A 144,179-nucleotide genomic window follows, 5' to 3' on the forward strand; every position below is an offset into this window, starting at 1 on the left:
TATTTAAGTACTATGTCCCTACAAATTCTCCTTACCTACCTATCAATAAGGAAACATTATCCCTAACACTAAAAATACTCCATTAATTGAACAATTTGCTCATATAGAGCCCGTTTGGATTGGCTTATAAGTTAGCTTATAAGTTGTTTTCAGCTTTTTTGAGTGTTTGGCTGGCCAGCTTAAAGTCATTTTGTGCTTAAAATAAGCTCAAAAAAATAATTGGGCCCATTTGACTTAGCTTATCTAAAGCAGCTTATAAGCTGAAAACAGCTTATAAGCCAAAAAAAATAAGTTAGACTACCCCAACTTATTTTTTTTAGCTTATAAGTTGCAAACAGCTTATAGGCATAAGCCCATCCAAACAGGCTCATACTCTATCTTCTATTAGTTATATTGTAATATTGTGTACGACATACATATATAATATACAGAAGGTATTATTATACTTTATATAAATACAAACTTAAATATACTAATTCCTACTATTATACCCACAAATATTTTTTACCATCTTTTCAATTACGCTTACCAATTTGAATATACCATATACATGATATTATTATACTATATATTGTGTATATATAAAAAAAATTAATATACTAATTATTACTGTTATATCCACAAAATATTTTATTATCATCTTTTCAATTACACTTGCCAATTTGAATATACCATATACGAAAATAGTGTGAAAAAGTGATAATACATGCTTAGAAATAAAATAAAAAATTGAAAAGCTTAAGTAAAAAACCATAAATACGAAATACTAAGTAGTGCAAATCATAAGACTTTGACTATGTATATAAAAGCAAAGTTTGAGAAATTGTATTTTCAAGAGTTTGAGGAGATGGATATGGAAGGAGAGAGGCATGAAATTGAAGATTAGAGCAACTTTTTAATTGATAAGGTAAGTTTTCAGGTGAGAGAATTAAATTTTATTGTGTACTTAATTAGGAGAGTATATTTTAGGGATATGAAAAATAGCACTATATTAAAGTTAAAAACTTAGAATAAATTGTACTAATGTAACTTTTTTAAAAGTAGTTGTACGTTTTGAAAATTGCATATTTAACTCTTGTATTTGTGTAAGTTTTCCGAGGAAAATGGCACAACTATACCCGACCCGCTGCTTGCAAAAATCACAGAGGTCATTTCAAATTCCATTTTCGTCCCTAGGGTTTCAAAATTCAACACTTGACCGTGGTTTTGTCAATTAACAATGGCGTAGCTTCTGGAATCTTCGATTTCACCTTTTCCCGGTACGGTTATCCAGCCGATTTATGCTTTCTAGAAACTTCCATTCCTTTTGTGATGTTATCGTTCTAACTTTAAGCTTGACAATTACATTTTTTTCATAAGTGTTGGACTGATTTTTTGACATTTTAACTAAACTCGCTAATAAATCTGACTCAGCAGCCTATATTTGTGTAGTAAATGAAGGTTTATGACAATTAATAAAATTATCACCTTGCACATTGTATAAGGAACAAATGAAATTAATTAGAATTATTTGAAGTATGTTGAATGGCATTCAGAATTGTTCTCAAGTTCTAAATGAGAGAACCTTGCTCTAAATAGTGTCCCCCCCCCCCCCCCCCCCCCCCTCTGTTTTTTTTTGAAGGCAAAAGAACATTTTTATAGTGACATAAAAAGGTGTAAAATGTACTATCAAAGGTAAAATAGAAGGCTAAGTATATATGGATACGATTATTTTAGTTTATCAAATTAATCTGGAGATAGGAAAAGAATCTGGTCTCTTTCTAATGGCATAATGTTTTCTTTTGCAGGTTTCTCTCTCTCATTTCTTTTGCAGTAATATCCATTGAGTTTAGACGAATTTTGTTCCGTCTCAAGTTCATTGTCAGATAAAAGAGAAGCAATAATGGAGAGAACTCCATCAGCTTGTGCGATGCAATGGAGCATAGACCTTGAAAAGGGCCTCCGTTCTAATAAACCTGGTCAGTTATACTTCTAATTTTATCAATCATATTAATAGCCTGAAAGGTAAAAGTGCTTATTTTTCAAAATAACAACACTTATTTTAGAGAATTTAGGTGTTTCATCATCCGTTTAATGTAGAAATAAGTGATTCTGATTAGTGTAGGCTGATAAAAGTATCTTCTCCAAAAGTGCTTTTTGATTTTTTTTGGCACAAATTACCCATATGAAAAGTTCGTCTTTACCAAATTAATTACTCCCTCCGTTTGAATTTATGCGGCACCATTTAGAATTTTGAAATTTGTGGTCCAAAACAACCCTTATATAATTGTGTGGCTGTAAAAGTTTTTAAATATAGAAATGTGACATTCTTTTTGGGATAAGACTAAAAGGAAAGTGTGCAGTGTGCCACATAAATTGATACGGGGGGTAATATTATCTTCCTTTTTCATAATTTGATACTTAAAAGCACTTTTCTGAAAATACTGGTCAGACACGAACTAATAACAAAAACACTTCTCAAATGATTTAGCCAAAGACAAATTACGACTCTTCCAAAACACTTCTTAGGAAAAAACACTTTTGATAAGAAGTATTTCTCAAAATAAGCTGATTTGGGTAGCTTGGCCTAACAGGTTCAAAGTCGTTTTCTATAAGAACTTCTTTTGTTTGTAATTTCTTTTTCAATGAGGATTGCAGTTTGATTGTTAATGTATCTTATATGTTGTGAAGAATCATTGTTTGGTTTAAACCATTTTGTAATACTCCTCTATTATAGTCTCTGAGTGATACTTGTCTGTTCTTTCCCGCGATCGTTAGGTAAATCTACCAGAGCCATACTAGATATTGGGCCAAGACTTGAGTGGTGGAGTAGAGAGTCAAATCTTCATGCTGCTGAGTACAAAATATTCGGCTTAATTCCTGGGGAAGATAAGCTATTTGCAAATGCTGTCCTTCTTAGGCTTGCGGATGCATTCAGGTCAGGAGACAAACAAATGAAGCTTTGCATAGTGAAGATTTTCTTGTCCGAGCTCAAGCAGAGAAGACGATTGAGGAGCGAGGGGAGAAAAGATGAGGGAATCCTTTCAAAGGATAATTTAGATAGCTGTACCGAACTTTTGACTAGAATAAAGATAGTATTCGACTCTGGAAACGATGAAGAGAGAGCATTGGCTTTAGCTCTATTTGGTTGCTGGGCTCATATTGCGAAAGATAGCGCTGATGTTAGATACCTCATACTTTCAAGCTTGGTCTCAACGCATATTCTGGAGGTAAGATCTGTCCATCTTACTGAGTGCTATATGTTATATTGACATTATTAGCGTAATTGCTGATCTTTACCTTGTCCAAAAGAAAAAAAAGAAATTAGCTTAAATTGCTGACTGTTTTTTCCCGCTACTTTAAAGTACATAAGGTGGCTTGTATGAGAGAATATGTTCACAACAGAATATCCACTACTTGTTAAGATTCAGTTTAGGGAAGCCGTTATTAAGGTATAGAAGTACAAAATGGTTCATCTGATGTTGCACCCTGTCTTTAACACATTTTTGGTTGGAAAATCTGCTTGCACTTCGAGTTTCCCAAGTTCCCAACACACAATTATAGGGATGATCTGGAGCAAGGTGTGCTGAAGAGCATTACCTTTTGGGGCAGCATTGTATGGTATAAATGATCGAGATTATTCTGTCATTTTACCCCAAATATGTCTACAAGTAATTGTCTAATTTCCGGATTTTGGCAGCTAACTCTCAAGTCATACATAAGCTCTCCAGTCTACATGGTTTTCTAATTTGGAACTTGTAGAACACACAGATAATGTTGTGCGAAAATATCTGAATATAACCTCATGTAGCTTCTTTACAAAAAATCTCCACATGAAAAAGTAGACTTTGAAAGGAAGCACCGGATCCCAAATCTGGTTCTAGGTGTCGATATATAATTATCAGAACTTCTTCCTGATCTGTGAGGCAGTCCTCTCGAGTTTTCTTCTGGGGAAAATATAAAATTAAAGTCTACCCTATGTGTCATAGACCTTCTAATTTTCCTGTTGAGGCGCTTACCTGCTCCCATAAAGACAATCTCTTTCTAGCTGTGCTTTGTTAAATGCAACTATGCAAGTTATAAAGCTGGAGAGTTAATGTTCATAATGTTTAAGTTTAATACTCACATGCTGTTCTTTTGATCTTCAATGAACTGAAAGTCGAAATTGAACTCCGAAAAATCTACAGTTCCTATTTTCGTCACGAGAACAATGGCTGAAACCAAGTTCTTTCCTAAATCCTTCAATCTTGGCATTGCTAACAAACACTTGAAGACAGACAAAAGATAGTTGATGAATAGATTTAAAATTTTTAAATCTTGAAAGAGCATTAGGATTTAATGCCTTTAACCGTATTAGGGATGGATCATCGCGAAACTCCAAGAGAATTATGTTTGGAATTGCTTTTTATGCCCCTTAAAGGTATGATCATCTTGCCTCCTATGAAAAATTATGCTCCTCGACGATAAGCTCCCTCTAGCAATTGCACTAACTGTGGAAGTTTCAACATGATCAATTCTGAGGGGAAAAAGGAGTCAATCAAGTGTTCAGTAGTCTCTTCCTTAACGACCCTACTCCCTGTGGGTCCTTTCTTCACTGTCATCCTCACTGCCCTCCTCCTCATCTTTCTGATATTCCTAATCGATGTGAAAGGGGTATTACTCTGATCATTTGTCTCCTTTGTCCATAGAGAACTTTCTGCTTTTTAATTTGTCGCCAATATTTGACCATCTTCTTTTGTGTTTCTATTCTTTCTGTTTTTAGTTCAGATATTAGGTAACAACAACTGCATATTGTTTGTATTTGCCTCTAACTCATGGCATGAATGATTGATGCAACCATTTTGCGTCTATCTACAGGCAAAGGCTTCTTTGTTTGCAGGTGGATGCTTTTCTGAATTGGCTGATGACTTTGCTTATGTATTTCTGGAGATGCTTGGAGGTCTGTTGACATCATCTGAAACACCAAGGGCTATAAGGCTAGCAGGAGCACATGCTTTTGCTAAAATGCGGTGTTCAATTTTACTAGCGGATAAAGCTCATAAGGTTCAGTATTTCTCTTTAATATGTGTTTCTGCCACCAAGCACATGTAGGTTTTCTCATTACACTTTACACAGGCCCATTATCCTTCTTTCCCTTTTCGTTCTGTTCTAGAAGAGCTTGCTTTTGAACTAACATTATTCAGAAACCATAATGTAAACACTCATAGATATTACAACATTACAACAACAACAACAACAACAACCCAGTGAAATCCCACATCTTGGGGTCTGGGGAGGGTATAATGTACGCAGACCTTACTCCTACCAAGGTAGGATGGCTGTTTCCGAGAGACCCTCGGCTCAATAGAAGCATAAAAAGGGGGTCAGATAAGGTTAAAAGATTTAAAACGATATTGCAATGAAATAATGCAAGCGACACAGTAAAACAGGATAATCAAGGAATTCAAAGCGATATGGAAATGCAAATCACGAAAGCGGCACAGATAAAATAGAGTAATCAAAGTACAGAAAGTAGCAAATAATAACATAAATCAAAGCACAAGAAATTATAATGCGCTAATGCGCCTACTAATAAGGAAAGATAACGAGACTTATATACTAGCCTTCTACCCTAATGTGGGTCCTCCACACCTTCCTATCTAAGGTCATGTCCTCGGTAAGCTGTAACTGCGTCATGTCCTGTCTAATCACCTCTCCCCAATATTTCTTTGGCCTACCCCTACCTCTTCTGAAACCATCCATGGCTAACCTCTCACACCTCCGCACTGGGGCATCTATGTCTCTCCTCTTCACATGCCCAAACCATCTCAATCGCATTTCCCGCATCTTGTCTTCCACCGAGGCCACTCCCACCTTATCCCGAATAGCCTCATTTCTAATCCTGTCGCTCCTAGTGTGCCCACACATCCATCTCAACATTCTCATCTCGGCAACTTTCATCTTTTGAACGTGAGAGATCTTAACTGGCCAACACTCCGCCCCATACAACATAGCCGGTCTAACCACCACTCTGTAGAACTTGCCCTTCAGTTGTGGTGGCACCTTCTTGTCACATAGCACTCCTGAAGCTAGCCTTCATTTCATCCACCCTACCCCAATATGATGTGTGACATCATCGTCAATCTCCCCGCTGCCTTGCATGATAGACCCAAGGTACTTGAAACTACTTTTCTTTTGGATGGCCTGAGCACCAAGCCTAACTTCCACGCCAACCTCCTGGGGTGTCTCACTGAACTTACACTCTAAGTACTCTGTCTTGGTCCTACTCAGCTTAAATCCTTTAGACTCCAAGGTATGTCTCCAATCCTCCAGCTTAGCGTTAACTCCGCTACGAGTCTCATCGATCAGGACTATGTCGTCCGCGAAAAGCATACACCATGGCACCTCACCTTCAATTTGTCGCGTCAATCTATCCATCACCAAGGCAAATAAAAACGGACTAAGAGCTGATCCTTGATGCAACCCCATCACAACTGGAAAGTGCTCTGAGTCCCCTCCTACTGTCCTTACTCTAGTTTTGGCTTTCTCATACATGTCCTTGATCACCCTAATGTATGCTACAGGTACACCTTTAGCCTCCAAACATCTCCATAGGATTTCTCTTGGAACTTTATCGTAAGCCTTTTCTAGGTCGATGAATACCATATGCAAGTCCCTCTTCCTCTCCCTATACTGCTCCACCAGTCTCCTCACAAGATGAATGACTTCTGTAGTTGAGCGTCCCGGCATAAATCCGAATTGGTTCTCTGAAATAGACACGCCTCTCCTCACCCTCATCTCCACCACTCTTTCCCACACTTTCATAGTATGGCTTAGTAGCTTGATACCTCTATAGTTTTCGCAACTCTGGACATCCCCCTTGTTTTTGTATAGAGGGATCATTACGCTCGACCTCCATTCTTCGGGCATCGTTGCCGTCTTAAAGATGACATTAAACAACCTAGTCAGCCACTCCAAACCTGCCGAGCTCGCGCTCTTCCAAAATTCCCCAGGGATCTCGTCAGGTCCGGTCGCTCTTCCCCTGCGCATCCTACGGACAGCACCCTTAACCTCCTCGACCTTAATACTCCTGCAATACCCAAAATCGTGACGCCTCCCTGTATGCTCCAAATCTCCCAACACGATGTCTCTCTCCCCTTCTTCATTCAAGAGTTTGTGAAAATATGACTGCCATCTCTGTTTAATGAGAGTCTCCTCTACCAATACTTTTCCATGCTCATCTTTAATGCACTTCACTTGATCCACATCGCGCGCCCTTCTCTCCCGCACCCTGGCTAGCCTGAACAATTTCCTATCCCCACCTTTCTCTTCTAGTTCAGCATAGAGGCGTTCAAAAGCTGCCGTTTTTGCCGTCGAAACCGCCGACTTCGCCTCCTTCCTCGCTATCTTATAAAGTTCCCTATTCGTCCACATCTCCACCTCATCCTTGCTTTCTATCAGCTTCGCATACGCCATCTTCTTTGCTTCCACCTTCCCTTGCACTTCTCCATTCCACCACCAGTCCCCTCGATGCCGACCACGACTACCTGTCGAGACTCCCAACACTTCCCTTGCTACAACCCTAATACAACTAGCCGTCCTATCCCACATACTGGTCGCATCCCCACTACTATCCCAGGTCTCCATATCCTTCAATTTCTCTTCCATCTCCAGGGCACTAGCCGTGGTCAAACTCCCCCATCTGATCCTAGGTCGATCATCCCCGACCCTCTTCTTCCTCGTCATCTTGATCCCTAAATCCATCACCAAGAGCTTATGTCGGGTTGTAAGGTTGTCCCTCGGAATGACCTTACAATCTTTGCACAAACCTTTATCATCCTTCCTAAGAAGTAAAAAATCTATCTGAGTCTTAGCCGCCGAACTACGGAAGGTTACCAAGTGCTCTTCCTTCTTTGGAAAACTCGAATTGGCTATCACAACATTATGCATGGGAAATGCATGTATTTTTTTTTTCATGTATGAAATGCAATTTATCATCTCTTAACTAATTGTGACTATTTCTTTAGTTTCTTTTACAACCTACAGTTTCATTTAAATTGGTTTTCAACGATACCAGGCAGAACTGTATCGTCTAACCATTTGTGTACTTGAAAAAGTGATTCAGATTTCTATTGCAGCACTGAAGTGGATGTTTCTGATATTGCAGACTGGCATGAAGCTTATCAGAGAATCTCCAGAGGAAGACTTCTCTATGGTGATGCTAGTTTCACTTTCCAAAATTGCTTTTAAATGGACATCTCTAATTCCTATACAGGTATGTAATTTTACTGATTTTGTTTGATTTTCATCGTCTCTAATGACAACATCGTACACAGAAAAGGCAGAGAACTACAACAATGAGAAGGATTTTTTTTTTTTTTTAAAAGTAATGGAAGTTAAGTTTTGTTCCCAAGATCATCCACTTAAAAGGGGAAGATAAAGAACTACAACAGTAATAAAGGAAAATTAAGAAAACGGATTCCCAGTTAACTTTTTGAAAAGACACTTGAGACCGAATGATGGATATGTTGGTAAATGGCGTGAGTAGCTGGTGTGTTGGGAATTAAAATTATAAACACGACATAAGCTATGTTTAATGATAAAATCAAGATATAACAGGAAACGAGAGAAGATTGTCTAAGATGGTTTTGCCATCTCCTATGTAAACCTCCAAATACATCATTGTATGCATGGAGGTGGTTGTAGAGAAGAGTCTGCAAGTGTAAGTATAAGTGGAATATAGAAAATCTCTAGCTTTATAGAACCCCTAATTTGATTTAAAAGATCAATTCTTTACCTATACTAGAATGAAAACCCGAATAAGGCACAACACATATAAGATCCATATTAACTTACACCAACTAGCTTAGGATTGATTTAATAGGAAAGGCCATGCGATTTTTAGTCATGACTGAGCCGTGAATCATAGATTATATACTAGCGAAAGGGACATCTGTTTAAGCGTGTAGCCATCTCATCTAAAAGCTTAAGCTGTTAGAAACTATGTTGTTTGATCTCTCCAAAAATGTCGCCCCCTGTCGGATTCTCAAAAAGTGCACTATTTGGAGAAAATCCGACAAACCCCTGTCAAGACAATATTTTAAGGGTCCGATCAAAATAGGTTAGAAAGAGCACACTTTTATTTTGCTTAATTATATTATCATCATGCCCCTTCACGTGTGGGCTTGATTCTTTTGGCTGAGCCAAGCACGTGGAAATCCGTTTTTATAAAGGGTTGGCGGTGAGACTCGAACTCAGGATCTTTTCATAGAGTGGACACACTTTTATTTGCTTAACTATGTTCTCAAGAACATCTATTGTATTTCAACCTGATTTTTTGCATATCTATCTTTGGATTTTTGTTACAGATGGAATTGCTTCTCTCATTTATGAATAAGGAAAGAGGTTTGAGCCTGCAAGCTATGGCATTAAAATGTCTCTGTTTCATTTTAGGCAAAGGAATGTATCAGTTCCCTGCCAGTTCAAATATGACTCTAAAGTTGCTTGGTCTTATAAATCAGTCTGATTTTCCACCAGCTTTGCATTTTGAAGCCCTAAGAGCTTTTTGCAAGGTATTTCCTCTTCATCTGTCAAATTTATGGTATTGGCATCATAGTAATACTGTTTACATTCTCTCACTTCGCAGATATTGCCGCCCAACCTAGATACAATTCCATGCACAGAGATCCTCACTATTTTCTCCAAGTTCATACAAATTGTCGAGTTCAGAATACTATCCCCAATTATCTCAGAGAGGGTTTTCGCTGTTCATGTATTAGCTAGTATTTTTGACAAACTTTTGGGAACACTGAAAGATGCAGCAGATGGAATTAGTTCAATTGTTGCATTTAACATGATTACTTTCACAGTCGGTCGCGTCTCCCAACTAATAAAGTTAGTGCTAGAGAATCCTCATCCAGACACGGAGGTGGAGCAGGAGATAAAGAGTTTACTCCTTATTTTAGTTTATCTGGTTGAAGGACATCGAGATCTCTCTGGTATTGTACTGGATAAGAGCTGCATAGTTATTGAACATGTGGTCAGCATGCTCAATGAATTCATCGGCATGACACATTCAAGCTCAGAAGATCACCATATAACAGAGCTTGACAGAGAGAACCATACATTAATTGCATCCAGAGTTTTGGTTTATGTATCCCAACTTCTGATAACTTGCTTTGAAGTGCTGGATGTTTCCACTGCTGGTGCCACCCAAGTCTTTAACAGAATGGAGCACCTGGTTGAGCACGTGCACCAGTGCAGCTTACTTCCTACTTATATCCGCCTAATATATCACCTCTTATTGCACTTCCATGCTGCATATCAGTGTATGTGGCTGGAGATAGGGGAAGATATGGTTGCTAATAGGAATTTCCGCCTATCTCGTTGTAGTTCTTTCTCACATGATGGTTCCCTTTCCCAGCATGAAATTCTTATTATTGATTGTGTGAAGGAAATTCTGTATAAAAAAGATTATTGGTCGTCTTATAAGCTTGGAAAATATGCTGCATGTCGTGGTGCATGGTTGGTAGCTGCCTACATATTTAGGGAATTGATACCTATGGTTCAATCTGATATCTGTTGTTCTTGGTTGAAATCCATAGCCCATCTTTCAGAACTGGAAAGGCAAGTCCAGTTGCTTGGGATTACTCTTTCTGGAAATACTGCTGGGAAAATTACGACAGTTAATCACATTGAAAATGTTGTCGGGGCCTGCAACAAGCTTTGTTCTTTAGAGAAAGCTTTTGATGCCTCTGTTTCTGGTCTTACTTATAGTTTCCAGAGATGGTTTATTACTTTAAGATCAAAGGTTGTTAAAACTGTAGCAGATGTACTTAAATTATTGAGCATGAATTCGTTTTCACAAGAAGCCACCACAAGTACTAAACAAATAGAGGAAAAGATTTTGTTTCAGCACTTGGAATCTTCGCAAGGGCTCAGCTCTTTGTTGCAATTGCTTGCCCACGCTTCTTCCCAGTTCATGAGGCTAGTAAAGGAATTTGATCTCTTAGCAACATCATGCATTGGCATGGACAGAAAAATTATGAAGATAGTTTCTGACCTTGGATTAAGTTGTTCGCTCTTAGCCTTCAGTACCGGATTAGCATTTTGTTTTGCCAGTTCCAATGCTAAACAAGACTGTAGTATATATGGTCTTGAAACCTCAGAGGAGCAATTTCGTACTCTGCTGGTTCATGACTTATTAAGGAGACTGGGGTATATAGACTTAGAAACTAGCAAAAATTTGCGGCAGCTTTTGAATTTCCGTCGAAGCTCTAGGAGTTGCTCAGTGCAAGAATTCCAAAATGAATTATCTACTACTCGTGTTGAAGCAAGAGATGTTTCTAAGCTTTGTAGATATTCCGTTCAGAGATTTCTTAGTTTGCAAGCAAGTACCGTACATGACAATACTGGTATATCCCGAGCTCCTCATGATGCTCTGCAGTTGCTGTTCAACATTATTTCCTCCTGGATACAGATCCCTTTCCGGACTCCGAAACACTTTTTCCAATTCAGGTAACTGAAGTTTCTTGCGTGATTTTTCAATCATAAGAAGATTTGGAGCTATTCTTGAATTTATTGAGATATTCTAGTGCTGTTTGTCTGTTTTATATATGGTAGCCTACTCATGCTTAGATGCCATTGTCCATTTTTATAAAATCGTTTCCGGTGGGATGGGAATACATAGCAACAGATCATTTGAAATAATAGTGGATTTGAGTGAAAACAACTTCTGAGAGCTGTTTGATTCAAAATATAATGATTCTAGTGTTGACATTGTTTAATTTTGAGATCAGATAATACCAATCTGATATTGATCTATGAAATGGCAGGTCCCCCATTTCTGCTGAGCTTTTCATAACAAATGAAGATGGTAAAAGGATGGATGATATATCTGTCTTGTCAGGCTTTGAGATCCCTCTAACTCTGTGCATTCAACTAAGAAATATATCTCCAGACCAGCTGTCTCAGGTGTCAAAATTGTACTGCATCCTTCACTCACGAACATCCTTCCAAGTATTTAGTGCAAACGGGGATAAGAAAGTACCAGAGTCCAGCTGTCAAGCTTGGAAAAGTGATCACATGGTAGACCTTAATGACAAGCTATTGCACTTTACAACAGGTTCTACCAAGAGGGGTGGATTACATGCTATGGAAAGTGCTGAAGGGATTTATGCCGTGGATAAAGTTGTATTTTTTGATCCTAATGAGAAAGGGCAAGGATTTGCAGCCTGCTTGCTAGATGTTTCAGCATTTCCTGTGGGTTCTTACCAAATCAAATGGCACAGCTGTTGTATAGACAATAATGGAACTTACTGGAGCCTTATGCCCCTGAACACTGATCAGTTCTTCACCGTACATGAATCTTCTAATATTGGTCCTGTTGTTAGAGTGCCATAGACTGCAGTTCTTTAGTTAGAGCCAGAAAGAAGTTGTTAATAGATATATTTATTGGTAGTTTATTTATTTAACTATACAATAAGCATGAGTCCCATGAACGACCAAGGGTAGTTCGGTAAACTCACCTTGTACAAAATTTATCTCTTTAATTTTACCTTTATAGCTCCGTATTTTCTCACAAATTCTCCACGCAGCTAGAACGTTCTCCTTTCAGGTGTGCTTCTTTTCCGTACTATTTCTCTTGCTCGATTGGTAGTTCTAGAAGAATCAATTCTTTTCTCTTCTGTTCTAGATTTTCAAGGGCGGATCTTTGCTTTCTCATCTGGGTGTTGCATTTTGGTAAGTTTATCTTCATTTTTATCCTAATTTTCTTCTAATTTACCAATTTTATGGCTTAAATTCATTGTTGTTGTCAGTATTTTCCTGAACTCTCTCATCAATGTCTTTCGGCTTCTTTTCCATTGTACTTCTGAGCTATTGTGTGCTGCTTCATCCGATTTTCATGTGGGTTCTTTTGTTCTTCCTCTTTTTCTTTATTTGCTTAATTTATGGTGGTGGCTTTTTTTAGCAAGATCGAAACACTTAGATCATTCAAAAAATTAGAGAAATAAGGGAATTTATGAAAACAAAAATTATAAAATTTTCCTTATCAGTATTTTCTCAGCATACCTGTGTTTGAAACTTTACTTTCGGATTTAATCTGTCCTAATTTTTTGTTGAGTTGCTTTATGTGTTTCATGTGATCGTATGGCTTGAAATAAGTGGTGGGACTAAATTTACCGCATTTGAAACACTTGACTTTGACCTCCGATTTTTTCGAGATCGTTTCTACTATTGTTGGCTTAGTTTATTCAGCAAGGTAATGTGGTCTCATTATTGTTATATTCATCATTTACTTTTGTTTATTGTATATATGTGATTAAATATATTATTTTTATGATTTAATGTTGGAGGTTCTTATGAGGATTATGAGTTGTAAAGGTGAGATTTATAATACAAAAAGGAGAGAACAATGGAGTGCCAATTTTCAGTTGAGAGGGGGATGATTTGAAGCTAAAGGTATTTAAGCATTGGGATCACATAGTAATCATTACGAGTTGTTTGCATCGTTCATTTGTTCTTACAAAGTCATGCACGATTTTGCCAACTATAATCATAATAACTAGATTACTTGGACATTTATTTGGCTTATGCGACAAGCTGATTTTCTGTGCTCTTTTTGTTGACCTTGATGCATCTTTCTGAACAAAATCATATTACCACCTCAATCGTCCACCTTGATTACTGAGTTAGAAAAATTTATATTGAAAAAAACTGAAAATAGGTGTATTCCTACCGAAATTTATTCAAATTTATGAATGGACTGAAAATGTCTTTTCAGTTTTTGGTTCAGTAGCTCTATTATGGTACTTCCTTTGTAATGGAATGGTATAAGATTTAACTTATTTTGGTTTCTTACGCTCCTTCGCATAGTAATGTACTTTTGTTAAACATTTCAACTTTCTTCTCTATATTAAATTGTTCTATAGTAAGAGGTGGCGCTTTTTAACGCCTCTCTGTTACTATATTCTACATCTAAATACCATTAATTCACTTGATGACAAGAAGGGGTTGCTCAAGTGGTAAGCACTCTAAAAAAAATCGTTTGTAAAAAACAAAAAAGAAAAACCAGTGATTCACTTGGCTTTGATATCATTTCTTCCCAACTGATTTTTCAAACCAAAAGTTGAAAAAGTTGTCTATTCTGTTAATACTTCTTCGAGAATCCCTCACTTTTCTTTCATTGAGAGGTTTCTCCCATGCTATCATATTGAGCATTTGTTCTTAGTGTGCTATATCATTTGCACTCATTTAGTTTATTATCTATAGGCTGACACCTGATGTGTTACTTGGATAGACGTTTTGTCAAGTGATTATCATCTCTTATTTGGATAGTGTTAACCCCCCCCCCCCCCCCCCCCCCCCCCTCTTCTTCTCCTCTCTCATGTTATAGTTCCAAAAGCAGTGGTTGAAGACATTCTCAGAGAACATGCCATGTTAATAGAACCCCAAACAATAAAGGCTAATGAATATAAATCTGAAAATTAAATTTTACTTATTAGTTTCTCCATGAAAATCCTTGGAAAGTGGAATAAGGAGTATACGATTGTTCTAATTTTTGTTTCCAAATACTTGCCTTCTAAAATTTTCAATTACATGTTTGCAGACTTGTGAGACAATCATTTTATTATGCATCCACTAAACATGACCTCTTGCAAAAAGAAATTGAAGTGTTTAGATGTCAACATACCAAATCACAGTTAGAAGAATTTAAACTAGATTTAATTTATATTAGTTTTTCTCCTTGTAGAGGGAAATTGTAAAAGTAGAGTTTTTCAATAGCAGGAAGTCATAAATAATGGAAGTAGTATTAGTTTTCAACTATGGGCATATTCATTAGAACAATCACTTGATTACATTAACTGTGGGCATATTCATTAGAACAATCACTTGATAAGACTGAGGCATTCCTATGTCTTAGACCATATGTAAACAAATAAGTATACCCTAAGCTATGCATGTTGATACAAATTATCTATCCACTGTCTACCTCTTTTGCATTCCTTCCTCCTCTGCTTGCTCGTCTATCTTATATACAGCTCGTGATGGATACTTGCACAGACCATGCTTGGTACTAGTTTCATTTGTCACACAACTTCATTTCTTGCCCACCAAATGTTGTAAATCAGATTGATAATGAAATTCAATATCAAAACACTAAAAAGGGAAGCATCGCTGTAATGTGTACTAACATAAACACTTCACAGTGTTTTTCATAGATCTAGAAACAAAGTTCTACTGTAAAAACTTTTTAAAAATTTATTCATATTATTTGTATTAGACAAAAATAAATTTGAAGAAGACAATAATTGAATGTGCCACATATCCCTTATATCCATAGGTGCTTCTTTGTACAACATTATTTGTAGTGCCTCAGTGCCACTCCCATAACCACACCATTCACTCTTTTTTTTTTTTCCCTTTTCCATTAGTTCAGAGCTTTATGTTGAAGAATTTTGGTTATTTTTGTTAATGAGGTTATGATTTCTTTCTTGGGAATGGAGATGGTAAATTGCGGAGTTTTAATATATAACAGTACTGGTTATTTGTTTATTTGACTGCAATATAATGGTCAGCCATTTTGGCTTTCGCAGGATTTTCAAACTCAAATTTCCTCAAGCAAAAAAAGCAAGAAAATAACTGATAGGGGTAACTTCTCGATTTTTTCTGTCCTATATGTTTAGTTATAATGCACAATGTTTGTTCTTTTTATTCTATGTTATGGTAAATTGACGTTTGTGCTTTAAGATCAAATTAAACATTAGGATTGCAAAAATTCCAATTTTAACAAAAGAACTCTATTAAACACTTGACATCAGATGTCTGACAAAAATAGTGAAAGAAACCTTAGACGTCGTATCGCTTACCGAGAAATGCCAGCTGAACGAAAGGAAGCTCTTCTGGAACACCGTCGCTCAACCTATTCTGCAAGAAGTCATCGTCTTTCTGAAAATTCTTCTACTAGCCATTCCATGCAGATTGATTTCTTCCCCTGAACCTCCAAACTTGATTCCATTGCCGACTACTACCTTCATTAGAGACGGACTTTCTGCTCCTCCTGACAAGGAACAGCCAACTCAATGTGCCAGTGTGTATGAAATAGGTTAGCATAAATTAACTTTTAGGATTTAAAAGTATAGCTAGATAGTTATTCGCTATAGTTAACATGTTAATTCTTGCAGGATCGACATTCGGAACATGTAATGACCATTCTAGCTTTCACTTCAGAGGTCTTATTTTAATCATACTATTACATTACTTATCTCATTTTCCTAGGTTTGACTCTTACTAAACTAGACTAGGATTCTGCAGGACACAGGTCAACACCGGTGGGTTGTTGGAATATCAAAGAACTACCTTGTAGTCCTTCCATTTTAAAGAAAGTTCCAAACTGCAAATTTTGTAAAGCCAGGAGATTTCAATATGAACCTCTTAGCTTCTGTTGTAGTAAAGGCTCAGTGAAATTAGTTTCGCACCAGTTGCCTTTTGAGTTAAAGAGAGTTTACTTAGGTGTCACTGATGAATCCAATCATTTCCGTACTTATATAAGAACATATAATAACATGTTTGCATTTACTTCACTAGGAGTAAACTAGAATAAGGAATTAGCAACCAGAACTCAAGGTATCTATACCTTTAAAGTTCAAGGACAAATGTACCATTTTATAAACAACCTCATTCCCTCCAATAATGAAGCAAGAAACCTACAGCTTTATTTTTATGACAATGAGGATGATATAGTTAATAAAATGGCCTTTTCAGAAAATCTAAACAGATCGGTTATTGCAAAGTTGATAAGACATTCTAAAAGTTAATCCATACTCTATGTTTCTGAAATTTTTAGCGGGCATTCCTACCAATAGTAGCCAGTTGGTACGCTATCATTATGGTTGTTATGACCCATTACAATATCCTTTATTGTTTCCCTACGGAGAAAATGGGTGGCACTGTGGCATCCAAAAACTGTAGAAAAATGTAGCTCTTCCAGGAATCGTTCTTCCCACAATCAAGAGCAACTTCCTTGTGTCTCTAACTGGTGCTCAATTGATGGGCTTCTTAACGTCGAAGAGGAAATCTTGCAGAAAGAGAGACGTGAGAAAAACAATTTGTCATGTCGTGAATATTACTGCTATAAACTTCAGATTAGAGACGATGAAGATAATGGAACTTTACATTCTGGAAGGTTATTCCAACAATATTCTGTAGATGAATTTATAAAAGTGAAAACACAAAGATTGGACTTTTTGTTGTTCAATCAAGATTTGTTTAGGCTTGAAGTATTGGCAGGTCCTAGGGATCTTCTAAGGCAGGGTGAAAGAGACGCTTTAAAAATTGTTAGAATACCTGAATTTGTTTTTCAAAATAAAGAAGTAACTTAATTATGAGTCCTAAGCTCAACCTATAATCGAAAATATTGACAAAAGAAAATTACATATGCTGTTTTATGCATAAACATGTTTAGATCTTTTTCATGTTCTTATTAGGCTTTCCAGTTTTTGTTACAAGCGAAAATCTAATAGATATCAGCATCCATTCTTTTTGCCACTGTTCCCATAAAAAGTGACGTAGTTGTCTAATAGATCATAGACATGAGATGGGGAGGATTCATATTGTTGTCGAAAATGGCAAGCACATATTTGAAGTCAACAGTTTAAACTGTTTTCACCTGTGTTTTATAGATATTTTTTATCTGATTTGAATTGCTCTTCCTCGGAAATAATGATGCACTTTGTGTTGAAAAAATGAAATTTTGGCTAAATCTTGCCCTTTCTCTCTATCTGTCATAATCTTGAATTTTTCAGATACAACTTTCATAAATGCGGGCTGCATAGCAATTGATGATGCTCTTGGTGTATAATAAAATTTTATACATATGATACTATAGGTGTCGATTTGATGTCAATCTCGAAGATACCTCTGGCTCAGCAACTCGGATGATTATGGACAAAGAAGGAGAAAAACTATTATCTCTTACTGCAGCAGAGATTTACGAAAGAGTTTCAGCTGAGGTACAAATTTTTTAAAAAACAACTTATACATAATCACCTCCTAAATAAACTTTCAAAATATTAAATGAATATATTTTTTCCATAGAATGAGAACCTGCCAGTGGAAGATTTCCAAAGCAAATTTGGCCAGAAGCTGTTCAGAATTCAAGTAAAGAAACCGTTTGGCCATGCTTCATCCACATCATCTTCAAAATTGTATATCCAGTCTTGTGTTGAAAAGGAAAGCATTATTCATTCTCTCCCAGCACCAGCCACAACCTCAATAAATATCAGCGAAAGCAATAAAAGGAAAAAAGAATATGTATCTTCCCATGATACAAAAACAAAGCTGCCAACCGAACAAGGTGAATCAGTGAAGATGAAACAGAAACTGGAGCTAGCAACTCCAGTGGAAAAGGAATATATATGTATATATATATATGTCTATATACATATATATATGTATATACGTACATATACGTACATCTATATATGTATACGTATATACGTATACATATACGTATACATATATACATATATAGATATACGTATATACATACATATATAGATGTACATATATACATACATATATATATATACATATATACATATATACATAGGTTAACCAACTCCTTTTGCAACCACTTTTGCCTTTTATGGAACAAAGGTAATTACAACGAAAATTCTTATCATTTATCACTTAGATGTTTGATCTACTTCATCTCAAGTATTTTGGTTCAAAGTTGCGATCTTTAGTTGGTAATCTTTAGGAAATTTAGTTTTTCATTTATTTCCCTTAACAATTTATACTCAGCATCTAGACAATGACATTGGTCATCCTTTATATTTAGCTGATTGCTTATTTTTTCCTTCTTCCCAACAACAACAACTCACTAACATTTTTTAAATACATATCAACAGTTGTTTTGCAGGAAAATCAAGTGTTTACTATAACGTGCTCAATTTTTGGCTTGTACGTAGATTTCCAGTGACTTCTATAGTCATGGAATAAAGGTCAGTATCTGCTATGTTGCTTTCTTCCGCAATTTTGAGGTTCTAGCATCATATCTGTTTGTAAAGTAATCTGTTAGCTACAGGTCTACCTTTTTTTTGGCCTGCTAAAACATAAAGTCAATTTTAGCAACATACACTGCGTTTGTGAGAAGTTGTTTGATTACCAACATATTTTTGAGTGATTTTGGAAAAAAGATTGAATCTTGTTTTTGTTTTCTGAATCTTTAGGCAGTGGAGTTAATTGCTATAAGTTTTATGGAGGTAAAAAGATTGAATCTTGTTTTTGTTTTCTGAATCTTTAGGCAGTGCAGTGTAATTGCTGTAAGTGTTATGGAGGTAAATTGTTGTGGATGCAAATTGTAGAGTAAACGTAGTAGTTTTTGCTACATATTAGGGATCTTACTATGGAACATCAATTATACAGCAAGTAGTAGAGTTCTTGGACTGTTGACACTGTGACACATCACTAATGTATGCAAATTTTGATACTATAGAGTGAATGGTGTAAAGTTTGTTAGTTTTTGGTGGTTGCTTCTTGTTATTTGTTTCACTAACTGTTTGAAATTTGTAGCTGAGTACTTTAGACATAAAACCAAACTCTTAAGTACTGTGAACCAACTTGCTTGCTTTTTTTTTTTTTTTTTTTGACAAAATGATCATAATCTTTTTCCTAATTTCGCAGTCTTCCTCGGTTATGACAGTTTTGCAACCAGATTGGTCTTTAAATATGGTCCCATCCCACGAGAAGATTACGCTGAGGTAACGAATCAACTACTCTTCATCCCAAATTACCTAAGATCAACTATATCAATCCTATGTATCCATTCCACTCTGTCCATGGTAGTCCACCAAATAAGCAATAATTCAATAATACACCCAAAAAATCTACATAAGAAACCAAATTACCCCTACTTCATAATAGTGAAATAATAAAGTAAAACAACAAGCCACCATCAAGAAAATTCTTTGTGTGCAGAAAATGGTCCAGTGATAGAAATCAGAGACTAGAAGGTGAATGTGAAAGAGAAATTGAGACGGAACCAAAGTGCGTAAAAATTAAGACTTCTGGTGGAAGTCTAATTGGTGGAGGTGAATTGTTGATGATCTTGTGGATGTAAATTGTAGAATAAGAGGAAGCAATTTTCGCAGCACATTAAAGCAAGTAATAGAGTTCTTGGATGCTTATTTTGATACTACACAGTCAATGGTGTAAATTTTGTTTAGTTGTTGCATGTCCACAATCTGCTGCTCCTATAGCATCACCACCACTGCCTCCAACAAATACAACAATGCCCCCTTCCTATAGCATCACCTTCACCGCCACAACCACTAATTTCTATTCCAGCACCTCCTGTAGAATCTGCTCCTCCAACCACTAATATCTTTAGATTGTTCTACAGGTTTTGGCCAAGTTTGTCAGCTTTTCCCATCTGTAACCTTGCATCTCCTTGATGTTTTACTAATGAATTTTATTACTTTACCAAAAAAAAAAAAAAATTATTCCTCCACCTGCTATGATTCAGAATAAAGAATTATTTATCAATGAAAAATAAAGGATTATGTATGAAGAGATTGTTTACATTCATAGCTACTAAAATTATAAGTTATCTTTCCAATTAGATGTGTGGGAACATAATCAAATATTTGAATATGTTTTAAATGTAGGAAGCATATATATATATATATATATATATATATATATATATATATATATATATATATATATATGCACGAGCTGTTATTAAATGCTCTACTATGACAAAAGAATTGTAGGATGTGCAGGAGGTGAAGGCAGTAAGTGTGTCTTACAAATTCAGATACAAAATCTCTCTGTTACAGATTTCTTCTAAGTTATTTTCTAATTTAACAGAAGATAAGCATGATGTTGTTTGATTCTGGCTAGAGAAGAGCAAGCCACATGAATGCCCAGTATGCACACAGTATTTTGTGGTAAGAAAGAAAGGAGAAATATTAGATCCCTTACACTAATAGAGTAACATTTTCCCTCCTTTTCAATTTTTTAGAGCAGAGGAAGGAGGAGAAAGGGATTAAGGAATAACTGAGTTTTACAGTTCAAAAGAATTAACCTAAAATCTCAATTTTTCTCCCAAGTTCTTAGCTGATTTTAATTTACTTCTCTATCAACATTGGTTCTATTTTTTGTGTTTTCTTTATGTTTACAGTATTACTTTACTATCTACTGGATTATCTAAGTTTATTCCTTCAATTTCTTCCCAGGTCATAATTATGTTCCAATTGTCAGAATCCAAATTCCAATCCAATCTCATACAAATGTTGGAGCACCTACCAAGCTACCTATGTAATTTTGTTCCACAAACTGTCTTTGTTTTTCATTTCCTGCAAACTACTCCTGTAACTTTGTTCCACAAATGAATGTAATATACTATTACGCATGTCATGTTAATATTTAGTTTAATCATCTCTCTATTTGCATCTCAGTAGTAACTAACGGCATGGGCACAAACCATCTAGTTATAATAGAAGAGTGAGATAAGATACTGTTTGACATGTCTGTTTATTGGAAATATTAATTCAACACTGAGGGCTCTTTGGACTTTTCACAAATATTAGCAACTCTACTCTACCTTCGGCTTCCCAGATCGTGTCCTCTTTATTACTGTTTAACCGTAATACTGTAACCGGAATCACGTCTTTCGCATATAACTTCATCACCTGACCATCCGTCATGGATGCAGACTATTCCTTATATGGAAGCTTCCCTGTCCCTTAGATGTCATTTATATAAACACTTGAGAAGGGTCACCAACACATTCGTGAAGCACAGGCACGTAGAAAAATGGATGTACCGCTTCCAATTCGGCGATATCCCCGACTCATGAGCGGCTTGCCAATCTTACGAACAATTTAATAAAGCCTACTATATCTCAAATTGAGCTCTCCTTTTTACTTTTACATTCTAGGTGTTTATCCAATCACAACTTTATTACTAACGAGCATAACGGTTATGTTCCTTTCCAGGGCCAGTTTATTAGTATCCAAAACGTATATACATAATATTGCTTTGCCATTGCTAATCCCTCGCAGTCCAACTATACTCATGACAACTCATGATTCGAGTTCAGTTAATCTCTTACTTTTTCACTTTTTCCGGCATTTGATCTCCTTGTCTTCCGTACATTACAACACTGGTTGTTAGGGTCCGCCTACCGATCGATATAGTCGTAAATGGAATGTCCTATGCATACATATTCATTACTGCCATTTCTTTTACAAAACATTTCCAAACGCTTATTCAAACTTACTCTGATTCCAGAGCTGCGTTGTTCTTTCTTCCTTTTCACCAATCTGGTCCGTCTTAGCCTACGCGACCTTTATAAGGTTTCTAACCATTCTATATATTCTAATTTCATTTAAGTTATTCCAAATTTCCCATTTGTCCCTTATACCTATATTTGTGAAATTTTTTATATACTTCCCAGGGGGTCACCCATCCCAAAATTACTCTGGCCCTAGCACGTTTAACCTTTAAACTTTAATGCATTTCGATGCGTTAATGCTGGTATAATTGCATCCACTTCCCCGCACGACCTTTCTCAAATAATCTAGGGCAGTGTTTTTCAACGCTGCGTTCCAACAGCCACCACATCCCTATCCCTTGACCTTTGTTTATTTGGCCTTCCCATTGAGATCTGACAGTAAAATCCTTTGCTGAATTCATCTAGAATTTTGTTTGTGCATTGTCTTTTCCGGTCGGACGTAGTGCTCCGGTTAGCATTTCTTCTCTGATATTTGTTCTTATTTTCTGTTGTTTGTAGGCCTGTAATTTTTCTGGTTTTTCCTTTGTTTGTTCCTTGTGTTTTGTCCTCTGCATGTATGTTCTATCTACTGAAAGGTCTGGGAAAATTATTATCATGACTGATTCTATTTTTCTTTGTCAAGTATTTCAAGTATGTCTGCTGAACTTTGTTTTTCGGGAACTCTGGCTTTTCAGAGTTGCCAAAAGATTGTATTAGACTATAATTCCTATCTGTTGTAAAATTAAATTTAGTGGATAGCTTAAGTTTTCTCTTCTATGGATTTGGGTCAGATTCAGAGAGAGAATCTGTATTTGTTCTGTTATTTTCCCGCTATTATTAAGAATTTTTCACCTTTTTCCTCATTCCTAGCTTTCATTTTTCCTTTGAACCAGTTATATGCTGCCGAAGGTTACGAATTATGACACTAAAATAAACATGAATTGCTGAAGTGTAAGATGAGTAATGATTCCCTTTACTTCCTCTATTAGTAGCAATTATTTGGTCTTATGGTAGGAAATCCGTTAGGTGCCTCACCGTTGTTTTTCGTATTCCCACTCTTCAGTGCTTGACAGAGGTTTCTCATGGTGAGTCCTAGAAAAATTCCTTTTTCTGATTGGTCAAATTTATTTAGGACATTTATTGGTCAGTATGGAATTTAAACAGGCTACTGCCCTTGATTTAGGGTTTTTATGATATTCAGTATCTCAAAATTTAATATATTCATGGTGCAATTGCAGGGGAGCAAAGAGATGTAGAAATGATTTTACAGTTATTAATTAATCTAAGCCTGTCTATAGCAGTCTGAAAGAAATCTATGGTCTGTAGCCATGTTTACGGAAACAAGAAAGGAAAAGAAATAGAATTAACCTAGAAAATGGTTTTTCAGTATGGATTAGAAACTTGGCGGGGCAAATTTTTAAATGTTGGAAATTCTTTTAGTACTGGTAATATGCTATACTGTATTTTGTCACATGTAGCAAGTAGCAACTTATGCTTTTTTCTGGGTTCATGGCAGGTTCCCTTGATTGCCATCTTAGAGGATAATGGTAACTAAGTCTATTGTCTAAAAAATCTATAATGTTTATGGGCACAAGTATAGCAGAAAAAAGTCGAACATAGCTGATAGCCTGATACATTCTAATACATATCTTACACTTTTAAAGAGCGTGCTTTTATTTGCAAACAAGCTGGAGGAATTGGAGTATTTGTGCTTTACAAGTGGGATTAGATCTTGGAATGAGAAACCTGCCTTTTTTTTTTTTTTTTTACAATTTCTTTGATAAAACAACCATTGTTAAACAAGCGGTATTGTATCAACAAGGCTTGGAGACAATGATTTCCCTGTGATGCCCCTCTTGCTCTACAATCCTGCAAAATACCAAGCTATTTCTGCTGCTCTCTCACGGGAAGATCTTTCTCAAAGCACTGGGCGTTAGCGCTTGCACTTAAAATTTATGTTATTTCTGATGAGTAGATTCTCTTGTGAACTTTCACTTTCTCAGATACTTCTTTCATTGTAATCTTTACCGTAGACGATTTTCGAACTGATGCGTTGCTTTATGCACAATTTAGCATTACTGATGAAATGATTAAATTTCATCCTTACACTAGTAAAAGGAGCTGCTAGGCTTGAGCTACGGCGTGTCACCTCACCCTTCCGATATTCGCCATTCTTTTTCGGGTTTGGGGTAGCGATTGTGGGGGTGGGGAAGTGTTTAATCAATAGATGAGATCCTAATTTGGATGATAAGGACATTTTACTGTTCCAAAACAGAAGAAAAAAAGAAATTTTACTCGAATCCTCATGCATGGATGCCATATTTAGGTGTCTCAGTTATCAAATCTTGGGAGAGAGAACATCACCACATCAAGCCATGGAGTATCTATCCAAAAAAAATAAAAATGTAGCATACTGATTAACTACTTACAAGTAGTCAAAAGGGTCCGACGAAGGGACGCACCCCAAGGGGTGGTATGTCAAAATGAAATATGCTGTAATGCAAAGTGTTGGCATGGGCTAATCACATCTAGTATTATTCCCAAAGAGGTTATAATCTATAAGCTTCTGTACTCCAATTGAAGTTTACCTTCTCTTATATGAGAAAATTCAGGAATTGGTGAGAAATTGACAATCTGCATTTATCCTCAATGAGATTATATTCTATAAGCTTCTAAATACTCCAATTGAACGTTACAGTCCATTGTCTGAGAAAGCCAGGGATTGGTGAGAAATTGAGCTTCTGTATCCATGGCAGGTAAAATACTTTTAACACATATCATCTAGCCCATTGCATGACAGATTCATTGCCTCATGGAAGAGTGAATTTGTCAACCATCTGCTGATTAAAATTTTCTCTTAATGTGTCGGAATCAAATAAGAAAGAAGTCAGGAAGTACGTTAATTATTACTCTAAACATTGTTTCTTCGATAGATCTGCAGAAGATACAATATGCTGGCATATGTCAGCTGTCCCACCACTGAGGTTCCCTTGCACTGGTAGAGTTATTCTCTTGCCACTGCAATGAGGTTGAGTTGTGATTTCATTTTAACTTTCTGAATGAGAAGAGGAGTTGTAGAAAGAATTGGATATGCATAAACTGGTGAAGTAAAGAAGACATTTCTCGAATTTGAGAGGCTTGATCAGGATTGCATAGTGTTTTTAGTAATCATTGTTTTTCTGCTCTGGGGAAGTAATTAAACTGCAAGTACGCTATATGACTTTTGATAGGTAAGTTGCTGTTATGCAACAACTGGTTCTGCGTCAAGTTCTTTTTAAGTTGTTACTACTTGCCAGCTAGTCAGCACCAAATACCCATGTTCAGGCAGCTATACTCGAAAACTCAGTGATACATCTGATTACACTTAATTTAGTCAAGCTCTCTTCTGTCCTCCTGTTCAACAAACCTATAGCTGTCATTTTCACATTACCTTAACTTGTGTGACAATTCACTTTTTGCTGCTTAATATTATTTGGCTTGTAGAGGAATTTGTTTGTGACACTCATGAACTTGGAAGATGCCAAATAAAGTTCAATGTTAAACTAACAAAGAATGCTGTAAAGAATAGTTTATTCATTAATCATAGAGATCTTTTTTGGTTGAAAACGCTCCCAGGCACTATTATCGAGAATATGACCTAAAGGGTTTCTGGTCAGCTCTTTCCACTCCGGTGATCCTTCTGATCGCCGAAAATACACTCATCTTTTCTCTTCTTCCTGTCTTCTCTCTCTCTCTCTCTTCCAGAAAATCTCTCCTCTCTCACTTTTCTTTCTGCCCCCAAAGCTTTTCTCCCTCTTCTCTTTCTCCTTTCTCCCTTCTTCGATGGAGGGGAGAACCTTTTTTGTTGCTGGGGAAAAGTCTTTCGAACTGTTAGACATTAGCGAAGATCAGATCAGATGGTTCATGCTCTACGAACGCAGCAGGAGGTTCATAGGGAAGATTCGGATTGATGAGAACAACTTAAGATGGGTTTGTGGTGCTATGAAAGAGGCTTCAAAGGGCCAAGGTACGCTTTGTCGGAGACGGGGAAGAAAGATCAAAGCATATACTTACAGGGTTCATCGGAATTTTAATAGTTATGGTAGATTTGTTCGCATAGAAGCTTGGTTGGGAAATAGGAAGTCCTCAGTTATCATCCCAGAGATTATCAATAACGGTGGATGGGAAGAAATCGCCAACAAAATTTTGAGATATCTATGGAAACCCCCTATTCAGTCGGAGAGGTGGAGCCCCCATTCCCAAGCAAGGTCTTACTGTGATGTTTCCAAGATAGAAAATTGGCCATCTCTAGAGTCAAACAATGCTAATCAGTCCATACCAGTAGCATCCCCTAACAGTTCCAGCCAAATGCCTTATCGGAAGATTCAACGACACCTTCAACACCTCCCAGATCATGATACGATTCAAAAGTGGTTATATACTAGGCGGAAGATGACAGCAGGGTTGAAGGTTTCTCCAATTTCGCACAATCTTTTTCTCTTCGAAATGCCTTCTCGACAAGAAGCAGTTAGAGTTAAGGCCGGTGACTGGTTCTGGAATGGCCGGAGACTTACCCTGGAATGGTGGTCGCCGGTCTTTGATCTGAGTTCGCCTGCTGAGCTTTGGATAAAAGCTTTTGGTATTCCACTTCATGCCTGGTCTAACAACTCATTCCAAAGGATTGGAGATTTATGTGGAGGCTTTGTGGACATCGACGAGGACACAAAGAAAAGATCTAATCTGCAATGGGCAAGAATATGCATCAAGGAGACCTCTAGAGATCTCCCCTGCAAACTAGAACTCAAAGTGGTTGATTTGAGTTACGAAATTTGGGTGATTCCAGATGCCCACACAAAAATTTAGGTCGCCGGAGATGAGAATGGTGGCAAAGGAAAAAAATTGGTAGGAGAAGACGATGCAGAGATTTCAAGAAAAGAAAAGGACAGAACTGCAGGCAGACCACTGGTGCAGCACGTGGTCTCTGACTTTAATTCAAATTTGCCACGTAATATCAGATTGGGCCCAACACTTAAACCTAATGCTAAAACATTTGAGGTTGGATCTTCCTCTATAGTTGGGCCGACGAAATTAAAATCAGCAAACAAGGCCTCTCTCTACAAAGGCCCATATCAGAGGAGAAATAAGGGTAGAAGTATCTGGAAGCCAAGCCCCCAAGACCCATGTATTTTTAACACTCGAATATCGCCCCATCGTGATTTTCTTGATCCTCTTTCTACTGAGCTTCAGGCTCTCGAACTTAAACGCATGGTTTCAGAGAAAGAGGACGACGCTTGTCCAAGCATTTGTGAAGCTGATGATAAAGGAGAAGATGGAGAAGAGTATCAAAAATTGGCACCCCCTGGAATTGGAGAATTTCAACAAATTGGTTCACTTGGAAACCCTTCGCAGATGATGAATCCTGCAACTGCATCTAGAATCGGAGAATTTCAACATCCACTTGGAATTCCTCCGCAGATGAATCCTGCAATTGCTTCTGATTCTGACTAGTCTTCTATTGCATGTAACGGGTTCCCATCACTTCCTTGGTATGAAGACAATGTACATAACCATCAGGTGGTCCAAACCCCATCAGTTATTTCTACTTCTAATTGGACTAAATTGATCATGGTCAAGGCTTGCAAAGCTTTTGGGGTTAATGTCGCCAGATTCGAACATGAACTGTTTGACATGATCATAAGGATGGAACAAAGGAGGCAGCAGCAACAACAGATGGTATCTTCAGAGGGCAGGCCAAAGCCTAAAATGAAGAAAGGGGCAACTGAGTTAAAAAGATTATCGTCAAGTTTAATTCAGGATGCCGAGCCATCAAGGTTGAGGGGTAGGTCTCACAAAGCTCAGTCAAGATGAAATTAAAAACCTTAAGCTGGAATGTCAGGGGTTTGAATGAAAGTCAGAAAAGGAGTACCATTAAGTCTCTATTTATGAACTGGAAGGCTGATATAGTTTGTTTGCAAGAGACTAAAATTGAGAACTGGTCATATCAACGTGTAGGCTCTCTTTGGGGGAATAGATGGGCTAGCTGGGCAGTTTTACAAGCTAGTGGAAACCAGGGGGGGGGGGGGGGGGAATTATAATAATATGGGACAAAAGGCTGTGGAAAAGCATCATCATTGAGCCTGGAACATATTCAGAAAAAGGCTGTGGAGAAGCTTAAACTTTTGAAAAAGGATATCTCCAATTGGAACAGAAAGGTATTTGGGAAGTTGGAAGACCAAAGAAGCAAGGCTCTAAATGAACTTTCAAGACTGGAGCAATCTACTGAAGGTAGAATCCTTACGGAATATGAAAAGATTCAATTGCTTAATTTGCAGGCTCAGATAGAAGAAGTAGCAAGGATTGAAGAGATATCTTGGAGACAAAAGTCAAGTTGTCTATGGCTTAGGGATGGGGATAGAAACACAAAGTTTTTTCAAAACATGGCTAATGCACATAGAAGGTATAACTGCATTGATAAGCTACAAGTAAGGGGGTCCACTACTGAAGACAAAGAAGAAATCAAAGAGGAGATTTTGAGCTTCTATCAACAGTTGTATACAGAGAATGAACCTTGGAGACCATCGGTTAGATTTGATAATCTGGCTAGAATCTCTCAAGAAGAAAAGATCTGGCTGGAAAGGGAGTTTGAAGAAGATGAGATTTGTTCAGTCATTAAAAATTGTGCTCCAGATATGGCCTTTTTTCAACATGCTTGGGAGGTCATCAAAAATGAGATTATCAATGCCTTGAAGCACTTCCATCACCACTGTCACATGGTCAAATGCATCAATGCTTCCTTCATTTCCTTGATTCCTAAGAAGAAAGGGGCAATCGAACTCAAGGATTACAGACCAATCAGTCTAATTAGTAGTGTCTACAAAATTGCTTCAAAGTTACTTGTAGAAAGACTCAAAACAGTGATCGGGAAATTGGTGTCGGGGAGTCAGAATGCTTTTGTTAGGGGAAGTCAAATCAGATACGCATCACTCATTGCCAATGAGGCTCTAGATTGGAGACTAAAGAGTGTAGAACCAGGGTTGCTATTCAAGCTAGACATAGAGAAGGCTTTCGACAAAGTGAGCTGGTCATATGTGCTTAACATTCTGAGTCATATGGGCTTTGGAAACTGGTGGATAAGGTGGATAAAGTATATCATCTCTACTGTCAAATATTCCATTTTGGTTAACAGGGGACCTGTGGGTTTCTTTTCCCCTCAGAGAGGCATCCGACAAGGTGATCCAATCTCACCCTTTTTGTTCATTTTGGCAATGGAAGGACTTAGCAAAATGTTGCAGACAGCTAGCCATTTGCAATGGATTGTGCCATTTAAGATAGGAAGGAACCCAGGACCTCAAACTGATGTCTCTCACCTGTTATATGCAGATGATACTTTGATCTTTTGTGGTGCTGAGAGATCACAAGTGACAAAGCTTAACTGAACCTTATTTATATTTGAAGCTATTTCAGGTCTGCATATGAACATGCTTAAGAGCACTATTTATCCTGTCAATGAGGTACCAAATATGGAAGAGCTAGCAGATATCGTGGGTTGCAAGATTAGATCATTTCCTTCCACTTACTTGGGTCTTCCTTTGGGTGCTAATTACAAATCTACTGAAATCTGAACAGGAATCGTTGAAAAGTTCGAAAAGAAATTGGCAACATGGCAAATGCAATATCTTTTATTTGGTGGCAGGCTGACACTAATCAAAAGTGTTCTCGACAGCTTACCTACTTATTATATGGCACTGTTTCAAATCCCAACTGACGTTCTGGAGCAAATTGACAAGTTAAGGTGAGATTTTCTCTGGGAAGGCAACAGTGAGGACCACAAATACCATCTCGTCAAGTGGGAGAAGGTGAGTCAACCAAAATTTCAAGGAGGTCTTGGTATTAAGGACCTTGCAGCTCATAACAAAAGCATGATGATGAAGTGGCTTTGGAGATTCAATCTGGAGGATGCAGGGTTATGGAAAGATGTTGTGATAGATAAACATGGAATATTGGATCACTGGTGCACAAAGGCCTCTAGTCTTCCTTATGGAGTGGGTCTCTGGAAGGGTATTAGAAGATTGTGGGACACATTTGTTCAACAAACTCATTTTGAAGTGGGCAATGGCTCACTCTTAAGATTCTGGAAGGACAAATGGGTTGGAAGTACCATCCTTCAGGATGACTTTCCAAATTTGTTCAGAATAGCTCAAGATCCCAACTCTGTAATTGCTGCTAACAGAGAAGGGAACATTTGGGACCTGTCTTTCAGAAGAAACATGTATGATTGGGAAGTGAATGAGTTGCTAGATCTTTTTTCGAGACTTCAACAATATTTCATCAATCCCCAGGCAGCTGACAAACTGAAATGAGGACAACACTGTGGGGGAATCTACACAGTCAAGGAAGGATACCATCACATGTGCTCTAGAAATCCATTCATAGACAATTGGCCCTGGAAACTCATTTGGAGAGCAAACCTACCTCTTAAAGTCATATGTTTCACTTGGACAGCTCTATATGAGGCTTGTCTTACTCAAGTCAACCTGATGAAAAGGAACACTCAGCTTCCAAGCATATGCCATATGTGCAGAAAGGAGGTTGAAACTACCAGGCATCTTTTCCTCCACTGTGAAGTGGCCTCAGAAATCTGGAATATGTTTTTTTGCCTCTTTGGTCTTAATTGGACCATTCCTCTCTCAATAAAGGAAGCTTATGAGAGCTGGAATCTATGGAAAGTTGACAAAGCCATCAAGAAAATCTGGAACATGGTACCAGCTTTTATATTTTGGTGTATCTGGTTAGAGAGGAATAGGAGATGTTTTCAGGGGGTGTCAACACCTTTAGGTCTTTTGAAAGCAAGGTGTATTGCCAATTTTTTTTACCAATTTAGTTGGACCAAATTGGTCCCTGTAGGTTATGCAGATCAATTTTTGGATTTTACTAGCTCATTAGTTCTGGCTTAGATATTTGTTGTACAGCCAGCCAGTTTTCTTTTTGTAAGCTCAAATGCTATATCTTGTAATTATTGCATCTTCTTGATGCCTTTGATTAATACCACTTACTTCATCCAAAAAAAAGTTCAATGTTAAGATCGCTGATAATAAATGTAGCTATAGATGCAATTAGAAATCTGTGACCAAGTTTGGAAAGCAATTTGAACGTAAAAGTGGTAGATGGGTCGAAGACAAAGTTTTGGGGAGATAGATGGAACAATAAGAGGCCTTTAAAGGACTCATTTCCTGATTTGTATAGGATATGCAATAATCCAGAGGGCACTGTCAATGAATGTTGGTCAGAACCAGATACTTTGAGGTGGATGCATAGCAAGGATGGGGTATTCTCTGTCAACAAGGCCTACAGGTTAACTAATATGCAACCAAACAGAAACCAACAAATATTGTGGAGAAATGTGTGGAAAAACATAACATCAACTAAGGTAAAATGCTTCACATGCTTGGTGGTCAGAAGGGCCTGTTTGACACTAAGAAGTTCTGAAGAAAAAGAGGCAGATCATTGTTTCAAGATGTCAATTATGTGGGGAAGCTGAGGAGACTAACAATCATCTTTTTTGGCATTGTAGTTTCACATCACAGCTATGGTCACTATTCTTTAGTCATACAAATATAATATGGACCATGCCTGAACATGCTACAGATTTGTTGAGCTGCTGGATTAAAAGAGGAGGAAGCAAGAGTCAGAAGAAATGGTGGAGAATAATTCCACTTTGCATTTGGTGGACAGTGTACAAGGAAAGGAATAGCAGAAGCTTTGAAGATAGGTCCAATTCCATCCACTTAGTTAAATGGAACTTTTGACTTTTGGTGTAAAGAGAAAGATGTAGAGGAAATATACCTTGTAGCTTTCTTTGGCTCTCTGTAAGTATTTTCTTTCTTGTTACTGCTGTTTTGTTCTTTTGATGGGGGACAACATATCCTAAATGCTGAGAAATACATTACTAGTTTCCCAAAAAAAAAAAAAAACATGTAGTTATAGATGCAAGAAAAAAAACCAACAAGGGGACAGCTCCCATCCTTTTACTTCTGTACGAGATAGTAGTCTTTTCTCTGTATTAATCTGTATATGGAACAAATAAGACTGTATACAGTGCAAATTATGATATAGACAGTACATGTAGCTATAGATGCAAGAAATGAAACCAACAAGGGGACAGCTCCCATCCTTTTACTTTTGTACGAGATAGTAGTCTTTTCTCTGTATTAATCTGTATATGGAACAAATAAGACTGTATACAGTGCAAATTGTGATATAGATAGTTTTTTTGAGTTATAAGTTACAACATCACCAAGCAAATACGCTACAGATACTTTTTAGCAAGAGCAACTCATTGGTAAAACACAAGTATTGATAACTCTTACATTTTGGTTAGGAATCCAATAAGTTTAGATTTTTATGTGTCACGATGTGTTCTATAAATTTGACTATCTAGTGGTTATATGTGTTATCATGCAAGAATATGTTGCAATTCTATTTTCTAACTAGTTTCTAGTTAATTACGTTAATTGCTTAGTACATTGCATATTTGATATTTGAATGATGAGTCAGCATTAGTCGATACTAGAGTTTTTTTTTTTCTGGTGTTTGTAAGACTGATAACGTGTTACATTCTACATTGAAGCATGGGAGTTGTCACATCTTGTGCCTTGGCTCTAGGTGCAGAGAAACTTATTTGTATTGTAGATGGTCCAATACCAAACTAGTCTGAACATCCTAGATGTTTCGCGATTTTGCAAGATGCTTACATGGGTTGTGGACGAGCTGAGCAAAGCGAGACTGCAGCTAATTTGAAGCACTTAGTCAGGAGGATTTGAATTGTCTAAGTTACAGTAGTTTCAATTGAGCAGTCGCTTTCCAAATGGAAGCACCTATAGCCCCCACATGTCAGAATGGTGTTGGTTTTGGCAATGGTTATAAGCGGCTTTGATCCGTTGGACAAGTTTTTGCCACTGGTTGTCAAGAGAAGCTAAGTCGTTTTACAACTAGGTGCTGCCTGCTGCTGCTGATTTTGTTTGCACAGTAAGTCCTTGCTAACTGGAAAAACTCTAAAATAGTCAAAACTAGAGAACAGTTGCTGTGTTATTTTCTACTGCCTTATGAAAAATAGAAAATTTTCTCTTTTGAACTTGACCCTTGGTAGCAAAAGGGTAGAGTTCTAGGAATAGGCGACTTGTTCCTTATTCATAGTATTTGGTAGTGTTTTGTAGCTTGCAGTTCATAGTAAATATCCACTTTAACAGTGGGCTATCGTCTAACTTGCTTCACAAAAGAAAGTTCTGATGTCCCAAATAAATCGGCTCCTCACTTGGTAGTTATTAGCATGAGATATATGTTAGTAGAAACCTAATTGTTTATTTGATTTTCCATCAGGAGGACGTGAAAGAGTTTCACCTGCTGAACGAGATCAGTAGTGAAGTTCTAGTAAGGGAATCAAAAGATATGGAGTTGGGATAGTGGTAGCTTGGTAAGAAACTTTTAGTGTGTCTTCAAACTCTGTAGAAACATGCATACTTAAGTCAAGGGTCGGGATTTACCAGCGTCTGGCGTCATGAAGTGATTGGCTGTTCCTACTATGATGAGGTTTGGATGAGCCTAATCAGTGTCAAGGGGAACATTTTCTTATTAAGCTGCCTTTGGAGGCTTTTAACTTGACCTCTGTAAGGTTCAGTTTGTTTGATATTGAATGTGATCCTAATCACCTTAATCCAATCATGTTCTGCAATAAGCATTGCATCATTAGTTTGCAATTTCCCAAGGGTAGCAATAAGGTGAATTCATAATTCATAAGTCATAACTCATAACTCATAAATTTAATTCGCTAACCTTTTATTTTGTAGAGTGCACTTCTATCTAGCTTTCTACCATATTTTTCTTGACCCTTCCTTTGAAACAGAATATTTTATTGTTAAAATTTCTTTCGGTAGTTTATATTCTTCTCTCTTTATATGCTGGGGGTAGTTGCTGTTATACTTAGAATATGCGTTTTTATTAAAATGTAAACGACATTTAATAAAGAAACCCCTCTGTCTGCAGCCACATTTAATAAACGACATTTGGCAATGCGTTTTACACTATCAAGAAACCCCTCTGTCTGCAGCCACATATTTTCAAACTTCAAGTAAGATGTGCTAGAGTCCCAGTCCCCACACTCCAACATCAAAGGCTTATGATCAGATTCCACTCGAGGGAGAGATATCTGTTTTATAGCCTTAAAACAGTCATTCCAATCAGGAGAAGTCAAGAATCTGTCTAATCGTGATGCCTGCAATTGTTCAGTTACTCTAGACCAAGTGTATTGAGCTCCCAGAAGAGGCAAATCCATGAGACCCAAATCTAGTATAGTATCTGAGAAGGTTTTCATGGCACTTGTCCTTCTGTGACAATTAAATTTCTCACAATCAAATCTACACACATTAAAGTCTCCTCCCAACACTCAATAACCATCCCAGGTGCCCCTTATAGAAGCTAGTTCATACCAAAGATCCTCCCTTTCATTGTTGCTATGTGGGCCACACACCGCAGTGAAACACCACCTGAATTACTCTTGCAGACTCTCCAGAATTACGGAAACTGAATATGTTCCAGGCTCAATGATGATGCTTTTCCACAGCCTTTTATCCCATATTATTATAATTCCCAACCCCCCCTCTCGTTTCCACTAGCTTGTAAAACTGCCCAGCTAGCCCATCTATTACCCCAAAGAGAGCCTACAAGTTTATATGACCAGTTCTCAATTTTAGTCTCTTGCAAACAAACTATATCAGCCTTCCAGTTCATCAATAGAGACTTAATGGTACTCCTTTTCTGACTTTCATTCAAACCCCTGACATTCCAGCTTAAGATTTTTAATTTCATCTTGACTGAGCTTTGTGAGACCTACCCCTCAACCTTGATGGCTCGACATCCTGAATTAAACTTGACGATAATCTTTTTAACTCAGTTGCCCCTTTCTTCTTTTTAGGATTTGGCCCACCCTCTGAAGATACCATCTGTTGTTGCTGCTGCCTCCTTTGTTCCATCCTTATGATCATGTCAAACAATTCATGTTCGAATCTGGCGACATTAACCCCAAAAGCTTTGCAAGCCTTGACCATAATCAATTTAGTCCAATTAGAAGTAGAAATAACTGATGGGGTTTGGACCACCTGATGGTTATGTACATTGTCTTCATACCAAGGAAGTGATGGGAACCCGTTACATGCAATAGAAGACTGGTCAGAATCAGAAGCAATTGCAGGATTCATTTGCGGAGGAATTCCAAGTGGATGTTGAAATTCTCCGATTCTAGATGCAGTTGCAGGATTCATTATCTGCGAATGGTTTCCAAGTGAACCAATTTGTTGAAATTCTCCAATTCCAGGGGGTACCAATTGTTGATACTCTTCTCCATCTTCTCCTTCATCATCAGCTTCACAAATGCTTGGACAAGCATCGTCCTCTTTCTCTGAAACCATGCGTTTAAGTTCGAGAGCCTGAAGCTCAGTAGATAGAGGATCAAGAAAATCACGAGGGGGCGATATGCGAGTGTTAAAAATACATGGGTCTTGGGCCCTTGGCTTCCAGATACTTCTACCCTTATTTCTCCTCTGATATGGGCTTTTGTAGAGACAGGCCTTGTTTGCTGATTTTAATTTCGTCGGCCCAACTATAGAGGAAGATCCAACCTCAAATGTTTTAGCATTAGGTTTAAGTGTTGGGCCCAATCTGATATTACGTGGCAAATTTGAATTAAAGTCAGAGACCACGTGCTGCACCAGTGGTCGGCCTGCAGTTCTGTCCTTTTCTTTTCTTGAAATCTCTGCATCGTCTTCTCCCACCAATTTTTTTCCTTTGCCACCATGCTCATCTCCGGTGACCCAAATTTTTGTTTGGGCATCTGGAATCACCCAAATTTCGTAACTCAAATCAGCCATTTTGAGTTCCAGTTTGCAGGGGAGATCTCTAGAGGTCTCATTGATGCATATTCTTGCCCATTGCAGATTAGATCTTTTCTTTGTGTCCTCGTCGATGTCCACCAAGCCTCCACATAAATCTCCAAGCCTTTGGACTGAGTTGTTAGACCAGGCATGAAGTGGAATACCAAAAGCTTTTATCCAAAGCTCAGCAGGCGAACTCAGATCAAAGACCGGCGACCACCATTCCAGGGTAAGTCTCCGGCCATTCCAGAACCTGTCACCGGCCTTAACTCTAACTGCTTCTTGTCGAGAAGGCATTTCGAAGAGAAAAAGATTGTGCGAAATTGGAGAAACCTTCAACCCTGCTGTCATCTTCAGCCTAGTATAGAACCACTTTTGAATCGTATCATGATCTGGGAGGTGTTGAAGGTGTCGTTGAATCTTCCGATAAGGCATTTGGCTGGAACTGTTAGGGGATGCTACTGGTATGGACTGATTAGCATTGTTTGACTCTAGAGATGGCCAATTTTCTATCTTGGAAACATCACAGTAAGACCTTGCTTGGGAATGGGGGCTCCACCTGTCCGACTGAATAGGGGGTTTCCATAGATATCTCAAAATTTTGTGGGCGATTTCTTCCCATCCACCGTTATTGATAATCTCTGGGATGATAACTGAGGACTTCCTATTTCCCAACCAAGCTTCTATGCGAACAAATCTACCATAACTATTAAAATTCCGATGAACCCTGTAAGTATATGCTTCGATCTTTCTTCCCCGTATCCGACAAAATGTACCTTGGCCCTTTGAAGCCTCTTTCATAGCACCACAAACCCATATTAAGTTGTTCTCATCAATCCGAATCTTCCCTATGAACCTCCTGCTGCGTTCGTAGAGCATGGACCATCTGATCTGATCTTCGCTAATGTCTAACAGTTCGAAAGACTTTTCCCCAGCAACAAAAAAGGTTCTCCCCTCCATCGAAGAAGGGAGAAAGGAGAAAGAGAAGAGGGAGAAAAGCTTTGGGGGCAGAAAGAAAAGTGAGAGAGGAGAGATTTTCTGGAAGAGAGAGAGAGAAGACAGGAAGAAGAGAAAAGATGAGTGTATTTTCGGCGATCAGAAGGATCACCGGAGTGGAAAGAGCTGACCAGAAACCCTTTAGGTCATATTCTCGATAATAGTGCCTGGGAGCGTTTTCATCCAAAAAAGATCTCTATGATTAATGAATAAACTATTCTTTACAGCATTCTTTGTTAGTTTAACATTGAACTTTATTTGGCATCTTCCAAGTTCATGAGTGTCACAAACAAATTCCTCTACAAGCCAAATAATATTAAGCAGCAAAAAGTGAATTGTCACACAAGTTAAGGTAATGTGAAAATGACAGCTATAGGTTTGTTGAACAGGAGGACAGAAGAGAGCTTGACTAAATTAAGTGTAATCAGATGTATCACTGAGTTTTCGAGTATAGCTGCCTGAACAGGGGTATTTGGTGCTGACTAGCTGGCAAGTAGTAACAACTTAAAAAGAACCTGACGCAGAACCAGTTGTTGCATAACAACAACTTACCTATCAAAAGTCATATAGCGTACTTGCAGTTTAATTACTTCCCCAGAGCAGAAAAACCATGATTACTAAAAACACTATGCAATCCTGATCAAGCCTCTCAAATTCGAGAAATGTCTTCTTTACTTCACCAGTTTATGCATATCCAATTCTTTCTACAACTCCTCTTCTCATTCAGAAAGTTAAAATGAAATCACAACTCAACCTCATTGCAGTGGCAAGAGAATAACTCTACCAGTGCAAGGGAACCTCAGTGGTGGGACAGCTGACATATGCCAGCATATTGTATCTTTTGCAAATCTATCGAAGAAACAATGTTTAGAGTAATAATTAACGTACTTCCTGACTTCTTTCCTATTTGATTCTGACACATTAAGAGAAAAGTTTAATCAGCAGATGGTTGACAAATTCACTCTTCCATGAGGCAATGAATCTGTCATGCAATGGGCTAGATGATCTGTGTTAAAAGTATTTTACTTGCCATGGATACAGAAGCTCAATTTCTCACCAATCCCTGGCTTTCTCAGACAAGAGACTGTAACGTTCAATTGGAGTATTTAGAAACTTATAGAATATAATCTCATTGAGGATAAATGCAGATTGTCAATTTCTCACCAATTCCTGAATTTTCTCATATAAGAGAAGGTAAACTTCAATTGGAGTACAGAAGCTTATAGATTATAACCTCTTTGGGAATAATACAAGATGTGATTAGCCCATGCCAACACTTTGCATTACAACATATTTCATTTTGACATACCACCCCTTGGGGTGCGTCCCTTCGCCGGACCCTTTTGACAACTTGTAAGTAGTTAATCAGTATGCTACATTTTTTTTTGGATAGATACTCCATGGCTTGATGTGGTGATGTTCTCTCTCCCAAGATTTGATAACTGAGACACCTAAATATGGCATCCATGCATGAGGATTCGAGTAAAATTTCTTTTTTTTTCTTCTGCTTTGGAACAGTAAAATGTCCTTATCATCCAAATTAGGATCTTATCTATGGATTAAACACTTCCCCACCCCAACAATCGCTACCCCAAACCCGAAAAAGAATGGCGAATATCGGAAGAGTGAGGTGACACGCCGTAGCTCAAGCCTAGCAGCTCCTTTTACTAGTGTAAGGATGAAATTTAATCATTTCATCAGTAATGCTAAATTGTGCATAAAGCAACGCATCAGTTCGAAAATTGTCTAAGGTAAAGATTACAATGAAAGCAGTAACTGAGAAAGTGAAAGTTCACAAGAGAATCTACTCATCAGAAATAACATAAATTTTAAGTGCAAGCGCTAACGCCTAGTGCTTTGAGAAAGATCTTCTTGCGAGAGAGCAGCAGAAATAGCTTGGTACTTTGCAAGATTGTAGAGCAAGTGGGGCATCACAGGGAAATCATTGTCTCTAAGCCTTGTTGATACAGTAACGCTTGTTTAACAATGGTTGTTTTATCAAAGAAATTGTAAAAAAGAAGGCAGGTTTCTCATTCCAAGATCTAATCCCACTTGGAAAGCACAGATACTCCAATTCCTCCAGCTTGTTTGCAAATAAAAGAACGCTCTTTAAAAGTGTAAGATATGTATTAGAATGTATCAGGCTATCAGCTATGTTCGACTTTTTTCTACTATACTTGTGCCCATAAACATTATAGATTTTTTAGACAATAGACTTAGTTACCATTATCCTCTAAGATGGCAATCAAGGGAACCTGCCATGAACCCAGAAAAAAGCATAAGTTGCTACTTGCTACATGTGACAAAATACAGTATAGCATATTACCAGTACTAAAAGAATTTCCAACATTTAAAAATTTGCCCCGCCAAGTTTCTAATCTATACTGAAAAACCATTTTCTAGGTTAATTCTATTTCTTTTCCTTTCTTGTTTCCGTAAACATGGCTACAGACCATAGATTTCTTTCAGACTGCTATAGACAGGCTTAGATTAATTAATAACTGTAAAATCATTTCTACATCTCTTTGCTCTCCTGCAATTGCACCATGAATATATTAAATTTTGAGATACTGAATATCATAAAAACCCAAAATCAAGGGCAATAGCCTGTTTAAATTCCATACTGACCAATAAATGTCCTAAATAAATTTGACCAATCAGAAAAAGGATTTTTTCTAGGACTCGCCATGAGAAACCTCTGTCAAGCACTGAAGAGTGGGAATACGAAAAACAACGGTGAGGCACCTAACGGATTTCCTACCATAAGACCAAATAATTGCTACTAATAGAGGAAGTAAAGGGAATCATTAATCATCTTACACTTCAGCAATTCATGTTTAGTTTAGTGTCATAATTCGTAACCTTCGGCAGCATATAACTGGTTCAAAGGAAAAATGAAAGCTAGGAATGAGGAAAAAGGTGAAAAATTCTTAATAATAGCCGGAAAATAACAGAACAAATACAGATTCTCTCTCTGAATCTGACCCAAATCCATAGAAGAGAAAACTTAAGCTATCCACTAAATTTAATTTTACAACAGATAGGAATTATAGTCTAATAAAATCTTTTGGCAACTCTGAAAAGCTAGAGTTCCCGAAAAACAAAGTTCAGCAGACATACTTGAAATACTTGACAAAGAAAAATAGAATCAGTCATGATAATAATTTTCCGAGACCTTTCAGTAGATAGAACATACATGCAGAGCACAAAACACAAGGAACAAACAAAGGAAAAAAAAATTACAGGCCTACAAACAACAGAAAATAAGAACAAATATCAGAGAAGAAATGCTAACCGGAGCACTACGTACGACCGGAAAAGACAATGCACAAACATAATTCTAGATGAATTGAGCAGAGGATTTTACTGTCAGATCTCAATGGGAAGTCCAAATAAACAAAGGTCAAGGGATAAGGATGTGGTGGCTGTTGGAACGCAGCGTTGCAAGACACGTAGAGTTGCTAATATTTGTGAAAAGTCCAAAGAGCCCTCAGTGTTGAATTAATATTTCCAATAAACAGACATGTCAAACAGTATCTTATCTCACTCTTCTATTATAATAAACTGCCAATAAATATATCTATTAACAACTTCTTTCTGGCTCTAACTAAAGAACTGCAGTCTATGGCACCCTAACAACAGGACCAATATTAGAAGATTCATGTACGGTGAAGAACTGATCAGTGTTCAGGGGCATAAGGCTCCAGTAAGTTCCATTATTGTCTATACAACAGCTGTGCCATTTGATTTGGTAAGAACCCACAGGAAATGCTGAAACATCTAGCAAGCAGGCTGCAAATCCTTGCCCTTTCTCATTAGGATAAAAAAATACAACTTTATCCACGGCATAAATCCCTTCAGCACTTTCCATAGCATGTAATCCACCCCTCTTGGTAGAACCTGTTGTAAAGTGCAATAGCTTGTCATTAAGTTCTACCATGTGATCACTTTTCCAAGCTTGACAGCTGGACTCTGGTACTTTCTTAACCCCGTTTGCACTAAATACTTGGAAGGATGTTCGTGAGTGAAGGATGCAGTACAATTTTGACACCTGAGACAGCTGGTCTGGAGATATATTTCTTAGTTGAATGCACAGAGTTAGAGGGATCTCAAAGCCTGACAAGACAGATATATCATCCATCCTTTTACCATCTTCATTTGTTATGAAAAGCTCAGCAGAAATGGGGGACCTGCCATTTCATATATCAATATCAGATTAGTATTATATGATCTCAAAATTAAACAATGTCAACACTAGAATCATTATATTTTGAATCAAACAGCTCTCAGAAGTTGTTTTCACTCAAATCCACTATTATTTCAAATGATCTGTTGCTATGTATTCCCATCCCACCGGAAACGATTTTATAAAAATGGACAATGGCATCTAAGCATGAGTAGGCTACCATATATAAAACAGACAAACAACACTAGAATATCTCAATAAATTCAAGAATAGCTGCAAATCTTCTTATGATTGAAAAATCACGCAAGAAACTTCAGTTACCTGAATTGGAAAAAGTGTTTCGGAGTCCGGAAAGGGATCTGTATCCAGGAGGAAATAATGTTGAACATCAATTGCAAAGCATCATGAGGAGCTCGGGATATACCAGTATTGTCATGTACGGTACTTGCTTGCAAACTAAGAAATCTCTGAACGGAATATCTACAAAGCTTAGAAACATCTCTTGCTTCAACACGAGTAGTAGATAATTCATTTTGGAATTCTTGCACTGAGCAACTCCTAGAGCTTCGACGGAAATTCAAAAGCTGCCGCAGATTTTTGCTGGTTTCTAAGTCTATATACCCCAGTCTCCTTAATAAGTCATGAACCAGCAGAGTACGAACTTGATCCTCTGAGGTTTCAAGACCATATATACTACAGTTTTGTTTAGCATTGGAACTGGCAAAATAAAATGCTAATCCGGTACTGAAGGCTAAGAGTGAACAACTTAATCCAAGGTCAGAAACTATCTTCATAATTTTTCTGTCCATGCCAATGCATGATGTTGCTAAGAGATCAAATTACTTTACTAGCCTCATGAACTGGGAAGAAGCGTGGGCAAGCAATTGCAACAAAGAGCTGAGTCCTTGCGAAGATTCCAAGTGCTGAAACAAAATCTTTACCTCTATTTGTTTAGTACTTGTGGTGGCTTCTTGTGAAAAAGAATTCATGCTCAATAATTTAAGTACATCTGCAACAGTTTTAACAACCTTTGATCTTAAAGTAATAAACCATCTCTGGAAACTATAAGTAAGACCAGAAACAGAGGCATCAAAAGCTTTCTCTAAAGAACAAAGCTTGTTGCAGGCCCCGACAACATTTGCAATGTGATTAACTGTCGTAATTTTCCCAGCAGTATTTCCAGAAAGAGTAATCCCAAGCAACTGGACTTGCCTTTCCAGTTCTGAAAGACGGGCTATGGATTTCAACCAAGAACAACAGATATCAGATTGAACCATAGGTATTAATTCCCTAAATATGTAGGAAGCTACCAACCATGTACCACGACATGCAGCATATTTTCCAAGCTTATAAGACGACCAATAATCTTTTTTTATACAGAATTTCCTTCACACAATCAATAATAAGAATTTCTTGCTGGAATCATCATGTGAGAAAGAACTACAACGAGATAGTCAGAAATTCCTATTAGAAACCATATCTTCCCCTATCTCCAGCCACATACACTGATATGCAGCATGGAAGTGCAATAAGTGGTGATATATTAGGCGGATATAAGTAGGAAGTAAGCTGCACTGGTGCACGTGCTCAACCAGGTGCTCCATTCTGTTAAAGACTTGGGTGGCACCAGCAGTGGAAACATCCAGCACTTTAAAGCAAGTTATCAGAAGTTGGGTTACATAAACCCAAACTCTGGATGTAATTAATGTATGGTTCTCTCTGTCAAGCTCTGTTATATGGTGATCTTCTGAGCTTGAATGTGTCATGCCGGTGAATTCATTGAGCATGCTGACCATATGTTCAATAACTATGCAGCTCTTATCCAGTACAATACCAGAGAGATCTCGATGTTCTTCAACCAGATTAACTAAAATAAGGAGTAAACTCTTTATCTCCTGCTCCACCTCCGTGTCTGGATGAGGATTCTCTAGCACTAACTTTATTAGTTGGGAGACACGTCCGACTGTGAAAGTAATCATGTTAGATGCAACAATTGAACTAATTCCATCTGCTGCATCTTTCAGTGTTCCCAAAAGTTTGTAAAAAATACTAGCTAATACATGAACACCGAAAACCCTCTCTGAGATAATTGGGGATAGTATTCTGAACTCGACAATTTGTATGAACTTGGAGAAAATAGTGAGGATCTCTGTGCATGGAATTGTATCTAGGTTGGGCGGCAATATCTGCGAAGTGAGAGAATGTAAAAAGTATTACTATGATGCCAATACCATAAATTTAACAGATGAAGAGGAAATACCTGGCAAAAAGCTCTTAGGGCTTCAAAATGCAAAGCTGGTGGAAAATCAGACTGATTTATGAGACCAAGAAACTTTAGAGTCATATTTGAACTGGCAGGGAACTGATACATTCCTTTGCCTAAAATGAAACAAAGACATTTTAATGCCATAGCTTGTAGGCTCAAACCTCTTTCCTTATTCATAAATGAGAGAAGCAATTCCATCTGTAACAAAAATCCAAAGATAGATATGCAAAAAATCAGGTTGAAATACAATAGATGTTCTTGAGAACATAGTTAAGCAAATAAAAGTGTGTCCTCTCTATGAAAAGATCCTGAGTTCGAGTCTCACCGCCAACCCTTTATGAAAATGGATTTCCACGTGCTTGGCTCAGCCAAAGAATCAAGCCCACACGTGAAGGGGCATGATGATAATATAATTAAGCAAAATAAAAGTGTACTCTTTCTAACCTATTTTGATCGGACCCTTAAAATATTGTCTTGACAGGGGTGTGTCGGATTTCTCCAAATAGTGCACTTTTTGAGAATCCGACAGGGGGCGATATTTTTGGAGAGATCAAACAACATAGTTTCTAACAGCTTAAGCTTTTAGATGAGATGACTACACACTTAAATAGATGTCCCTTTCGCTAGTATATATTATATGATTCACGGCTCAGTCATGACTAAAAATCGCATGGCCTTTCCTATTAAATCAATCCTAAGCTAGTTGGTGTAAGTTAATATGGATCTTATATGTGTTGTGCCTTATTCGGGTTTTCATTCTAGTATTGGTAAAAAATAGATCTTTTAAATCAAATTAGGGGTTCTATAAAGCTAGAGATTTTCTATATTCCACTTATACTTACACTTGCAGACTCTTCTCTACAACCACCTCCATGCATACAATGATGCATGTAGAGGTTTACATAGGAGATGGCAAAACCATCTTAGACAATCTTCTCTCGTTTCCTGTTATATCCTGATTTTATCATTAAACATAGCTTATGACATTGTATAGTTGACCTCATGTTTATAATTTTAATTCCTAACACACCAGCTACTCACGCCATTTACCAACATATCCATCATTCGGTCTCAAGTGTCTTTTCAAAAAGTTAACTGGGAATCCGTTTTCTTAATTTTCCTTTATTACTGTTGCAGTTCTTTATCTTCCCCTTTTAAGTGGATGATCTTGGGAACAAAACTTAACTTCCATTACTTTTTTTTTTTAAAAAAATTTCCTTCTCATTGTTGTAGTTCTCTGCCTTTTCTGTGTACGATGTTGTCATTAGAGACGATGAAAATCAAACAAAATCAATAAAATTACATACCTGTATAGGAATTAGAGATGTCCATTTAAAAGCAACTTTGGAAAGTGAAACTAGTATCACCATAGAGAAGTCTTCCTCTGGAGATTCTCCGATAAGCTTCATGCCAGTCTGCAATATCAGAAACATCCACTTCAGTGCTGCAATAGAAATCTGAATCACTTTTTCAAGTACACAAATGGTTAGACGATACAGTTCTGCCTGGTATCGTTGAAAACCAATTTAAATAAAACTGTAAGTTGTAAAAGAAACTAAAGAAATAGTCACAATTAGTTAAGAGATGATAAATTGCATTTCATACATGAAAAAAAAAATACATGCATTTCCCATGCATAATGTTGTAATATCTATGAGTGTTTACATTATGGTTTCTGATTAATGTTAGTTCAAAAGCAAGCTCTTCTAGAACAGAACGAAAAAGGAAAGAAGGATAATGGGCCTGTGTAAAGTGTAATGAGAAAACCTACATGTGCTTGGTGGCAGAAACACATATTAAAGAGAAATACTGAACCTTATGAGCTTTATCCGCTAGTAAAATTGAACACCGCATTTTAGCAAAAGCATGTGCTCCTGCTAGCCTTATAGCCCTTGGTGTTTCAGATGATGTCAACAGACCTCCAAGCATCTCCAGAAATACATAAGCAAAGTCATCAGCCAATTCAGAAAAGCATCCACCTGCAAACAAAGAAGCCTTTGCCTGTAGATAGACACAAAATGGTTGCATCAATCATTCATGCCATGAGTTAGAGGCAAATACAAACAATATGCAGTTGCTGTTACCTAATATCTGAACTAAAAACAGAAAGAATAGAAACACAAAAGAAGATGGTCAAATATTGGCGACAAATTAAAAAGCAGAAAGTTCTCTATGGACAAAGGAGACAAATGATCAGAGTAATACTCCTTTCACATCGATTAGGAATATCAGAAAGATGAGGAGGAGGGCAGTGAGGATGACAGTGAAGAAAGGACCCACAGGGAGTAGGGTCGTTAAGGAAGAGACTACTGAACACTTGATTGACTCCTTTTTCCCCTCAGAATTGATCATGTTGAAACTTCCACAGTTAGTGCAATTGCTAGAGGGAGCTTATCGTCGAGGAGCATAATTTTTCATAGAAGGCAAGATGATCAGACCTTTAAGGGGCATAAAAAGCAATTCCAAACATAATTCTCTTGGAGTTTCGCGATGATCCATCCCTAATACAGTTAAAGGCATTAAATCCTAATGCTCTTTCAAGATTTAAAATTTTTAAATCTATTCATCAACTATCTTTTGTCTGTCTTCAAGTGTTTGTTAGCAATGCCAAGATTGAAGGATTTAGGAAAGAACTTGGTTTCAGCCATTGTTCTCGTGACGAAAATAGGAACTGTAGATTTTTCGGAGTTCAATTTTGACTTTCAGTTCATTGAAGATCAAAAGAACAGTATGTGAGTATTAAACTTAAACATTATGAACATTAACTCTCCAGCTTTATAACTTACATAGTTGCATTTAACAAATGCACATCTAGAAAGAGATTGTCTTTATGGGAGCAGGTAAGCGCCTCAACAGGAAAATTAGAAGGTCTATGACACATAGGGTAGACTTTAATTTTTTATTTTCCCCAGAAGAAAACTCGAGAGGACTGCCTCACAGATCAGGAAGAAGTTCTGATAATTATATATCGACACCTAGAACCAGATTTGGGATCCGGTGCTTCCTTTCAAAGTCTACTTTTTCATGGGGATATTTTTTGTAAAGAAGCTACATGAGGTTATATTCAGATATTTTCGTACAACATTATCTGTGTGTTCTACAAGTTCCAAATTAGAAACCATGTAGACTGGAGAGCTTATGTATGACTTGAGAGTTAGCTGCCAAAATCCAGAAATTAGTCAATTACTTGTAGACATATTTGGGGTACAATGCTGCCCCAAAAGGTAATGCTCTTCAGCACACCTTGCTCCAGATCATCCCTATAATTGTGCGTTGGGAACTTGGGAAACTCGAAGTGCAAGCCGATTTTCCAACCAAAAATGTGTTAAAGACAGGGTGCAACATCAGATGAACCATTTTGTACTTCTATACCTTAATAACGGCTTCCCTAAACTGAATCTTAACAAGTAGTGGGTATTCTGTTGTGAACATATTCTCTCATACAAGCCACCTTATGTACTTTAAAGTAGCGGGAAAACACAGTCAGCAATTTAAGCTATTTTTTTTCTTTTGGACAAGGTAAAGATCAGCAATTACGCTAATAATGTAAATATAACATATAACACTCAGTAAGATGGAAAGATCTTACCTCCAGAATATGCGTTGAGACCAAGCTTGAAAGTATGAGGTATCTAACATTAGCGCTATCTTTCGCAATATGAGCCCAGCAACCAAATAGAGCTAAAGCCAATGCTCTCTCTTCATCGTTTCCAGAGTCGAATACTATCTTTATTCTAGTCAAAAGTTCGGTACATCTATCTAAATTATCCTTTGAAAGGATTCCCTCATCTTTTCTCCCCTCGCTCCTCAATCGTCTTCTCTGCTTGAGCTCGGACAAGAAAATCTTCACTATGCAAAGCTTCATTTGTTTGTCTCCTGACCTGCAAGCATCCGCAAGCCTAAGAAGGACAACATTTGCAAATAGCTTATCTTCCCCAGGAATTAAGCCGAATATTTTGTACTCAGCAGCATGAAGATTTGACTCTTTACTCCACCACTCAAGTCTTGGCCCAATATCTAGTATGGCTCTGGTAGATTTACCTAATGATCGTGGGAAAGAACAGACAAGTATTACTCAGAGACTATAATATAGGAGTATTACAAAATGGTTTAAACCAAACAATGATTCTTCACAACATATAAGATACATTAACAATCAAACTGCAATCCTCATTGAAAAAAAATTACGAACAAAAAAAGTTCTTATAGAAAACGACTTTGAACCTGTTAGGCCAAGCTACCCAAATCAGCTTAGTTTGAGAAATACTTCTTATCAAAAGTGTTTTTTCCTAAGAAGTGTTTTGGAAGAGTCATAATTTGTCTTTGGCTAAATCATTTGAGAAGTGTTTTTGTTATTAGTTCGTGTCTGGCCAGTATTTTCAGAAAAGTGCTTTTAAGTATCAAATTATGAAAAAGGAAGATAATATTACCCCCCGTATCAATTTATGTGGCACACTGCACACTTTCCTTTTAGTCTTATCCCAAAAAGAATGTCACATTTCTATATTTAAAAACTTTTACTGCCACACAATTATATAAGGGTTGTTTTGGACCACAAATTTCAAAATTCTAAATGGTGCCGCATAAATTCAAACGGAGGGAGTAATTAATTTGGTAAAGATGAACTTTTCATATGGGTAATTTGTGCCAAAAAAAATCAAAAAGCACTTTTGGAGAAGATACTTTTATCAGCCTACACTACTCAGAATCACTTATTTCTACATCAAACGGTTGATGAAACACCTAAATTCTCTAAAATAAGTGTTGTTATTTTGAAAAATAAGCACTTTTACCTTTCAGGCTATTAATATGATTGATAAAATTAGAAGTATAACTGACCAGGTTTATTAGAACGGAGGCCCTTTTCAAGGTCTATGCTCCATTGCATCGCACAAGCTGATGGAGTTCTCTCTATTATTGCTTCTCTTTTATCTCACAATGAACTTGAGATGGAACAGAATTCGTCTAAACTCAATGGATATTACTGCAAAAGAAAAGAGAGAGAGAAACCTGCAAAAGAAAACATTATGCCATTAGAAAGAGACCAGATTCTTTTCCTATCTCCAGAATAATTTGACAAACTAGAATAATCGTATCCATATATACTTAGCCTTCTATTTTACCTTTGATAGTACATTTTACACCTTTTTATGTCACTATAAAAATGTTCTTTTGCCTTAAAAAAAAAACAGAGGGGGGGGGGGGGGGGGGGGTCACTAAAAAGCTCCCAACTCCCTCACAATTCCTCAGTAGATGAACAATCAATTCAGTCAACTAAAGGTAGATACCAAGTTAGCTAGAGTCTGCTATGTAAATCTTGAGTCTTCATTCTGGTCTATTCAGGTCCATGTAATTCAGAGACTAACAGAATTCGTCTCAGAAAGTAAAGGTTTCTTGATATCACAATTTATCCCTACAACAAGACATACAAGTGTCTAACCAAACTTCAGACATACCAATCCTAACATAGGCAAGGGTAAATAATCTCAATTACACAAAAATCATATGATGACGTACTATTGACATAAAATAATAACTATAAGTTGTATATGTGAATGTATTGAAAAATTGCAGTAGTAGTTACCAGTTAGAAGTGAAAACTTTAAACAAAAGGGACTGCAGAGCAAAAGAGCCCAAATCCTTGCGAGCAGTGGGAGAAACCTGCAAATTACTGCAAAAGAAAAGAGAGAGAGAAACCTGCAAAATTCGCGCCGTCGAAGGAGAAACCGGAGTGAGCGAGATACATCAAAACTTAACTAAAGGTAACTATTTTGATCAGTACAAGTCAAAACCCACATAAATTTGTGATTAAGTTAATTGAGGTCCAAAATATATCTTTTAATTTTTTTAATCTTTTATAAAATACAAAAACCACCCAAAACACCCACTCATTACTAAAATAAAATAAAATAAAATTATGGTTGTTTGCTAGAAATTGATGATTTTAGTTATAGAAAAAGAAGAAGAAGGACATGGGTTTGTCTTCAGTGTTGTTTATTTTGTTGTTCCATATTTGAGAAACCCTTATTTGGGGTATTTGTTTCACTTGTTGGGGTTTGTGCTGCTGTAAATAATGTATGTTGTTGTCAAAATTATAGTTTTTGTGCTTTTTTTGTTCTTATTCTTCTTAGGATTTTGAAAAAATGGCTTGCAATCTTGTTGACTTTTTCCAATAGATTCGTAAGTTGCTGCAGCAACTTCACCACTTGTTTGACAGTTGCAAACATCTGTTGAGGTTGCTTGCTTTGAAAACCCCTATTTGGTGTATTTTGTAATGAAATATTATTGTTGGTGTTGTTGTCCTGCTATGGTATGGTTTAGGAAAAGAAAGAATTTTATCCAATAGGTGATGAACTTGGGGCAAAACAATTGTTGCACATACATTTGGTGTATTTTGTTTAACTTGTATGGTTGTGTGTTTGTAGTGAAGTAGATGGTTTTGCTGTTGTCTTGGAAATAGATGGTTGTTTTCTGGTTTGGTTCAGGGTTTAAAAAAAGTTTGGATAAAATCCAGATTGTTGTTGTTGTTGTTGTTGTTGTTGTGTATTTGTAGTGAAATAGATGATTTTTCTGTTGTTGTCCTGTTATGGTTCAGGGTTTAGGAAAAGATATCCAACATATGATTTTTTTGTTCTTGTCCTGGTATTTATCTGGTTCTGTTTGTAGAAGATAATCAACAGATTTAGAGTTGTTGCAATAAGTTCTACCCTTGTTGCAGCAAGTAGACAATCTGTTGCAATAACTCACTAATATGTTGGACATAGCTTTAGTTATTTGGTTATGTTTGTAGGATATATCCAATAGATTTGTAGTTGTTGCAATAAGTTATCATGACCCAACTGGAGGGCCATGACGGGCACCCGGAGCTAACCCACCGGGCACTTCTCATCATACTTTCACAATCATTTCTAAGGTGAGCCACATGGCCTATTCATAATCTCTATGCATTAATAACACAATTTCCATCAAGCTAAGACACTTTTATTCCAACATCAACAACTATGCCCATATATACACAAGCCGACAAGGCTAAAAGACATCTAGCTCTATACAACTGTCTACGAGCCTCTAGAAAGAGTATATAACATCATAAAGACGGGACAGGATCCCGCTATGGCCATATATATATATATATATATATATATATATATATATATATATATATACACACACACACACACAAAAGAATAATACCAATAGTTGCAGCTCCAAATCAAATGAAGCTCCTCTAGACAATCACTGATAAGGCAACCTATGGGTCGAGTCTGTCTCCCTGTCCACCTGCGGGCATGACGCAGCGTCCACAACAAAAGGACGTCAGTACGAACAATGTACTGAGTATATAAAGCATAAGTAATAACATGATAAAAGCATGAATGATAACACCAGATGAAAGAGCCATTAGATAGAAGAGCCATTTGTACCTCTTGAGGTGTTCATCATATTTCCTTACCCCTTCCTTTGAAGGAGACCTTCCATCCATCCATATATATATATATATATATATATATATATATATATATATATACTAGGTACGGAAGGCCCGTGCTAAGCTCGGGCCAAAGCTCAAACTATAAATAGTACGTAACTTTTATTACATAAGTATAATCTGTGTCACATTTTTCTACTACATAATCAATTTAATGTAACTGCAGATTAATCATATCTTGTTGAATTATTAAAGTTTCTTCATCATATAATTGGATAATTTAAAGAAAATTTATTATGAGGAAGTAAGTTTAATAGGAAAATTAGCATATATCAAAGGGACACTAGTGATTCAATATTGTATAAACTAACATGATAAAATATGATAACTACAACTCGACGAAGATCATAATTTGAAAATATTTTTGTATTTTTATGAATTTGTGAGCATGTAATTTATTTATAGATAGAAATAGATTTCTTTTGATATTTATTAATTTTCACTCCTCGTTATATGTGTCGCGGCTTTATGATAGTTAGATGTGATTTTAACCTTTGTTTTAATTCAAGAAATAACATAAACTCATTAAAATGAACTTCAAAAATCAGCTTTGTTCTTCATTAAAGACCAAGATTAATTCTTAGTTAACCAAACAAGAGATTTTAAAGACAATTAGATCTTGATTGATCACGCTACCTTCATTTTCAACGTTCAACACTACACGACACCATTCAATAATTTTTACCTTCTATATTTGCAAGCACATATGAGCTTATTAAAAAAGCAAAATCTTGGAGGTTTAAACAAATAGAGAGAAGAATATGAGAGGAACATAGGACAGAGTTAAATGTAATTTAAGACCTAATAAATACTTCAGTTTAAAAAGAAAATTTTGCAAAGTTACCTAAATTAATATATAAGGACAAAAAATGTAAAAGGTTTTCTTCGGTCCATATTAAAGGTCTTTTTTAGCTTGGGCACTCCTTAAGCAATTACTCAGCCCTAGAAAGTAAGAAGCTTCTTCACAATTATCCTTAATTAAATAATACTAATTTAATAGGTTATGTAAAAATTCAGATTAATTTTTTTTAAAAATATTACTACCATTTTAGTTATATAGAAAGATAATTTTTTAGATTAAATATAAAAATTTAAAGCACTACATTATCCCACGTAAACTTTTACATCCTTGTCCCAATTTATGTAGTACCCTTTCTTTTTTAGTCTGTCACAAAGAATGTCATCTTTCTATAATTAGAAATAATTTACCTTTAACATTTTCTTTTTTTATCCTGAATGAAATGATTTGTAGCCCCATAAATATTTAAGGTTTGTTTTAGACCACATATTTCAAAAGTCTTCATTTTCTTTTTAAAATTTATGCTAAATCAAACGATGCCACATAAATTGGGACGGAGAGAGTAGAATAAAACTGACTCAAATTTGCGAAGGATTAGAATTGCATGTAAAGATGGTCTTATATACAAAAATAGATAAAGCACTGAAGTAATAAAATGGAAAGAAAGGGGCATAAATAGCAAGTAGACTTGGACGTGGGCCCACTGCAAACAAGAGATTAGCAATGCAAGGGAATTAAATTACAACAGCCACATGTAAGGAATTGAAATTCCTGTACAACCCCTGTGAGGACGACAAATCCTTGCCATCCTCACTTATATACAAGCAATATATAAATAATTAGCATTATCATTATGACGCACCCGGCCTTAATAGGACTCGGTGTGTAACATACCCAGCCATAATAGGACTCGGTGTATAACATACCCTGCCATAATAGGACTCGCTGTTATTCATAACCAACTGCAGTGGTGTGTGCGCAATAGATATCATACCCGGCCATATAGGGACTCGGTGTGAAGCATACCCGGCCACAAAGGGACTCGGTGTTATAACATACCTTTATATACATAAATATCCATATAGAATTACATAAGTAAAAGAAACATCACCATCATCATTTTTTTACTATATCTCTCCTTTGGAAGATCAATTATCATAAGATGGAATCAATGATTTCATGGGAGTACCAAGAACTATGAGCTGTAGTGATTCTAGAAATGAAGTCGTCATAGAAGATGTTTATAGATTTCCACGTGAAGGTATACAACAACGGGATCATACCTTAAGAAAGAGGGGTTAGCTTTACATACCTTTATGTCTTCTTAACTACTTAACGTTCACTTCCAAAGCCCGAGAAGTTTCAACATGATCAATTCTGAGGGGAAAAAGGAGTCAATCAAGTGTTCAGTAGTCTATTCCTTAATGACCCTACTCCCTGTGGTTCCTTTCTTCATTGTCATCCTCACTGCCCTCCTCCTCATCTTTCTGATATTCCTAATCGATGTGAAAGGGGTATTACTCTGATTATTTGCCTCCTTTGTCCATAGAGAACTTTTTGCTTTTTAATTTGTCGCCAATATTTGACCATCTTCTTTTGTGTTTCCATTATTTCTATTTTTAGTTCAGATATTAGGTAACAGCAACTGCATATTGTTTGTATTTTCCTCTAACTCATGGCATGAATGATTGATGCAACCATTTTGCGTCTATCTACAGGCAAAAGATTCTTTGTTTGCAGGTGGATGCTTTTCTGAATTGGCTGATGACTTTGCTTATGTATTTCTGGAGATGCTTGGAGGTCTGTTGACATCATCTGAAACACCAAGGGCTATAAGGTTAGCAGGAGCACATGCTTTTGCTAAAATGCGGTGTTCAATTTTACTAGCGGATAAAGCTCATAAGGTTCAGTATTTCTCTTTAATATGTGTTTCTGCCGCCAAGCACATGTAGGTTTTCTCATTACACTTTACACAGGCCCATTATCCTTCTTTCCCTTTTCGTTCTGTTCTAGAAGAGCTTGCTTTTGAACTAACATTATTCAGAAACCATAATGTAAACACTCATAGATATTACAACATTATGCATGGGAAATGCATGTATTTTTTTTTCATGTATGAAATGCAATTTATCATCTCTTAACTAATTGTGACTATTTCTTTAGTTTCTTTTACAACCTACAGTTTCATTTAAATTGGTTTTCAACGATACCAGGCAGAACTGTATCGTCTAACCATTTGTGTACTTGAAAAAGTGATTCAGATTTCTATTGCAGCACTGAAGTGGATGTTTCTGATATTGCAGACTGGCATGAAGCTTATCAGAGAATCTCCAGAGGAAGACTTCTCTAGGTGATGCTAGTTTCACTTTCCAAAATTGCTTTTAAATGGACATCTCTAATTCCTATACAAGTATGTAATTTTACTGATTTTGTTTGATTTTCATCGTCCCTAATGACAACATCGTACACAGAAAAGGCAGAGAACTACAACAATGAGAAGGATTTTTTTTTTTTTTAAAAGTAATGGAAGCTAAGTTTTGTTCCCAAGATCATCCACTTAAAAGGGGAAGATAAAGAACTGCAACAGTAATAAAGGAAAATTAAGAAAACGGATTCCCAGTTAACTTTTTGAAAAGACACTTGAGACCGAACGATGGATATGTTGGTAAATGGCGTGAGTAGTTGGTGTGTTAGGAATTAAAATTATAAAAATGAGGTCAACTATACAATGTCAAAAGCTATGTTTAATGATAAAATCAGGATATAACAGGAAACGAGAGAAGATTGTCTAAGATGGTTTTGCCATCTCCTATGTAAACCTCCAAATACATCATTGTATGCACGGAGGTGGTTGTAGAGAAGAGTCTGCAAGTGTAAGTATAAGTGGAATATAGAAAATATGTAGCTTTATAGAACCCCTAATTTGATTTAAAAGATCTATTCTTTACCAATACTAGAATGAAAACCCGAATAAGGCACAACACATATAAGATCCATATTAACTTACACTAACTAGCTTAGGATTGATTTAATAGGAAAGGCCATGCGATTTTTAGTCATGACTGAGCTGTGAATCATAGATTATATACTAGCGAAAGGGACATCTGTTTAAGTGTGTAGCCATCTCATCTAAAAGCTTAAGTTGTAAGAAACTATGTTGTTTGATCTCTCCAAAAATGTCGCCCCCTGTCGGATTCTCAAAAAGTGCACTATTTGGAGAAAATCCGACACACCCCTGTCAAGACAATATTTTAAGGGTCCGATCAAAATAGGTTAGAAAGAGCACACTTTTATTTTGCTTAATTATATTATCATCATGCCCCTTCACGTGTGGGCTTGATTCTTTTGGCTGAGCCAAGCACGTGGAAATCCATTTTTATAAAGGGTTGGCGGTGAGACTCGAACTCAGGATCTTTTCATAGAGAGGACACACTTTTATTTGCTTAACTATGTTCTCAAGAACATCTATTGTATTTCTGTTACACCTCGGAAAATTTCCCGTTGGTACGCAAGTGAACGAACTAGTGATGTGTGCGAGGAGTGTGAGTGTATAATGTTTCATGAGCAAGGTGCGTAAATGGACGAGAATGATTAGAATGAAAAGTCGAGAAATGTGAAAAGTTGAAAGTTGGCAAAACTGCCCAGCGATCGTAAAGTGCAAATACGGACCGTAAATTGGTATACGGTCCGTAAATTGCTAGGTCGTAAATTGGCATGCAAAAACTTCAACTTTCTGCCAGTCGAGAAAATAGTTAAAAACGACCTGGTGGACGGATCGTAAAGTGATTTACGGCCCGTAAACCATGGTCATAAACCACCATGCATGCAGCCCAAAGTTTCTGGTTCTGCTTAAGGTTAAAGACGACCACGAGGGACGGTCCGTAAAGTGGAATACGGACCGTAAACCTCCATGGACGACCACTGTTCACCCAACACAGATTTTCCAAGTCATTAAATATGAGGACCAAGACTTGTTTTATTTCATTTCTACATTACACCACTTCTCTCTAAAACTTCTCTCTACATTTATTTCCCAAGTTTTCAAGGATATTGGAGGATCAACAACATAAATAAGTGAATCAAGTGTAAGCAAGCCATTAAATACCATTTAAGTCAAGAAATGCAAATGGAGAAAAACTAGGGTTTGGCTCAAAGTGGAGTATTATCAACCAAAGCTTGTTCCTACATCATCCAAGGTATGATTCATGATATATACATGTTGTTTAAGATATTGGAGAGTTGAAATACTTGGGTTGTGGAAGGATATGGTAAAAATGGACAATGGGAGTAAAATGAAGAATGTGGATAATGTGAATGACTAATAGCCATTGTTATGATATTAATGAAGGTAGAAGCATTAACATTGGAAAGGAACGTGCAAGTGTAAACTAGTTCGACGAAGAGGTATGTGAGGCTAACCCTTCTTTCATAAGGCATGGGTTTTGGCCAAATTCCTAATTCCTCTATATGAGTATGTTGTCTCCAAATGATTGATATTCCGAGCTCATAAGCTCACAACCCTTGATATGTATGACGATTGTACTACGTACCTCACATGATGACTAAGCCTATATAGTAGATGTAATGATAGCAATGACGATGATAATAATGATGATGCTAAAGGTGTCTACGGGCTATATTATCTATATATATATGTGTGTGTGTGTGCCTATGAAGGGCTATGATAAGACCCCGAGCTTATGGCGCCGGGTAAGAATATATGTATATGAATATGTATAAAGTATGTATATGACTACGTAACGCGCGCACACTTCTGCAGAAGGTACGGATAACCCTGAGCCTTGGTAGGGCCAGGTATGTATAACCTTGAGCCTTGGTTGGCCAAGTATGTCTGAAACACCGAACCTTATGGTCGGGTACGTTATGTATATATGTAAGTAGATATATAGGTAAATGCTATGTATATGAATATGAATGTGATAAGACTATGTACACAGATACGTATTAGGAATGAGAAGTCCCTATGGGTAAGCAAGTATGTACTACGATGATGATAATACTGTCTCCCTTCCTATGCTACTTCATATGCTGCTTATTATGCTTCTATATCGATGTTGATCATGCCTTACATACTCAGTACATTCTTCGTACTGACGTCCTTTTGTTTGTGGACGCTGCGTCATGCCCGCAGGTGCACAGGGAGACAGACTTGATCCATAGCTGCTCATTCAGAGATTGCATAGCAGAGCTCCATTTCATTCGGAGCAATAACTTTTGGGCACTCATTCTTTTGTGTATATAATTACGGGCATAGCGGAGTCCTGTCCCGCTCATGTGATATATCATACTCTTAGAGGCTCGTAGTCATGTGTATGTGGGTAGAGATGTTTGGCCATGTCGGCCTATGTTTTGTTTATCCTTTGTTGACCTCGTCGGCCTTGTACATTTGATGTGGCATAGATGCCTATGATATGTTAAATGATGATCGTCGTCAAAAGGGGCTAGTATGATTAATGACTGAAATGCATGAATTGATTTATGGTTCACCTAGATGTTATGCAATGTATGTTAAGGGGGTGCCCGGGTGGGGTAGCACCGGGTGCTCGTCGCGGCCCCCTAGTCGGGTCGTGACAAAAAGTGGTATCAGAGCAGTTCAGTCCTAGGATGTGTCTACAAGCTGTGTCTAGTAGATTCTTGGTTATGGGTGTGTTGCGCGCCACACTTATAAACAGGAAGCTGCGGACATTTTAGGAATGAATGACCTTCTTTCTTCATAAGAATCGTGCGATAGAGCTATGATGTAAGAAATTCTTGTTCCTTAACGGTGTGTTGTGTATTTCAGAGATGCCTATAAAGAAAAAAGCTTCAGTAGCCCAAAAGGGCAAGACGGTGGCAGAAAAGCGGGCTAAAAGAGCACCGCCACCGGTACTAGAGGAAAGTGAGTCCCCGAGTGCGGCTGAATCTCAGTCCTCCCAGACAGTGCCTATTACTGAGGAGCATGAGGGAACCTCAGCCCCAGCTCCAGCTCCTCCACCAAATGCTTCGGACCAAGATGTGAGAGAGGCCATTAATTTGTTGACTCAGTTGGTTGCGGCCCAGACTCAGAGGCAAAGCTCAGGGCAAGGTGATAGGGCTGTTAGTGCAAGGGCCCGTGACTTCATTACTTTGAAACCCCCGGAATTCTTTGGGTCGAAACCGGAAGAGGACCCTCAGGACTTCATAGATGGTATGTTGAGGACGCTCCGACTGATACATGCTTCAGACACCGAGTCGGTAGAGCTAGCATCATATAGATTGAGGGATGTCTCAATCCAGTGGTATACGGTTTGGATGGCTTCACGGGGAGCCAATGCACCTCCACCGGTATGGCAAGAGTTTGTTGATGCTTTCCTCCGTCATTATATGCCTCCAGAGGTTCGGCGAACTAGGGCCAATAAATTCTTGAATTTGAGGCAAGGTAGCATGAGTGCTACAGAGTATAGTCTCCGCTTCAATTCCTTGGCTAGGTATGCTTCGGCCATGGTAGCGGATATGGGCGACCGGGTGCACCGATTTGTGAAAGGCCTAGGGCCACATTTGATGGATAAATGCTTGACTGCGTCCCTTCAGGATGGCATGGATATTGCACGCATTCAGGCACATGCTCAGGAACTAGAGAAAAACCTACATCAGTGGAGAAATGAATGTGAGCAAGACAGGGGCCATAGCAAGAGGGCCAGATCTTCAAGCATGATGAGTGAGTCCAGAGGTGGACACAGGCAACAGTTCCCCAGGCATTCAGGCTATCCTATGACCAGTACACCTCTACAGTTTACGGGGCAGAGATTTGACAGATCTACTCATCCCGGGCCGAGTCAGGGTTATTCGGGGTCTCAGTATAGAGGTGATTCAGGCCAGCCTAGGCCACCCGTACCACGATGTTCCCAGTGTGGCAAATTTCATTGGGGACAATGTCGAGCAGGCTCAGGTGTTTGCTATTCATGCGGCCAGCCAGGCCATATTATGCGTGAGTGCCCCTCAGTTCATGGTAGAGGTAGTACCCAGCCTTCAGGGTCGGCAGCCGGATCTTCGGCATCTGTACGCCCTACGGGGCCAGGTTCACATGTGCCAGCTGGCCATGGTAGAGGCAGAGGGAGAGCTCCCACTTCTAGCGGTCCTCAACACTGTATTTATGCATTGGCTGGACGCCAAGTTCTTGAGTCTTCTCCTGACGTGGTCACGGGTATATTATCGGTATTCTCTCATGATGTATATGCTTTGATTGATCCGGGATCCACATTGTCTTATGTTACTCCATATATTGCGGGTCGATTTATAGTCGAGCCGGAGTCGATCAAACCTTTTGAGGTGTCTACACCCGTTGGTGAATCGGTGATAGCTAGCCGAGTATATAGGGATTGTGTAGTCGTGATATGTGGCCGCCGTACTATAGTTGACTTGCATCAACTAAAGATGGTAGATTTTGATGTCATTATGGGCATGAATTGGTTGGCTTCTTGCTACGCCAACGTTGATTGTAGAATGAAAATGGTTCGTTTCCAGTTTGCGGGAGAACCAGTTATAGAATGGAAGGGAAATACGGCATCACCAAAAGGTAGGTTTATTTCCTATCTGAAGGTGAGGAAAATGATCACAAAAGGGTGTATCTATCACCTAGTGCGAGTTCAAGATGTAGAAGCTGAATCGCCAACTCTTCAGTCAGTCCCAGTAGTGAATAAATTTCCGGATGTGTTCCCGGAAGAGCTTCCAGGCCTTCCTCCCGAGCGGGAGATTGATTTTGCGATTGATGTGTTGCCATACACTAAACCCATATCTATTCCTCCCTATAGAATGGCACCCGCTGAATTGAAAGAGTTGAAGGAGCAGTTGAAAGACCTGCTTGATAAAGGCTTTATTAGTCCTAGTTCATTCCCGTGGGGAGCACCTGTACTGTTTGTCCAAAAGAAAGATGGCTCCTTGAGAATGTGCATTGATTATCGACAATTGAATAAAGTGACGATTAAGAACAAGTATCCTCTTCCGAGGATTGACGATTTATTTGATCAATTGCAAGGTGCCAAATGGTTTTCAAAGATTGATTTGAGGTCCGGGTACCACCAAGTAAGAGTTAGGGAGAAAGATATCCCTAAGATAGCTTTCAGAACAAGATATGGCCATTTCGAGTTCCGAGTAATGCCGTTTGGGCTAACTAATGCGCCGGCAGTGTTTATGGACTTAATGAACAATGTATTCAGGCCTTTTCTGGATCTATTCGTGATTGTATTCATCGACGATATCCTGGTGTATTCTAGATCCGAGGCCGAGCACGCGGATCATTTGCGCATTGTCCTAGAAGTTCTACGAGCTCGAGGGTTGTATGCGAAATTCTCCAAGTGTGAGTTTTGGTTGAGCTCAGTATCATTTCTGGGCCATATTGTTGCAGCTGATGGTATTCGGGTGGATAGCCAAAAGATCGAGGCCGTGAACACTTGGCCAAGGCCCACGACTCCTACGGAGGTTCGTAGCTTTCTGGGCTTAGCAGGTTATTACAGGAGATTTGTTGAGGGTTTCTCTTCTATTTCTGCACCACTCACAAAGTTGACTCAGAAGTCAGCTAAGTTTCAATGGACTGATGTTTGCGAACGCAGTTTCCAAGAGTTGAAAGACCGATTGACTTCAGCCCCAGTCTTGACACTTCCAGAGGGATTGGAAGGACATGTTGTTTATTGCGATGCTTCAGGCGTCAGGCTAGGTTGTGTACTGATGCAACACGGTAAGGTGATTGCGTATGCTTCTAGGCAATTACAGAAGCATGAACAGAATTACCCGACCCATGATTTAGAATTGGCCGCAGTGGTCCATGCATTAAAGATATGGCGACATTATTTATATGGTGTCCATGTGGATGTTTATACAGATCATAAGAGCCTTCAGTATATCTTCAAGCAGAGAGAGTTGAATTTGTGGCAACGACGATGGTTGGAGTTGCTAAAGGATTATGATGTTGATATCTTGTATCACCCCGGAAAGGCTAATGTTGTGGTTGACGCTCTTAGCCGCAGATCCATGGGAAGTCTATGTGGAGTACGACAAGAAAAGAGAGAAATGACTTGTGAGCTCCAGCAGCTAGCTAACCTAGGAGTCCGAGTGATGGACTCAGGTAGCAGGGGAACTACTATTCTGAATTCAGCAGTCTCGTCGCTAGCAGCAGAAGTGAAAGCGTGAAAATATGAGGATCCCTTGCTAGTGCAGTACAGAGATACACTCCCTCAGAAAGAGGAATCATCATTTGATATTTCAGGAGACGGAGTCCTCCGATGTCGAGGTAGGTTATGTGTTCCCGATGTGGCAGGCCTGCGCCACCAAATATTGGGGAAATCTCACTGTTCCCGTTATTCTGTCCACCCTGGAGCGACGAAAATGTATCATGATCTTAAGTCTATATACTGGTGGAATGGAATGAAGAAAGATATAGCGGAATTCGTGGCTCGATGTCCTAATTGTCAACAGGTGAAGATTGAACACCAAAGGCCGGGTGGATTGTTAAAAGCTATAGAAATCCCGACGTGGAAGTGGGAAATAATTAACATGGATTTCATTACAGGCTTACCCCGTACTCGACGCAAGTATGATTCCATATGGGTGGTTGTGGATAGACTCACAAAGTCAACCCATTTCTTACCGGTCAGAACGACCTATGTGGCAGAAGATTATGCCAGGCTTTATCTTAAGGAGGTAGTGAGACTCCACGGCGTCCCGGTATCTATTATCTCCGATAGAGGTACTCAGTTTACAGCTAACTTTTGGAAGTCTTTCCAAGAGGGTCTAGGGACCCAGGTGCGCCTTAGCACGACATTTCATCCGCAGACCGACGGTCAGGCAGAACGCACCATCCAGACTCTTGAGGATATGTTACAGGCTTGCATGATAAATGTTGGAGGAAATTGGGATGACCATTTGCCACTCATTGAATTTTCTTACAATAATAGTTATCATTCTAGCATTCAAATGGCACCGTATGAAGCTTTATATGGGCGAAAGTGTAGATCCCCAATTGGGTGGTTTGAAACTGGAGAAGCCAAATTGATGGGGCCAGATTTGGTCCAGCAAGCTATAGAAAAAGTCAATCTCATACAAGATCGGTTGTTAGCGGCTTAAAGTCGTCAAAAGTCCTATGCGGATAATCGTCGAAGGGACTTAGAGTTCCAAGTTAAAGATTGGGTATTCTTGAAAGTGTCGCCAATGAAGGGCGTCATGAGATTTGGCAAAAAGGGGAAGCTTAGTCCCCGTTATATTAGACCTTATGAAATTGTGCGAAAGATAGGCAAAGTGGCCTATGAGTTAGACTTACCTCCAGATTTGGAGTCAGTTCATCCAGTTTTTCATGTCTTGATGCTTCGTAAATGTGTTGGAGATCCCACGAGGATCGTCCCAATAAATGATGTTCAAGTGAGAGAAAGGCTATCTTATGACGAAACACCCATTGCCATATTAGATAGGCAAGTACGGAGGCTTAGAAACAAAGACGTGACCTCAGTTAAGGTTCTGTGGAGAAATAACAATCGAGAGGAAATGACATGGGAAGCGGAAGGAAATATGCGATCCAAGTACCCACACCTATTTCAGCCTTTAGAAGAAGTCCGAGATGAGACGTCGAGATCATAAGGTATGTATGATTTATTTTTATGCTTTTGGGTCGTGTGTGGCCAAATTTCTATTGCTGTTATGTAGTTGCCCTGTGAGGCATTGTTATTGTGGGATGTTGTGACAGGATGGTAGTGCCACACTACAGAGGAAACTCTGGAGAAATTTTTGTAGAATTCCCCAAGCCTTTAACATTCGAGGACGAATGTTCCTAAGGGGGGTAGAATGTTACACCTCGGAAAATTTCCCGTTGGTACGCAAGTGAACGAACTAGTGATATGTGCAAGGAGTGTGAGTGTATAATGTTTCATGAGCAAGGTGCGTAAATGGACAAGAATGATTAGAATGAAAAGTCGAGAAATGTGAAAAGTTGAAAGTTGGCAAAACTGCCCAGCGATCGTAAAGTGCAAATACGGACCGTAAATTGGTATACGGTCCGTAAACTGCTAGGTCGTAAATTGGCATGCAAAAACATCAACTTTCTGCCAGTCGAGAAGATGGTTAAAAACGACCTGGTGGACGGACCGTAAAGTGATTTACGGCCCGTAAACCATGGTCGTAAACCACCATGCATGCAGCCCAAAGTTTCTGGTTCTGCTTAAGGTTAAAGACGACCACGAGGGACGGTCCGTAAAGTGGAATACGGACCGTAAACCTCCATGGACGACCACTGTTCACCCAACACAGATTTTCCAAGTCATTAAATATGAGGACCAAGACTTGTTTTATTTCATTTCTACATTACACCACTTCTCTCTACATTTATTTCCCAAGTTTTCAAGGATATTGGAGGATCAACAACATAAATAAGTGAATCAAGTGTAAGCAAGCCATTAAATACCATTCAAGTTAAGAAATGCAAATGGAGAAAAACTAGGGTTTGGCTCAAAGTGGAGTATTATCAACCAAAGCTTGTTCCTACATCATCCAAGGTATGATTCATGATATATACATGTTGTTTAAGATATTGGAGAGTTGAAATACTTGGGTTGTGGAAGGATATGGTAAAAATGGACAATGGGAGTAAAATGAAGAATGTGGATAATGTGAATGACTAATAGCCATTGTTATGATATTAATGAAGGTAGAAGCATTAACATTGGAAAGGAACGTGCAAGTGTAAACTAGTTCGACGAAGAGGTATGTGAGGCTAACCCTTCTTTCATAAGGCATGGGTTTTGGCCAAATTCCTAATTCCTCTATATGAGTATGTTGTCTCCAAATGATTGATATTCCGAGCTCATAAGCTCACAACCCTTGATATGTATGACGATTGTACTACGTACCTCACATGATGACTAAGCCTATGTGGTAGATGTAATGATAGCAATGACGATGATAATAATGATGATGCTAAAGGTGTCTACGGGCTATATTATCTATATATATATGTGTGTGTGTGTGCCTATGAAGGGCTATGATAAGACCCCGAGCTTATGGCGCCGGGTAAGAATATATGTATATGAATATGTATAAAGTATGTATATGACTACGTAACGCGCGCACACTTCTGCAGAAGGTACGGATAACCCTGAGCCTTGGTAGGGCCAGGTATGTATAACCTTGAGCCTTGGTTGGCCAAGTATGTCTGAAACACCGAACCTTATGGTCGGGTACGTTATGTATATATGTAAGTAGATATATAGGTAAATGCTATGTATATGAATATGAATGTGATAAGACTATGTACACAGATACGTATTAGGAATGAGAAGTCCCTATGGGTAAGCAAGCATGTACTACGATGATGATAATACTGTCTCCCTTCCTATGCTACTTCATATGCTGCTTATTATGCTTCTATATCGATGTTGATCATGCCTTACATACTCAGTACATTCTTCGTACTGACGTCCTTTTGTTTGTGGACGCTGCGTCATGCCCGCAGGTGCACAGGGAGACAGACTTGATCCATAGCTGCTCATTCAGAGATTGCATAGCAGAGCTCCATTTCATTCGGAGCAATAGCTTTTGGGCACTCATTCTTTTGTAATTATAATTACGGGCATAGCGGGGTCCTGTCCCGCTCATGTGATATATCATACTCTTAGAGGCTCGTAGTCATGTGTATGTGGGTAGAGATGTTTGGCCATGTCGGCCTATGTTTTGTTTATCCTTTGTTGACCTCGTCGGCCTTGTACATTTGATATGGCATAGATGCCTATGATATGCTAAATGATGATCGTCGTCAAAAGGGGCTAGTATGATTAATGACTGAAATGCATGAATTGATTTATGGTTCACCTAGATGTTATGCAATGTATGTTAAGGGGGTGCCCGGGTGGGGTAGCACCGGGTGCTCGTCGCGGCCCCCTAGTCGGGTCGTGACAATTTCAACCTGATTTTTTGCATATCTATCTTTGGATTTTTGTTACAGATGGAATTGCTTCTCTCATTTATGAATAAGGAAAGAGGTTTGAGCCTGCAAGCTATGGCATTAAAATGTCTCTGTTTCATTTTAGGCAAAGGAATGTATCAGTTCCCTGCCAGTTCAAATATGACTCTAAAGTTGCTTGGTCTTATAAATCAGTCTGATTTTCCACCAGCTTTGCATTTTGAAGCCCTAAGAGCTTTTTGCAAGGTATTTCCTCTTCATCTGTCAAATTTATGGTATTGGCATCATAGTAATACTGTTTACATTCTCTCACTTCGCAGATATTGCCGCCCAACCTAGATACAATTCCATGCACAGAGATCCTCACTATTTTCTCCAAGTTCATACAAATTGTCGAGTTCAGAATACTATCCCCAATTATCTCAGAGAGGGTTTTCGCTGTTCATGTATTAGCTAGTATTTTTGACAAACTTTTGGGAACACTGAAAGATGCAGCAGATGGAATTAGTTCAATTGTTGCATTTAACATGATTACTTTCACAGTCGGTCGCGTCTCCCAACTAATAAAGTTAGTGCTAGAGAATCCTCATCCAGACACGGAGGTGGAGCAGGAGATAAACAGTTTACTCCTTATTTTAGTTAATCTGGTTGAAGGACATCGAGATCTCTCTGGTATTGTACTGGATAAGAGCTGCATAGTTATTGAACATGTGGTCAGCATGCTCAATGAATTCACCGGCATGACACATTCAAGCTCAAAAGATTACCATATAACAGATCTTGACAGAGAGAACCATACATTAATTGCATCCAGAGTTTTGGTTTATGCATCCCAACTTCTGATAACTTGCTTTGAGTGCTGGATGTTTCCACTGCTGGTGCCACCCAAGTCTTTAACAGAATGGAGCACCTGGTTGAGCACGTGCACCAGTGCAACTTACTTCCTACTTATATCCGCCTAATATATCACCTCTTATTGCACTTCCATGCTGCATATCAGTGTATGTGGCTGGAGATAGGGGAAGATATGGTTTCTAATAGGAATTTCCGCCTATCTCGTTGTAGTTCTTTCTCACATGATGGTTCTCTTTCCCAGCATGAAATTCTTATTATTGATTGTGTGAAAGAAATTCTGTATAAAAAAGATTATTGGTCGTCTTATAAGCTTGGAAAATATGTTGCATGTCGTGGTGCATGGTTGGTAGCTGCCTACATATTTAGAGAATTAATACCTATGGTTCAATCTGATATCTGTTGTTCTTGGTTGAAATCCATAGCCCATCTTTCAGAACTGGAAAGGCAAGTCCAGTTGCTTGGGATTACTCTTTCTGGAAATACTGCTGGGAAAATTAAGACAATTAATCACATTGAAAATGTTGTCGGGGCCTGCAACAAGCTTTGTTCTTTAGAGAAAGCTTTTGATGCCTCTGTTTCTGGTCTTACTTATAGTTTCCAGAGATGGTTTATTACTTTAAGATCAAAGGTTGTTAAAACTGTAGCAGATTTACTTAAATTATTAAGCATGAATTCGTTTTCACAAGAAGCCACCACAAGTACTAAACAAATAGAGGAAAAGATTTTGTTTCAGCACTTGGAATCTTCGCAAGGACTCAGCTCTTTGTTGCAATTGCTTGCCCACACTTCTTCCCAGTTCATGAGGCTAGTAAAGGAATTTGATCTCTTAGCAACATCATGCATTGGCATGGACAGAAAAATTATGAAGATAGTTTCTGACCTTGGATTAAGTTGTTCGCTCTTAGCCTTCAGTACCGGATTAGCATTTTGTTTTGCCAGTTCCAATGCTAAACAAGACTGTAGTATATATGGTCTTGAAACCTCAGAGGAGCAATTTCGTACTCTGCTGGTTCATGACTTATTAAGGAGACTGGGGTATATAGACTTAGAAACTAGAAAAAATCTGCGGCAGCTTTTGAATTTCTGTCGAAGCTCTAGGAGTTGCTCAGTGCAAGAATTCCAAAATGAATTATCTACTACTCGTGTTGAAGCAAGAGATGTTTCTAAGCTTTGTAGATATTTCGTTTAGAGATTTCTTAATTTGCAAGCAAGTACCGTACATGACAATACTGGTATATCCCGAGCTCCTCATGATGCTCTGCAATTGCTGTTCAACATTATTTCCTATTGGATACAGATCCCTTTTCGGACTCCGAAACACTTTTTCCAATTCAGGTAACTGAAGTTTCTTGCGTGATTTTTCAATCATAAGAAGATTTGGAGCTATTCTTGAATTTATTGAGATATTCTAGTGTTGTTTGTATGTTTTATATATGGGAGCCTACTCATGCTTAGATGCCATTGTCCATTTTTATAAAATCGTTTCCGGTGGGATGGGAATACATAGCAACAGATCATTTGAAATAATAGTGGATTTGAGTGAAAACAACTTCTGAGAGCTGTTTGATTCAAAATATAATGATTCTATTGTTGACATTGTTTAATTTTGAGATTAGATAATACCAATCTGATATTGATCTATGAAATGGCAGGTCCCCCATTTCTGCTGAGCTTTTCATAACAAATGAAGATGGTAAAAGGATGGATGATATATCTGTCTTGTCAGGCTTTGAGATCCCTCTAACTCTGTGCATTCAACTAAGAAATATATCTCCAGACCAGCTGTCTCAGGTGTCAAAATTGTACTGCATCCTTCACTCACGAACATCCTTCCAAGTATTTAGTGCAAACGGGGATAAGAAAGTACCAGAGTCCAGCTGTCAAGCTTGGAAAAGTGATCACATGGTAGAACTTAATGACAAGCTATTGCACTTTACCACAGGTTCTACCAAGAGGGGTGGATTACATGCTATGGAAAGTGCTGAAGGGATTTATGCCGTGGATAAAGTTGTATTTTTTTATCCTAATGAGAAAGGGCAAGGATTTGCAGCCTGCTTGCTAGATGTTTCAGAATTTCCTGTGGGTTCTTACCAAATCAAATGGCACAGCTGTTGTATAGACAATAATGGAACTTACTGGAGCCTTATGCCCCTGAACACTGATCAGTTCTTCATCGTACATGAATCTTCTAATATTGGTCATGTTGTTAGGGTGCCATAGACTGCAGTTCTTTAGTTAGAGCCAGAAAGAAGTTGTTAATAGATATATTTATTGGCAGTTTATTATAATAGAAGAGTGAGATAAGATACTGTTTGACATGTCTGTTTATTGGAAATATTAATTCAACACTGAGGGCTCTTTGGACTTTTCACAAATATTAGCAACTCTACGTGTCTTTCAACGCTGCGTTCCAACAGCCACCACATCCCTATCCCTTGACCTTTGTTTATTTGGCCTTCCCATTGAGATCTGACAGTAAAATCCTCTGCTCAATTCATCTAGAATTATGTTTGTGCATTGTCTTTTCCGGTCGGACGTAGTGCTCCGGTTAGCATTTCTTCTCTGATATTTGTTCTTATTTTCTGTTGTTTGTAGGCCTGTAATTTTTCTGTTTTTTTCCTTTGTTTGTTCCTTGTGTTTTGTGCTCTGCATGTGTGTTCTATCTACTGAAAGGTCTGGGAAAATTATTATCATGACTGGTTCTATTTTTCTTTGTCAAGTATTTCAAGTATGTCTGTTGAACTTTGTTTTTCGGGAACTCTGGCTTTTCAGAGTTTCCAAAAGATTGTATTAGACTATAATTCCTATCTGTTGTAAAATTAAATTTAGTGGATAGCTTAAGTTTTCTCTTCTATGGATTTGGGTCAGATTCAGAGAGAGAATCTGTATTTGTTCTGTTATTTTCCCGCTATTATTAAGAATTTTTCACCTTTTTCCTCATTCCTAGCTTTCATTTTTCCTTTGAACCAGTTATATGCTGCCGAAGGTTACGAATTATGACACTAAATTAAACATGAATTGCTGAAGTGTAAGATGATTAATGATTCCCTTTACTTCCTCTATTAGTAGCAATTATTTGGTCTTATGGTAGGAAATCTGTTAGGTGCCTCACCGTTGTTTTTCGTATTCCCACTCTTCAGTGCTTGACAGGGGTTTCTCATGGCGAGTCCTAGAAAAATTCCTTTTTCTGATTGGTCAAATTTATTTAGGACATTTATTGGTCAGTATGGAATTTAAACAGGCTACTGCCCTTGATTTTGGGTTTTTATGATATTCAGTATCTCAAAATTTAATATATTCATGGTGCAATTGCAGGGGAGCAAAGAGATGTAGAAATGATTTTACAGTTATTAATTAATCTAAGCCTGTCTATAGCAGTCTGAAAGAAATCTATGGTCTGTAGCCATGTTTACGGAAACAAGAAAGGAAAAGAAATAGAATTAAGCTAGAAAATGGTTTTTCAGTATGGATTAGAAACTTGGCGGGGCAAATTTTTAAATGTTGGAAATTCTTTTAGTACTAGTAATATGCTATACTGTATTTTGTCACATGTAGCAAGTAGCAACTTATGCTTTTTTCTGGGTTCATGGCAGGTTCCCTTGATTGCCATCTTAGAGGATAATGGTAACTAAGTCTATTGTCTAAAAAATCTATAATGTTTATGGGCACAAGTATAGCAGAAAAAAGTCGAACATAGCTGATAGCCTGATACATTCTAATACATATCTTACACTTTTAAAGAGCGTGCTTTTATTTGCAAACAAGATGGAGGAATTGGAGTATCTGTGCTTTACAAGTGGGATTAGATCTTGGAATGAGAAACCTGCCTTTTTTTTTTACAATTTCTTTGATAAAACAACCATTGTTAAACAAGCGGTACTGTATCAACAAGGCTTGGAGACAATGATTTCCCTGTGATGCCCCTCTTGCTCTACAATCTTGCAAAATACCAAGCTATTTCTGCTGCTCTCTCACGGGAAGATCTTTCTCAAAGCACTGGGCGTTAGCGCTTGCACTTAAAATTTATGTTATTTCTGATGAGTAGATTCTCTTGTGAACTTTCACTTTCTCAGATACTTCTTTCATTGTAATCTTTACCGTAGACAATTTTCGAACTGATGCGTTGCTTTATGCACAATTTCGCATTACTGATGAAATGATTAAATTTCATCCTTACACTAGTAAAAGGAGCTGCTAGGCTTGAGCTACGGCATGTCGCCTCACCCTTCCGATATTCGCCATTCTTTTTCGGGTTTGGGGTAGCGATTGTGGGGGTGGGGAAGTGTTTAATCAATAGATGAGATCCTAATTTGGATGATAAGGACATTTTACTGTTCCAAAGCAGAAGAAAAAAAAGAAATTTTACTCGAATCCTCATGCATGGATGCCATATTTAGGTGTCTCAGCTATCAAATCTTGGGAGAGAGAACATCACCACATCAAGCCATGGAGTATCTATCCAAAAAAAAAATGTAGCATACTGATTAACTACTTACAAGTTGTCAAAAGGGCCCGGGAAGGGACACACCCCAAGGGGTGGTATTCCTTCAAGAAAGAGCTCAATCTTTTATTATACAAACTTTATTTATATCACATACTGACAGGGTATCATAGAGGATGGTTCATTCTTTTTTTTAAAACTCCTCAGTCCTCTATGATAACCACATTTATATATCATATACTGACAGAGTTCATAAAAGACTGATTCATTTCATAAAAAAAGAGTCCAGTCCTCTATGATAAACAACCCGGTATATATCTTCTACTGACAGAAATATCATAGAGAACAAGTTCATTCCTTCAGAAAAACATTCCTTAATCCTCTTGCCACATAATATATATCATATATTGACGAGTATCACATATGACTGAATACTCTTTAACTCTAGAAAAAATATCATTATAGTCGTTTCTGTTGAAATAGACCCTCAAAATTTAAAGAACTCCTCAAGATAATTGGAAGAAAATTAAAATTATGAGTGAAAGGATTTTTCACTTGAAACTGATATTTAGATATAAGTTTTGGTTCCATTTGCAAATGAAAAATATTATTTAAAAAATAAATATATTTTCTATTAATTTAGGTTTTAATAAATAAGCTAGCAATCGTAGTATTTTTCTTAATTTTTTTTTAGTTTAATTATTTATTTTTCTAGATTTTTATTAGTCTATATGTAATTCGCCAATATTTTATATTTATTTTATCTTTGAAAAGTCAAATAAAAATATTAAATCAAGAATGACAAAAGGATAATAAAAACAATAAAAGCTAAAGACAAAGTAAATTAGGCAGATGGATTAATGTAAAAGAAGGAACATTGAGGAATCAAAATAGATATCTTGCTACGGATGGTAGGTGGGTTAAAATTTAGTGCCCCATGGGTGGTTGTGCAATTAGTTCTAGCATGGGCACATACAAATAACTATTTTGGTGTTTATGGGTATTTTGTGTAGTTTTCCCAAATATCAACAATATCTAAGCCAACTTGGCGATGTCATGTTTAATTCTTACCCAAATGAAACATATAAAGGCTCCATTGTATCCACTTAAAAATATTAAAACTAGCAGGTGCATTATCTCACAGAATTCAAGTACCCCTCATAGATAATGAAAGAAATCATACTAAAAAATACTTATTCCCTCCTTTATACTTTAGAAACTAACCCCACGATGCCACTCTACTTCATTCTCCCGATTATCTTCTTCTTCTTCTCCTTCTTTATTCTCTCAAGAGTTCGCCAGAAAAATCTTCCACCAGGTCCCAAAGGCTGGTCTATAATAGGCAACATGATGATGATGGACCAATTGACACATCGTGGCCTAACAAAATTAGCACAAAAATATGGTGGCATTTTACACCTCAAAATGGGATATTTCCATATGACGGTAGTGTCAAGTCCAACTGAAGCTCGTCAGGTGCTACAATTACAAGATATCGTATTCGCTAATCGTTCTGAAACGATAGTCGTGAAATACTTATCGTATGATCGTGCAGATATAGCTTTTGCTAACTATGGACCCTTCTGGCGTTAAATGAGAAAATTATGTGTCATGAAACTTTTCAGTCGCAAAAGGGCTGATTCCTGGGACTCGGTTCGTGATGAAGTTGATTCCATGATAAGGATTGTTGCCACTAGCACTAGTTTAAGTGTCAATATCAGTGAACTTGCCTTTAGACTTGCAAAGAACATTACCTACAGGTAAATTAGAAGTGGCAAATGAGCAGGTTGGGTAAAATTTAAAAGGGTGGGGGGTGGGTTTCAATTCGATAAATGGTTAATTGATCCAAACCGTTCAAAATTTGCATGGTCAAAATTACTACTATATAGAAGCACCAGTTGGTGCCTTTTTTCGTCGTCCGTTGTGATCCTTTTTCGTCGTCCATCGTGGGCCCTTAAAAAAAAAAAAAAATTGGACCCCATATTAAACAGGCCCATAAAAAATAATAAATAAAAAATTATAAAAAAAAATAATTGTGGGCCCCATATATATTAAATAACAACTAATATTAAAAAAATTGTGGGCCCCATATATATTAAATAACAACTAATATTAAAAAAAATGTGGGCCCCATATTAAACACCAACCAGTATTAAAAAAAAAAAGTGAAAACCACCACATCCAAACTCACGGGAAAAAAAAGTGGACCCCATATTACTAAAATCAAGCAATATTAAAAAAAAAAAAGTGAAGCCCATATTAAAAAAACAAACAATGTTACAAAAAAAAAAATTGTGGGTCTCATATTAAACACCAACCAGTATTAAAAAAAAAAAGAGAAGAAAAAAAAGTTGAACCCACCACATCTAAACTCACGGGAAAAAAAAAAGTGAAACTCATATTAACAGAATCAAGCAAAAAATATTGTGGGCCCCATATATATTAAACAACAACTAATAATAATAAAAAATTATGGGCCCCATATTAAACACCAACCAGTATTAAAAAGAAAAAAAAAAGTGGAACCCATCACATCCAAACTCACGGGAAAAAAAAGTGGACCCCATATTAACAAAATCAAGCAATATTAAAAAAAAAAGTGAATCCCATATTAAAAAAACAAACAATGTTAAAAAAAATGTGGGCCCCATATTAAACACCAACCAGTATTAAAAAAAAAAAAGAGAAGAAAAAAAGTGGAACCCACCACATCCAAACTCACGGAAAAAAAAGAGTGGACCCCATATTAACAAAATCAAGCAATATTAATAAAAAAAAAATTGAATCCCATATTAAAAAAATAAATAATGTTAAAAAAAAAAAGCGCTTAGAAAATCAAACAATTAAATCAATAATGATGGATTCATTGCCACATGCGTATCAACCCATTTGTGGGAGAAAATGAAATTATTGTGCAACAACATACTTAAAATACTTATATATTAAAATAAGATAGAATTTAATTACTTTTTCATTTTTTCCTTACTCTAATAAATGTGAAAAGAGATTAATGTCATAAAAGAAAAAATAATATTGAATGGAGATCAAATAATTAATAAGGTAAATTAGTGAAATTATAATTCTAATTGACGTTTTCTTAAAAAATCGTGTAAAAAATAACATGACAGATAAAATGAGTTAAACAAAAAGAATATTTACTAAAAATCCTTTGTGGTCCCACACACTTTTTTATTTAAGGGTAAAAAAATGACGTTTTATACTTTATATTATCAACTCTTCTAAAAAGTAGATACAAATATTTTATTATATTTCTATTTTTCTCCTATATAGAAGCATCGGTTTACCCATGCTTCGTCGACAGTCATTCTTAAAAAAAAAAAAAGAGGCTGGACCCCACCCTCCCCAAACTCATGGAAAAAAAGTGGACCCCACCCTCTCCAAACTCATGAAAAAAAAAAGGATGGTCCCAATATTAAAAAAAAAAAAAAAAAGGCAACGTAAAAAAAAACGTGCACCCCATATACTAAAAAATCAAACAATATGCATGTAATTCCCAAAGTATCCCCATGGCCCCACATCCAAACTCACGGGAAAAAAAAGTGAAACCCACCACATCCAAACTCACGGGAAAAAAAACGTGGACCTCATGTTAACAAAATCAAGCAATATTAATAAAAAAAAATGAATCCCATATTAAAAAAACAAACAATGTTAAAAAAAAGTGTTAGAAAATCAAACAATTAAATCAATAATGATGGATTCATTGCCACATGCGTATCAACCCATTTGTGGGAGAAAATGAAATTATTGTGCAACAACATACTTAAAATACTTATATATTAAAATAAGATAGAATTTAATTACTTTTTCATTTTTTCCTTACTCTAATAAATGTGAAAAGAGATTAATGTCATAAAAGAAAAAATAATATTGAATGGAGATCAAATAATTAATAAGGTAAATTAGTGAAATTATAATTCTAATTGACGTTTTCTTAAAAAATCGTGTAAAAAATAACATGACAGATAAAATGAGTTAAACAAAAAAAAATATTTACTAAAAATCCTTTGTGGTCCCATGCACTTTTTTATTTAAGGGTAAAAAAATGACGTTTTATACTTTATATTACCAACTCTTCTAAAAAGTAGATACAAATATTTTATTATATTTCTATTTTTCTCCTATATAGAAGCATCGGTTTACCCATGCTTCGTCGACAGTCACTCTTAAAAAAAAAAAAAAAAAGAGGCTGGACCCCACCCTCCCCAAACTCATGGAAAAAAAGTGGACCCCACCCTCTCCAAACTCATGAAAAAAAAAGGATGGACCCAATATTAAAAAAAAAAAAAAAAGGCAACGTAAAAAAAAACGTGCACCCCATATACTAAAAAATCAAACAATATGCATGTAATTCCCAAAGTATCCCCATGGCCCCACATCCAAACTCACGGGAAAAAAAAGTGAAACCCACCACATCCAAACTCACGGGAAAAAAAACGTGGACCTCATGTTAACAAAATCAAGCAATATTAATAAAAAAAAATGAATCCCATATTAAAAAAACAAACAATGTTAAAAAAAAGTGCTAGAAAATCAAACAATTAAATCAATAATGATGGATTCATTGCCACATGTGTATCAACCCATTAGTGGGAGCAAATAAAATTATTGTACAACAACATACTTAAAATACTTATATATTAAAATAAGATAGAATTTAATTACTTTTTTATTTTTTCCTTACTCTAATAAATGTGAAAAGAGATTAATGTCATAAAATAAAAAACAATATTAAATGGAGATCAAATAATTAATAAGGTAAATTAGTGAAATTATAATTCTAATTGACGTTTCCTTAAAAAACGGTGTAAAAAACAACATGACAAGTAAAATGAGTTAAACAAAAAATATTTACTAAAAATTAAAAAATAAAAGTTCTTCATTTAGATAAAAAATCAAATTTTTACTTTGTTTTATCTTAAACCTGTAAAATTAATATAATAGTTTGAATTAGAATTATCCAAATCAAAATTTGATAAAAAAAATTATATGTATTACTTTACTATTACTACTATATAGAAGAGCCAGTTTATAGAGGCAAGATCGTCGTCCGTGTTCGGTCCTACTTTTTTATTTAAGAGTAAAAAAAACTTTTGTGGTGCCACCCACTTTTTTATTTAAGGGCAAAAAAATGACGTTTTATACTTTATATTACCAACTCTTCTAAAAAGTATAGATAGAAATACTTTATTATATTTCTATTTTTATACTATATAGAAGCATCGGTTTACCCATACTTCGTCGACAGTCAAAAAAAAAAAAAAAAAAAAAAAAAAAAAGTGGACCCCACCCTCTCCAAACTCATGAAAAAAAAAAAAGGCAACGTCAAAAAAAAAAAAAAAAAAAACGTGCACCCCATATACTAAAAAATCAAACAATATTCATGTAATTCCCAAAGTATCCCCATCAAGTCAATAATAGTGAATTTATTGCCACATACATATTAACCCATTAGTGAGATCAAATGAAATTATTACACAATAAAAAACATTGACCTCATATTATTACTTTTCTTCAAAATATTTAATTGTTGCATTCGCTATTCCGTCATGTCATTTATTTGTTATGTTTACTAAAATAAATATACTTAAAATATATATATTTAAAAAATGAGATACAATTTAATTACTTTTTTATTTTTATTCTTACTCTCATAAATGTGAAAAGAGATTAATATCAAATGAAGATCAAATAATGAATAAGGTAAATTAGTCAAATTATAATTCTAATTCACATTTCTTTAAAAAAAAAACCATGCAAAAGACAGCATGACAAGTAAAATGAGTTAAACCGAGAATATTTACCAAAAATTAAAAAATGGCATTTCTTCGTTTAAATAGAAAATTAATTTCCACTTTGTTTCATTTCAAACATGTAAAATTAATTTAATAATTTGAATTAGAATTATCCAAATCAAAATTTGATAAAAAAAAATAATAAGTATTTTACACTTTTAAATTAATCGAATTAAAATTGAAAGTATCAACTGATGCTTAAATATTGCTATTATTTTATCTCAAAGAGAGGTAAATAGTTTTCTTTTAAACAAGTCTTCTCTTTTAAAAAACATTAATAAATTTTCGTAGCAAACACGAATAAAATAAAGTTTTAGATACGGAGCACAAACTACAATGTTATATTAATCGTATTTTGAACATAGTATATATATTATCACTATCTAAACACAACTACATATACATAAATACACTATAATCCGAAGTGTTGGGCCCGTGTGCAGCACGAGCATAAGCCATCTAGTAGATTAGATAAAGATGCGTCAAATAATGAGTCTTTACCCAATCCTCCCAACCTGACCCGAACACCACTTTTTTATTTTCCTTGATTCCTCAAAAAATGTGAAAGCTAGTATGTTTTTCTTCAATAAGGTCTTTTTGCCACACTATTTTGGCTACAATGGCCCTGTAGATGACGAAATTTTATTAAAAGTAAATTCACAAGAAATTCGAATTATATTAAATCCAAGATATATTCGTCCGAACAAATATTATGGGCTAATATAATTGGATTAATTGCTTAAGTCCAATTGGTATGGATTTAATTGAAAGACCAATTCAATTGGGCCAGCTAGTCTATCTTGTCGGACTTCACATGATGAGCCCACTCTATTAGCCCAAGGTCCATGCCACGTGTCAAATGATATGGCGCGCCAAGTCAAGTTAAGGACCAATAAAATCATGCCACATGCATAAGTGAGCAGCATGTCGAGTCAATAGAAGAACCAATCAAATGTCGCCAAGTGTTCAAATGACATGGTTCAACCAATCATATACAAACCCTAGCTCTCCCCTGTAACTATAAATAGGGGTCTTCACAAAGCCAAAAAAAAAGAAGGAGATACAGAGAGAAGCTCTCAGCCGCAAGTCTTCCTCATACTAAGAAGTCTTCGCTCCAAGTGGTGAGCCGCAAGTTTCCATACCTCTACATTTGTGATTAAAGCTCGGCTCCGCATTCGTAGTGAAATATCAACAACAAGTGACCTGTCCATTCAAGAACAAGCAAATCCCTTGATCGACGGTCGTATCGTGAGGAGAAGAATCAGAGGATTACATCTTTTTATTTAAGATTTCATAAAGATTGTAACCCCCGCACAAATTCTTGAAATAAAATATTATTCTTTGTTGCTATTTTTCTTGTCTTGATTATTATTTTCAGGAACGAAAGATTAGTCGTTACAAATTTGGCACGCCCAGTGGGACAATCTTTACCTCTCATCTCTTCTCTCCAATAGTCGAACTTCAAAAACACTAAGATGGCTTCTAAGAAGGTCAACTCGAGATCCGCATCCGCAAAAACTACCGGATCCAAATTCTCCGTTGCTGTTGAAAACATCTTAGATGTTACTGAGGGGAGCATCGGACCTGTCACAAGGAACCAAGCCAAATTGCTAGGGCAACGAGTTCCGCAAGCACAGCCTGAATCTGTTGTCGTCTTTGGTTCGTCTTTCGCAAACACCACAGAGGAAGGGGAGAATGTCGCCAAAATGGTGGAGAGGGTTCTTGCCCAACTTAGTTTATCTAAGCCCAAGAAATCCTTCAGGCAAGCTGACGATGATGTCTTGAGCACTGGATCTACTCCGCATAACATGTCTTCATCTTACGTTTGCGAAAATTTGTGTTATTCTTCTTCATCTATGATGGTGATGCATGCGATTATGACCAATGCTTCAACTGTTGAAGAACAACTCGCGAGCTTGACAAAGGCAATTAGAGACTTGACCAAATATGTGCAAGATCAAGATAATCGAATTGTCAAGTTGACAGACATGTTTGATAGTGTGATGGAGAGGGATTCGAGTCATGCCCCTGGAAAACGTCCGCAAGCACAAGAAAGGATTGAATCTCCCACAAAACAAGTGGAACATGCTTCAGAAATCCAAGTTTCCTCTGAAGGGATGATTCTAATCAATCAAATAAAGGAGTTCATCATGGGGACCATCAAGGATAAATATGATGTTTCCGCAAAATCATCCCTTGCATATGCGAAGCCGTACACTGCAAGGATTGATAGCTTGAAGATGTCTGCCCATTATCAACCCCCAAAATTTCAGCAGTTTGATGGCAAGGGAAATCCGAAGCAACATGTGGCACACTTCATTGAAACATGCAACAACGCTGGAACATATGGTGATTACCTTGCCAAACAGTTTGTTCGTTCCCTTAAAGGTTATGCTTTTGATTGGTACACATACCTTGAGTCTGGTTCCATTGATAGTTGGGAGCAAATGGAGCAGGAGTTTCTCAACCGCTTCTATAGCACAAGACGAACTGTAAGCATGGTGGAACTTACAAACACTCGCCAGCGAAAGGAAGAACCAGTTATTGACTTCATCAACTGATGGAGGCATGCAAGTCTAAACTGCAAAGATAGACTTATCGAAGCTTCGGGAATAGAGATGTGCATTCAAGGTATGCACTTGGGTCTCACCTATATCTTACAAGGCATAAAGCCTAAGACTTTTGAAGAATTGGCCACTCGTGCTCATGACATGGAGTTAAGCATGGCGTTAGTCGGAAGTGAAGCGCCGCCGGTCTACGAATCCCGCAAAGGTAAAGACAAGCAAGAAGTAAAGAAAGTGGGGAGATATTTTTCCAAGATCGAAAACAAAGAATCCATGAACGTTAATGTTGCGCCTGTGAAGTTCACCACTAAAGTAAGCAAGAAGCAGAGCGTGAAGACAACTTATTTGGAGGATAGAGCGAACAGAAAACCAACTTTGAAGGAGATGCAAGAGAAGGATTATACATTCCTTGATTCAGACGTTTCTGCAATCTTTGATGAACTTTTTGGGCTGAAACGTTTTTAGTTACCCGAGATGAAGCGGCCGAATGAAGCAGGGAGAACTGATGAACCGAATTATTGCAAGTACCACCGGTTGATCGGCCACCCTATTGAGAAATGCTTTGTCTTTAAGAATAAAGTTATGGAGCTAGCCTGTGAAGGAAAGATTTCACTTGAAGATGAGAAAGAAAGTGCAAACCAAGTTGGTGTCACAATTAACTCGCTCGATCCAGTCATGACCTGCAACTTTTTTGAAGGATATGGAGAGAAAGACATCCCGAACATATGTCTGGCAGGAATGATTAAGTTTGGAGACTTCGAACCAGTTAATGTGAATGAAATGTTTTCTCTTCTTACACCGAACGATGTTGTGTCAGTAGAAGGAGGACCATCTGAAGATGACGAAGGACAAATTGATCATCTTGATGATGGGGGTTGGACTCTCGTAACTCGTCGCAAGCGCCGCAAAACAGGTTCGCAAAAGGATTCAGTGAAACGACAAACTAAGGGAAAGAAGGTGAGTAAACCCGAAACAAAAAATCCAGTTGAGCACCCAAAGAAGGATGAAGTAGAGGGGCGCTACTACCAAGAACCACGTCGGCCAATAACATTAGGAGAATACTTGCCGAGTTGGTTTCACACCAAATTCGTCATTGATGATGTAGAAGCTTCATGTTGTACCGTTGATGAGAAAGAAGCAAAAAATGTGACCTCGTCATGTCCATCATCAGAAGACTCTGCAAAGTCATCCCCTGAAGTCATAGATGCGTGCATGGCTAAAATTACATTCACCGATGATGACCTTCTACTCGGCGACACACCTCATAATCGCCCTTTATTAATGATTGGGTTTGCACGTGAGCAAAAGGTGAACAGAATCTTAATCGATGGGGGATCTGGAGTTAACATCCGTCCTATTCACACAATGAAGGAGCTTGGAATCGCAATGGAGGATCTTTCCGCAAGTCGTTTGATGATCCAAGGATTCAACCAAGGGGGACAAAGAGCCATAGGAGCTGTCAAAATAGACCTCACCATCGGCGAGCTGCAATCTAGCGCGTGGTTGCATGTGATCGATGCAAGGACTTCGTATAACATCTTGCTTGGTAGGCCTTGGGTACATGAGAACAAGGTGATCCCCTCTACCTACCACCAGTGTTTGAAGTATCATGAAGATGGAGTTGAAAAGAAGATTATGGCCGATGATAATCCCTTCACTGAAGCTGAAGCGCACTTCGCCGATGCCAAGTTGTACTTAAAGAAAAGCGCCGCAAAATTTGATGAAGTTGCGATAATCGATAATGCTGAGTTTACGAACAAAAATGCAAAGGTGGTTGCTTGTAAGGAGAAGGTAGCAGTTAAGGAAGATCAAAGGTCCTCCGATGTCACTAAGTTGCCCAACACAAATGGCGCTTCTTCGAGTAAGAAAGTGACTTATGTTCTTCGTTATGTTCCAAAGGCCAAAAAGGACGAGGGAAACGTGTTGGGAGGACTGACCCTTCCTATCAAGCAGATTGACACAATAAAGTCATCCACGAAATTACTTGGAAGATTTGTGGCTAGCAGCTCGCCACAAAATGAAGCACTCCCTACGAAGCGTACAGATGAAGGTTTCGATCCAAATGCTTACAAACTACTTGCAAAGGCTGGATACAATCCTAGTGAACCATCAAAATTGGGGAAGCTTCCAATAGAACCTGCGGCGAGGCAAAAACGTGAAGGCTTGGGATATAAACACCCCCCACCAGTTCACATCTCCATAAGAAGGGCAAGTAACAACTACATCACTGCGGAAGAGGAACCTCTTGCTTCTAATAAAAGGCCGTCTGTCTTTGACCGACTGGGAAAGTCGACCGCGAGAGTTTCTGTATTTGAGAGGTTAGGACCAATGAAGAATGGAAGCAAGATTCGGAGAAACCACAAGCGTATGAAATCATCAATTTTTCCCAAATCTCAAAATATCTCCAAAGACTTCCGAAGTCTGATCTCTTCTAGGATGAGGCGGAAAACGGATCTTGTGGTCTCATGTGGAGAAGTGCTAAAATCAAAGTCGCATGTTGTGGTCTACACCAAGGAGCGGGATGAAGATGAAGAAAGTGTTGGCTTTTCATATCACGTTACTGTACAAGATGAAAGGGATACTTTATCTCCAATAAGGGTTGATGAAAAGTTGGAGGATTTTTCTTGGTGTTACCATATATTTGTCGATGATGGCGAACCTCAAGAAGATGAAGACGCTAAGGATGCTCCGCTCGAATTTGAAGAAGGAGTAAAAACGACAGTCGACGCATTGAAATAAGTCAACCTTGGCACTGATGAAGATCCAAGGCCCACTTATGTAAATTCTTTACTTGCAGTCGATGAAGAAAGTGCTTATGTTGAATTACTTAAAGAGTATAAGGATGTATTTGCCTGGAGTTACAAAGAGATGCCTGGCTTAGACCCTAAAGTTGCGGTCCATCATCTCGCTGTCAAAAACGGCACACGTCCTATCAAACAAGCGCAGCGACGTTTCAGGCCAGAATTGGTTCCCTTGATTGAAAATGAAGTTAACAAGCTTATTGAGGTTGGTTTCATTCGCGAAGTTAAGTTCCCCACATGGATTTCGAGCATTGTCCCTGTGAGAAAGAAGAATGGACAGAATCGAGTATGTGTTGACTTTAGGGATCTCAACAATGCATGCCCTAAGGACGAATTTCCACTCCCCATTGCTGAGCTTATGATTGATGCCACTACTGGATACGAGGCGATGTCCTTCATGGACGACTCATCCGGCTATAACCAGATCCGCATGTCACCTAAGAATGAAGAGCTTACCGCATTCCGCACTCCTAAAGGTATTTATTGCTGCAAAGTAATGCTTTTTGGCTTGAAGAATGCTGGAGCAACATACCAAAGAGCTATGCAAAATATCTTCGACAATATGCTTCACAAAAACGTCGAATGTTATGTTGACGATCTGGTGGTAAAATCAAGAAAAAAGAGTGATCACTTGTAAGACCTGAGAATGGTGTTTGACCTACTACGAAGGCACCAACTCAAAATGAATCCTTTGAAGTGTGCATTTGGGGTTACCTCCGGAAAATTCCTTGGCTTTGTCGTCCAACATCGGGGGATAGAAATTTATCAATCCAAAGTAGATTCAATTGTGAAGATGGCCGAGCCAAGAAATATCCATGAGTTGAAAAGTCTGCAAGGGAAGCTGGCGTATCTTAGGATCTCAAATCTAGCAGGGAAGTGTCAGCCGTTCAGTCGTCTCATGAAGAAAGGTTCTCCTTTCGAATGGGACCAAGCTTGTGCCAACGCCTTTGAGAGCATCAAAACTTACTTGACCAAACTTCCAGTTCTAGCGGCTCCTGTGCCTGGAAAGCCATTGATACTATACATATCGGCACAAGAAAGTTCAATTGGAGCAATCTTAGCCCAAAAGAATAGCAAAGGGAAAGAAAATGCCCTTTACTACTTGAGTAGGATGATGACGCCAAATGAGTTGAAGTATTCGCCGATTGAAAAGTTATGTCTGGCCTTAGTCTTCTCGATTCAGAAGATGAAACACTACTTTCAAGCTCATGTAGTTCGTCTTATTTCCAAAGCAAACCCCATCAAATTTGTGATGTCGAAACCTGTCCTTAGCGACCGACTAGCAAGGTGGTATCTCCAATTTCAACAATTTGAGATTGTGTACGTTCCTCAAAAAGCTGTGAAAGGACAAGCATTGGCGGATTTTCTAGCAGACCATCCGATACCCGATGACTGCGAATTAACTGATGAACTACCCGATGAGGATGCGATGGTCATTGAGATTCAACAACCTTGGAAGATGTATTTTGATGGTGCTGCACACCGCGAAGGAGCTGGCGCTGGTGTGATATTTGTCACTTCTCAGAAGAAGGTCTTACCGTATTTCTTCACTTTAACACAATGTTGCTCCAACAATGTTGCGGAATATCAGGCACTCATACTTGGGCTTGAAATGGCTGTTGATATGAAGCAGTTACAATTACAAGTTTTTGGATATTATGAATTGATAATAAATCAATTGTTGGGTACCTACAAGGTCAAAAATCCAGAATTACGTCCCTATCATCACTATGCACAAAAATTAATTGGGTGGCTCGGCAACGTAACTCTCCAGCACGTGCCAAGAAAGGAAAATAAGAAAGCTGATGCTTTGGCTACTTTGGCTTCAACATTAACTTTTCCTAACCAAGCGCAAATCATGTGACAGTTTCTGAAGCTGAGAAGGTCGATTGGCGACAAACCATGATCGATTACTTGTGTTATAGCATTCTTCCAGAAGATCCAAAAAGAAAGACCGAAATTCGTCGTCGTGCCCCTCGCTTCCTTTACTACAAAGATACTTTGTATCGTAGATCGTTCGAGGGAGTTCTCTTGCGTTGTCTGGGGGAAGAAGAAGCAACTCAAGCTATGCAAGAAGCACACTCTGGAGTTTGTGGATCACATCAATCTGGGCTAAAACTACACTTTCATATAAAAAGGATGGGGTATTATTGGCCAACAATTGCATCTTGGCCATTTGACGCTTGGGGGCTAGACGTGGTTCGATCGCTACCGAAATCTTCTGGTGGCCACTTGTACATTTTAGCTACAACGGATTACTTCTCAAAATGGGCTGAGGTTGTCGCTCTCAAAGAAGTAAAAAAGGAGAATGTGGCAAACTTCATTCGAGTAAACATCATCTATCGTTTTGGCATTCCTAGTTATATCATAACAGATAATGGCAATCCGTTCTCTAACAAATTGATGACTAAGATTTGCGAGCTTTTTGGCTTCAAGCAACGAAACTCGTCTATGTATTATGTTGCTGCAAATGTACTAGCTGAAGCATTTAACAATACCCTGTGCAACTTGTTAAAGAAGGTCGTCTCCAAGTCTAAAAGAGATTGGCATGATAGAATGGAAGAAGCTCTTTAGGCATACCGAACGACTCATCGCACACCGACTCAAGCAACTCCTTATTCTCTTGTTTACGGAGCTGAAGCGGTCCTTCCACTTGAACGCCAAATACCTTCATTGCGGCTCGCTATCCAAGAAGGGCTCACTGAAGAAGAAAATGCTCGTCTAAGCCTTGAAGAATTAGAGGCCCTTGATGAGAAAAGGCTGGAAGCTCAGCAAAGCCTTGAATGTTATCAAGCTCGTCTTTCCCGTGCTTTCAATAAAAAGGTTCGCCTGAGGTCCTTCCAAGTTGGTGATCAAGTCCTGGCGGTAAGAAGACCTATTATCATATCTCATAAATCTGGAAGCAAGTTCACTTCAAAGTGGGATAGGCCATATGTTGTCCAAGAAGCCTATACAAGTGGTGCTTACAAGCTTATAGATGCAGATGGCTTGCGGATCGGTCCCATCAATGGGAAATTCTTGAAGATGTACTATCCTTGAAGCAAGATGATACTCCTGGCCCGCATGAGTTTAAACTGTGTACGGCCCCAAAAAAAAAAAGTCTGCTAGGTTGAAAACCTCGAAAGAGGCGGCCTAGGCAAAATTTAGGACAAACAAAAAATGTCCGCTAGGTTGAAAACCTCGAAAGGGGCGGCCTAGGAAAAAGTTAGGACAAAAAAAAATCTTCTTTTTCGGAACTACGAAATGACTTGATCCTCTTCACCGAGGTACGTAGGCGCTTAGAGTTTCATTCTAAGTTCAGTCGCACAAAAGAAAATCCTTCTTTCTTGTTCGGAACTATGAAATGACTTGATCCTCTTCACCGAGGTACGTAGGCGCTTAGAGATTCATTCTAAGTTCAGTCGCACAAAAAAAATCCTTCTTTCTTGTTCGGAACTACGAAATGACTTGATCCTCTTCATCGAGGTACGTAGGCGCTTAGAGTTTCATTCTAAGTTCAGTCGCATAAAAAAAAACATTCTTTCTTGTTTGGAACTACGAAATGATTTGATCCTCTTTACCGAGCGAGGAGACAAACTTAACTGGAAAGAAGAAGAAAATTCACGGCAAGTGAGAACATTTTATAGGTTCATGCTTGAAAGAATTTGATACATCAATGATTTGAAAGAAAGGATGAAAATATCTATACAACATCCCATACAAAGTATCTAAGCTATTCATGATGGCAGTTGAAGCCGAAGATGATTGCAGTTTGTTTTAAACGCTTCTGTCAAGTCGGCGTTATTTCTTCAAAGAATGATCCCACTAAAAACTCTAATGGATGCTTCAAGTAGTCGCTCTCCAAAGCTAGAATGTCGCTCCTATGACGAGTTGAGATTTCTTTTACCACAAATGCGCAAAGCTGAAGAGTCGAACAAGATAGATTCTAAGCTGAACTTGGAGAATTATCTGTACATATGTAGAAAGAATTTGGCCGTCATTTTTATAAATATTGTAGATCAATGAGTCCTATTTCCATAGAAATTGGAATCTCGTCATTTCGGCACTCGTACCCCGAGTTATGAATTTTCTCCCACCGAAGCGCAAAGCTGAAAAATAGAACAAGGCAGCATCAGAGTTGAAATTTGGAGAATTATCTGTACAAATATAAAATTAATTTGGCTGTTATTTTTATATAAATTGTATATCAATGAGTCCTCTTTCCATAGAAATTGTAATCTTGTCATTTCGGCACTCTTACCCCGAGTTATGAATTTTATCCCACGGAAGCGCAAAGCTGAAAAATAGAACAAGGCAGCATCGGAGTTGGAATTTGGAGAATTATCTGTACAAATATAAAAGGAATTTGGCCGTTATTTTTATATATATTGTATATCAATGAGTCCTCTTTCTATATAAATTTGAATCTCGTCATTTCGTCACTCGTACCCCGAGTGATGAATTTTCTCCCACCGAAGCGCAAAGCTGAAAAATAGAACAAGGCAGCATCGGAGTTGAAATTTGGAGAATTATCTGTACAAATATAAAACTAATTTGGCCTTGATTTTTATATATATTGTATATCAATGAGTCCTATTTCCATATAAATTGTAATCTTGTGATTCCAACGTTCGTACTCCGATTTATGAATTTTCTCCCGCTGAGGCGCGAAGCTGAAAAGTCGAACAAGGCAGAATTCGAGCTAAATTTCGAGAGAAAAAAAAAAGATTCTTCAGTTATCTTCAAAAAAAGGTGGAGAGAAAATTGATCCAAATCACAAGACGAAATGATTCATGTTGAAATAAAGGCGACTACTTTTATTGCTTCAAGAAGGAAAAGTCACTACATCATAATAAGCAATTAAAAAGTAAAAATTCGAAGCAAGAATCTAAGTCACGGAAAAGGCTTGAAGCATAGGATTTGTTGACGACTCTTCTCAACCGCCTCTTCAAGCTTGGATAGTCTCTCTGCTTCTTCATCAGATAACACATGATTAGCTTCAATAGTATGAATCTCGCCCTCTGTAATGGTGATTTTCTCTTGATTTTTGGACAACTCCTCTTGGTGTTTGTCAAGGAATGCAATAAGCTTCTCCTTCCTAGAGTTCAAGGCTGCTAAGTCTTTCTCCACATTCGCAAGATTTGCTTGAAGCTCCTTCATGGACCCATCTAGCTTTCCATGTTCTTGTTTAGCATCATCGAGGCGTCGTTGTGCATCTGAAAGTGATTCTTGGTATAATTCTTTAGTCATCTTCGACGATTTCAAAGAGTCATACTCTGCATACGCCTTGAAGAAGTTCTCGACAAGACCCTCCAAAGCAGAAACATCGATAATATTGATTTTCCTAAGTTCCTCAAGAGTCGAAGCAATACTTGCCTCCACCACCATAAAGCTGTCTAAGGAACCTAGAGAAAATTGTGTAATCCATCCGCACAATGCACCCCATATCTCAGAGACGAAGGTTGATTTGAAGCGGAAAATAGTCCCTTGTGGATCAAAGATCGACGCGCTAGGTTGCAATGGCTGTGAGGAAGGTCTGAAGGTCTTCGGATGTGTAATCTGATCAACTTTCTGGAAACCCAACTACAAAACAAAAAAAAAAAGTGTAAATGCAGAAAATATGGAGAGAAGAAATATTACTTGTTCTGCTACTTCTTCCAAGCCCATCATCGAGTTTGGATCCCCATCCAGATGGATATCAGATCCAATGCTAATAGCGTCCAAATCAGCGAATTCATTATGGTGATCGTCGGACTCCTTCGATTTCCTTTCTAAACGATTCCAATGTCGATCTCCACTTGTATTACTCTCCGTCGAACTAGATGATGCGATGGTATTTCCAACATCGATAGGAAGAGAGGAAGGGCGAGACTTTTTGTTGCAAGGTGGTGCGAGACTTGATGTTTCTTTGGCGCCCTTGTCCCATGAACTCGAAGGCTCCCTTCTTTTGGAAGTATTGTTGGTCAATGGTCACCTTAGGAGCCGTAGCACTTGTCTTGGAGACTAGTCGGACACGTTTAACTCCTTTGTCCATAGGGATTTCAACATCCTTCAAGGTTTTGGATTTAGAAGAAGTTTCATGAGCTTGCGGAGCATCATTAAGTTGCACCTCGGACTTGGAAGAAGGATGTGATTTTTCTTTCATTCGAGTCGGACCTCTCTTGGACAACATAGGTATATGATCTTGCTTTGATTTTTCTGAAATAATTCGAGGACTCATTTCTGATGGATTTTTCCGATTGGCTAGCCACCATTCCATGTACTCACGAGTCATTAAAGGCGAACTACCTTCTGATGGGCGCACCGGAATTATGACTTTTGAAGAGGTTCCAAGGCAAATTGAAGAATTCCAAAGTTGTGCTAGTGTTAGCAATGTGCCATCGTATGGTCGCTCCATGAGGTCTCCAGGGATGTCTTGACAAAAACCAAATTGTCTGCTAAACCTACAAGGACTATAGGACTTCACGATGAGATCCGCATCATGCCTAAGTGTAACATAACTCGAACGAAGGCTTATGACAGTATCGTTCCATGAATCTGAGAGATCGCCAGTATCGGTGAAGTATAATTCCCTACCTTGTAGCAACGCCAAATGATGGAGGTGGCGGGCATCATCTTGTTGAAATAACTTTCGGGCGTCAGACAAATTGAAGTATTTGGCCATCTTCTCGCCAGAAATCTTGCATAAAGGTATACTCCGATGTGAGTGATTGGCACGATGATGGGTCTTAAAATATTCTCCTAGCCAGCCATATACATAGTGTATGGGGAAAATTATATTCCCCTGCTTCAACTCTGGAGAAGTAGAGATCTCTCTCAAGCCACGATATATGCTCGCAAGGACTGGGACTGCCAAAGAGAATTTCTCTCCATGAGCCATCAAGCTCGCCACTTTAAGAACGCTAGCACGCACATAGTCAATTTTCTTATGGGGGAGAACAAACTTGCAGAACCAACATGTTAGGAAAGCCGACAAATTTGTCTCATCTCTAAGTGAATCTTCCACTCCTAGCTCGACGAAGGGGGCATGCTCCTCATCGGTTCGTGGTAAGTAATTCATGTCAATATGCCCAGAAGGATTGTGATTCAATCTTGGCTTCGTTGCACGAACCTTTGACGCCTTTTGTGGAGACTCCGCATACCTGCTTGGTCCTCTAAACCAAAATTTCACCCAATCATGGATGGACACCTCATGACGACCACCGTCGGTAAGTTTGTAAAAGGCTGAAAACAAGTATAGATAGCTTTTGGGAAGCCACAGTTTCCCCTGATTGTCCATTTGCGTCAATTCTTCCGCCGAAGGAACAACTTCATCATAAAAAGATCTGTGAATAGGAAGTCCTGCAATTGTTCATAAGTCCCAAAGCGAGATAGACATCTCCCCGACGAAAGTGGAAAGCGTATTGGTAGACGGACGCCAAAGCTCACAAAAAGCATGCAGTACGTTGCCATCGTAATCATATGTAAACAAAGAAGCGTAGATGGCATCGTAAACTTTGACACGCTCCAAGACTTCCTTATAGCGAGGAAGCACATCTTCCATCCGCTCCCAGTAGCCGGGTGTGTAGCAAACTTTGCCGAAACCAGAAGACGGGACACTCCAATTGTTGAAACATCCATTGGGATGAGAAGATTCGGTGGGCGCGACTTCTCGATGAATTGCGGACTTCAACAGAGGGACGTCCATAACAGTGGCCTTGCCTGAGAAGTTTCTCATGACGTCTTTGGTCTCCTTTTTAGACCATTCAGCAAGATGAAGCGTAGAAAGCTCTTCGTCAAGGGAGAAGGCACCGATCACTAGAGGTTGAACCTCTAAGGCAAGGACTTTGGCGTTCGGATTTCGTTTGTCGCTCACTATCTCTAGATGAGGAAGCGGCGTATCGCGATCACGAAAGTGCATCATCTTTGTTCAAATTTAAAGTCGTACAGATGCTCCCAAAGACCTGCAAAAGAAATTAAAAAAAAAGGGACAAGTAAGTTTCGTAGAACATGTCCAAAGCCAAGAAAGCAAAATCAGATTCTGTGGCTGATTAAAAGAAATATACCTGAGCCAATATAGAAGCAATTTGATTGTGGTTTTCGTATATGACGTAGCTCTATGAGTCTTCTTTCCGACGCCGCGAACCGTTCGTGATTGCGATGTTCCAAAGTCAAGATATAATATTTTTCGTCAGGACGCACAAAACTAATGAACCAGTGAACCAGAACTGAAGGTCTGATTCTCGATCAATATCTGAGTAAATATATAAGAAATTTGGTCATGGTTTCCGCGTATGACGTAGCTCTACGAGTCTAGTTTCCGAAACATCAAACGGATCATGATTTCGACGTTCCTACATTGAGATATGAATTTTCTACCACAGACATGTAGAGCTGCGAAGAAAGTGACGAAAATTCATATTAAAAAAATTACCCGATAGAACAATGGGTTAGAACCAACTCGACAATGCTATAAATTGATGCCCTGCCACCATGAGAAGGCAGGATATTTATAGATGTCAAACACAAAGAGATCCTTGTTCTAGTTGGAACCAAATTATGGAAAGTATAAGTTTATACATGGAAAGTTTAAACTTATGAAAAATTCATATTTTCTCCTCATAAAACACAAAGAAATACCATGCAAATATGAAAAATATAGTAGAGTTATACATGTTGGTAATATGATTTTCTCGGGATTAAAAGCATCTTCCTGATTGACGACGCCAACTGAAAGAGAAGCATATCTCTATTTTTAAAGATCTGAAAGGCGGCTATATAGCTAAAGTTGGAATGGACGGTGATTAACATATTGTCCAAAATCAACTGGGTGTCCTAATTCCTTTAAGAAAAAAAACGCATCAGCTTTGGAAGTCTCCTAATCATATACAAACTAGGAGGAACCATACACAATTCGGGAAAATATATTACCAAGGGGTTAGTACATTGGCATACAAGGAAAAGTCAAACCCCATTTGAAAAGTATGATTTAATGTAGTATGGACTAAAATTTTCACAAGAGACATCACGTGAACATTTAATTCAAAGTCCATCATATCCTTACTTGGTGTGGCATAACATTGCAATTAGAGCATTAAGTTAATACTTCAAGCCTAGTCTACAAAAGTTTGGACACTCCGACAAGCCTTGAAGCAGGGGGCATTTGTAGATGACGAAATTTTATTAAAAGTAAATTCACAAGAAATTCGAATTATATTAAATCCAAGATATATTCGTCCGAACAAATATTATGAGCTAATATAATTGGATTAATTGCTTAAGTCCAATTGGTATGGATTTAATTGAAAGACCAGTTCAATTGGGCCAGCTAGTCTATCTTGTCGGACTTCACATGATGAGCCCACTCTATTAGCCCAAAGTCCATGCCACGTGTCAAATGATGTGGCGCGCCAAGTCAAGTCAAGGACCAATAAAATCATGCCACATGCATAAGTGAGCAGCATGTCGAGTCAATAGAAGAACCAATCAAATGTCGCCAAGTGTTCAAATGGCATGGTTCAACCAATCATATACAAACCCTAGCTCTCCCCTGTAACTATAAATAGGGGTCTTCACAAAGCCAAAAAAAAGAAGGAGATACAGAGAGAAGCTCTCAGCCGCAAGTCTTCCGCATACTAAGAAGTCTTCGCTCCAAGTGGTGAGCCGCAAGTTTCCATACCTCTACGTTTGTGATTAAAGTTCGGCTCCGCATTCGTAGTGAAATATCAACAACAAGTGACCTGTCCATTCAAGAACAAGCAAAGCCCTTGATCGACGGCCGTATCGTGAGGAGAAGAATCAGAGGATTACATCTTTTTATTTAAGGTTTCATAAAGATTGTAACCCCCGCACAAATTCTTGAAATCAAATATTATTCTTTGTCGCTATCTTTCTTGTCTTGATTATTATTTTCAGGAACGAAAGATTAGTCGTTACAGGCCCAAATTGGGTAAATTTATATGACTATTTAGGTCAAATTTAATAATTTATGCTTACTTAATGTCATTTCTATCTTTTCTTCTCAAAGTTTATCTTAATTTAAAATTGTACAATAAAGGTTATGGTGGTTTTTACATAAGTGTGGCCAAATTTGGGTCAAATTGGTGTGGCAATTTAGCATCTCTCGTTTTTCTTATATTGTTAGCTTAAGCTATTCCAAATTTACCTGATTCCCAATCCTCGATTTTGATTTTGTAGATATGAGTTTCATTTGACCCGTTATTTTACATCATTTTGACTTGTTTTGTCTCAATAATTCGATAAGTCATTTTGAGTTCAACATATTGGGTCACTAAAGTGAGTTGGTTTTGTCAACCTTATCTATAGGGCGGCTTTTGGAACATGCTTGGGCAGGGGACAAGACGAGTTAATAAATATTATGCAGGAATTTTCGAAGCTTTTTGCTGCATTCAACTTAGCAGATTTTATACCTTGGCTTGGATGGGCTGATCTACAAGGGTTAAACACTCGGATTGTAAAAGCTAGGGCATCATTAGATGGTTTCATTGATTCAATAATTGATGATCATATACAGAGAAAGAAGGCTAATAATAATGATGAAGTTGATAGTGATATGGTGGATGAGCCCTTAGCTTTTTATGGTGAAGAAACAAAAGTGAATGATTCAGATGACTTGCAGAATACTGTCTGTCTTACAAGGATAACGTTAAGGCCATCATCATGGTAAGTTGGAAACCTTAATGTTCCTGTTTTTTCAGTTCACTTTTACACCGAAGGTTAAGGATGTTAAATGGAGGAGTTGGGGAAAGTTTTGGACAGTTTAAAATGGTTGAGTTAATAAATAAACAGGTCATTATTCGGCCCAAACATTACTTGGGATGTAATGACCTAAAAAGCTGATAATAAACAACTGCCCCCTAAGTTTTATTTTGTTTATTTTATTATAATTTATTTAAATACCAAATAAAAAATATATATTCTCCTTTATTATGGCATTTTACGACACATCAAACAAAACAAACAAAGTATCTCTTAAAAATATTTTGACAAGGTTTCTCTTGAGTCAAAATGTCAACCTAACTTTCAGATGAGCTTAATTGAGCGAGTCAAAATGGGTCAAGTCAATAAATAAGCGACTCATATTTTTATGAACTAATCCTGTCACCCCTTTGATTATCACGTCACTTAAAAAATAACAATTGAAGTAGTAATTATGATAAAAAGTGAAATTAGCAATCTGAATTGGATATAAGGCAGGTTAAAATGCACCAATAATTTCGACAAACTATATTTTGCCTATAGTGGCAAATAATTGAAGATTGAGTAGGTATTGGAACTTGCAAGTACAAATTTCGATATATATATATCTATACACACACACATAATTACTTGAAAAAAGTCATACTATTATGACGTTGATTGAGCAATAGAATAGTGAAAGGACTGGTTCCCTTGAGCTCTCTATTTTAGGAAAGAGTCGAACGACTACGAATTTTTATAGTAGACAACGAAAGCCTATTTTTGGAATTTTAGTAGTGTTCAATATTTTTCTTGAAAAGTAATTTAACAATTAATGTTGGATAGTACTATTAAGCTTTCGTGAAAACGATGTGAAAAACACTCCTATCCTGCACGAAATATGTTATCATTTTATTTTTTAAATTAATTTATTGAAGTTTTTATTTTTTTAAATTAAATTTGTTATGAAAATTAAAGATACATGTTATATGATAGGTTCATTTAACCTGATGAGGTGAAAATTATACACACTCAATACACAAAGTTGAAACTCTTTCCAGATAACTATTTCCACTTTTTATATGCAAAGTTTGAGTTATATGTATTGATGGTGTAAGAAATATTTAGACAATAATATCACTTAAAAGCAATTGCAGGTAAGCTCTATGTAATAGCACTGACTGATAATTTAGAATAAATATAAAGTAACATGCTATAAAAAATTAAATTAAACTGATGGTATAAAAAAATTATTATACTATCAGTATATATAACTTAGATCTTTATGGACAAATATTTATAGTTATGTTTAGTGACTTGATAGTACTTTCATTACTACAGAATGTCATGTTTGGTGGCACAGAGTCAGTGGCAGCATCCATAGAATGGGCCATGGCTGAGCTAATGAAAAACCCAGAGTATCTCAAAAGGGTACAACAAGAACTTGCCGATATTGTTGGCCTTCACAAGAAAGTAGAAGAAACGGACATTGAAAAATTATCCTTCTTTAAATGTTGCATCTCTCCGGCTCCACCCTCCAATTCCTCTCTTACCCCGCGAGGCGGTCGAGGACACCACCATCAACAGCCACTATATTCCGGCCAAGTCGCGTGTTATTGTGAATGTGTGGGCGATTGGACGTGACAAAAACTCATGGGAAGATCCTGAGAGTTTTAAACCTTCTAGGTTTTTAAAGGAAGGTGTAGCTGATTTTAAAGGTGGTAACTTTGAGTTTTTACCATTTGGATCTGGTAGAAGGTGTTGCCCAGGTACGTCGAGACCGAACCAACATTTAAACTTTTGATTTCAAAACTTAATTATATGTTCCATTTCATGTGACGTTCTTTCTTTTTGTCCGTTTAAAAAAGAATTGTAGATATTTATTGATCAAAAAGAATTACTAAATGATTTTCACCCTATTAGGATCTTTCGCGTATATGTTAGTTGCCGCCTCGTCCCAAAATAAGTGTCGTTTTAGTTCATTTTATGCCCATTAAGAAATCAATAAATACAATATTTAGTAATATCTCTATTTATTAGATGTTTCTTGAGAATTGAGCACTATTAAAAAAAAGTAGTTTTTCAATATAAGAGTATAGATTATAGTCGTCTGAAAAATATACTATTTTTTGTTTTGAATTCCTAAAGCGACAGTTATTTAGGACAATCTCTTTAACTAAATTAATGATACTTATTTTGAAATGGAGGGAGTATAATATATATTTATATATATGATGAGTTCAATTGATGTGTGTGTGTGCAGGTATGCAACTGGGATTGTATGAATTCGAAATGGCTCTGGCTAATCTTCTTCATTGTTTCACTTGGCAATTGCCTAATGGAATGAAGCCAAGTGAAATCGACATGAATGATGTTTTTGGACTTACTGCTCCTAAAGCTACTCCACTTGTAGCCGTGCCAAGTCCACGCTTATTCTGTCCACTTTAATGATTGAAGAAATTAATTAAAAAAGGGATTCCTACGTATTATATGCTCCCTCCGTTCACTTTTATCTGTCCACAATAAATTTTGTATTTTTTTTAAGAAAATAATAAATGAAGTGCATATTTTACTATAATACATATGACACTAGCATTTCAAAAAATTAATCTTGAAAAATGATTTGAGGAATTAGTAGTTAATGTTAAGAGTAAAACACAAAAAAAAAAATTGTCTTTCTCTTGATACGTTAAAATGAACAAGTAAAAGTGGGAATTGGGGACCAACTGTAGAGAGATCACGGTTTGTACCAATTGTATTCACATCATTGCGTACGCCTTCTCTTGATATGCTAAAGTGACAAGTAAAAATAAATGGGGTGGGAGTACAAATAAAAGTATGGTCATACGTATATTAGGTAGGTAATTAATTTCTTGAAGGAGTTGACAGAGAGGGGGGGGGGGGGGGGGGGGGTTCTTTTTCAAGATTTGGGTTGTACATCGCTCTTGATCTCTTTTTCTTTTTCCTTTTTTTTTCTCTTTGAAAAAAAAATATTTAAATCAAAATAAAGTCTTGTTTTCTCATTGAAATAGTTTGGTAGTTTACCTTGCATTTTGTTCATTGTGATTAACTTGGCATCCTGTTAAGTACTTCATATAAAACAACAAAAGATATTTGTGCATACAAAGGAATAGTGCTTATTTCAAAGGAAAACTCAAAATAAATAAATGAAGTGCAAAATCAAAAAAATGCAGACTCTCCATCTATCCTTCTGGGAAAATAAAAAAAATGGAATATCAGTTATGATTTATGAAATGTGGAAAAAAAAAAGATCTAAAACGCCCACCGTGTGATTAACTTGGCATCCTGTTAAGTACTTCATATAAAACAACAAAAGATATTTGTGCATACAAAGGAATAGTGCTTATTTCAAAGGAAAACTCAAAATAAATAAATGAAGTGCAAAATCAAAAAAATGCAGACTCTCCATCTATCCTTCTGGGAAAATAAAAAAAATGGAATATCAGTTATGATTTATGAAATGTGGAAAAAAACAAAGATCTAAAACGCCCACCGTGGGGCTCGAACCCACGACCACAAGGTTAAGAGCCTTGCGCTCTACCAACTGAGCTAGACGGGCTTGTGCTCTATGGTTTCTTCTTATTACATATTAATCAAAGCGGTGACCATTAATTCAATACTACTTTTTCACCATCACATGGAATGGAAATTGACATTCCATGATAGGTAAACTTTCATGCCAAATCTAATATGGTAACCTGAAAAATAGAATGATAACTTATTATAATAAGTTATCGCACTAATCCACCCTTCTCTACTGCAATAACAGATTTTTATCAGATTCAAAGGCGTAAGTTCTGTTTAATTCAGACATCCAGTATTGCGCTCTTATTACTAGACTGGCCATCTACTCATTCTTTGATTTCCTTATCTATCCCAAGTACCAAATGTGAAGACAAGCTATCTGCGAGGAACATTTTGCCTAATTATGACAATCCCCTTCACTGATAACACGGGGTATAGAAGCCTAAACTTCATCATTTGTAGCTTGTTTTATACTGGAACCGCTGTATCTTTGTTTCTCAGGCATATAGGGATGGACAACAAATGGACCATTTCAAAAAGCAAAAAAAAACAAAAAGTATAAATCCAGAACACCCACGGGAACAATATCACAGTTGTAAACAATGGTTCAAGCAAAACGAATAATCATTAAGCAGAATCATGACTGACCTAAGTGAATGCCTTACCAATAACAAACAAGACAACGGGGTCGCTGACCTAAGTGAATGCCTTACCAGTAACAAACAAGACAACGGGGTCGCTGTACAGAATATTACGAAAGCAACTGTCGATAAGTGTTAATTATATTATACAATATACAGGTCAACTTGGCATCATATGCCTCTGAAGCTATAAATTTTAATTGACAGTATGAATATCAATACAGATTTCAATGGTACATTACTAATTATCCCTTTCCAGCTAGATCGCGCATTTCAGATGCCAAGACGAGGGAAGCAAAAGAAACTACTCCATATATTATTTGGTGGAGCTACTTTCAAGTTTCAACCATGTGATCTTTATCTGTTTATAACTTCACATCAGAGTCCTATTTTGGTCGTTGATAGAAAATGTCATCAACGCCTTCTTTTATTAGGTTTCCCACTTTCTGCAAGTTCTTGGCAACCCCCATTGCAACCAAATTTGCGTTCCTGGTGAACCTGTAGTTTCAAGGAAACAAACATGAGTGTCATTATCAAACAACACAAAAGACACTTCACTTACAGCAGACGACATATCAAGAAAGCATGCTTGCCTGGGCAGAAACTCATTGCCAGCTGAGTGAGTTGGTTGCAGTGGAACTCCATGACCTTCTAAAGAACAAAATCATAAATTAGACAAAACCATATCAGTAAGAGCTCTGAGTTGAATAGCATATTAAACAATGAACAACTAAATGTGATGTTACGAAACTCTTTCTGCACAATGCTAATAACATCAACATGCATTTAAAAGGGGACAATTAGCACTTAAATATGTGTATGAGCCCTTTTACATGTGTGTGTGTGCGCGCACGCCTGTGAGTTAGAGGAAGAGAGAGAAGTAAAAAACCAAGAGGTGACATAATTGAAACCAAACAAAGGAAAAAGAAACCTAATATCCTATGCATTTTCTTAAAAGTTGTAATTTAACAAATTGAAGGTCATATATTCACCAACATTTAAGATAGTCCTAAGTAGGTCTAGAAGGGGCCATGAACACAATTCCTGATACTTTAGTTAGCACTGAACACTACATCTTTTACCTGAGAGGAGGCTAGAAACACAACGTATCATGAATCTTTTGTCGTTGTCCCATTAAGTCCCTTAAAGCCCAGGATCCAAGGGCGTAAGCCTGAGTAGTGAATGGAATCATGTAACATGACTCAAATCTGAGATTCTAGTTGAAACTAAAGTTAGGGGAACAAGTATAAAGGGTCTCTCTTATTTTCTAATTTTTATTTTATTTTATTTTTTTGAGGGGGCACATATTGTAACTTACTTCTGTTTACCCTTCTAAGCTGCAATCACCAAGCATGCAAAGTTCTGAAGATTTGTTATTATAGTCAATTACTGTATATCAACAATCCCACATATTAGAAGAAGGATAGTTACATAGGAAAGGCCAATAATAGAACAGAATTGTAACTGAAAATTTGACTGACTTTTCAGTGCACTCTCCAGGCAACTCATGGTAAATGACACAATACCTTTTTCCCTTTTTTTGGGGATAACCGTGGTGTCTGGGACAGTTAGCGCACCTTGCCTCATTCCACTGGATACCTACCACCTCCCACCAGCAACAAGTACCAGGTAACTCTGTCCGCCAAGGCTACGATAGATAGAAAGAAATCACCTAGTATTTTGGTCTCTACTGGGATTTAAACCCGAGACCTCATGGTTCTTAACCCACTTCATTGACCACTAGACCACACACTTGGGTGCAATTACACAATACCAACAGCACATAACTCATACATAATGCTCCAAGTCATTAGATTGATCAGTAATACATGATGGTTTCAGATGTTTAAGAAACTCAAAACAATAAATTAAGCAGACAAATTCTAATTACATGTTGACAGATCCACTCATTGCAATTATTGATTCCAGTAAGGAAATATAAGAAGCAGATAGGTTGGCAGTGTTCAAAAAGCTCGGAAAGTGTTAGTAATTTTGAGAAGTAAGACTAGCGGCCCAAATTGTGCCTGGACATCTCTTCACAGAAAAAAGTAGTTCCACAAAGGGCATATTTGTTTCTGCTCTCAATGAAAAAGGGTTAATGTGAAAACCATGAAACAATCCACTCAGTTCTTGGTACAAAACATGGTAAATCAAGACCTGCTTGTGGGATGTGAACTGTTTCTTCCAACATGAACTCCTAGCCAAAAATAGAGGTGGACTTGCAAGTGACCAAATAGAGGCAAAAAACATCTTAGATGCAAACAGAAAAGTACAATCCTAATTTTAATTGAAGATTTTCTGATAATGAATTCTTTTTAATTTTACACTTTTGATAAAGAATATTTCTCAGGAAGATACAGACAAAAACACTAAATGATTTTCCTAACGCATCAAAAAAGCAAGATTTAATAGGAAATGCAGCAGTTAAACAAGAATAAACTTTCACTAAACATGTTCCCAGTCATGCAAATTTGTTACCAAAATTAAGATAGGAAAATTTTAATCAAGAAACAACATTAACTGTGAAAAATTGTTTAAACGTCCACCTGAACATCAAAGCCCTAAAACAATTGTGTTCCAGTGAAGGCCTCTTTTGGCATTGAATTGTAAAATTAAATCAAAGAAAGTCACCTTCTCTTTTACGAGCATGAGCCGGAGCTGCCTCAGATGAGGTGACCCTTATATCCACCAAAACCTGTGACAGTGCACACCTATGTTAGTTGAGCAAAAAAGTTGCGAAACAACAAGCAATTAGGATGCAGAAAACATTGGGTAATTGATTCATATATCTTCTCAGATATACTCTTTTCTTACAGAAACAAATTAATTTCACATTACTATATGTGATCAGTACAACTGACAAGTCAGTCACATTGAATGTATAGCTACTTCACATGAGATATCAAAGCATTACAACTCAAATTGGAACAAATTGCTCGGCAGAATGAGAAGCCTTAGCACAATTTGCTTCTTTTCTAGATAAAGCTACTCACCCTCAGCATGCACTATTTAAAATCAAAATATCAGTCGTTTTATCAATATAAAAAATTTATCCTCAAAATATGAAAACACAGATCAAGCTACAGAGGAATAGAAGAGATAAGAATGCAAATGCTAACCTCAAGGCCAACACAGACTGGCAATTCTGCTTGAACCTCTTGCCCATCAGCTGAGCAAGCTTTCTGATCCTGGCTAAGTTACTCGGACTCTTCAAAAGTGTTGCCGTACCCGTTTCGGATCCTCCAAAAATACACTACTTTTGAAGGATCCGACAAGCACCTGACGACATTTTAGGAGAGTCCGAGTAACATAGGATCCTGGTAAATGGAATAACCAACACAAGCATATCTAAAATCTGTAAGGCTCCTATCCTCTTTAGAAGCTTCCATCTCAGATTCCCCAACAATATATTGAGGTACTTGTTATCAAACAAAAAAAAAGAGTCTCAGAAAGTAGGTAATTAAGTAAGTAGTTTCAAAGTGTGACAAATAATACGCAGCAAAAATAAAAAATATGTAACTGCATGAAGAGATAAAGCAAATGAGGGAGATGTTCTCAACTATTGAGAATGTAAAGTCAACATGTTATATTTTAATGTTTTACTAAAATATGTACTTTTTCTTTACAATAATTGTGTCAGACCAGGTTGCACACACCTCAATTATTCCATCGAGTGCGTGTTATCTCCCGCCAGCACAGGTACTGGTTAACTCTAGCCACCAAAGCTTAGGCAAATGAAAGGAAATCATCTAGTATTTTTGTCTCTACTAGATTTTGAACCGTGGTCTCCAATATTTTCACCCACTTCATTAACCGCTAGGCGGTACCCTTGTGTGTTGCAATACATATTTTTTTCAAAGGGTTACCCATAAACAATACATACTTATTTCAAAGGGTTACAACAATGTTAAGAGTTTCTCTTCTCCAAATACCGCAAAAGTAACAGCATTTCGAACGAGATAAAGAGGGCATGCAAGATCCAATAGGTAAGTTGATACTCATAATCTGACTATAAGGTGTTTGGACAATATTTGGTTGAAGTTGAAAAAAAGAACAGTGTTTCAAGTAGAAGTTGAAAGACTATTTGGTATTCCTTAATTTAAAAAAAAAAATAATAATAATAATAATAATAAGAGCATTAGGAAGTCACTTGTGTTTGGACATAAATTTCTTTAGGGAAAAGAGTTAAAACTTTTGTGAGTGAAAACCATTATTTCACTTAAAATACTTCTCAAACGAGTTTTCAACTTCAAAATCTCTATTTCAAGTTCAAGTTGAAATAATGTAAGGGTGGCTCTGTTGGCTGAGCATGGGGTTTCCATAATGGAGGTCTCAGGTTCGAAATCCCCTGCCTACGACAGCAGAGGATTTGACTTCTGGGTCGAGCTCGTCGCACATGGCTTACCTAGTACGGGTTATCTCACTTGTGTGGTTTGCGGGCTATTACACAAGAGCAGGGTTTATCCTGTGCGTACCCAAAGGGTAGTGGCTGCGGGTTCCTTGTCATCAAATAGAAAAAATTGTAAAACAAACATTGATTGCCAAACGGATATTTAAGAAATTCTCACCAGAAATCTGACTTTCTTCATGAATAAGCTTTAATCTTTAGGAAATCCTAATCTTTAGCAAAGAAATAGCCTAGAGAAATCAACTCGAAGCACATACGATTAGCAGCAAAATGCATGATCAAACAACGAAATTTGATCCATTGCCACAGTGAGAAAATATAAGTCCAATATGTGTGTGCACCAGTTGAGACTATTGCCACAGTGAGAAAATATAAGTTACTCCCACCGTCCCAAGTTAAGTGTCTGAGTTTGATTAGACACAAATTTTAAGAAATAAAGAGAGATTTTTGAATCTTATGGTCATAAATTAAAGATGTGTGCAGTCTTTTAAATCTTGTGGTCTTAAACTTAATATGTAGAATGTATGAATTGGAAAACTTACTAAATATAGTAAGAGGTACCCTTTTGGGACATACAAAAAAGGAAAGTAAGACACTTAAATTGAGTTGATGGGAGTAGAGAATACTCATATCTAAGCAGCACATTTTTCATAAAATGACTACAAAGATCAAATTTTCGAGCAAACACAAATAAACTACTAAACAAACATCAAAAAATGAAATTATTTTTTAGAGAAAGAACAAGGTAAGACGGGATACCTTGAGGAAGGGAACGGCTAAGGCCAAGGCATAGAGGATTTTGCCAATTAGATTTATAAGAACCAACAGATAGTAACGGAAATCGAAAGACAAGAAACTACGGGGGTAATACTATAGCAGACGGACAAGCGAGACAATGCTCTACTACCTACTAAAACATACCTTGATTATCAACTGTTTCATTTTCTTATCTCAACTATTACCATCTACTTTTAATACATAGAAGTTATGTTAATAAATTTTTTAGTAATAGAGAAGCCAAAAGTACATAATTCTGTTTGTTGTCGGTAGATTTATTTAGTTGAATATCGTGAAGATTAGAATTGAAATATGCTATCAACTATTGAGGGATCACAATTGTTCTTCTACTTTTTAAATACACTACTGTAACAGTTCGGAACTGTAGGATCAGCTAATAACTGAAGTAGTTAGTTGTTTCAGTACTTGTCCTACTTGGTTACTGCCAGTTCGGTAACATCAATGGTTACATATTACCAAACTGGCAATGGCTATTTAAGAAAAACTTGTATAATACATAATTTTTTTTAATATTGGTGGTGTCCTTACAAGTTCATGTGCACCTCGACTATTCCACCGGGTGCCTGCCACGATACACCATTACAGGTACTGGGCAGTCCACCAAGGTTTAGACAGATAAAAAAAAATAACCTAATGTTCTCTATCTCCACTCGAATTTGAACCTCCCCGTCTAATACATAATTCTCAAACTTATTCAAGAAAGATTAGCAATCATCCCCAAATTAATGTGATCACAAATTCAAAATGACTAACAATTTTTTAGGAAAGACATAAGAGAGAATTTAGCTGACCTGCTTTTCATCAAAACTTACTTACATATTCGAGTTACAGAATCTTAACTCACATACTGAAGCTTTACAGTTGGTGAATATGTGGTCACAAACAACAAAATGCCTACCAATGCACTCACAGTAAAAGTGGCCATATTACTAAAATAAGATAACAGTAAATCTATGTTTTAACAGCACGATGACCAAAAACAGGATAGTAAGTATCTAGCTCAAGTAGTTCTAAAATCTCTTGGGTAGCCCATAGATACGTCGAATGGCCCTCGATGAATTCAGTCACATCAACCTGTAAAATGGAGTAAAGATATTAAACTTCAACTAAATGGAGACAACTACACTAATATAAAACAAAAAATGGGAACATAGAACTTACATTCTCAACACCAGGAATCTCAACAGGTTGAATTCCAGCTAATCCTTGAGTAAGGAGACTGTTCAGAAGAAATTACAGAAGTCACAAGAAAGGGAAGCAGAAATCGGCAAATCAAACGTGAGGGGAATCCTTGAAACCGTCAAATATATTGCAGCAGCAGTAGTTAACATTTTCAACATCAGTACTATGCTTGCGGATAATGCATACCTAGCACGAAAGGCAACTCCAAGCATCCAATCATTTGTAGAATACGCATTCACAAATCTACCAGCTACCATCTGCAAAGCAAGAACAGAGAGCTTCAAACAGCAACAAGGTCGAAGCCCTATACTAATAAAACAAAATTCTGAAGAAAAAAGGGAGGGGAATGGATGTAGACCAAAAGATTTATTATTTAAAAGTAGTTAAAATTAAGAAAAGCCGGACACTGAAAACCTTTCTAGCTGCTTCCCAGTTCATATCTTTAATTGCAATGGGTGCCCCAAGAAGAACAACCCTTTCCACAAGTCCAGCTGCCAAAAATTTAGGTAATTTAGGATCTTGGGAAGCAAATCAATCAGTCAATCAATCAACTACGCCTCAAAACAACTTAGTTGTGGTGCACATGAAACAAATGATCAATCTAAAAAGTAAAACAAATTAAAAAGAACGCTTACAATTTTCACTCTCAGCCAGAACCTGTAAACATTTAAAAATAACTCTTGCCCCGAGTGAGAACCCTACAAGTGTCACGGGCCTGAAACATTCATGGACACATGTGAGCCCAGACTTTCAGGAAAATCAAATGGCAGTTTCTCCAAATACATTTAGCTTGTATACCTGTGTCCTTGTAATCCTTTTTTCAACACTTCTGCCAGGAGTATTCCTGCTTTATCAGATCTGAAAATACACATCAACAACCATCATCAGAGTTTGTTTTTCCAAGCAAAGAAATATGATGCTCTGCTTCGACACAAAATGGTACAGTAAAAATGCTCGATGATTCAAGCAATAGGAGGCTGGAGCATATAATCAGCACCATTGGAAAAGGGAAAGGCAGGAACAATCAGAGACTAGAGATGCTAGGGATACAAAACTTAAAATGCCAATACGGGTAAACAATTTGGGTTCTTCCTTTTGATTTTCCCATCCTCATAATTAATTAAAGGGAAAGGAAAATATCTCCACAACCTCCTCCTCCCAGATCCACATCCCACACCAGAAAAGAACGGATAAAAGAAAAGATAAGCAGACAAACAAAAACCTGTCCAGAGCAATTGACCATGTGCTGTCGATAAAATCAGTAATAGTAAGTAAAGCTGCCGGCCAAGCCAATGCTGTTAAAAGACCGTGTAGTACAGTCATCATAGCACCTTGTTTCATCAACTCCATTGCAATTCCTGGAATTTAGGAAATCATGTTGTCAACATCATACACATATAGTAGCTGGTCAATGTGTTACATCAGCTAAAAGCAAAGTACAAAATTATTTACTTGAAGTCAACCAATCCTGAATTGCAGTGCTTACAGCAATAATATGCATAGATTCCCACTGCAATATATACCTGAGAAGATTGTGAAATGTAAGGATTAGTTTATTCTTTTCGCATTTTAATCCTTGTACTAAAGATAGGGGAACATGTTGGGTTTTTCTTGTAAAGACAAGTAGGAAATGCTAAATAAAGCTCATTGCTAGCTTGGTAGTATCTCACCGAAACGAAAATAAACTAAGAAAAAGAAGGATGATGTTTTACCTTTCAGAATTATCATGTTGTCCTTCCCAAGGTCTTATGAAGTCTTCCTCCTCAAAAACAAGTCCCGAGATCAAGATCTGAACTGCTAGCCGCTGAGATGATATGCAAAGTGAGAACAAATACCAAGGGGAACTAATGGTCCACATGTAGAACTATAACTCATGGAAACTATGAGAATAAAGAAGAAGGAATAGAAACAAGCAGGCAGACTGCAAGCTTATACATGCTAAGAAGACGATATCAAGTATAAAAAAGGGAGAGCTAATGATTTACCCCCTGGTTGTGGTTTTCTCCTATAGCCTTGAACTCAAATTCATCAACATCTCCAGTTCTCCTGGCCATTTTAGTTCCTGTAAGTCCTGCTCCAGCAGCTGGGTAACCAAAAGTATCAGTAACAACATCAAATAGCCGAAGAATCACTTAAAGATGTTCACAGTCCAAACCCAATGTTAACTTTATGAGTTGCCTCGCATTATCTGTCTCCATTATCAGGCCATAAAAAGGATTCGACCAAAGAATTTTAAAACATTACACACGCACCCAATCCTATAAAACATGTGTTTACCTCCAAATGATGCCGCAACTGCAACAGATCCTGCCACACTTCCTGCAGCAGTAGCAACAGCAGCGAATCCACTTGCTCCGATAACAGGAATAAGAGTACCCAAGGTAGGCGCTAAAGCACCAAAGCCTGCAGCTATTGCTGGAGCAGCCAAACCTGATTGATAATAAAACAAAGTTAGAAAGTCATACGATGTTGTTTGCAAATATGGTGTTCATCGAACATAGTAAAAGCTCTTTAAGAATAAAATAAAAATGAAATGGTCAGAGAAATCTGTTCCCTTGGAGGCTTGTTAGGTTATGTCAGCCCTGCTAAAAGTTAAGAAAAACTGACATGTCGTACCGCCAGTAATTGCCATTAAAGTTCCACCAGTCAATGCAGCTGCACCTATAATACCTCCTCGTTTCCACTTAGCCCATGAACTATCAGAGGATTGGTTTTCCTCCTTCGATTCTTCCTCTTTAAGAATAGCCATTGCTGAACAAGCAACCATGGTCTCAATGGCTTCCTGCAGCACATAAATTCTTTCAAAATCTGTTAGATTTAAGGAAGTTCATGTCTCAAGTAAATAGCAACTTGGGAAGACATAAATTCTGCACCATTTCAACATGTTCTCTCCATATGAAATAGATGTTATTATCCTAATTATAATGAATAAGAACTGCTTGTCAAAATCTGAATAAGTATGTTTACACTTATGCATCTATATTCTCTTCAAGTGAATTGTTGACATCAATATACAGAACCAAAAGAATAAAAGAGATCCAGATTATCTTCCTAATATGAAAGGAAAGCAAAAAACAAATAACCAGCCATGCACATATTTCCTCTATAGAGTTATAGCTGGGTTAACTTACAAATGTGGGATATACAAATGTTTATTTAAATTAACTTGTACTTTAAGAATTTCAAAAACGCACTTCATAAAAAATTGCCTTCATAAAGAATTCTATGATCGTAGCCTGCTAAAAGCGTGTCAACTCCCTAATATGCAGACTGCTGTTGTGCCATGGCGAGAGATGGACTCTTATCGCTTACATAAAAAGGTTATGTCTGTAGTAGCCAGCTACAATGACCCCATCACCATTTTGGAATAATTGTTATAGCCATATCAGGGTATTTAAAGATCTTCAAGAATTCTATGGCATAATGAAATAACAACATGCAAATTATCAAAAGTATTATTCCAGACCAAATGAAAAATGTAGGAGTCGCTCAATTACCTGCAGTATTGATAATAGTTCTGGTAAACAAATTCCATATTAATAGTCAGGTGTCGGTTACCATATCTGAATTCTGGATTGATAATATACACTTTAGTTATGTGGTAATCATTGTATAGTTTTACCGACTTAAACATCATTGCTAATACAAGTATTAGAGCACACAAAAGTACAAAAACACTCTCTGAATCATGATAACTTGTTCTGTTATCCATCTCTCACTTGTTTATCTCTTATAATATTGATTTTAATAGTATAAGAAAGTGAATAAAATAATTTGTTTGTTTAGAAAAGGAATGCAAGATTTATTCATTCCCTTATCTCATAATGTAGCATCACATTTTAACCTTCCTCTTAAAATTGTTCTTTATTATAAATAAAATATTAACGAGTACAATTGCATGATGATTTTCAATTTATAGTACACTAATCATTTTAAATCAAATATGATAACAAACAAGACGCTAAATAGGAAAGTAATGCAATATGGGTCAATGCTATTATTGGACAAAAATCTTTATCCAATTACCATGTATCTAGAATTTAATATGATGAAAGAAACATTCAATAACATATTCAAATGTTTCCATGATTATTATACACGCATTACAATTCTTGTATCATTATCCAATTATAATTTGTGTACTAACCAAACGAATACATAATGATATGGAAATTAGAGCTTAGACTTATGGTTAGCCATTTTCAAGGTACATCTACTTATTCTAAGATTTTTCTTCCACCTAGCTGATAAAATGCTGGCAGAAAATCTTGGATCAAATCCTAAAATCAGTCTTTTTGAGCGGGAAATGAGTAGAATAAAATCTTATCCATTCACAACACCAAACAAGCTAAAAGCAAGATATATCTCTCAAGCTTATATTACAGCTTAGACATCTCCACTTTTGGGAAGCTAGTGGAATGCTCTCTGACACTGGTTTTTTGTTGTTATCGTTGTTGTTGTAGTGGAATGCTCTCTGCATTTTTTCCTACGGAGAGCGGGCATTCAAATAACTTATGATTGCAGACTGATATACAAAAGGTATATAAGGATTCTTTCTACTATAAATCTTATATGTTCATAAATCCTAGTAGGATAAGTCACTTTAAAAGAGATAGAAGAGAAAGCAACCAAGCACATAATGAAAATTTATGCATCATTTAAATGACCATACCACTTTAATCCATCTGACATTAAGCCATGTCGCTAGCAAACGTAAAGCCACACGATGTCGAGCATCATAACCCTTCCTTCTTCGAGTAGATTTCTTACCGTCTTCAGGTGTTTGTGCGAGACAAGCTGAAAGAAGCTCATAGAGAATGGTTACCTTCCTAGTGTACTCAAGCATTGATACCTCTTCCACAGGTTTTTCATCAGATCGACTAACAGACTTCAAATGAGCCCCCGCAATGCTAGACGATTTCTGGCTTTTCTCTTGGGAACTTTCAACATTTGTATTTTCTGTATCGGACTTGGACTTCACATCAGCAATTGATAGCTTCTCCTGACATTCTTGCTTATATTCACGCCTCTTCTCATCCTTCGACTCATTTTCAGAAGTTTTCTCCATGCTTGATGCCATAGCATCCACGCCATTTGCCAAAGCAAGTTCCATTTCTGGTGCTTCTGAAGAATCGCCATCACTTTCTTCAGAAAGTAACCTTAGAAACTGATGTAATATCAGTAACCATGCCGTCAGGCAAGTAATGACAAAGATAATTACTCATACTGCATAAGATATTGACTGATGATATTAACGAGCAAATGGGAACCTTTTCCATTTCAATAGAAGCATTTAGCAGCAGTGGCAACAGATTACTCTTTCCAAAGTACAGTAGACCTTAATTTAATGCCATTTTCTAATAAACTCAGGAACTAGTCATGGACAAAGATATAACCACTGTACTATTCTACAACTTTAAGAGACAAGAACTAACCGCTCCAATATGATGCTTTGGTGGTGTAGAGGCAGCAGTTTCCTCTAGTCCAGACCACGCCTTTTCATCAATCTCTAGAAATCTATTCACAACAAATTCAATTTGAGACCCAAATTAATAATCTACAAATAGGATATTACGACATCACGCACTAGCATTAGCAATTGCGTCATGTTCAAAGTGTGGTAAGTCATTAACCTTGTGCTTTCCTTTAGTTAGTCAGTAGTAAATACTCCTTCCACCACGAATTATATAATGTTTTTGCCATTTCAAAACGTCCCAAAAAGTTTGACACCATTCAGCAAATAAATGTCATTATGCTATTCAAGTTTTAAACTTTGAATGTGATATCTTCTCTATCAATCTAACCTTTCGACATTTCTTCCACTAGTAACATAAAGGCATAAGTCAAATAAACCTCAACTCTCGCGCAGTAAAAAACCATCACATAATATCGAAAACCCGTAACAGCAAAAATAGACAGACATTGTGGAACTAAGAACGAAAAAATATAAGGGAATGCCACATTTTCATATTGTATTGTCCGGTAAATAAACATTGAAAATATCAAAACCTCTGAAGTAACAGCTGAAATAGAAGGAATTACTTTTTCAGTTTTTCAAGTTGATGTTTCAACATTTTGTTTTTCTTATATCTTAACTCTCGTTCGTACTTTTAAGCTGTCGAATTGTACAATACATATAATTATGTTATTCAAATTCCAAACTTTGATGTGATATCTTCTCTACCAATCTAACTTTTCAACATTTCTTCCACTGCTAACACAATACATAAGTCAAATTAACTGTCACATAATATCAAAACCTTCTGCAGTAACAGTAAAGAAAACGCAACGGGTCATTCGCACAAATGTCCCTATTTCAGGATGGTCTTTAATGTTTGCCCCTCAAATTTATGGTCTTTAATTATTGGCGCAGCGTAATTTACATTTTGCTCGACATATTTTACGTTTAACTTCGGCGTATGTACCACAAGTACAACATCCACACAAAATAATGCCGCATAAGGAAAAACTTTCTATCACTCTACATAATCTGAAAAATAATACTTCCTCCGTCCCAAAAAGATTATCTTAGTTTGACTTGACATGTAGTTTAAGAAGTAAAGAAACACTATTGAAATGTGTGGTCCAAAATAAGTCATAGATATTTGTGTGGCTATAAATCATCTCATAAAGTTAAATTATTTCTAAATATATAAATGTGTCAATCTTTTTGAAACAAACTAATAAAGAAAATAAGACGATCTTTTTGGAACGGAGGGAGTACAAAACTAATGCCGCATAACTTAATTCCTACGGAACTTATGCCGAGCGAGGCAAAAGTTCAGATATTCTCATTGAATAAGTAAGAGGGCCAAAAATTAAAAGACAAGTGAGTTTGAAGGACAATCCGTCCAAAAAACTTGAAACGGAATGCCAAAATTTTCATCATTTTAGTGTCCATGTCCAGTAAATAATAACCATCGAAATCAAACAAAATGGCGAAATGAAAAAAATAAGCAGGTAGAAGGAATTAACTTGAAAATGGGCCTTAGAAGGTTAGATGATTCATTAACCCAAAGTTGCGGGTCATCAGAAACTGAATCAGTACTGCTACAACTGCTACTACGTTCCTCAGTCGGGTCACCCGGAAAGCCCAATGGACATGTCTGGTGGATCTGGGCCTGATGTATTGCCAGCCCAAATAATGCTCCGGTTGCATATTTGTGTGTTGGCGTCAACATCGAAGAAGACATAATTGTGAACAAAATTTGCGAGTGATTAATGTCAATGGTGGAGTTTTTTTTTTTTTTTTTTTTTTTTTTTGGTTATGAATTTGATAGGATTATTGATTTGATTAATTGTTTAGTTTTTTGAGTTTCACCATTTCGTTCAATTTTAAGCGGTCGAATTGTATATTGTTGAATTTTCGATTAAACCGACCGAGTCTTAAAGTGAACGACGTACGTTAATGACTATAGTATTTGACAGGTTTAAATTATTGTCCTTTAACTATGGCCTTTGTCTCATTTTATGTGGCACTTTTCATTTTTGGAGATTCAAACTGTATGAATTTTGATTAATATTTTAAGATGTATATGAGAAAAGTTACAAATTATAGTACTTTTCATGTAGTTTTCAAATATATAAATTTTAATCTTAAATATTAAGTTAATTCAATTTCATTTAACTTCAAAGTTTAGTCAAATTGACTCTCGAAAAGCAAAAAGTGCCACATAAATTGAGACGGAGAGAGTATTATTTGAGCAGTTTCGATCCTTTTAATTTTTCGTCAAAATTGAGCATTTTAGGTTTCCATCAAATATTTCAAGAGTCTTGTGCAACAATTTTAGGTGTAATTTTGTTGTTTTCTGTGCCTGTAATTTTTATGTTGCGGTTTCTGAAATTTCGACAGAAATTTCTGCCTAAATATTTCTTATCACAATTTCGTTAAATTTAAAAATCAGAATTTGATAATACCAAAAATCTGATTAACTTTTCAGCTTTTTGAGTTTCACCATTTTGTTTGTTTTATATCTTGCCTCTGTTCATACTTTTAAGCGGTGGAATTGTATATTTGTTGAAATTAGATGAACCGACGAAATTGTAAACGACGTACGTTACTGACTATATTTAGCATAATAACTAGTAATACATGCCCGTGCGATGCACGGATTGAAAATTTCTATTCACTTTAATTAGCCAATCTTTAAGGTTTGTATTTTGAGATTAACTTTTAGAAACATTCTAATTGTTATTATATATAGCAACATATACAAAATGTAATTTATGTACCATCGCTTTAGTTATAATTAAAAAGTGGAGTTGATGGAATTAAGTTTTTGAGATAGAAAGAATCGGACTTTTTTCTCATTATCATGACGATGAAAATTGTTCATCGATGTGAAAAAAAAAAATTAGTAAGAATATGAGGGAAAATTAATATTTTGATTCTAAATATTTTTTCTTTTAAATTCTTTAATATCTTATATGTATACCGACAGGTTGATATCCATTTCAATTAAGTAACTGTTCAGATCCGAACATAAGAACCATTGTTGTATATATTGGATTTTATAAAAGCAAAACTAATAAAATATTTTTATTAAATTAATTTAAAATATATTATAATTTTTTATATTAACAATTATAGATAAAACAAATTGTTACAAAGAAATCAGAATTAGAAAGATATATGTTATATCGTAAACCACCAAATTATAATTTTGAAATGAAAATATAAAGTAATACATTTTATAAATGTAAAGAAACAATAATCAGAGACTGCAAAGGAGAGTAAATAAGTAAAGTATTGACAAAAAAGGAAAACGGGGATAAAAGTCACTCCCTCCTTTCACTTTTACTTGTCGACGTTAACATATCAAGAAAAAAAAATCTTCTTCTTATTTTACCCTTCACATTAATTACTAATTTTCAAATCATTTTCTGAGGCTACTGAGACAATACACCAATAAATATGGATAATATAATAAAATATATACTTCATTTATTAATTCTCAAAGAACATGAAAAGTCAAAAGTGAACAAGTTATGTGTAGGAGAATTAAAATAACTTTTGATACAAATTTGCATTGCTATTGTTCGTCCTCTCTTCACATTTAAAGTATTGACAAAGAAGGAAAATGGGGATCAAAGTCACTCCTCTGTTTACTTTTACTTATCCACGTTAACATATCAAGAGAAAGAAACCAATATGGTAATTATTAAATAGTACGAAACTTCAATTATGTTGATTATGTATAAAGATAACGACTACGCATATATATAAGCGTACATATTTGTATACATGTCATCCTTTTTCTTGTATTCCTTTATTTGTCATGGGGACCATCAAGCTAGGCAACGCGAGAAGAGTGGGGAGAATCATGCAGAAGGGGATGGTCATTAATTTCCATGGAATTAATGAGTGAATATTTGTGTGTTCTTATTATTAATTTTACCCTTCACATTAATTACTTATTTTCAAATTATTTTCGAAGGCTATTGAGACTTACACCAATAAATATGAATATTATGATAAAATGTATACTCTCTCTGTCCCATATTACTTGTCACTTTTCCTTTTGCACGCCCCTTAAGAAATCAGAAATAAAATATATATTTTACTATCTCATCCCTATCTCTCTCCAATAAATACATTCTAATCAAAATTGACTATTTTCAAGAACATTTATTACTTAGGGTAAGATGGGAAAGATTAATTAATTTTATCTTGGTTTTGTAAATGAACAAGTAATTTGGACATATATTTTTAGTAATGTGGCCAGTGCCGGATCCAGGATTTTCATCCAGGGTGTTCGGAAAAAAGAAGAAGCTAAATATACACTGTAATTTTTTGCCGAGGGTGTTCAAAAGTTAATATATGCACATAAATACAAAAAATTTACCCTATATATACACTATAATTTTTTGCCGAGGGTGTTCGGGTGAACACCCTCACTTCAACGTGCATCCGCCCCTGAATGTGGCCAAGTAATATGGGACGGAGATGATAAGTTGTGAAAGATTTAATTAATTTTATCTTGGTTCTGTAAATGAACAAGTAATTTGGACATTTAGTAATGTTGAGTACCTCATTTATGAACAAGTAAAAGTGCACGGAGGAAATAAATATGTGTCGGAGAATTAAAATTAAAGTGCATACTTGTATACATGAGCAGAGAATAAATATTCAGTACTATGACATATGTCTACGTGAGATAAAAAAGTAGTTTAGTAATGTGGCCAAATAATATGGGGTGGAGGGATACTTCATTTATTAATTCTTAAAGAACTTGAAAAGTCAAAAGTCAACAAGTATAAGTGCACAGAGAAAACAAATGTGTTGGAGAATTAAATTTGAAGTGAATACGTGTATACATGAGAAGAGATAAATATTCAGTACTATGACATATGACCACGTGGAATAAAAAGGCAATTGGTTAAAATGTATAATTTATATAGCTTGTGGTACAAATTTCTATTGTTGTGTTAGTCCTCTCTTCACACTTATATATATATTCGAAATAGAAAAGAAGAAAAATACATAATAGAAAAATAGACATATATTTTTAGTAATGTGGCCAAGTAATATGGATGAAGGGAGTACTTCATTTTTATTAATTCTTAAAGAACGTGAAAAATCAAGTATAATAATGTGGCCAAGTAATATAGGACGAAGAGAGTACTTCATTTATTAATTCTTAACGAACGTGAAAAGTCAAGTAATGTGGTCAAGAAATATGGGACGGAGGGGTACTTCATTTATTAATTCTTAAATAACGTGAAAAGTCAAAAGTGAACAAGTAAAAGTGCACGGAGAAAATAAATGTGTCGGATAATTAAAATTGAATTGCATACATGTATACATTACTTGAAAATAGAAATTTAGCAAGAACGTGAAAAGTCACAAGTGAACAAGTAAAAGTGCACGGAGGAAATAAATATATGTCGGAGAATTAAAATTGAAGTGCTCACGTGTATACATGAGAAGAGAATAAATATTCAATACTATGGCATATATTCACGTGGGATTTATTAATTCTTAAAGAACGTGAAAAGTCAAAAGTGAATAAGTAAAAGTGCACGGAAGTAATAAATTTGTGTAGGAGAATTAAAATTAAACTGCATATTTCTATACACGAGAAGAGAATAAATATTCAGCAAGAACACAAAAAGTCAAAAGTGAACAAGTAAAAGTGCACGGAGGAAATAAATGTCTCGGGAAATTAAAATTGAAGTACATACGTCTATACATGAGAAGGGAATAAATATTAAGTACTATGACATATGTCCACGTGAGATATAAAAATAGTTGTATAAAATGTACAAGTTATATAATTTATGGTACAAGCATTCATTGCGTGTACAGTTTGTAAAGCTTATGGTACAAGCTGGAGGAGCTGTGTTCGTCCTCCCACCATGCTTATATATAATAGAAAAAAGAATGTGAAAAGTAAAAGGTGAACAAGTAAAAGTGTACAGAGGAAATAAATTTGTATAGGAGAATTAAAATTAAACTGCATACGTCTATACATGAGAAGAGAATAAGAGCCCGTTTGGATTGGCTTATAAGTTGTTTTTAGCTTTTTTGAGTGTTTGGCTGGCCAACTTAAAGTCGTTTTGTGCATAAAATAACCTCAAAAAAATAATTGAGCCCTTTTGGCTTAGCTTATCTAAAGCAGCTTATAAGCTGAAAACAACTTATAAGCCAAAAAAAAAATAAGTTAGCTTACCCAATTTTTTTTTTTTTTTTTGGCTTATAAGTTGTTTCCAGCTTATAAGCTGCTTATTTTAAGCCCATCCAAACAGGCTCTAAATATTCAGCTAGAACGTGAAAAGTCAAAAGTGAACAAGAAAAAGTGCACAGAGGAAATAAATGTGTCGGAGAATTAAAATTGAAGTGCATACGTGTATACATGAGAAGAGAATACATATTCAAGTACTATGATATGTGTCCACGTGGGATAAAGAAGGAATTCATTAAGGTGTACAATTTATGTAACTTTTGGTACAAGTATTCATTGTTGTGTTAAAGTGTACAATTTGTAATGCTTATGGTACAACTCTTTACATGAGAAGAGAATAAATATTCAGCTAGTACGTGAAAAGCCAAAAGTGAACAAGTAAAAGTGCACAGAGGAAATAAATGTGTCAGAGAATTAAAATTGAAGTGCATACGTGTATACATGAGAAGAGAATACATATTCAGTACTATGATATATGCCACGTAGGATAAAGAAGGAATTGATTAAGGTGTACAATTTATATAACTTTTGGTACAAGTATTCATTGTTGTGTTAAAGTGTATAATTTGTAATGCTTATGGTACAAGTTTTTAATGTTGTGTTAGTCCTCATATGACACTTATATATAATAGAAAATATTTTAACTAGAGAAAATGATAAAGTTGGTCCCTTATTTTTCAAAGTAGGTTTATCATTTGAGCAGTTTTTGTCCTTTAAGTTTGCTAAAAGTGAGCAATTTTGGTCTCAGTCAAATATGCACCAAACTCTTATTGTTAAATTTAACTGGAACGGTGGGGAAAAAATTAACCAGAAACACACAGAAATTTGTCAGAATTCCAGAAAGTTAACATAAAATACTACGCCAAATAAAAGAAATAGACCAAAATATATGACCAAAAACAACATAGACTATGAAATTTGTACTTCCAAATGTGAGTTCCCATTAAATATTTGTTTTCACATTTCTGATAAAATTTACCAATCGGAGTTTGATAAATATTGGAAATCACAAGTGCTCGCTTTTGATAAATTTTGTATACGGTAAAAATCGGATTTATGCTAGACCGGTGAGACCGAGAATCGAGGGAAGAAAGAAACAAGCACGAGCATGAAGACTTTCTTTCGGACCGGAGGTATTGCACTAGAAGTGGTTGATCAGAAGAAAGCGGAGGAAATCGTTTGGTCCGGTTTCTCCATGGCCGAGTTGATTATGGCCATTAGTCCGGTTTCTCCATGGCCGAGTTGACCGTGGCCGTTTGTCCAATTTCTCTATGGCCGAGTTGATCGTGGCCGTTAGTCCGGGTGATCAGTTACAAAATTGCCACGCGTCAAGACCGTTCTGCCACATTGTACTGCCAATCGTACGGGTGTCAGACCGTACGGCCCAACCCTTTTAGGGTTTTCTTTATTCTAAGGGGGTTTTATGTTGTATGCAAGGCTCATAAGGCAAAACTATAAATAGGAGACATTTCCCTTCTTTAAGGGGTTAGCTTTTTCAAGATCAAGAACATTGTAATAGAAATTATATATTGAAGCTCTCTCTCCTTTGGTCCGGATCAGTGGCATTTTATGCTTATTCTTCCAATATAGTTGGCTTAATCATAAACTTCTATATCTTTATTTAAATCATTAGCGTATATATTCACGTACACATGTTATAACACGCAAATCCATAATTGTATCTCATAAACCCAAAATATATTAAAGTTCATCCACATATCCTATACCTCACTATTTCACCTTTTGGAGGAAAACCTTGCTTTGAAGTAACTTGGGGTTTGAAGTGATTTTCATGATCTAAGGTATATTTTAACTTCCTTTTGATCTCTTTGAACTTTTACAAGTAATTGATCATAGAAATTAGTGAAAAACCCCATAGAACAAGCTCTTCTATATTCTTATGAAACTTTCATGAACTTAGCTTATTTGTTGGGCTGTTTTATATGGTTTTGTTGCGTTGTTTGGAGTTATGGTGATATGGATGGGATCATATTGAAGAGGAGAAGTAGAAAATTAGAATTTGGTAGCGTTTTACGGGAAAATTTCGCTACAAAAAGGGCCTATAAATTCATGCCCATGAGTTGCTCGATTAAATATCTAAATGATGATTTCTATAAGCTATGACCTTGGTTTTGATCTTGAATAGTCCGTATTATGTAGGAGATCGTTCGTAAGGCGTTCGAAGACTCGGGAAACATATATAACTCCATCGACGAGGTAGGGCTTTCTATTCTCTTTGTGGCATGACTAGATTTCAAATGACCTTTCATTGAAAAAAAATTGTTCCGCTAACTTGGATCGATCGCGTTCCATGATAATTGAGCTGATACATACTCATCTATGACATGTACCAAATTATGGTCCACATCTTCTTTTGGCTATCGATTTGTCTGATTGCTTCTCCCCAACCGCTACGCTAGTTCTACAGTGCTTTCCTTCCTTGGCATAAGAAAGAAGGGTAGTCCATTTTTCTTATTCATAGGGGAAGGCTGTTTAAATCCCCGGTAAAAGACTTTCCGTTCAACTTGCGTCAATTATGTCCCAAAATGGTTAAGCTTACCCTTTTCTCATGAATAGCTTGTATTGAAGTACCTTTCACATTTTGTATCCCTCTTGTTTATCGAACGAAGAATGATATTAGTTATGGTACTCTTCACATCAAAGTTGAGTTGATTGTACTTCCTTTAATTAAGTTAATCCTTATCTTCTTGTCTATTGCTCCAAGGTGACGAACCTCTCGTTGGCACACTCTTTCCGATAAAAGTTGTGTCGATCATATTTCATAAGAGACTTTGGCTTCGTGAATAATTCATAACAAGATGTTTCCTTGTACTTTTACTTCTTTGGCCTAATGATCAAATAATGATAAACGTAGCGACAATAATGATAGTCGGAGGATAACGACGATAGGTCACCCCGACTCTTTCCATGATATTTCTTCTGAGGTCAGTCTTTCATTGCACCTATATATATGTATTTATTTTCATTACCGAGTAGCGCGATAGTCGGCCGGGTAGGCCCTTATATGTGCACCTAGACATGTTTCTTTCTTTACCGAGCCGTGTTGTAGGCGGCCGGGTAGGCACGTAGCTGTGCATTGCCACTGATCAGTTGGGCAGAGATGATGTTATGATGATGAGCTCACCCCACAGAGGGATTTTTTATTGTTATATGATATGATATATGCCTCCACAGTGAGGAATGATTTTACGGGCATGCATTTACATTTATGTTATGATTATGGTCGCCCTCAGTGGCCTCGTTCAGAGTTTCAGGTTGTCTCTAGATCTCTTTCCATGATTATCCGTATCTCTTATGCTTATGTTATGTTTACGCTTACCGCCTTACATACTCGGTACATATTTCGTACTGACGCATTTTGTGCGCTGTGATCATGCCCACAGGTACGGGAGACGGATTGGTGTACCTTTCTCAGTAGGATACCTAAGTTCAGCAGGGATGTTCGCACTCCATTCTCCGGAGTTACTGGTCAGAGTCATTAAATAGGATGCGTGCATATATATATATATATATATATATATATATATATATATATATATATATATATATATATACAGACTATGGCTATAAGTACGTCGGGGCCACTGTCCCGACCAGTTGATGTGTATTAGTGCTCTTAGAGGCTTACAGACTATCAGTCAGTGTACAGGTATTGTGTTTGGCCTTCCCGGCCTTTTGACTAGTTGTCTTTCTTAGTTGTGGCCTTGTCGGCCCTGATTATGCATATATGTGTTGTTGGGCCTTTTCTGCTTGCAGGTTGTTATGATATACTTCTTACAATTGTTATTCGGCGGCCTTGTCGGCCTATGATTCACGTTACAGAATTCAGATATCACAGTTGGTTCGCTCGGCCCTTCGAGTGCCGAGTGCCGGCCACACCCCCCAAGGTTGGGGTGTGACATCAGGTACACCACCGAGGAGTCAAACGAGGAGGCCATGGCCGTAAAACTCGATCTCACGGATGAACTTCGCGAAAACGCGTTGGTCCGTATTACAGCCAGAAGCAGAGAATGGAAAGGTACTACAACCGGAGGGCCAATTTTCGACATTTCCAAGTTGGGGACTTGGTGCTTCGAAAAGTAACCTTGAACACCAAGAATCCCAACGATGGAAAACTGGGTCCAAACTGGGAAGGGCCGTACAAGATAACCGAGGTAACGGGCAAAGGATCGTATCAGCTGGAATCCATGGACGGGCAACGGTTGCGCAATAACTGGAATGTGGCTCATTTGAACACTTTGTGCTTATTTATTAACCTTTTCTTTTTTTTCAAGAAGTCGAGTACCGGATAAAGTTAGGTACTAGGTCTGAAAACACGTGTTGCACTCTTTTCCTTAGTAAGGTTTTGTCCCAAAATGCGTTTTCCGACAAGGTTTTTAATGAGGCAACAAGTACAACGTGTTACTAGATAAAGACGAGGACAAATGCCCGGAAACTCGGGGCCACACCCTACGAGTGGGGACTTGATAGTGCTTACCCGATCTTGCAGCTCGGATAAGCACTAGGGGACTACTATACCCATATCGAGGTTTACCCCGGTTAGTCGAAAACGGAAAAGCTCAACAAAGCAAGTGAACGCTAATAGATGCTACCCCGGAAAAATCCTTGAGATTTTTGTATTTCCCATCTTCGCCTAAAGCGGACCTTCTGTATTAGGTTTCGATGTAAGGACCAAACGATCAGAACGAATCGTGTCCACTTAGTACTTGCTACGGCAAAAACAGAAGGAAACGGACGAAGTCTTCATATCATGTACATGCAAATACTTGCAATATTAAGATCATTAAAAATTCATTACGGATGTGTCTTCTTGTTAAAACGGCCTACCCGGGTGATTACTACAGAAATTCGGCATCATTTTTAACTGAATACCCTATACCGGGGATTATAGTCGAAATTAAGGAAACCTTATTCGATGACCATTCCTCCTTCCGAACAAACACCGGCTTCTTGCCGGTGTGAACAAGCATTAGACTCACTTCGACAAAGGCAACAAGGTCACATAGAACCGAGCCAAAATCTTGTAAACACCCCAAATGGGGACTGCTGTATTAAAAATTGGTAAGGCCAAAAAAATATCGGCCCTAAAAATGCCTAACGTGATTCGGAGACGTCTGAATTCACAAAGCATAAATAAGTCCCACGGGCAAACCACTCGATCAAATTCCCGGACAAAACGTACCAGACGAAGAGAAAAGCCAATATTCAGGAACAGTCCGAAAAAATGACTCCGACTATGCTTGTCCTTAAAACGGACCGATAATTCGGGCAAAAGTCATAACAAGCATTCAAGCAAAAGAATAAAGAAAGTCAACAAGAAAAATGCACATTCCATATATGTAAGGTTTATACACCTGAAATTCCTATGAAGTTGAAAAACAAAAATCAAGCTAAAAAGGCAAAGACAAAATAAAGGTTAAGTGCAGGCCCTGATCTATCCGGTGCGGCTGGATCCAGAATGCTCGGATACTATCCGCTCGGAATCTTCGGAGTCAGTATCGAGGGCTCTCTTGGATTCTTCCTCGGTCCTTTTAGCTTCGAGTATTAGGGCCGAGAGATCCGCAAAACCATGCTCGACTTGCTCAAGGGTGGCCCTCCGGGACTTGTACCGTTCATACTCCACCGCAATCGTGGTATGAGCCTCGGCAGCCTCCACACTCCTAAGTGATTCTGCCAAATCGGCCTTAGCCTAGGCCAGCTTGGCCACTAATTCATCTCTCTCTTCATCGAGGATTCTTTGGATTTGAGTGGCCGACTCGAGCTCAGCTTTGAGAAGGTCATTAGCCTCGGTTGTCTCCTCGAGTTCGGTTTTCAGCTCGTCGCATATCCGGGCCCTGTCCTTGGCTTTTTGCTCGAATACCCTCATCCTCTCCTTATACTTAGCACTCTCAGATTCAAGCAGTTGATGCCTCTCGGCCATGTTCACGGCATCAGTCTTGACCGAATCAAGCTCCCCCCAGATTTGAGTGATAATGGTTTCGAGTTCACCAAGCCTCGAAGAAAAACGAGCATTATTTTGGCTAAGGCCGACCTTGTCCGCTTCCAGGTTCTTCTCGACCATCCCGGCCAATTCGTCCTTTAACCGAAGGTTTTCGGCCTTCGCTGCTTCAAGCTCGGGTTGAAGGTTGGAAAGGGCAACAGCTCTGTTCAATTCATCCTCCTTCACTTGCAAAAGGCGCTGGAACTTCTCCGTTTCTCGACCCTGGGCATCCAACTGGCCCTTAAGGTCGTCAACTTCTTGCTGAGCACGGATGAAGGCTTCATTGACGAGCACCACACTCTGTAAAAAAAATGAGAAGTTAAACTTGGATAAACTAGAAGCTAAAATTCACATTGAATTATGCAAGGATAGGTTGATAAGCTTACTCAATTACCCGTGTGTATGCCCTCGTTAATGAGACTCGGGACTCCGGTCTTCTTCCACTTATCCGAGTCCAAGACGAGGGGCCTTAGGTAGCTTGCAACCCCCACAGGATGCGATAAAAAACTGCAGTCCTCGGGGACGGTAATCACGGCCGATCTTGTCCTCTTAGGTTCCACACTTGGGGGCGGGAAGATGCGCACCAGGCTATCCTTTGCACCAGTTTCGGTGGACTAGCTAGCTGCCCTCGTGACTCGAGGGATAGGGAGATGTCCGAAACAGGCAGCTTCCCTGGTAGTAGGAAGAGTATCCGAGAACATATCATCAAAGTTATCCAACCTCGAAGTTGGAGTCCGAGAAACTGGAGTTGGAGAATTCGGAGCAGCCTCAGCAGCCTCGGTAGAGGCAGGGACCTCGGAGGTTGCAGCAGTTTCGTCACCAGGCAATGGACCAGCATCCATTGGAGCCTCAGTCTCGGGGACCGGCTCAGCCCTCTGATCGGCTTCGGTAGCTGGTGCATGCCCGGACCTTCTGGTCCTTTGCAGGGGGTCTCCTCGGATGAAGCATCACCTAAAATATCAATACATTCAATCGACCTTAGAGGAGTCGGGTAAAGAACTTCTTCCCCACCTGTGTGCAATGTCGGAGCTGACGATCCTTCCCCGGCTGAAGAAAGTGGTGGAATGGTGGTATCCTCCTCCGGAATAGAAGCAACGGAAGGGGTTACACCGATCCTCCGAACGAGGAAATCAGGCTTTGTTTCGTCTCTTAGAGTCCGAACGACGCTTCTTGCCCTATTTTTCGGTTTTTGCCCTTTGTCCGAGGGGTTTCTCCTTCTTTTGTTGGCAGCAGCAATAATACGGGATGTACCCGCTAAATCAAATTCGGGTGCCGGCGCAGCGAGTTTGCCTGCTGGCTCCGATCTTGGGTCCATCGAGCCCTTGGTTAGACCTGAATACCGAAGAGGTTACAAAAGGGGGGGAAAGGAAAAGGTAGAAAATGCGATAAATTCCGACCCAAGCATAGTATTACCGTGGTTTTGAGCGACCCATCAGCCACGTGACAGGAGTCCCCATGTCTGTGCTTCATGGGTGTGTTGGCTAAGGAGAGCACCAACCCATTCGTTCATGTTCCGGACAGCCGGAGGTATCCATGCCACGGCTGGTATAAAGAAGGGGACAAATCGTGATAATATGAAAGGACAAGCGTTTGACAAAGCATTCAAAGGTAACTATTAAAAGAACTGAGACACTTACGATTATCATTCCACCTCTCCGGAAAGGGCATATAGTTGTCCGGAATAATGTCTGTGGTCCTCACCCGGACGTAGCGCTCTAGCCAACCTCGGTCTCTATCTTCATCCATCTTCGAAAAGATTAGGTTCCGGCTTCGCTTGGCAAGCTTCATTACACCCTCTCGGAACAACCTCGGGGAATATAATCGGATGAAGTGAGTCATGGTAAACTCCTTCTTCAAGTTGTTGGCCAACAGCCGGAGGCAGGCCACGGTCCTCCAAACTATCGGACCAATCTGGGCCAAGGTTACATTATATGTCTGGCACACATCCAAAATAACCGGGTCGATTGGGGGGTCGAGCTTGAGTGTAAAAGGATAGGTGTAAACGTACAGAAAGCCCTCCCGATGATCGGTGATCGATTTATCAGGTCCGGGGGCAAACACTTGTACCGTATGATTATCCCATCCACAATCAGCCCGGACTTGATCAAGTTTGTCCTCGGTAATGGACGACGGGTACCGCCTTACATCAAACCCTCTATCAGCAACCGGAGAAGGCTTCTCAACTTCAAACTCCTTGTTATAGTCGGGTTTAGACGGTACAATGTCCAAAGCAGTGGGCTCAACGACGATTTTTCCTTTGGGTTGTGAAGTTGGCTCGGTTCCTTGAGAAGAAACCGAGGGAACATCCTGGGAAGTGGTTTCGGTGTTGGCAGACATTTGAATTAGATAATGAAAAAAGAGGTTCGGTGAACTCGATGAGGGAAAAGGAACAATTTCAAAAAGGTAGAGTGAAGAAACAGTTGAGAGAATTTCAAAATGGCAAAATGAAGAAGAAGCAAAGTAGCACTTTCAATCAGAAGAACGGCAGTAGGGAAATTGACAAAGTTGGTGTTTTTATGATCGAAACAAATAAAAAGGGAATGATCACAATCAATGAAGAAAATTGGAGAGAAGGACGATCAGTAAGTGAGAAGGGGAAGTGAAAAATGGTAAAAAGAGGGGGTTAAAGGCCTTATATAGGCATGGGGACCGAGACGGTTATAGATCCCAGCCAACCAGGGGATGTCACGTGTCCCACAATTAATGAGACGTCATTTGAAACGACGGGCGTTATGGCGGTTGCCAAAGTTGGTCGTTCGGGATGAGACACGTGGCTGATGGCAAAGGGACGTGACGCAACTGTTCCCGCCAAAATGAAAAGATAAGAACGAGCTTATGGAACCACCGGTTTCGTGACTCATCCACTTCCCGTTACTCCGGTAAAACTACGGTCCGGAAAGTGTGGGGACTATCTATATACGGTAAAAATCGGATTTATGCTAGACCGGGAATCGAGGGAAGAAAAAAACAAGCACGAGCATGAAGACTTTCTTTCGGACCGGAGGTATTGCACTAGAAGTGGTTGATCAGAAGAAAGCGGAGGAAATCGTTTGGTCCGGTTTCTCCATGGCCGAGTTGATCATGGCCGTTAGTCCGGTTTCTCCAAGGCCGAGTTGACCGTGGCCGTTAGTCCGGTTTCTCCATGGACGAGTTGATCGTAGCCGTTAGTCCAAGTGATCAGTTACAAAATTGCCACGCGTCAAGACCGTTCTGCCACATTGTACTGCCAATCGTACGGGTGTCAGACCGTACGGCCCAACCTTATCCTTTTAGGGTTTTCTTTATTGTAAAGGGGTTTTATGTTGTATGCAAGGCCCATAAGGCAAAACTATAAATAGGAGGCATTTCCCTACTTTTAAGGGGTTAGCTTTTTCAAGATCAAGAACATTGTAATAGAAATTATATATTGAAGCTCTCTCTCCTTTGGTCCGGATCGGTGGCATTTTATGCTTATTCTTCCAATATAGTTGGCTTAATGATAAACTTCTATATCTTTATTTAAATCATTAGCGTATATATTCACGTACACATGCTATAGCACACAAATCCATAATTGTATCTCATAAACCCAAAATAGATTAAAGTTCATCCACATATCCTATACCTCATTTACAAATTCAATTGATTACCTAAATTCGGGTAAACAAATTTAAAGGACTAAAACTACTCAAGTGATATTTTCAACCTACTACATGAAATTAGTGCGTTTCATGCACACCTAAACTATCTTTTATAATTTCATAGTTGGATAGATCAGACTTTTCTAGACGTTGACGTTATAGCCATGCATAGTGATTTTCAATTGTATTTCTCCTCCTCATGTTTGAATTAATGACATGGTATTTTATTCACATTATATAGACATGAAATGGCTTGCACAAGCAATGACTTGGTCCAAATTAATTCAATTTGGTTGACTTACAATAATGCTTCTATTTTGCTCCCCTAAATTCAACTACCTTTTTATGCCATGTGAAAGACAATAAGTCAAAGTCTCCATTAAAGCTTTGGCTGGCAAACACAAGAGCTAGCTAGACTCCTTGGCTAGTCTACAAAGTGGCTACATTTCAAAATGGCAACAAAATTGAGGGTTTGCTCATTCAAACTCTAGGTAGCTCAGATCAAAACTCAATGTCAACTCATCATTAAACAGCAAATCCTCCTTATATAACATGCACATATAAATACATGAGTCCAAATTCCGTATAGCAATGGGCAATTCGCACGAATGCCCTTATTTTGGGGTGGTCTTTAATTTTTGTCCCTCAAATTGGTGGTCTTTAATTTTTATCCTTCACTTAATACCATGAGGTTTGGGGTTCGAACTCCGGCTCAATTAAAAAAAAAATGCAAGGCAGAGTTTTGTAACAAAGTTAGGCCTGCAGGCAGAATTTTGCCTTATTCAATTCCGCAATCACTCAACTAACCAAGAGATGCTAACAATGAGATGATGAATTATCATTTAGTTGCATGAATGTTCGTATCTGTAGCTTCATGACGATATATCAAGCACTGCATCTTATGAATTTCAGAGAACCCAGACCTCAAAGTCACGACTAGCCACATAAATAGGAACAGAGGGCTGGACATTGTTAGTCCAATCGCGAGGCAGAATTTTACCTTCAGGCAGAGTTTTGAAAGGAAAATTCTACTTTGCAAATTCAAATCTCTGCCTTGCAAAATTCCTTCTTTTTTTTACTGAACTAGGGTTTAAACCCAAAACCTCGGGATATTAAGCGAAGGACAAAAATTAAAGACCACCAATTTGAGGGGCAAAATTAAAGACCAGCCCAAAAGAAGGGTAATCCGCGCAAAAAAATGTATAGCAATTTGCACATATAATAGATATTGTCTTCTGGGCAGAATTAACCTGTTGCAATGTATACCAAAGTTTATGCACTCAATTGCTACGTAAGTCGACATAACAATTTTACGTGCACGAGTACGATTCACAACTGCAATTTGCACATGTAAAGATTCTTTGGGTCACTATTACCTTGTTGCGATGTATACTATTTTTTCTGCACCTAACTTCTACAAAGTTCACACAGATTCTGAGAGTGGAAATTTAGTGTTCTTCCATTTGCAAGCTGACAAATTCAGTTATATGTAATTCAGCTACAGCTACAGCTACAGCTCAGTCACCTGTTTAATTGTACAAAAGAGAAGGATTACACCAAATTTTCCGTAATTGACACCTTTTAGCAGTGTAGATAGTCAAACGATGCCCACTTCTTGCAAACTAGAACTCATAAAATTTACGAACTCGTTGTCCTCAGGAAGGAGGCTGAGTATCCTCCGATACCGCTCAGGACCTAACCTTACAAAACCCCGGGTCCCCTCCTTGAAGAGCCCAGTCTTGCCCCAACCAAAACTCTCCCCCATGAACCTCCTCCGGTCTATCCCACACTTGATTCCCAGAAAAGGCCATATTCGTTTATAAATTTCTCCATGCAGTAGTACCCCACCCAACATTTGAAAATCCTGAACTGATCAGCCCAAAATCGTGTTTCTCTGAGCTGTCCCACGGCCAGTGCTCATAGCTTCCTATTTAGTACTACTCCTATTAACTGCTGAGAAATTCAGTGTATTGACTCCTACAAGATGCAGCAATATTGAAACCAGGTTCCTCTCGGGTAAAGGAAACATCAGCTGACTTGGTTTCTTCCCCAGTCCTTGTTGGAGAATTCGAATCAGACCTTTTTAAAGTGTCAAAAACATCCGCTTGAGATGCCCCAACTAGCTGTAGATTAGCCTACTTAGATTCTCCTTCGTTGTTCATTAGATGAATTTCCATCAGACCTTTTTAAAGGGTCAAATGCATCAGCTTGAGATGGCCCAACTAGCTCATCTGCCACAGGTGATTGACAAGGCAGCTTTATATCTCCATTTGAGCTCAAGCCGTCACTTTTTGCAGGATCACGCGTAGGACTCAAGTCCTCAAACAGAGCTAAAATAAAGTTTTTGTAACCTGGTATCATCTGCTCACTAAACCTCATTGCTGAAGTAGGTGAACCCATATCACTTTGAGTTTGAGATTCCATTGCATCAACTTCTGCCAATAGATCTGACACCGACTCTTCAGCCAAAGTGCTGAACTCAATAGGCTCATTAACAGTAGCCTGCCAGGTTGATAAGTTTGACATCTGAAGAGATGTAGAAGTATGATCAAGTTGATCTGCAATCGGAGTGGCCGTGCGTGTGGCAACATGATCACTCACTGCTTCAGCTGGCTTCAACGAAGAAATGGAGACAAGACTTGAATCCCATTCTTCAGCAGATGGTTCAACAGTAGTTGGTGAATTTCCATCCTGTTCATCAGCTAGACTAGAATCACTACTCCAGCTACGGCCCGAATCCTGCACAGAAAGCTTAGAAGGAGCAGATTCTTTGTTTCCAGCTGGCTCCTGTCCAACTTTAGCTTCACCATAGGACTTTGGATTAGAACTAGACCAATCTTGGATATCTGAAGCACGAAGAGGAACACCTGAACTCAAAGAAAGCAGCTTTTCAGCAGCCTGAGCTTCAATATCGTCGTAGGTTGTTTTTTTGGCAGGACTTGGCCGATCTGGAAGATTCATGTTATCTTTCTGCTCAAATGAATCTTTTGAATTGGTACCTGAAGGAAGACCATTGTCCAAGTTAATCGAAATTCTGCTACCGATTGAGGACCCCCAATTCTGTCCAGAAGACTGTCCTACATAACTCTGGTTGTTAGGTTGGTTATTACGACTGTTACTATCACTATTCAGGGATTTTACTTGACCTGTGGCAATGCAAAGCTCCACATTTTCATGACCTCTTTCCTTACTTGGAAGAGCTACATGTACCTCCCCATGATGGGACGAAGGGTCTGGGCCACACAGTTGGAGTTTGTCTGAATAAGAATTACTTCCATTCATCAAGTCCAAAAATTTTGGCAAAGGAGCAGACAGCCCATCCATCCTTACATTCTCAGCATTTCCATTTGAATCTTTACTTGCACAGTGGTGGCAAGGTACCTCCATTTCTCTGCATTCTCTTCCTGTTGCAGGAGAACTTCCACACCCAGCACCATTTCTGTCATCAGAGGCAGGTCGAGGCTCCTGAGACTGGCTTCTTGTCTTTCCATGAACTGGAGGGGCTTTACGGAACAGCCCATTTAGTGCATCATTTAAAAGTACTGCGTCATGATACTCATCATTTGTCCATATCCGCATATCAAGTGGGAAAAGCCCCAATTTACTCCATTTCCTCAATTGCGTCATTGAAAATGATCCTTGCGTTTTACCATTAGGGTCACGGTAATGCCACACTTCATCTGTTTCACTGATATTAGCGGATGCTGAGTTCGCTGTTGAGAGACTTGCAATTGAAGTTTCGGATCCAGACCCATCCACAGCCTGGTCAACAATAGCTCGATTTCCTAGCTTCTCCAAGACATTAGTTCCATGAGCCGCTGTTTTCTCATTCATTTTGCACTGAGCCATGATAGATCCCTCTCCTTTAGCTGGATAAGCACAACAAAGTTTCTAATTAGGTCATAGCGAGTTAACTTCAAAAAGTTACTGGTAAAATTAACAACTTACCATTTGCAACATAATGACCATATGTCAGTTCCTGTATCCTATCTGATTCTTTCTCGGGATTTTTAGCTTGAATGAGTTCACTTACTGTTAGTGATAGCTTGTCTCTCAAGTATACCCAATACAACTTGAAAAGATACTCCCAGCTGCCTTTGTCATCAAAATCTACTTGAACCTAAACGGGTTTTTCGTACATACAGAAATTTAAATCACAAGAAATTGTCAAAACCAATCCTAACATTATTTATTTATTTGCAGAAATAAGGAAAATTGAACTAGATAGTTATCAGATTTTTTTGAGAATGAACACTAGATAGTTATCATATTCTGCATAAAGAATCAAATTAAGTGATTTCTTACTCTATGGAAAGACTTATTAGTAAATATCTAAATTGCACGGGCTCTTCGTCTTTTATGTGTCGGGACGAGTGCGGGTGCGGGTCCAGGATACGTCTCGCATACGGTCAACCAACTTCGGATTCTTTGACCGGAGTCCATGGACAAATTTGGGGGGGAAATTGAGATTTTTGATTTCTCAAAATGAAAGATAAAGCAGATTTAAGACATGGGAAATTGCATACCTTCAATATTATAGTCCTTTTGTCTCTCATATTCGTCGCTTCATGTTTCAGACCAAACACAGAGAAACCAAAAATTCAAGGGGTCGTGTTCTTTATAGCTCTATTTTTATAATTTTGAATTTTTCTTAGCCGAATCCCCACACCCGTATCCATACCAGGATCCACACCCCCGAATCTTAAAATTTAGATTTTGCCAAATCCAACAATCGAACCCATACCCGTATCAAATACCCGCACCCGAGTCCGAGCAACTTAGGTAAATATTGCAAGACGGGACAAAAATGATATTCCCTCCATTCAATTTGTTTGATTGGGCATGGAGTGTAAGAAAGTAAAAAAGGCTTTTGAATCTTGTGGTCTTAAACTAAGGCCCCGTTTGTCCATAGATACCAAAAAAAATTCACTGTTTTTTTTGGAATTTTGGAGTTGGAGTGTTGTGTTTGGCCATAGTTTTTGGTGAAATGTAGTTGTAAAAAAGTGGAAAAAAATTGAAAAACAAGTTTTTTGAGTTTTTGGTATTCCGGAATACAACTTCAAGTTGTATTCGGAATTTTCATGGCCAAACGCTGATTCCGGAAAAAAGTGAATAATTTTTATGGCCAAACGGCACCTAAAGATATGTATAATGTACCAAAATGTCCTTTAATCTTGTGGTTTTAAACGTGCCATGTGGGATGTTGAAATTAGAGTTGCCAAATTAGGACAGAGGCATTCTTTTAAAAACAGACTGAACAAGAAAGTAAGACAAGCAAATTCAAACGAAGGCAGTAACGAAAAGAGCCAAAATCAGTAATTTAGAACTGATAACCAGATCCAGTTCCTGAAGACTACAACTCTTCCTTTTCATAAGAGGACACACCAATCATACTTTGGAAGTAACTTACTCAAAAATATATGGAATTGCAATGAAATTATTACATGGAAAACTAGAAAACTGTCAATATCATGGTGCATATGTATACCTTTTCGTTGTTCCCTTGGTCTTTATTCTCAATCAGCATGATAGTTCTCATGCACATTGAGCAAAAGCCTTTTTTTCCTCGAACACGGAAGTAATCAGCATTTTTTGTACATCCCTTGCACAATGAGAATGTACAAGTATAGCACATATAGTGGGAAGCCTTCTCACACACACTACAAATATGCCAACCTGAAAACAGAAACAATTTCGCAATGGTAACTTCACGCAACTACAAGAATCTTCAAGATTTACAGCTCATGAATCTTTTTTTTTTAAATGAAAAAACTTAATAGTTTGTGATTCTCGTTAGACAATGTTGGAAAGGAACAAAGAATTGATTTCATGTACCATATCGAAAAAAGAACGTCTCTTTTGAAGTTTAAACTAACAGATATTTGTGCACACAAATCAAATGGAGGCACCAGGTAATGAATTGGGTTGCACAAATCAAATGGAGGCACCAGTCCCAAGAGACTTCTTGCTTACAACAAAACATGTCCAAAAACGGTGATTTGTTTATTCTCTCTTAAACACCTCCATCCATTAATATTTCTTTTATGGTCAAGAATCAATTAACGAATTTAAAGTTAAGTTGTAGAATATTCTTCGATTCAAGTGTAACTTCTGGTGGTAATAAATACTTAAAATTGGACTTCATAGTCTCTCTCTACTCGGCAAAGTTATTAAATATGATTAAAAAAGTATTTTGGGTAAAATATCATTTTAAAAATTAATCTAGTAATAATAACTAGCAATTTTTATAACTGAGAAATCTACGAGTATCATAAACGCATTGTCCGAAATTCAATGCATAAGGACTTGCACATTCTTTTGATATAGAGTATGTATTTTATAACCTTATTACGTTCAACATGTTATTGAGTTGAATTGGAACCTTTTCTGCTTTATATTTGTTAAGTTTGACTTTTTCGTTTCGTACCTTCCTTTTTCTCAGTTTTATCCTACGAACGACAAAATACTTGTAAATGAATCTCAATTTTGAGGAACCCATTCATCGATTTTTATTATTTACTTCTTTAAAGTTTGAAACTTCTGGCTACGCCACTGGCAGCAGCTGCCTATCAATCCTAACCTAGTTGGAGTCAGCTGTACGAAGTCTCCAAGTCTATTATGCTCTATTGACGGGGAAAATCCCACAACAAGAACAACTACACTTCAATCCCAAACTACTCGGGCCAGCTATACGAATTCTCTGTACTCATTCTGCTCTAGTAACAAAAACTCCCGTGAATAAACTAAAACTATAAAAATGGGAAAAAAGCTAATAACCAGCAATATAAAGTAAATATGTTCTTTTGAGTTCGTGAGAAAGGGGGAACATACCACAGAACCATTTAGCATTGTTGCTGAAAAATTCCTCGTCCCGCTTAATACAAGATGGATGGTATGCCTTCGGACAACCCCTAACCATTCAGAATACAATTTGGAACAGATTAGGAAATCTACAAGTATTACTTACCAACCTTTAGCTGAAATAGTAAACTAGCATCCAGAACAAATGAAAAGCTACAAATAGGAAAATCAATCAACTGAGCCTAAATCCCAAACTAATAGTGATCTGCCACACAAATCCTTCAAATCAATTTTACTCAATTTAAAGTCTTAGAAGTGGAAATGAAGGCACAATTAGAAACTAATTTGTGTGGAAAAGGACAAAACACAAGATTAACTCACTTGTAGCCATTCAGAATACAATTTGGAACAAATTAGGAAACCTATACTACTACTCCCTCCGGATCAAAAAAAGAGTCCACTTAGCCATTTGCACACCCCTTAAGAAAATACTAACTCCTAGACAAAAATAGGTAATTTGACTAAACTACCCCTAATTAAATAGTCATTGGGATTTGATCATACAACGCTTAATAGGGGCAAATATGGAAAAACAAGGTCAATTCTTTCTTGATTTGCTAAGTGGACTCTTTTTTTTTATCCAAGAAAAAAAGGCTGAGTGGACTCTTTTTTTTATCCGGAGGGAGTACTACTTATCAACCTTTACCAGAAAGTATAGTAAACTAGCATCCAAAACAAATTAAAGAGCTACAAATAGGAAAATCAATCAACTGCACCTCAATCCGAACTAATTGTGAGCGGCTATACAAATCATCTATATCACTTTGCTCAATTTAAAGGCTTAAAAGTGGAAATGAAGTCAAATTAGAACTTAATTTGTGCGAAAAACGACAAAAAACACACGATTAACTCACTTGCAATTGCATAATACAAGAGAACATCCTCTACATCAAATTTGCTCAATTTAAAGCCTTAAGATGGAAATGAAATCAAAATTAGAACTTAATTTGTGCACAAAAAGGACAAAAACACATGATTAACTCAATTTTGCTCAATTTAAAGGCTTAAAAGTAAAAAAGTGAAGGCAAAATAGTAACTATATTACTTCTAAACCTTTAGCACAGAAAGTCTAGTAAACTAGAATCCAGAAAACAAATTAAAGAGCTACAAATAGGAAAATCAATCAATTGTGCCTCAATCCAAAACTAATTGCTCAATTTTTCTCAATTTTAAGACTTAAAAGTGGAAATGAAGTCAAAATTAGAAACTTAATTCGTGTGAAAAAGGTAAAAAAAAAACACGATTTAACTCACTTGCTGTCGCATAGTGCAAGAGAACAACCATCGAAACATGGAAATGAAATCTATATGGTACGAGAGAACCAAAACTAATCCCGATTGGCCATACAAATCCTCTATATAAATGTTGCTCAATTCAAAGGCTTAGAACTGGAAATGAAGGCAAAAAAGGAAAAAGAAAAAAAAATCACACGATTAACTCACTATACAAATCATATACATCAATTTTACTCAAATTCAAGGCTTAAAACCATAAATGAAGTCAAAATTAGATACTAATTTGTGTGAAAAAGGACAAAAACACACAATTAACTCACTATACAAAATACTCTATATCAATTTTGCTCAAAATAAGCACTTTGATGAAGATTTATAGCATCAATAAAGTAAATAAAGATTAAGATTTTACAAACACGGGCTTATCATATAGCTACACTCACTTGCGATCGATTAACTCAATTTTACTCAATATAAAGACTTAAAAGTTAAAATGTAGACTAATTAGTGCGAAAAAATGACAAAAACACCCGATTAAAAGCTACAAATAGGAAAATCAATCAACTGAACTTCAATTAGAACTTAATTTGCTTAAAAAGGGACAAAAACAAACGATCTCACTCACTATACAAATCTTCTATATCAATTTTGCTCAATTTAAAGTCTTAAAAGTAGAAATGAATGCAAAATTAGAAATTAATTTGCTTAAAAATGGACAAAAACAACACAGGATTAACTCTTTAGCTCAATTTAAAGGCTAAAAGTGTAAATGAAGGCAAAATCAAAAAACACACGATTTAACTCACTAATACAAATCTTCTATATCAAATTTTGCAAAAGTTAAAGTCTAAAAGTAGAAATGAAGGCTAAAACAAAACTTAATTTGTGCGAAAATGGACAAAAACAACACAGGATTAACTTTTTAGCTCAATTTAAAGGCTAAAAGTGTAAACGAAGGCTAAATTGAAAAAACAAACGATTTAACTCACTATACAAATCTTCTATATCAAATTTTGAATGCAAAATTAGAACTTAATCTGTGCGAAAATGCACAAAAACAACAGAGGATTAATTCTTTAGCTCAATTTAAAGGCTAAAAGTGTAAATGAAGGCAAAATCAAAAAACACACAATTTAACTCACTAATACAAATCTTCTATATCAAATTTTGCAAAATTTAAAAATTAGTAATGAATGCAAGATGAGAACTTAATTTGCTTAAAAATGGACATAATAAACACAGGATTAACTCTTTTAACTCAATTTAAAGGCTAAAAGTGTAAATGAAGACAAAATTAAAAAAAACAAACGATTTCACTCACTATACAAAATCTTCTATATCAAATTTTGAATGCAAAATTAGAACTTAATCTGTGCGAGAATGGACAAAAACACAGGATTAACTCTTTAGCTCAATTTAATGGCTAAAAGTGTAAATGAACGATTTAACTCACTTGCGATCGCATAATACAAGCGAACCACCATCGAAACATATAAAACAAACATCTTCTTCCTCATCCTCCTCCACTACTCGCTGTACCTTCACCGCCTGTACACGTGGCGGCTTCACTGCCTGTCCACGTGGCGGCCGCCCTCTCTTCCTCTTCTCAGCGCCGGCGACGATCATCGCATAATCTCCGGCAACGATCGGCTGAGATTCATCCATATCTACTACAAAAATTTATTTTTATTTAATTTAATTTTCAGTTTTTTTTTTTTTTTGGTAGGGTGGGGGGGGGGGGGGGGGAAGATATTTATTGAAACCCTATTACATAGAACGTGAAGTTGTCAGAGGGGGGCGAGGAGGGGAGGGGTTAAGCACATTATGGAGCATATTTCGTCATTATAGACTGTTTTCAATGTTGTACGACTCTTTGTGAGTGTGTGTGTACCCACAAAAGGGTGACTTTTACTTTAGTGTTGAACAGTTGGTAAAAGAAAGAAAAAAAAAAAATTGTGAACCAAAGACCGACAAAAGCCAAAACACATGTGTTTGGTTTGTGGGAATCGAGGATACACAAATCCCCCGGTCCCCTTTTTCCGAAATTAAAAAGTTACTATTGAAGCCTTGTTTGATGGGACTTAATTTGTATTTAAATGGTCACACTTTAAATTAATACAAGTGCATCTATCTATTTGCATTAAGATTTAAATATTTATGTGATCTGAATAAGTCTTAATTATTAAAATTTTGAATAAAATTTTAATATTTTAAGAGGCATTTTTGTATGAATAATTTTTACCACCACTTTTGCTACAACCACCAGTTCCAACCCCACCCTCATCATCCATCCCTCCCAATCCCACCACAAGTCTATCATTACTAACCCTTACCACCACCACCAACACCTTCAATCACTAACATAAACTAACTTCACCATTACCGCCACAATCAACCGTCACCATTGCGCCAGTCACTATAGCACCAACCACCTCCCCCATCACCATCACCACCACCACCACCACTGCAGAGCATCTGTATCATCACTAGTGAACATAAAGGTTTCATTTTTTTAATCAAATAATAATATTATTTTATTAAATTTATATTTATTTATTTGATACTTAGTTACTGTTACACCTCGAGTTTTTTTTTTTTTTTTTTTGCATCGTTCACCAATGTGAGACTGGATGAGTCATGAAACTCCTACAAGGCTAAGGAAAGTATTAAACAAGCGTTAAGCACATACCATAAGGTTTCGAGGTCAAACAAATCAAAGATGTTATAACTCGTACTTTCAGGGTTAAAATAAGAGTGCTTAATATTTTAAGGAGGTCGTGTTTTAAGGTACTTGAATCATATAATATTCGTATGTTAAGTTTTGAATCAATTAAGGCTATATTTGTAATTTGAGTCCATTTTTACATAAATTAACCCTGTTTAATTATGTTTTGACCATAATTAGAGGATTTAAATTAATTGATTTTTTCTTAATTGTGATCATTTATTAAAATAAGTGTCAAGTTCTCATGCATATACACATATATATATGGATATACATGTGTATACATGTATATTGTCTAGATATATATGTATTTAACAGCCCCCCTTTTTCATTCTCTTTTAAGTTGGCCGAGCCCAGTCCAATCGGACTAAGACCTGGCCCAAGTTGGCAATATATGGAAACATGCCAAGAAAAGAAGGAACAGCCTTAACATACCTGATTGATCTCCTACGAATTAACGCTTATTCTCCCGAACTTGCAAATCTACATTCAAGAGAAATTATACTATTGTTAGACTTATCGTCATATGCCTATCTCAAGTCTTTACACCAAACTCCTTTAGAATCTGTCAAAATTCGGGCAGCATCTCCCCTGTATATATCCCTAGCCCGAAATCATTATTTCAACAACCAACACAACAACAACAACACCAATAACATCATCCTCAATACCAAAATATTCCATAAAACATCCCACACGATGTTTATCCAATTTTTCAATCAACAACTTCGTTATACGACTATTTAATAACTTTATCTCTACAATTAAACCTAAATCAATACCAATAAAGAAAGATTCATACCGTACTCTCGCTAGAACCGCGATACCTTCAATATTCACCTTGAATTCCAACCCAAAATTCACCGCAATACGATATTATAATCGCAACTATACGCTGTCTGAACCTGAATTCGGAGATTATACTTAATTCGGGCTAAAATTTGATATTGGGAAGTTGTGGGAATTTTCAGGATATTTGGGGATTTTTCTGGTGTGTTTGGATGAAGAAAGGGGGGTAAGCCCCCCTTATATAGAGTTCCAGAATCTACCCAAACCGACTTAAAAATTACTCAGCGTGTTCGGGCCACCTTGGGGCGCGTTCGCGCAGAGCCAATCCCTGCTCTGGCAGCCTGTACTAAAATGATCACAACGCTTGATCCCGATGTCCGATCGATGTACGGCTTGTTGCGTTGGAAACTAGACTTCCTGAACTTCTTTATGATTATGAAAAAGGAATGGATAGAGAGAAAGGCTCCAGGGTTTCTTTCTCTTGGTTTCAACATAGGAATGGAAGCAGTTTGAATGGATGCCTTTTTCCCTTTAGGTTTTTGCTTTGCTCCAAAACCCCTCATACATTAAAAAATATCTTTTCTCCAAGTTGGGCCAAAATCACCCCTCATAATCACAAGTTAAGCACACATAACCTCATATCTCTTTGGATGTAACTCCAATGTCCACAATTGAACGACTAACACCTAGCGAATCTCAATGTACCAAAACTTACGAGGTGTAACAATTATTGAGACCTTTAACTATTCGGCTAAGTTAAAATTTTAAAAGTTTAATTGTGTTCTTGCTTGTTTGTGGCTTAGTTGTTGGGTTTGCGGAAGCAAAGCAACTTTCAAGTCCATTCTCGTTCTAAGGCTACGCATACAAGAGGTACCTCCTTCCTTTTTTAATTTTTGTAGCTTTTCCTGCTTAAATGTTAATTATATGCTTAGTTTAGTTTAATTATGTGATTAACATGTTTATTATTTAAGCTTTAGTAAAGATGTGTTTAATTATGTGTTAGTTTTAGCATCATGTATTTAACTAGTACTGTTAGTTTTAAAATTCTTGTTGTGTAGTTCATATATGATCAGTATGTAGTTTGTATTATTGCCTTAAGTAATTGTTTTATAGTCTTACTACTTAAATTTCCTAGATTTAACCACACGGCTGAGTTGTTTAATGATGGTATTTGACCAGATTCAGTATGTATATGTTAAATATTAGCCTTATTTGAAGTTTGTGTGTTTTCTGTGAGCTTATAAATATGTAAAGACCATGCCAATCCCGTTTTCCCCAAATGGTACTATCAGTCTAAAACTTGATGAAGTATGTGAGTAGGTGGTTTGGTGGATATTGTGCCAGTTTTGGCTCCTATTTGGTATATCCTTAATCAAAAACCCTGCGTAATTCTATTTTGTTATTTGTTTGCTGAATCTAGTCCTAGCATGATAGAACATAGTATCAAATGCTTTTAAACCATGTAGGCTAGTGCCTGCCCTCCTAAAGACTATCAAATACCTTAGTATAAATCATGTTGCATGCCTAGTGATTAATAATGGTGCCTACAATGGTGATAACTTGTGTAAAATGCAGTAATACTAATAAAACAAGAGGTTGTGAGTCATCATGTAATCAAGATAAGGCCTATTTATTGTTAAAATGGTTTGATATATTATGTTATCTGCAGTGGTATATAGCATGTTAAAGATTGAGAATGTGATCCCATATACTCCCATGTTAGTAAGTCTTAGATCACCAAGATTCAGACTAAGAGTCACACTATACACTGTCTGAATCACATGCTATAAATTTATAAGGTAATCATATGATCATAATGTGGCCGATATTATATGTTGTTGCTAACTGGGGATTTGTGGAATGTGTCCAAATGATTGATGTTTGATTGACTCATATATGCTTAATCTTAACCAACCCTTAATCCAAACTAGGCTTGTTGATTTTAATATGACACTCAGTTGACCATATTGATTAATCACATGCTCATGTAACTTGTCTATTAAAATTGTCTCTTTGGTCAGCTAGGTTTTAAGTCAACTGTTGAAATGCTTTATGATTTAAATAATGTTGTTGGCTGTAAAACATGATCTAGTGTCCATAAATATCTAAACTATGCCTAGCTGAGGATCATAAGATGTTTAGTTTTGCTGAATACACTCTTATACTATTTTGCTCCTATTTTAAAACCCACCACTGCATATAGTTCTTGCCTTACCCTTTTATCAGTGTCAAAATGTGCATGTTTTGCCCTATTCTTGCCTATCCCTGCATAGTTATCATGTTGCATATCTCTAATTTTTCTTTAAGCTGAATTTATTTTGCTTCTAAATTTGTAAAAGTGGAAATGTTATCTGGTAGGAATCCCTTTGTGCACATTTTTGTTACTTGTCTTCTATGTGTGTTGTGTTTTCTTTGTGGAAGTTATCCTGCATATATTACAACTAAGAGTATAACATGATAAATGTAGTGAGACCTGTCTGTTGTATGGATTTAAGTGATCTGTGTTTGAATATTGAGTGGTATACCTAGATATGTCTGAGGTATACAACCTGGTTGTGCCTTTGGGTATACTAGGGTCTGTATACTGAAGGTATACTGAGGTATATCATTTATGTTATGTCTTGTGAACTGCCTTTATGTTCCTTTTAATATGTATTTGAGTGTAAAATGTGTACACAGAAGGTATACCCAAGGTATATTAAGTAGACTCAAAAAATTCTATATACCCTAGGTGTATATGAGTTTGTATACTTAGTATATATGAAGTATACCCTTTGTCATAACTAACTTATGGCCCATGCCTCGTTTAAAGACTAAGTATATCCCTTCATTGGGTTTTGATGTATTTGGGCCTGTTATTTATGTTCCTTGCCTATTTTCCTTTTCTGATAGCATGTGGGCTTTTCGGCTTCTCTTTAAATTCTTTTACTTTGGCCCAGTTGGGCCATATGTGTTTTGGGCCAGATTTTTGTGACATTTGATTTTTAATTGACTAAGCGTGGGATTGCATACGTATGGGTGATCAATTATGATTAATTCTTTATTTATAGTTTAGTGTACAAACCTTAAATATGTCCTAATCCTTATCTTCTTAGGTGTCTCATGTGAATAATTATCGGGCCATTTCCTTGCATTAAAACCTGTTGGGTTAGAGGCCCAACACCATTCTTGATTGAGTCCGATATAGAGAAAGAAAGGGAAGCTAATATTTCCATGAAGGCTATCCATGGGAGAAAATGGTTGAAGGCCCAACTATGGGTAAAAATAGTAACTGGTGGGCTTAGGTAGACCCACCAGTCTAACTTTCTCTTTATATTTGTTTCATGAATCTACATATATATATATATATATATATATATATATATATATATATATATATATATATATATATATATATATATATATATATATTATGTATTGTAAAAACACTTGGAAATATTGGAACTCCGATGGATGCTAGAACTTAGGAGACGCATAATATTTTTACGAAGTCGCTTAAAACATTTTTTTAAAACTTGGTTGGTTTAAACTTGCATGAACTTGACACTTAATTTGATTTGACTAAGATTAAAAACTGGTTTTATACTGTAAATAAGGCTAAATGATCTTCAAATAATTAAATGACAAATTTTTGGGCCCTCTGCCCTTAGCGAAAATCTGATAGTAATAACTTAAAGGTTTTTGGGCCTTAAGCCCGTTATAGGGAGCCTTTAACTGTTTATTGGACTTTTAATCGGAATTGAGATAAAATGGAACAAAAAATGATCTTAAATGGAATTTTTTGTGGTTATAACTTAGATGAAAACTTTGAGAACAAGAGGCACCAGAAGTTAGAGATTTTCCAGAAAAAACAAAACTTTGGTTGAGACTTCAAAATTTTCGGGGAAAGAATTGAAACTGTTGGGCTAAAGGCCCAAAACTTTATGGACTGAAAATAAAGGGAAATATACTTGGACGGGACGTAAAGATAAGACGGATTTGGTGTGGAATATGAGTAGACTTATATGAGCTTCAATGGGATTAAAATGGACTTAATGAAAACTTTCAATTTCTTATTATATACTTATACTAAAAACAAATAGCAGATATACTTCATATTTTCTTATATATAATAAAACCTATAAGTACTAAACTCATTTTATTAGGACTAAAATAGTAGCGACTCTACTCGAGAGAAAGTCTGAGTGTGTCTTAGTTTGGCAATAAAGTGAGTTGAGCACTTATACGAATTTTTGAACCCAAAACCCCTTTTGTAAGGGGACTTTTTACCGAAATTTTGAATTTTATGATAAAAATGAATGACACCCTCTTTTTTTATTTTTTATTTTTTTGCGGAAAATTAAGCTTAAGCAAATAAATACAATAAATAACACATTGAAACTCGTAGGTCAAGCGTATTCTAGAGATCCTTAATACTAGGGTGATTAAAACCTTCCCTAGCGGATCACCAAAACCCTTACCTCGAACTTTGGTCCAAAAAGATTTTTCTCTTGCCTGATAATCCCTTTTAAACCCGATTTTCCTAGTTTTCCTTAAATAAATTAGGTAGCGACTCTAAAAAAAATACTAATATCCAATTAGAGCACCAACAACCTCTTAATAGCTTTTATGTGCCCACGCAAAAGTAAACCATAACAGCTCACACACTAGAGCGCGCACCAGGTGCTACTTTAAAAAATTATCAACTTCTCTCAAAAGTACTGGAACTCACTCGAGTCTCTCTAGTCTTAACCCGAACATTCCCATTACAGCAAAAAAAAAAAAAAAACTTTGTAAATATATAGGAAGTCTCAAAATATGCATCGACACATAATTATCCAAAAATCAGAGTTGGATTATTATATATACTCCTTCTATCTCAATTTAAGTGTCTTAGTTTGACTAGACACAGAGTTTACGAAATAAATAGGCACTTTTAAATTGTGTGGTCCTAATTTAAAGATGTGTAAACTGTATTAAAGTATCTTTTGCATCTTGTGGTTATAAACTTGTCATGTAGAATGTTTGAATTGTCAAATTATTAAATATATACATTCTTTTAGGACAAACAAAAAAAAAACGTAAGACACTTAAAATAATACGAAGAGTATAATAAGTATATAAAATCAACAAGTATTCTTTCTATTTCAATTTATTGGTCTTACTTTTCTTTTAGTCTCTTTTCAAAACATATCATTGTTTATAGTTAGTACGAATGTTAATTTCAATTTTTTCATTTTACCTTTTGTTGTAGGTAATAATGACATGACATGTTTAAGATCACAAAATTCAAAGGGTATTTTTGAAAAGTTGTACATACTTTAAGTTCGTGGTAATTTGGAGCACCGTATCTGATTCTCTTTTCATATCATTAGTAGTAGTATTGTTCTCGTTGTTTTTGGTTCTATGATTTTCAGCTACTATCCGTTGTTTCTTGTACTTCATTTATAGTATTATTTAGTTGTTACTACTCTTTCTTTTTTTTAACGCGTGCTATGTCTGATTTTCCTTATTATTTGTCATGGTTTCTTCCCTTTTATATTTTTCTTTTCAAAATTGCTTTGAATTATTTTCCCTGATTCGATGATCTATCAGAAACAACCTCTCTACCTTCACAAAGGTAGAGGGGTTAAGGTACACACTACCCTCCTCAGTCTCACTTGTGGGGTTACACTAGATATATTGTTGTCGTTACACATACCTTTAGTTTAAGATGCGAGATCCAAAATAATGTTTTTTATTCTTAAACTTCGTGTCTATTCATATTAAGACACGTAAAAGAAAAATGTAAGGAATATAATACTTGTTGACTATATAATCTCTCTTTCTTTGATACTACCAGGAACCCGTTCAGGCCTTTAGAGAGGTATTAAGAGCCAGTTTGGACGGACTTAAAAAAACAGTTTATAAGTTGGAAACAGCTTATAAGCCAAAAAAAAAAAAATTAAGGTAGCCCAACTTTTTTTTTTGACTTATAAGCTGCTTTAGATAAGCTAAGTCAAACGGGCCCAATTAATTTTTTGAGCTTATTTTAAGCATAAAAGGGCTTTAAGCTGGTCAGCCAAACACTCAAAAAAGCTGAAAACAACTTATAAGCCAATCCAAATGGGCTCTAAGACCCACAAAATCTCTAAATAAATTCTTGGAAATCAAGAACTATTTTAAGGGGTATTTATATATTTTCCTTTAAAAATATCATTAAATAATTTATGCAGTTTTTAGGACACTCATAAGACGTCAAAAAATTATAAACTATTTTATGTAAAAGAACACAATGTTTATCAATAATACGTGTAATTATGTAAGTCTAAAGCAAAAAAAAAAAAAAAAAGTCTTAAAATCAGACTATTCCGTGCATAACAATCTCTATGATATTGCTATGGCATGACAATCAGAGGCGAATCCAGGATTTCTAGAGAATGAGTTCACCTTGATTTTTTTTTTTAAAAAAGACGCAAAAGTGCATTTACTAGGGTTCAATCTCACAACTTTAAAGGATTAAACCCAACACTTAGTCAATGCTCCATTCAGTTTTTTAATCATACGTTCTTTCAGTTAGTATTAGATATATTTTAAAAATTATATACATAATATATCGAATTTAATCAGATGATCATATGTTCACGTGATCTATTTTTTAATAGGTAGATTCTCCGAGATGACAATCACCACATTTTTTGTATTGTTATTTCGACGGTTCATAAATGAAATTAGTCATAGATGTGCTAGTAAAGTAGCATGGACCAACCTAATAAATTAGTTGAAAATAGTAGTAAGTACAACATGATATACTATTAGTCTATTAGTTATTGAAGTGTGCGTAGTATTAAGATATTTTATAATTAAAAGCATGTACTTTGCCACGCGGATTGCACAAAAGCTAAGCTTTAAGGTAATCCCCCCACCCCCCCCGCTCCGCCCCGCCCCGCCCTTTTTTTTTTTGGGTTGCTATCGTTGACAATTACAGAATTGTTATCTATTACGCCTTTTAATAGTAAAATTTTAGAGAAAATCATCAAATGCCCCCTCAAAGTTTAATTGAATTAATTATAATACATCTAACCTTTATGGGTGATCTATTATGCTCTTGACTATTTTTTTAACAGAATTATTACTTCCCGAAACGCTATCACTAGATCTGTATTTGAGTAGTGAAATACACGCGCCTTACATGGGTATTTTACCAGTTAAATATTTTTTAATTTTTTAATTTTTTTTTCATACTTCTTTTTTTTCTTTTCCTAATCTATCTTCTTCCACCATCCACCACACCAAAATCACCATTAAAAGACTTGACCAAAGAAATTAACTTTTCTATTTATCTTGAGCGCTAAACAACCTTTGAATTTTTATTTCCCTTTATCTTCACCTATGATCTCTTTCGACTGTTCCAACTTCTTCGATCTTTCAATTTTTCCATGCTCTATAGTCCAAAAAAATTAATTTGAAGGGAAAATTGAAAGATCGAAGTTGAGCATAGCAAAATTGGGTTTTGAATTAATTTGTAGTGGAATGAAAATTGGGTTTCCATGCAGTTTTGAAATTTGCGTTTTCAAAATTGGGTTTTAAAAATTGAGTTTTGAAAGATCAAAGATCAAAGTTGATTTTTTGGACTATAGAGCATGGCCAATGCTCAAAAATCACCTCGTCTTTTAGTTTTTCTTGATTTGAGTTTTGAATTAGTTTGTAATGGAATGAAATTACCAATTGAGTCTCTTGATATTTCATTTTCGAATCTTGTTTTGTTCTAAAAAATGATTTGTGATTAATGAAAATTAGTTTGGAAGTTGTAAAACTCGAAGGGGAATGAAAGACCAAAAAAAAAAAAAAATCGCCGGAAATTGCACACTTCCGGTGAGGGGAAGTGTGTGTAACAAAGAAGAAGAAAGGGATAAAAGATAAAGAAAAAACGGAAAATAATAAAAAATATTTTTATTTGCTCCTCTCTCGGTCATCTCTCAAAGATGAAAGAGTGAACTACACTCTCTGTGCCACCTCACCATCTAGAGTGAAATTAATTCACTTTAAAATTGTCCAGGGGGGTAATAGGTCGCCCATATAGGCTAGATGCGTCATAATTAAACCGGCCAAACATTGAGGGGGCATTTGACTATTTTCTCAAAATTTTACCTTGCATTCATTATTTAAATTGAATTGTATTAATATATATTATAATTGAGTCATACATTAAAATTAACATATGCATTAACTACCTATAATCTAGTGGTAATAGTATATACAAAAATACAGTACTCTTTATTTTTTGATTTGATATAAATATCGAGTGCGATTTTTTTTTTCCTCTCATGAATTCTGATTCTTGGTAAAGTTTGACTCCTTTGAAATGGAAATATACAAAACTCCTGACTAGTATTATTTATTTGATGGGTGTGACCAAGTGGTTAATGAAGTAAAGTTAAAAATTAGAGGTTTCAAGTTTATTTCTGAAGGCAAAAACATTAAGTAGATTCTGTCTATCTATGATATTTGTAGATATCCCGTTAAAATTAGTCGAGATGCGTGTAAGCTGTCGGAATGCAACAATTATATATATAAAAAAGAAAAAGAATTGTTTGTTTGGGCACCCGACTTTGTTTATGTAGCTTCGCTCGTGCTTGTGATTCAATGCAATGAACCCCAAAAATAAAAAAAATAAAAAAAATTACTCCACATTCCGTGGGCTTTGAAGAAAAGTTATTTGTTATTTTGTTAATCAAAAAGGCGTTGGCGATTAAGGATTATTGATTTAACAGGTGTCCTGGCAAGTGGACAAATGAGACC

At 37.0% G+C, this 144,179-nt stretch overlaps 6 protein-coding genes, 1 non-coding gene and 1 pseudogene across 19 annotated transcripts; 4 read left to right on the forward strand and 4 right to left on the reverse strand.

The window, feature by feature from the left end:
* The first annotated feature begins 797 nt into the window (after nt 1-797).
* LOC132617066 (uncharacterized) lies at nt 798-21,402 on the forward strand. Of its 12 annotated transcripts, none has more exons than XM_060331945.1 (16): nt 1,078-1,259; nt 1,788-1,958; nt 2,758-3,209; nt 4,837-5,022; nt 8,126-8,233; nt 9,327-9,530; nt 9,605-11,475; nt 11,793-12,699; nt 15,555-15,609; nt 17,846-17,969; nt 18,055-18,313; nt 18,870-18,962; nt 19,645-19,721; nt 19,939-20,756; nt 20,833-20,912; nt 21,201-21,402. In XM_060331945.1, the coding sequence occupies exons 2-8, from the start codon at nt 1,883-1,885 to the stop codon at nt 12,358-12,360; spliced, it is 3,465 nt and encodes a 1,154-aa protein (XP_060187928.1). In that variant the 5' UTR covers nt 1,078-1,259; nt 1,788-1,882; the 3' UTR covers nt 12,361-12,699; nt 15,555-15,609; nt 17,846-17,969; nt 18,055-18,313; nt 18,870-18,962; nt 19,645-19,721; nt 19,939-20,756; nt 20,833-20,912; nt 21,201-21,402. The 12 variants fall into 12 exon arrangements, with proteins under 12 accessions (XP_060187929.1, XP_060187928.1, XP_060187933.1 ...); XM_060331950.1 differs by having other exon boundaries at nt 19,664-19,721; XM_060331943.1 differs by lacking the exon at nt 19,939-20,756.
* A 19,078-nt stretch (nt 21,403-40,480) lies between these two features.
* LOC132620131 (uncharacterized) lies at nt 40,481-49,816 on the reverse strand. Its single transcript, XM_060334832.1, has 12 exons — nt 49,754-49,816; nt 49,174-49,250; nt 49,046-49,050; nt 48,429-48,521; nt 47,179-47,630; nt 45,405-45,590; nt 44,897-45,004; nt 43,584-43,787; nt 42,899-43,509; nt 42,167-42,709; nt 41,645-42,067; nt 40,481-41,327 (listed from the first exon to the last, which is right to left on the reverse strand). The coding sequence occupies exons 1-12, from the start codon at nt 49,814-49,816 to the stop codon at nt 40,760-40,762; spliced, it is 3,333 nt and encodes a 1,110-aa protein (XP_060190815.1). The 3' UTR covers nt 40,481-40,759.
* A 15,023-nt stretch (nt 49,817-64,839) lies between these two features.
* Nucleotides 64,840-68,264, forward strand: LOC132618983 (uncharacterized). Its single transcript, XM_060333967.1, has 3 exons — nt 64,840-65,042; nt 65,117-66,986; nt 67,304-68,264. Exons 1-2 carry the CDS (start codon nt 64,860-64,862, stop codon nt 65,756-65,758), a joined length of 825 nt encoding a protein of 274 aa, XP_060189950.1. The 5' UTR covers nt 64,840-64,859; the 3' UTR covers nt 65,759-66,986; nt 67,304-68,264.
* LOC132620132 (uncharacterized) lies at nt 65,824-67,871 on the forward strand. Its single transcript, XM_060334833.1, has 3 exons — nt 65,824-66,834; nt 66,949-66,986; nt 67,304-67,871. The coding sequence occupies exons 1-3, from the start codon at nt 65,824-65,826 to the stop codon at nt 67,869-67,871; spliced, it is 1,617 nt and encodes a 538-aa protein (XP_060190816.1).
* A 2,995-nt stretch (nt 68,265-71,259) lies between the features above and the next one.
* LOC132617852 (cytochrome P450 84A1-like) lies at nt 71,260-94,377 on the forward strand (annotated as a pseudogene).
* A 1,059-nt stretch (nt 94,378-95,436) lies between these two features.
* TRNAK-CUU (transfer RNA lysine (anticodon CUU)) lies at nt 95,437-95,509 on the reverse strand. Its single transcript has one exon. It is a non-coding gene; the product is annotated as a tRNA-Lys (tRNA).
* A 6,584-nt stretch (nt 95,510-102,093) lies between these two features.
* Nucleotides 102,094-109,891, reverse strand: LOC132617043 (uncharacterized). Of its 2 annotated transcripts, XM_060331910.1 has the most exons (15): nt 109,480-109,891; nt 107,940-108,021; nt 107,177-107,671; nt 105,121-105,286; nt 104,782-104,934; nt 104,490-104,587; nt 104,217-104,308; nt 103,957-104,027; nt 103,727-103,862; nt 103,303-103,362; nt 103,140-103,219; nt 102,919-102,995; nt 102,691-102,761; nt 102,484-102,541; nt 102,094-102,396 (listed from the first exon to the last, which is right to left on the reverse strand). In XM_060331910.1, exons 1-15 carry the CDS (start codon nt 109,695-109,697, stop codon nt 102,274-102,276), a joined length of 1,980 nt encoding a protein of 659 aa, XP_060187893.1. In that variant the 5' UTR covers nt 109,698-109,891; the 3' UTR covers nt 102,094-102,273. The 2 variants fall into 2 exon arrangements, with proteins under 2 accessions (XP_060187893.1, XP_060187894.1); XM_060331911.1 differs by lacking the exon at nt 109,480-109,891 and having other exon boundaries at nt 107,177-107,663.
* A 15,290-nt stretch (nt 109,892-125,181) lies between these two features.
* LOC132620379 (zinc finger CCCH domain-containing protein 44-like) lies at nt 125,182-133,648 on the reverse strand. Its single transcript, XM_060335041.1, has 5 exons — nt 133,359-133,648; nt 130,641-130,720; nt 129,298-129,485; nt 127,758-127,929; nt 125,182-127,678 (listed from the first exon to the last, which is right to left on the reverse strand). Exons 1-5 carry the CDS (start codon nt 133,568-133,570, stop codon nt 125,949-125,951), a joined length of 2,382 nt encoding a protein of 793 aa, XP_060191024.1. The 5' UTR covers nt 133,571-133,648; the 3' UTR covers nt 125,182-125,948.
* Between the last annotated feature and the right edge of the window lie 10,531 nt (nt 133,649-144,179).

Source organism: Lycium barbarum, chromosome 11 (assembly GCF_019175385.1).
Source record: "Lycium barbarum isolate Lr01 chromosome 11, ASM1917538v2, whole genome shotgun sequence".
Classification (NCBI taxonomy): domain Eukaryota; kingdom Viridiplantae; phylum Streptophyta; class Magnoliopsida; order Solanales; family Solanaceae; genus Lycium; species Lycium barbarum.

What these genes read in the sequence shown, in the direction of transcription:
- LOC132617066 (XM_060331946.1), top strand. Translation starts at nt 1,883, where the DNA reads ATGGAGAGAACTCCATCAGCTTGTGCGATGCAATGGAGCATAGACCTT. An exon ending in CCTCCGTTCTAATAAACCTG is followed by an intron (nt 1,959 to 2,757) that starts GTCAGTTATACT and finishes CGCGATCGTTAG; the next exon opens with GTAAATCTACCAGAGCCATA. An exon ending in TCTCAACGCATATTCTGGAG is followed by an intron (nt 3,210 to 4,836) that starts GTAAGATCTGTC and finishes GTCTATCTACAG; the next exon opens with GCAAAGGCTTCTTTGTTTGC.
- LOC132620131 (XM_060334832.1), bottom strand. Translation starts at nt 49,816, where the DNA reads ATGTTTGCAACTGTCAAACAAGTGGTGAAGTTGCTGCAGCAACTTACG. An exon ending in CCTCCGTTCTAATAAACCTG is followed by an intron (nt 47,631 to 48,428) that starts GTCAGTTATACT and finishes CACGATCATTAG; the next exon opens with GTAAATCTACCAGAGCCATA. An exon ending in CTGGTTGAGCACGTGCACCA is followed by an intron (nt 42,710 to 42,898) that starts GTGCAGCTTACT and finishes GATTGTGTGAAG; the next exon opens with GAAATTCTGTATAAAAAAAG.
- LOC132618983 (XM_060333967.1), top strand. Translation starts at nt 64,860, where the DNA reads ATGAATAAGGAAAGAGGTTTGAGCCTGCAAGCTATGGCATTAAAATGT. An exon ending in CCCTAAGAGCTTTTTGCAAG is followed by an intron (nt 65,043 to 65,116) that starts GTATTTCCTCTT and finishes CTCACTTCGCAG; the next exon opens with ATATTGCCGCCCAACCTAGA.
- LOC132620132 (XM_060334833.1), top strand. Translation starts at nt 65,824, where the DNA reads ATGGTTTCTAATAGGAATTTCCGCCTATCTCGTTGTAGTTCTTTCTCA. An exon ending in CTAAGCTTTGTAGATATTTC is followed by an intron (nt 66,835 to 66,948) that starts GTTTAGAGATTT and finishes TATTGGATACAG; the next exon opens with ATCCCTTTTCGGACTCCGAA. An exon ending in AAACACTTTTTCCAATTCAG is followed by an intron (nt 66,987 to 67,303) that starts GTAACTGAAGTT and finishes ATGAAATGGCAG; the next exon opens with GTCCCCCATTTCTGCTGAGC.
- LOC132617043 (XM_060331910.1), bottom strand. Translation starts at nt 109,697, where the DNA reads ATGTCTTCTTCGATGTTGACGCCAACACACAAATATGCAACCGGAGCA. An exon ending in TTTAATGGCAATTACTGGCG is followed by an intron (nt 104,935 to 105,120) that starts GTACGACATGTC and finishes ATTATCAATCAG; the next exon opens with GTTTGGCTGCTCCAGCAATA. An exon ending in CAACATGATAATTCTGAAAG is followed by an intron (nt 104,028 to 104,216) that starts GTAAAACATCAT and finishes CAATCTTCTCAG; the next exon opens with GTATATATTGCAGTGGGAAT.
- LOC132620379 (XM_060335041.1), bottom strand. Translation starts at nt 133,570, where the DNA reads ATGGATGAATCTCAGCCGATCGTTGCCGGAGATTATGCGATGATCGTC. An exon ending in CAATGCTAAATGGTTCTGTG is followed by an intron (nt 129,486 to 130,640) that starts GTATGTTCCCCC and finishes TTCTGTTTTCAG; the next exon opens with GTTGGCATATTTGTAGTGTG. An exon ending in ACCAAGGGAACAACGAAAAG is followed by an intron (nt 127,930 to 129,297) that starts GTATACATATGC and finishes AAACCCGTTTAG; the next exon opens with GTTCAAGTAGATTTTGATGA.